General features: G+C 48.6%; 11 protein-coding genes across 22 annotated transcripts in view; 5 read left to right on the top strand and 6 right to left on the bottom strand.

The window, feature by feature from the left end:
• The window catches only part of vmn2r1 (vomeronasal 2, receptor 1), a 7,345-nt gene extending 3,820 nt beyond the window's left edge, over positions 1–3,525 (bottom strand). The window contains exons 1-5 of the mRNA XM_076049823.1: positions 3,200–3,525; positions 1,205–1,739; positions 606–797; positions 400–525; positions 147–319 (exon numbers count right to left, since the gene is read on the bottom strand). Of these exons, the coding sequence (XP_075905938.1) occupies positions 147–319; positions 400–525; positions 606–797; positions 1,205–1,739; positions 3,200–3,420 (1,247 nt within the window). The 5' untranslated portion in view covers positions 3,421–3,525. The remainder of the gene's footprint in view (positions 1–146; positions 320–399; positions 526–605; positions 798–1,204; positions 1,740–3,199) is intronic.
• Positions 3,526–5,043: 1,518 nt separating this feature from the next.
• Positions 5,044–17,600, bottom strand: gmps (guanine monophosphate synthase). Of its 2 annotated transcripts, none has more exons than XM_076049709.1 (16): positions 17,423–17,600; positions 14,956–15,128; positions 14,754–14,868; positions 14,412–14,509; positions 13,826–13,929; positions 13,238–13,431; positions 11,521–11,686; positions 10,790–10,941; positions 10,513–10,686; positions 10,008–10,113; positions 9,797–9,912; positions 9,574–9,699; positions 8,485–8,600; positions 8,249–8,379; positions 7,018–7,190; positions 5,044–6,742 (listed from the first exon to the last, which is right to left on the bottom strand). In XM_076049709.1, exons 1-16 carry the CDS (start codon positions 17,447–17,449, stop codon positions 6,641–6,643), a joined length of 2,073 nt encoding a protein of 690 aa, XP_075905824.1. In that variant the 5' UTR covers positions 17,450–17,600; the 3' UTR covers positions 5,044–6,640. The 2 variants fall into 2 exon arrangements, with proteins under 2 accessions (XP_075905824.1, XP_075905823.1); XM_076049708.1 differs by lacking the exon at positions 17,423–17,600 and adding an exon at positions 17,257–17,399.
• A 2,074-nt stretch (positions 17,601–19,674) lies between these two features.
• slc33a1 (solute carrier family 33 member 1) lies at positions 19,675–24,612 on the top strand. 2 transcript variants are annotated; one of them, XM_076049714.1, is made up of 9 exons: positions 19,675–19,786; positions 21,270–21,718; positions 22,060–22,213; positions 22,294–22,489; positions 22,727–22,926; positions 23,017–23,201; positions 23,292–23,409; positions 23,524–23,739; positions 23,828–24,612. In XM_076049714.1, exons 2-9 carry the CDS (start codon positions 21,312–21,314, stop codon positions 23,996–23,998), a joined length of 1,647 nt encoding a protein of 548 aa, XP_075905829.1. In that variant the 5' UTR covers positions 19,675–19,786; positions 21,270–21,311; the 3' UTR covers positions 23,999–24,612. The 2 variants fall into 2 exon arrangements, with proteins under 2 accessions (XP_075905829.1, XP_075905828.1); XM_076049713.1 differs by having other exon boundaries at positions 19,732–19,954.
• Positions 24,613–27,128: 2,516 nt separating this feature from the next.
• Positions 27,129–33,847, bottom strand: rps6kb1b (ribosomal protein S6 kinase b, polypeptide 1b). The gene is made up of 15 exons (XM_076049715.1): positions 33,658–33,847; positions 32,447–32,490; positions 32,249–32,369; positions 32,092–32,160; positions 31,481–31,628; positions 31,281–31,338; positions 30,753–30,853; positions 30,536–30,626; positions 30,269–30,359; positions 29,533–29,640; positions 29,370–29,432; positions 28,771–28,848; positions 28,457–28,564; positions 28,244–28,356; positions 27,129–27,964 (listed from the first exon to the last, which is right to left on the bottom strand). The coding sequence occupies exons 1-15, from the start codon at positions 33,724–33,726 to the stop codon at positions 27,709–27,711; spliced, it is 1,518 nt and encodes a 505-aa protein (XP_075905830.1). The 5' UTR covers positions 33,727–33,847; the 3' UTR covers positions 27,129–27,708.
• A 1,172-nt stretch (positions 33,848–35,019) lies between these two features.
• On the top strand, positions 35,020–39,758 carry tubd1 (tubulin, delta 1). Of its 2 annotated transcripts, XM_076049717.1 has the most exons (8): positions 35,020–35,357; positions 35,443–35,590; positions 36,129–36,345; positions 37,205–37,436; positions 37,534–37,698; positions 38,104–38,232; positions 38,761–38,944; positions 39,334–39,758. In XM_076049717.1, exons 1-8 carry the CDS (start codon positions 35,213–35,215, stop codon positions 39,437–39,439), a joined length of 1,326 nt encoding a protein of 441 aa, XP_075905832.1. In that variant the 5' UTR covers positions 35,020–35,212; the 3' UTR covers positions 39,440–39,758. The 2 variants fall into 2 exon arrangements, with proteins under 2 accessions (XP_075905832.1, XP_075905831.1); XM_076049716.1 differs by having other exon boundaries at positions 35,020–35,590.
• A 651-nt stretch (positions 39,759–40,409) lies between these two features.
• vmp1 (vacuole membrane protein 1) lies at positions 40,410–62,382 on the bottom strand. 8 transcript variants are annotated; one of them, XM_076049722.1, is made up of 12 exons: positions 62,237–62,382; positions 61,262–61,369; positions 60,859–60,991; positions 60,381–60,471; positions 59,467–59,577; positions 52,874–53,041; positions 52,410–52,541; positions 47,074–47,154; positions 46,478–46,594; positions 44,590–44,651; positions 42,245–42,344; positions 40,410–41,534 (listed from the first exon to the last, which is right to left on the bottom strand). In XM_076049722.1, the coding sequence occupies exons 2-12, from the start codon at positions 61,344–61,346 to the stop codon at positions 41,391–41,393; spliced, it is 1,224 nt and encodes a 407-aa protein (XP_075905837.1). In that variant the 5' UTR covers positions 61,347–61,369; positions 62,237–62,382; the 3' UTR covers positions 40,410–41,390. The 8 variants fall into 8 exon arrangements, with proteins under 8 accessions (XP_075905837.1, XP_075905841.1, XP_075905836.1 ...); XM_076049726.1 differs by having other exon boundaries at positions 61,274–61,369; XM_076049721.1 differs by lacking the exon at positions 62,237–62,382 and adding an exon at positions 61,988–62,110.
• Positions 62,383–62,694: 312 nt separating this feature from the next.
• On the bottom strand, positions 62,695–71,283 carry npat (nuclear protein, ataxia-telangiectasia locus). Its single transcript, XM_076049712.1, has 17 exons — positions 71,045–71,283; positions 70,428–70,546; positions 70,240–70,300; positions 70,030–70,102; positions 69,879–69,919; positions 69,363–69,608; positions 69,186–69,261; positions 68,716–68,839; positions 68,507–68,598; positions 68,306–68,387; positions 68,042–68,138; positions 67,774–67,938; positions 66,149–67,366; positions 65,440–65,540; positions 65,021–65,114; positions 63,638–64,893; positions 62,695–63,343 (listed from the first exon to the last, which is right to left on the bottom strand). Exons 1-17 carry the CDS (start codon positions 71,079–71,081, stop codon positions 63,263–63,265), a joined length of 3,963 nt encoding a protein of 1,320 aa, XP_075905827.1. The 5' UTR covers positions 71,082–71,283; the 3' UTR covers positions 62,695–63,262.
• A 419-nt stretch (positions 71,284–71,702) lies between these two features.
• atm (ATM serine/threonine kinase) lies at positions 71,703–95,812 on the top strand. Of its 2 annotated transcripts, none has more exons than XM_076049686.1 (63): positions 71,703–71,854; positions 72,263–72,338; positions 72,430–72,548; positions 72,690–72,826; positions 73,116–73,280; positions 73,370–73,535; positions 73,639–73,877; positions 74,016–74,185; positions 74,263–74,441; positions 74,640–75,014; positions 75,099–75,302; positions 75,416–75,517; positions 75,757–75,985; positions 76,073–76,204; positions 76,301–76,426; positions 76,860–76,949; positions 77,060–77,255; positions 77,346–77,539; positions 78,045–78,124; positions 78,209–78,364; positions 78,455–78,530; positions 78,685–78,824; positions 79,159–79,276; positions 79,375–79,545; positions 79,648–79,823; positions 80,164–80,407; positions 80,708–80,823; positions 80,951–81,077; positions 81,174–81,373; positions 81,459–81,633; positions 81,839–81,997; positions 82,096–82,228; positions 82,666–82,761; positions 82,870–83,041; positions 83,523–83,664; positions 83,745–83,921; positions 84,307–84,484; positions 84,670–84,775; positions 84,856–85,014; positions 85,524–85,632; positions 86,132–86,220; positions 86,318–86,420; positions 86,515–86,663; positions 86,753–86,857; positions 87,111–87,230; positions 87,319–87,553; positions 87,957–88,115; positions 88,428–88,547; positions 88,656–88,876; positions 89,227–89,434; positions 89,800–89,934; positions 90,023–90,163; positions 90,388–90,526; positions 90,625–90,707; positions 91,180–91,320; positions 92,686–92,802; positions 93,054–93,203; positions 93,332–93,497; positions 94,025–94,111; positions 94,202–94,316; positions 94,406–94,469; positions 94,794–94,945; positions 95,327–95,812. In XM_076049686.1, the coding sequence occupies exons 2-63, from the start codon at positions 72,267–72,269 to the stop codon at positions 95,505–95,507; spliced, it is 9,285 nt and encodes a 3,094-aa protein (XP_075905801.1). In that variant the 5' UTR covers positions 71,703–71,854; positions 72,263–72,266; the 3' UTR covers positions 95,508–95,812. The 2 variants fall into 2 exon arrangements, with proteins under 2 accessions (XP_075905801.1, XP_075905800.1); XM_076049685.1 differs by having other exon boundaries at positions 72,256–72,338.
• A 1,380-nt stretch (positions 95,813–97,192) lies between these two features.
• LOC142903933 (transmembrane protease serine 2-like) lies at positions 97,193–102,479 on the top strand. The gene is made up of 12 exons (XM_076049834.1): positions 97,193–97,328; positions 97,962–98,054; positions 98,234–98,347; positions 98,525–98,648; positions 98,821–98,931; positions 99,016–99,059; positions 99,144–99,306; positions 99,531–99,703; positions 99,809–99,907; positions 100,027–100,160; positions 101,820–101,972; positions 102,081–102,479. The coding sequence occupies exons 1-12, from the start codon at positions 97,232–97,234 to the stop codon at positions 102,096–102,098; spliced, it is 1,323 nt and encodes a 440-aa protein (XP_075905949.1). The 5' UTR covers positions 97,193–97,231; the 3' UTR covers positions 102,099–102,479.
• On the bottom strand, positions 102,335–111,269 carry bace2 (beta-secretase 2). The gene is made up of 9 exons (XM_076049833.1): positions 110,697–111,269; positions 106,880–106,968; positions 105,837–106,053; positions 105,612–105,743; positions 105,297–105,431; positions 104,932–105,033; positions 104,581–104,730; positions 104,318–104,486; positions 102,335–103,708 (listed from the first exon to the last, which is right to left on the bottom strand). Exons 1-9 carry the CDS (start codon positions 110,982–110,984, stop codon positions 103,464–103,466), a joined length of 1,527 nt encoding a protein of 508 aa, XP_075905948.1. The 5' UTR covers positions 110,985–111,269; the 3' UTR covers positions 102,335–103,463.
• Positions 111,270–125,401: 14,132 nt separating this feature from the next.
• dscamb (Down syndrome cell adhesion molecule b) overlaps positions 125,402–137,782 on the top strand; it is an 89,660-nt gene continuing 77,279 nt past the window's right edge. Inside the window, exon 1 of the mRNA XM_076049727.1 lies at positions 125,402–126,296. Coding sequence (XP_075905842.1) covers positions 126,254–126,296 — 43 coding nt within the window. The 5' untranslated portion in view covers positions 125,402–126,253. The remainder of the gene's footprint in view (positions 126,297–137,782) is intronic.

The raw sequence follows: 137,782 nt of genomic DNA, 5'->3' as shown, positions 1-137,782 counted from the left end.
CGGCTTTTTTTTTTTACGTCAAAAAGGTGGTTGCAAACAGCCATCATGGGCTAATGTCACTTCCAAGTGCCAAGTGCATGAAACAACACACAAACACAAACATCACTATCACCCAGTTGCAGTTGTTGAGTCTGCCGAGAACCGACCTGTAGGTGATCCGCAGCTGGGAGACGTCAGAGTAGGTGTTGTCCACCTTGGCCAGGGACTCGTGGCCTGTGCACAGGCCGTCTGGGATCCCGTTAGCCGTGGCGTTGGCATCCTTAGCCCGCTGTTTGCTCCACTTCTGGGCTTTGCCGTAGTCCAGCGTGCAGTTGAAAAGCTGCAAGGCACAAAACATGGAAGTAGAGCTGAAGCTGTGCGACTGGTCCGTTGAGCTGCAATCAACGGGATAACACACACCGTTTCCCAGAATTCCTCAGTGAGCAAGTCGCTGTATGGGTCCACATCCAGCAGGTAGCGCTGCAGGCCCGGGATGGACGCCCTCTTCACCGCAAAGCCGAGAGTCCCGGCCAGCAGGGAGCTCACCTGCATCCACCGACAGGCGGTCAGAAGGTCAAACAGCTGTTGGGGATTGGTGCGACGCTCTGATTGGCTGGCAGACTGACCCCCGGCTGCAGCATGAGGGCGGAGGTCACCCAGGCCTCGGTGGCAATCCAGGTGTGGTTGGTCACGTTGTGCCGCAGCAACTCGGTGACCAGAGGACTCAGGTCCACGTCTGAGGAGAAGACCACGATGATCTTGGCTGTGGTCTCCACCACCATCTGGACGATGCGCTGGATGTCCTCTGGGGAGCTGACCTGAAAGATCCGCAGCAGAAGGACCAAGTCTGAGGGTTCTGGAATCACACGTATCCATCTTGTCAAACTCCAACAGGAAGTGTTTTCAATCAATTTTTGGACACTATAGCCAAAATCAAAACAGGAGAACAAGCTAATGCTAAAGTCATTAGCATGGATGCTCTAGTAGCGGCAAAACCGGATTGAAAACCAGAGACAAGGATCAATACTGAAACCTTTTGAGTTAAAATATGTTTTTGTTTCACTCCTGGCTGGCTCTGCTAACAAAAATCTGACGGTCTTAGTCAGTCATCCATGCTTGGCCTCCTGTGTGAAAAAGAGGCTTCGTATGGGCTCTGGCATACCCGAGATCCATGGAGAACATCTAGGATGGGTTACTGTGCCGTATGAACAATCAGCCAGCTCACCTTGGGCAGGGTCTCAGAGAAGGCGATGCAAACGCCGGCCTCCTCCACCTGCTCCTTGAAGTCCTTGATGCCGTACTTGCCGTAGTCGTCGTCAGCCGCGATAGTTCCAACCCAGGTCCAGCCGAAGTGCAGCACCAGACGAGCGATGGCGGCCGACTGGTGCTTGTCGTTGGGGATGGTCCTCAGGAAGGTGGGGAACTGGAACTTGCTCTCCAGGGCCGAACAGGTGGAAGAGTAGCTCACCTGAGGGAAGTGGTAAAGTCCCAGTATCCTGGCGGTGGCGATGGACAGGTCGGAGCCGCCGGCGCCCACAAGGGCGGCCAGCGGGGGGCCGTCCCCGCAGCGGTAATTGGGCACGGCCTCGTCCTGGCCTGTCAGGTAGGTCAGGGTGCCCTCCACTGCCTTGGAGATGGTGAAGCAGGAGTCGTAGATGACGTAGCCCAGATCTGTCTCAGGCAGCAGGTCGTCCCGCCGGTTGATCTCGTCGATGGCGAACAGCATCGTCTGTGTCCAGCGGAAGGTGCGAAAGTTGAAGCTGTTTTTTGTCGTGAAAGGAAGGAAAGGAAAAGGAAAGGAACGTGCAAAGATTAAGATATCTATCCATCCATCCATCCATCCATCCATCTTCTGCCGCCTTATCCGGAGTCAGTTCATGGGGGCAACAGTCTCAGTAGAGACTCCCAGACTTCCCTGGCCCCAGTCACCTCCTCCAGCTCATCCGGCAGGACACCAATGCGTTCCCAGGCCAGCTGAGAGACGTAGTCCCTCCAGCGAGTCCTGGGTCTTCTTCAAGTGGGACATGCCCGGAACACCTCTCCAAGGAGGCGTCCAGGAAGCATCTGAAACAGATGCCCGAGCCACCTCAGCTGGGCCCTCTCGATGCAGAGGAGCAGCGGCTCTACTCCAAGCTCCTCCCGGGTGACCCAGCTCCTCGCCCTGTCCCTAAGAGTACGCCCAGCCACCCTACGGAGGAAGCTCATTTCGGCCGCTTGTGTCCGCAGTCACGTTCTTTCGATCATTACCTAAAGCTCAGGACCACAGGTGAGGATAGAAACGTAGATCGACCGGTAATTCGAGAGCTTCACCTTTCAGCTTAGCTCTTTCTTCACCATGACAGATCGGTACAGCAACCGCATCACTGCAGATGCCACACACCGATCCATCTGTGGATCTCGCGTTCCATCTCATGAACAAGACCCCGAGTTGAAATTCTCCACCTGAGGCAGGGTCTCTCCACTGACCTGGAGAGGGCAAGCCACCTTTTCCCGGTCGGGAAGATTGAGATAGTGATACAAATGACTTAAAAAGAAAACAAATCTTCTTCAAGGCCGAAGCCAAAGGCAACTTTCCCACTTGTGGGGGGCAGGGACTTGATCTGGTCTCTCTGATGTTATTACCTAAATTAGCCACAAGGGGGGACAGCTGACAGCCTACAGTTATTGTTTCTCTCCACCGTCTCAGCCTGTTTCCAGAACTGGATGTTAAACCAAAGCTAATTGGCCCCCAGAGGTCCCACACAACTGTCTCCATTTCTTTTATTTAAAAAAAAGATATGAAAAAAGATATAATATAATTTCAGAGTTTGCAGAAATAGCTTTAAATATTTAAATATCAAAAACTCACAAAAATTGATGCTTTGCTACAGGAAGTTAAAATGTCTATTTATTTATTTATTTTCTGTTTGAACCTGGGCTCTGGCGGTGTTGCTATTTAATGAATAATTAAGAAAAAAAATCTCAAAACAGCTCAAACAGGAAACAGCTCATTTAACCCTGTGTTTACATCCTCTGGCTCAACTCACTTTTCTTGGACCCTTTCACATGTTTGGAAAAGTGAAGAAAACAAGGCAGTCTCACACACACACTCACACCTGAACTGTGAGTTTGAGCACACACTTGGAGGAGCGAGCAGAAGCAGAAGAAGCGAACGGTGGACTCTTCTAATTTCCGGAGCGTCAGCGCACAGGATTTGGACCTTCCCAACCATTCCACTCACCCCTGGCAGTCGGAGGAGACGGGCAGCCGGGAGGTGTTGCCGTCGCTGGAGACGATGCTCTTGTGGACGGGGAACATTCCGCCGATCACCACCTTCTTCTTCTCCACGTCCTTGTAGCCGCTCAGGTTGAACTTGGCCTTCAGCTTGCAGGTGGCCGCCGAGGCACAGCAGCAGGCGTGAGAGAGGAGACACAAGCCCAGCAGGAAGCGTCGGGATCCCATCCTGTCGTCCGGGAGGAGTCGTGGTCTGCTGGTGAACTCTGCAGCAGGCAGGCAGGCAGGCAGGCAGGCAGGTAGACAGGCAGTGAGTGCGGATTGGCTGCTTCTCCAGGGAGCCGCCGCCAGGCTGCAGGTGGCGGGAAACATTTTCTGGGAGGTCCTGATCGGATCGGGAAAGTTCTCCTGGGATGCTGAGAAAATCAGCCATGGAGAGTAAAGTAAACTGAGCTCTAAAGTTTGAACCACTGTTTGTTTTTATTCAAAAATGTATTAAAGTTTTTTACGTCAATGCTTACAAGACTAAATCTATTTAGTCACATCTAAACCAGCTATAGACTCAGAGTTTTCCGCTCGGCTTCTTTTCTGAAGAACTTCAAATAGTGACCTGTCAACGACACCTTTTGCTTTCGCATTTGTATCGTCACTTTCCTCAATAGTAGGCATGTTTTTATATATATATATATATATATTATTTTATAAAGCTCTCAGAACGGCCGCTGTATGTGGATTATGATGTACAATCACAGAAGCAACTTTCAACTTCAAGCTTTGCCATTTCACACTTTGATTGTTTTCAGGCGAACCGGAGAAAAAAAAAGTCTCTCCCTTTGTCCTGTGAAAAAAAATTATATTTACATGCAGTACATACGTAATAAGAGAAAGTGTGCACAGAGTGCCACAGGCCACAACTTAATTGGAAGCTGCATGTGGCAACTTGTCAAACTGGAAAACACAACCTTCACCGCACGTAGTCGTCCCAGGAGGAGCTGCTGCCGTGTGGAAGTCAGCAGGGAGAGTAACACACCTGATCCCTGTCTGCCCTGCACACACAAACACACACACACACACACACATACACACACACACACGCGTGCAGACAGAACAAAAACACTGCTACAAGCCAACAGACTTGTGACCGGCGCAGAGAACCTGATTATGAAAATCAAATAAACATAAAACGATTCACTAAAATGAAGGAATTAGAGCCGAGGATCTTTTGGGGATTATTGCAGAAAAACCTCTTCAGAAACACTGGTAATAATTTCCCATGTCAAGACTTTTCCGCTGTTTCGCCGTCGTGCTTCCCAACCTCACAGCGACATTTTGAGTGTAAACTCACATGATCCGAACTAAAAATCGGATTTATTTTCAGCCAGCCGGCTGCGATGTGACCAGACCAATCAGGGTGATTAGAGAAGAGAGGAGCAAAGCTACAGCCACTGTTTGTTAACCAAATCCACTGGAGTCCAAATGTACCCAATGACAGAGAGTTCATCCAATCGCCTCTAAGTTTCTTTGAAGGCCCCGCCCCTTTATACACATTTTTTTATTGGTATTCTCAAAAGTAAAATAAATGTATTTAAGGGTTTGGGAAACAAGTCACTGATTGCTGTTGGCTCTTTAGTTAATTAATGCCTTATTAACCATAAAAGTAACCATAAGACAATATATATATATATATATAATATAAAGATATACTATAATTATATTATTGTATTCAAAAATCAATTCAAAATAAATTTAAATGAAGATTCAGGAAAAAATGTAAAAAAAAAAAAAATAAATAAATCATTTGCTGCATTTACTGCTGGAGATTCCACATGTGAGTGACGAAAGTCGGGAGGCTTCAACACGGAGATCTTTATTAAAGCTCAGTTTTCCATTGTACAAATGTTATCATAGATGAAACTGCATGCAGTGGCTTGGTTCGAGGCACATTACTAAGGAGGATGAGCATTGAACAGACGAGGAACGGAAATAGAAAAAAAAAAACACAAACAAACAACAAATCCATCAGACTGAATCAGATAACTTGCATAACTTAGGTTGTTTTCTTCCCCACTGGACAGTTGAGCCGAACGGTGAGTCTGCTGCTGCCAGGACGCCGGCCGTTTCCACGGAGACGGACGTGACGGAAATAAAACAAAAAGAAAGAAAGAAAGCAGAAAGACTGACGGCAGTTTGTATGTTTCTGTAGTTTAACAACTGATGAGGCACAGAGATCAAAAGTGGAGGCTGCAGGAGTTCCGTGTTGGTATGCGTGTGTGTGTGTGTGTGTGTGTCAGGCAAAGCGATCGCAACCTGAGCGCCGCCGTCAATGCAATTACGATGATGGCAGACGTGCTGGAGTGGATTTAGAGCAGCGACAGCTTAACTGAGACGTGCGTCGGATGAAAACAGAGCGATGGAGCTTTTCCCCCCCCCAAATGTTACGACCCCAAAAGTTTAAAAAAAAAAGAAAGAATGAATGAATGAATGAATGAATGAATGAAAGAAAAGACAACCCCAGCGAGACACAATGGGCAACAGAAGAGGAGGAGCAGCCCAGGTGTGCAGGCGTGACGGCGGCCAGCTACACCACCGGGGTCGTAAACTCTAACGTTACGTTACGGCTTCGTTATTACTCAACGTTCCGCTCGCTGCGTTTTCCATTCTCTCAGTGAAGAAGAAGCGCGCGCGGGCGGCTCTGCAGCAGCGTGAGGAGGAACGGTGGAGACGCCCGGGAGGTCGACACGTGCACACAAACAGGAAGAGGCGCCGCTGCAGCGCCAACTACTTTTGGCAAAACGAGAAAATCATGATCCAAAAAAAAATAAAATAAATTGGCAATAAGAGTCGTTTCTGCACGTTGTTTTGTTTCGCAGGCCGACGGTGAGGATGAAGAGGGAACAATAATTGACCTGCAACAGTTAAGACCGAGAAAATAATAACAATAATAATAACCTTAAAAATAGAAGGCAAACAGCAAAGTATGCGACTCTCCTCATGATTCTTTCATTCCTTCCCTCGACTCGTCGAGATCAGCGCGGCACCGAGCAAGGAGCCCCCTAGTGGCCGCCGGCCGTTTTGTCTTTTCAACTCAATGCAGAGGAGAAAAACGAAGAAAAAAAAACACTGTTGTACACGGATTGAAAAAACACAAAATTAAGACAATATATTATCAGTGACCTACAATAATCAAACCCTAGTGCCAGGGGGGCGGGGGAGGGGGATATTAAAAGCAGAGGAGAGGCTGGGAGAGCAGAGAGGGGGCGCCGCTGAGTGCGCCTGTCACAGTACACTGCCTTCCGTGGGAATGTTGTAGAGAGGAGGAGGAGGGAGAGGAGAGGAGAGAGGGAGGGAGGGAAAGGTGGAGAGGAGGAGGAGGAGGAGGAGGAGTTGGCCAGGCCTGTCTGAGATTTGCTGAGCGTGTCCGTGCATCGTCCTCCGACCTCGACGCCCGTCACTCCCACTCTGTGGTGCCGGGCGGCTTGGACGTCAGGTCGTACATCACCCGGGAGATTCCCGGAATCTTCTTCACCTCGTTCACCATCTTCAGCACCACCTGGAGGGCGGAGGACACACACAGCCGTTAGCAGTAGCAGCAGCAGCAGCAGCAGCAGCAGCAGCAGCAGCAGCAGCAGCAGCAGCAGCCCGAGGAGAAACCACGTCCCCGATGAGGCTGATTCACACCAACAGCGTCTGCACCCCTGCACCAACCCCTCCGCACCATCGCACGCCAAACGTGAACCTGCACACTGAACTTTAGTGGCCACGGACGCTTTTGATGTGAATTGCGGGTTAGTGGTGGCAGTGGCGGCGGCGGCGAGCAGGACGCACCTCCTCCGGGATGTGGTGTCCCGGCGTGGCGGGGATCCCCGTCATGAAGTCGCTGGTGATGAAGGTGCGGACGACCACGGAGCGCCGGCAGGACGGCTGCTTCTGCAGCGGGTCCCGGTCAAAGTGCAGGGGGGTCAGGATGACGGGCATCTGGCTGATCTTACCGCAGTAGCCTGGAATCCAAGGAGATCAAGTCAGCGGGGAAAAACACTGCAGTTCCACACATTGGTCACTATGTGGCACCCTACAGCCGTGCATGCGGACCCGGAAACTGCACTTTCACGTTCACTTTTGCTTTTCGCAACAGTGCCATCTCAAGACAAAGTGTGACTTGGTTGACGAAAAGTCTTATTTGAGTGGGACGCTGATGTAGTTGCATTTTTAAAGGCATCCAACAGGTGGCACTGTTGCGGGGGAAAAAACTGCAAAAAAACAAAACAACCCTGCAACAAACAAGGGGTCCAGAAATGTGGGACTAGAGCAGTAGGTCTGCAAACATGTACTATTGTTTAGGCTGCAATCTGCAGCTTCACCACTAGGTGTCACCTCCGCCTACATTGAGCTTCCAAGCGTTTCAACAGTTCAGTTCATTCATGCCTGATTCTTAACTTGATTAATTATAGACTTAAAGGTCCAGTGAGTACAATTTGGCCTGATTTATGATTTTTACATTGGTTAAAACTGAACATATTGCCCGTAAATAGTTCTCATATATACTTAAGAATATACATAGACCAAGGCTCTTGCTCCCATTGAGCTGCCTTCTTGAACCACATATTTCTAAGGAAGCATGGCGTGGACAATGCAGCCGCCTGGCAACGAGTTTTGTATTTAGGGTGAATTCTGGCGTCCTCAAACAAACCACTGAAGAAGGAGGTGGACGTAGTACCCAGGTTTGCGTGAGCAGGCTACTGTAGTTCACTGGCAAACTTGGGAGTGGGAGTGCGAGCAAATGAGCGCTGCAGTCTAAACTCTGACCACTAGATGGCAGAATTTAGCACACTGTACCTTTAAAAAAGAGACAATATAACAGTAAAGTCCATGAGGGGGAAAAATAAGAGACTCTCTTTGCATTGACCTCCGAGGCTCTCGGGAGGAGTTCACACTGCGCCGACACCACTGAACTTGAAGGGAAACAGAGGAATTTGCCGCCTGGCTGGAAATATGCAAACGATGACACCCCTCTGGTTACGCAACCTTGTAACACACGCACACAGACACACACACTCACCAGACTCTCTGAGGATAGAGTGGGCCACAAAGTCGGCCTGTCTGAGCGTGCTCAGAACGCCTGTGGTCAGGAAAGTCGGGGTGATGTCGGTCGGAGGCTCCTTCACCGGAGAACCAAACACATACACGACTCTGGAGGAGGGAGGAGGGAGAGGAGTAGAGGAGTAGTGAGTGTGCGACAGAGAGGAGGGCCAGCGCGTGTTGTGCGTGCATCACTGAGGCGATTGTGCGTCGTACCTGTTGATGTTGTGGCACATGCGGGGGATGAGCCTGGCCAGGAACATGAGAGACTCCCAGTGTGGAGACTCTTTACTCGTCACACCGCACACGTAGCTGTAGGACCGGCAGTCGCCCTGACACACACACACAGGAAGTAGGTTTGTTATCATCGTGGTAATAATAATAATAATAATATACCATTGTTCCAACACAGCGAGAAGAGAGGGAGCTTGTGTGTTTCCCTGATGTCTGGAAAGTCAAAGTTTTTCCAGTCTTTTAACCCCAAACTGGTCTCAGACTGCTACACTGAGGGTGTAGAGGGTGTTTGTTCCACTAGGGGGAGCCAGTCTCACTCTGATCCCTCCTCCCCGCCTCCTCCTGGGTGTTTGCCTCTCGTCTGGCCACTGCCCTGAGGTTTGGGATAAATTTAAAAACTCCCAAACTGTCCAAACAGGAAGTGGCTGGAGACACCCAGACACACGAGTGGAGTCAGCGCTCCAGCACGGAGGCGTCCTGGTGTTTGTCCTCGTCACAAGAGAGAGAGAGGCCAGTCAGGGAGGAAACCTGGAGGAGGAGGACAGACAGACAGCCAGACACCTCCTCCTCCTCCTCCTCCTCCTCTTCACCTCCTCTTGAATGTGAGGCACAGTGAGGGGGCGTGGCCTGTGGTCTACCACTAAAAACCACTGGTGGCGAAGCCGCTGCGAGACAAACAGCTGAAAGTGGAGCTGCTGGTGCCTCTGGACGTCCGTCCGCCCTCCCCTCCAGCTGTTTAGACTGCGTGTTGACACGTCTTACTGGCCGCCGGGCTTTTCATCACTCCACCAGGCAGCCCACTGGGACCCAGTGGGACTCACTGGGAACAACTGGGATTCGATGGGAACCGCTGGGACTTGCTAGGACCCACTGGGATTCGCTGGGACTCGCTGTGACTCACTAGGACTCATCAATTCAAATCACTTCTCATCCGTAACCTACAGAACAACCTACTGCGACAGTGTCCAAACCCGACTGGGTTGCGTAAGCAGGCGATGGTGAGGCTTTGCTGCAATACCAAACACGACCACCAGGTGGGTGACGGTGCAGCCCGGTGCCAGTGAGGGTTACCTGGACGCCGACTGTCTTGATGGGCAGCAGGAAGGCATTGAGTGAATGAAGGCTGGTGATCTGCATGAGCTTCTCCTCCTCCTCGTCCGATATGCACGACTTGACTCTCTGCAGCAGGGCGTGGGGCTGCAGGGTGGGGAGACGGGTCATGAAATGACAACATAACAGCTGGGTTTAAAGCCCCCCTCCCCCCAGTCAGGAAGTTTAGCGTCCAGGCTCCCACCTTTTTGACGCTGGCTGAGAAGTCTGTGACGATTTTCAGCATGTTGTTGGTTTCGGCAAAGTCCTTACAGATGAAAGCCTCCTCGGCACAGATCACCCGGATGGACAGGCCGGGACCTGGAGGAAGAGGAGGGATTGAAGACGGAGCTTCGGGCCGGATGGGAGGATTTAGGATCCCGTCGTGAGGTGTTCAGACTCGTTAGGCCACTTGCCTGGGAAAGGGTGTCGGCAGACGATCTCCTCCGGCAGGCCCAGCTCCCTCCCCAGCGCTCGCACCTCATCTTTGTGGAAATCTTTCAGCGGCTCGATTACTTTTCCCTGCACAAAGAACAGGAACTCAAGTTAAGCGTGAAAAGATGGATCATCTCAGCGGTTGCAACCAGAATTGAAGGCATTCATCATCAGCTGCATTTCCATCACCCCTAGAATTGCGCAAAAACCTAAATATGGCAATAAAAAACTGGAGATGGAAACTCCTAAACTTGGAAAGACCTCTCAAATATGGCTAAAAGGTTTCGATGCTCTCACGAGGTGGTTTTTGAAATCGCAATTGTACTTTGTTGAAATTTTTAGAAATATTGCTTTTATTTTAGTCATGGAAATGCAGCTAGTGATGCTCAGAGAGTTTAACCATGGAGTCTTCTGCTCCAGATTATGATATCAGTGTTTAAAGAGTGAGACGAGTTTTCTTCAGAACCACTGGGCTCGACCGCTGACCTCGTCCCGGAGTTTGCGGATGAGCTCGGTGTCGTTGTGGTGCGTCTTGATGACCTCGGCCTTGCCGCTGGCCAGGTGGGAGGCGCTCTCGATGAGGTCGGGCCGCAGGGTGCCCTGGGCCAGGAACACCTCCTCGGGCTTCAGGTTCATCTCCCCGATCACCTCGTTGGCCACCTGGGAGGAAAAAAAAAAAACATACTTGATTCAAGACGGAGTTCAAGAAAAAAAAAAAAAGGGGGGGGGGGGGCAAAAAACGACAGAATGATTCCGGACTGACTTTGACAAAAGTGTCGCCGATGATCTTCCTCTTCTCCTCCGGGTTGGTGGTCATGTTGAGCGTCTTGCTGATGCGCTTGCGTGGCGTCCGGTCCTCATCGGAGATGGGGAGGGTCGTCGTGCCGTTGTAGAACGTGTGAGCTGCGTTCACCACTGCGAAGGCAGGAGGAAGAGAAGAAGAGTTTGAGGCAAAGAATCACAATCACAATCAGAATCGGAATCAGAATCAGAATCAGCTTTATTGGCCAGGTGTGTACTATTCTACTTCTTAGGTTAAAACAAAAAAACTAAAACAAAAACTACAGAATAAGTAAAAAGTAAGGGTCATCAATGTGCACATAAGGATCTATATACAAGTCTACAGAGTATATATAAATAAAATATATATATAGATTTGCAAGTATTCGTTAAATGTGCACATATGCCTAAAAAATACCAAAATATAAAAACTCTATGGCAGTAGCTCCACTAGTCGACCTCAAAGACGTTTCTACGGAAGAGGGGTATATAGTCGAAATTTCAAGAATAAAGTAAAAAATAAATATCCCATTTCCCGTCAGAGTAAAAGTTTCCTGTTTACTTCAACTTTATTCACAAAATTTCAACTTAAACCTCAAAATGGAAACTCTCCTTATTGTAAATTTTTTTTCTGGCCCTAACTCTCCCTTTTTTTGTACGTTTCAGAGGTGATGAAGTGTGTGGATGTGTGTGTGGGCATGGCGGCGGCGGCACCTTTGAGTTTGATGCCCAGCTTGGTCAGCGCCTCCTCCACGCTCTGACTCTCCCGCTTCCTCATGAAGCCGTTGTCGATGTGCACGGCGATCACCTGCTCCTGGTTCAGCGCTTTGTTGAGGAGCGCCGTGCACACCGTGGAGTCCACGCCACCACTCAGCAGCACCTGGAGGGGGGGAGGGGAGAAGCAAGGACGCAGTGTTGTGGTCAAGACGGCACCAACCGAGACCAAGACCTTATCAAGACTAGAGAGTGTCGAGATTGAGACCGAGACTTTATATATCAAGGAAAAATAACAAAACAGAAAAAAAATGACCGGGATCTTTTTTTAAATTCATGTTTGCTTCTAAATCGAACAGCAAAATCTCTTTTCGGCGAGGTGTCTTTTAATTTTTTTGCTGCTTTGCCAAATATTTTGAACCATTTTCAAAAAAACAACTTTGCTTCATAACTTTAAAAAATAAATGAACTTGGAGTAAGGGGGCAGGGGGTCCCTCTGGGTGTCACAAAGTGCAAAACAGCAGCAGCTGGATTCTTTTCTGGTGTCATTACAGTGTTGGCTGAGTCTCCACTGGTCTGGATCAAAAATCCCGAGCCCAACCAGTCCGAGACCGAGACCAGACCCAGTAAAAAAGCTTCCGAGTCCGAGACCCTTAAAAAGTGGTCTGGAGACCAAGACCAACCTCCAGTACTACAACAACGTATTAAAAACACTGGATACCAGGTTCTTTTCCAGTGGCCAGTCGAGGTACTGCAGCCAAAGGCCAAGATTTTTGTTCCCATTACACCGGAATACAAAAAAAAAATCCTCGAAAGCAGCTGACACGACGACCTTTGACCTGAAACGCGGTTCATAACCAATCTTTCTATGGTAGATTTTTCAGTCATGGTGTTTCACTCTTTCAAAAAACAAACTATAAATCGGCAGAAAATCATTTTAGATTCCCAGCGTGACGTCGCAGTGTCATACGTTGCTGCTGTGTCTCAGCTCCTTCTGATTGGCTGATGCTCCCTGATGCACCATGGGGAGTTACAGGGTCACGGTGTTGAAGTGCTACATGCCCTATGGGGCCACATAATGTGGGAGCTACTACGTCTCACCAAGACGACGGTGGGAAAAAGAAAGAGGTCGTCGCTGAAGTTCTAACCCGGTTAAAGAAAAGAACCGGCCACAACTGCAGCCGTTGACATTTTATCAACACCTGCTGGCGGAAAAACAAAGAAAAGCTGCCGAGGACAAAGAAGAGTCTCTCTCTCTCTCTCTCTCTCTCTCTCTCTCTCTCTCTCTCTCTCTCTCTCTCTCTCTCTCTCTCTCTCTCTCTCTCTCTCCTCTCTCTCTCTCTCTCTCTCTCTCTCTCTCTCTCTCTCTCTCTCTCTCTCTCTCTCTCTCTCTCTCTCTCTCTCTCTCTCTCTCTCTCTCTCTCTCTCTCTCTCTCTCTCTCTGTGTTTGTGTTTCTGCACGACTTTGCCCTTTATCTCCGTGTGGCTCTCCGGAGGCCGAACCCAGTTTGAAGCCGCCCGAGACTCCGCTCCCTCATTTCAGATAAAAAAAAAAAAAAAATTCATTTTGAGAGTTTAATTGGATCGACTTGCCGACACTTTCACGCTCGGAAGGCTCTGGTTGCATTAACCTCTCAGACGCCTCGTCTTCTGAAAATGTGCCGTTTCCGCCCTCCCCCATTAAAGTACATTCCAATGATTAAAAACCTGCTCTCACCAGCACTTTGGACTTGCCGACTTTTTCCCGGATCTCGCTGATGCAGGTCTGCTGGCGGTTCTGCACGGTGAAGTTGCTGGTGCACCCGGCGATCTCGAACAGGAAGGTCCGCAGCATCTCCATGCCTCGCTCCGTCAGGTCCACCTCTGGGTGGAACTGGGTCCCGTACAGCTTCTTCTGCTCATTAGCGATCCCTGGTGGCCGAGGAGGAAACAAAATAAAACATCAACAGAAGCGTCTTGCGCCTTCATCGGCTTTCTGCAGTTTTTCAGTCTCAGATGATGAGGTGACACTGCGCCCCCCGCTGGCCTGACAGTGAGGTCTATGAAACCATGGCTACATTTAAACACACTACATCTTCAGCTCCTCTTTCTGATGCTAAGATGTCAAAGTGGGACTTCGTGTCACCCACGGGGATCTCATCCTGGGTGAGGACGGGACTTTTCCACGCCTACTCTTCCCTGGACTACACTGAATCACTAAGAACCACTTCCTATGGAAACCTAACGATGACATCATCCATCAGTCTGTGTGTGTGTGTGTGTGTGTGTGTGTGTGTGTGTGTGTGTGTGTGTGTGTGTTGCTCACCAGCGATGATGTTCCCCGACTGGGCCACCACTTTGAAGCCGTCGGCCACTTTGTCCACGCTGTCTCCGTGCGTCAGCAGCACCAGCTCCTCCTTCTGAAGGCCTCTGAAAGGAAACATGTCAGTGGTCATTAGAAGAGGCTGAGCGGAATGACACTCTTGTTTTTGGGAGGCCGCCGCTGTGGATCGAGCCCCAAGGAAACATCCGACACGTTCTGGAATGTCAATGATGTTTGCCTGCTGAACGAGGCGGACAAGGAAAGAACTTCTAAAGTCATCGCTGGTCCATCACCAAGGCCCATTACCAAGGCCATGTGTGTTTTTTTTTCCATTTGTTCTGAATGTCAATGTGTCTTGACATTGAGAATTGCACCAATGTGTTTGTGGGCCCTGTCAAAAGAGGAATTTCTGTCACCTTTCGGGACAAACAATGAATCATATCTGATCTCATAAATACAGTGAACTCAGGTTCAGGAAACTGTGTGTAGTTCACCGGCAACACAGCAACCTTTCAGGACATCTGACGCCGACGCCGTCAGCGATAAGAGTGACACAACGGCCGTGCATCAGGACGACGGCGCAACCCACCTGAAGAGGGAGCACGTGTTGTCCAGGCCCACGTTGAAGACGCCGTCTTCCCTCACGCTCTTCTTGTGCACGCTGCCGCCAAACACTTTGTTCATCATCTGCAACAATATCAGAGGAGGAAGGCAGCGGCGTTAAGAGGGCAGACAGCAGGGGGCGACGATGGTTCCAGACTGAGGGGAAAGTCAATGAGGCTCTCAACTGATCTGTCAACATGCAGAAGATCTGAGCACACACACACACACACACACACACACACACACACACACACACACACACACACACACACACACACACACACACACACACACACACACACACACACACACACACACACACACACACCTGCATCCCATAACAGATCCCAAGCACAGGCTTCCCCATGGTGAAGATGGCTGGGTCGAACCAGGGCGCATCTTCTGCGTAGACAGAGGCCGGACCTCCAGAGATGATGATCGCCCTGAGGGAAGAGAGAGAAAGAGGTGAAAAACACTCCCTCCACTCTTTGTTGCCATCAGGAAAGTACAAGTCAGGCGCGCCGGCTCACCTGTAGCCCTGCTCTCTGATGGCGAAGGCCGGCGTCTCCAGGGGGAGGATCTCCGAGCGCACGCACAGCTCACGCACGCGCCGGTCGATCACCTTGCCGTACTGGGCGCCGGCGTCCAGGATGGCCACCGCCCCCTCGCATGACCCGTTCTGCTCTGCGCTGCTGATCTCCAGCTGCGGACGCCAAAAAAAATATTTTTTTTTAAATCAGATCAAGCTGTCGGGGTGTTTCGCTAACTGAGGCAACAGTGACACAGCCAATATTTGCCTGGTTAACTGCAAATAAAGGAGGGTTGTTGTTCCTCTTCCAGCACAGCCCCCTCAACATCCTCCACAACACCAGGAACCTTTTTAGTAGCTTGCTGCATTCCGACTGCAGCAACCTACAGTCTAAATGAGTCTCAGGGCGGGGGATGGGGAGGACAGCACAGTTCCAATTAGTGCCCAATAGTTTGATAACTGTAGGTTGTGGGATCACACCGGCTGATGTCAGTCAGGTTGTCAGGGTGCACTGAACTCGCACCAGGACGCTGGTTCGGCACAGAGGAATACTGCACCGGACCCGACCGGTGCCGGAGCGCCGTCAGCTCCTCTACATTACACACATTACTGCAACACACACACGCACACAATTCTTTGTGTGCGTCACAGTTGCAGCGCAGATATCCGGAATGTGACTTTTAGCAACCTCGAGTCGACAGCTGCCCAGCTGAATCAGAATCAGAGCGAGAATCAGTATCAATAATATCAAAAACATCATCTAGATACCGCTCTGAATGCAATGACTCGCTTATCTTGGCATTTCATTAACATCGGAAAAAAAAACAATTAAAAAACGCATCAAGACAAACAACTGTGTCAAAATGTGACGACTGAGCATCACTGCTTAAAGTCTCATTTTTTCCACGACAGTCTTCAGAGGTCTGGTCTCGTGTGGCCCAAGATGACATCTTCCCGTGCAAAATGTGACTCGATGAGCGTTAACGTAATTAGGGTCATGTGAGCTCCAAACACTCGTCAATTCCACTGAGACAGAACGTGATGGATCCACTCAGCAGCATCACATGAAAGCAGTTAGTCAAAGGTTACCAAGAAAGTTGGGTAGCCTCATTCAATGTATATACACTAGCAGTCAAAAGTTTGGACCTTCTCATGCATATCTTTTTTTATATCATCTTTACAACTTTCTACACTGTAAGACATCAAATATATGAGCAAGATACATGTACTTACGCAGCAAAGAAAAACACGTTCAATAACTCTAAACATGCTTTTTATGAAAGGTGGCTATTTTTATTGTGTCCTTCATAATTCCCTGTGTGTCCATACGTACTTGTGATGCCATCAGTGAGAAACTGCAACGTCAATAGTCATGAGAATGAAAGAAAAGATCATAGGCTGTGTGTTTTTTTTTTTTTTTTACTGGCACCCAAACTTCAGCCCCTCGAAAATATGGAGCTTTATTTAAAGCAGTAAGGCCGAAAAACAGCCGGACCACTGGGGCCATATTTCAGAAACGGGGGCGACAACAAAACTCGTAACTCAAGACGAGAAACACGAGCCCACGTGGTTTGTAAAAACACTTCCGGCTTCACGTGAAAAACATTAGCTAAACATGCTAAAGGGGAAAAAAAAATCACCTTGGTTTTTAAACGCAACGCCACAGTCTCACCGTCAACCACGCAATAGACAGATTGTAGGGTTAAAGAGGACGTTTTCCGCAAATGTACGACACCCGATAAAAGTTAGCGCTGAGCAGAGCCCTGAGTTAGCGCCGGTGCTAGCCTGACAGGGGCTACACGTTAGTAACGCTGTCACTTAGCACCGTGATATCACCCACTTATCACAAATGTCATTTTTGGAAAGATAAACCGGAGACACCACCCCGCAAAGGACACTGGCTTTGCTGTGATCATCACAGAGAATTCAACCCGGCCGGCTAAAACTGGCTAGCAGGTTGCATACGTTATCATGGTAGCTTCGGTGGTGCCGTAAACTGGAGCTTGCCATCATCTTTAGCGACTTAGCCAATTAGCATCAGCTCTGTGGCTAAGTTAGCGGAGCTAGGCTAGAACCCCATGCGGTGCTTGGATGCAGGGGGAGCCCGCTGTGGTGGTCATGCCTAGGTGGGGGGGTCTCGTTCAAGAACGGGCTTATTCGAAATGTTTTACACGCTAAACATTTCTGCGGATGTGCGACTTGGCTAGTTAGCCGCTCTGAGTAGCATGTTCGTTGCAACAGGCACACACACACACACTCATACACAGGCGCGTTCACGCACACACACAAACACACGCCGGACCTCCTCGGGCTCAAGTGCCACACAACCGGCCATGCTCTCCGAACTTTCCCCCCCTCTCTCTTCCATTGAGGTGCACACAAGGCAGGCCGTGGTTGTTCTCGGCAGGCGAGCCGACGACTGGAGTGCGAACGCCGAGTGCTGCGGGCTAAAAGCAGGCGCCACTGACCTTGCTGTCTCCGTTGCACAGAGCCATAGAGGAGCGCCGTGTGCTGGAATGAGCTCTCCGCTTCGCCTCGGTGTCCCAGAGAGAGAGGCAGGCGGACGGACTCACACAGCTCCCGCACGCCGACACTGACCCCCACCACAAGCGAGACGAGCAGCTTATGCAGGTTCAAAGATGGGCTGGCTTGGCTTGGCTTGGCTTGGCTGACGGACTGACTCTCTGCTGTGGTTCCTCCGGCTCCTGGGGAAAGTTCGGTCCAGTGTGGACGCAACGGATTAAATGTGTCTGTGTCGGATGGGTGGAGCGCCGCAAAGTTGTGGAGCCTAAAAATGAAAGTGGAGGTGGGAAAAGTGGTCGGAGTCGGGTCAGGGGGGTGGGCTTCCACTGCGGGAGTAACGCAACAGAAGTGCTGTAAAATACTCATTTATAAGAAAAAAAAAAAAAAAAAAACACGGGGTCCCTCAAAAAGATTCATTTGAGACTGTTTTTGCACATTAACGGTACAAAATGCTGCATTAGTGGTGCGTGTTTTCTAGTTTCTAGTTGAATCATTATTTTTTTGTCAAGCACACCATTTGATGGTTTTAACATGACGATCAAACATGTCGTTTTACGAGTATTTTTGTAACAACACCCTTATTATTGCATAATAGACGAGCCCCGGTACAGACAGGCATGTGTGAGGAATTCTCTGTACTTTTAACACGGACACGCTAGCACACACATGCTTCAGCTCTGAATTTCTCGACATTCAGAACATAGAAATTAAACGTCCACTTTTGCGTTTTTGCAGTTTCTTGATTTATGAAACAACTCAATAGTTATCAGAAATAGGGGAGGGGGGGGGGAACATACTTTGCTACCATGCAATAATATGACTCCGTTTTGACAGTAAATAAAGTCTTATTATTAAAATAAATACTTTTTTCCGTTAATTTATAGAAATTAAACTAAATCGATTTGTCCAAATGGTTCGTTTGGACGACGCCTGCGCCATCCTGTGGACAATGTCTGTAATGTCCTGGTTTACAGTTATTGCTTTATCACATTTTCTGCTTTCCAGTGAGTTAAAGTCAAAACCATTTCGAGTAATTATTTAAAATTGTTTCAAAAGTTGTATTCTGACAAGACTGACTAGAGAAATGTATTTTGTCCTGTTTACAACCCTTACTTTTTATTTGCAAAATAATTAGTTAGCAAAACTACTATATAAAAAAAACAACAACCTGCAAACAAACAAACAAAAAAAGTAAGCTAACAAATATGTTATTATATATACACTTGAATGGGGTTTTTGCAGAACATTGTGTTCTGATACGAATCAATTATTGTGGGTAGGTTAGCCTCACATGGTCACAGTTTTCTCGGCCTTCCTGCAATTACATGCCGGTCCAACACCACCACCGTGGCTGCATGCTGGCCACATGCCATCTGTGTGGACTGTCAGTAAGTGGCTTCACATGCGCGCAGTCTGGCCGCGAGGCTCAGTGTGCCGTTCCCCATTACCTCCTAATCAGAAGCAGGAACCCGCCAGAAGTGGCCCAGTGGGGGGTTGGAGGTCTCCAGGCAGGTCACTCACTGGCTTTCATCGGCACAGTCACTCATTTCTAACAAACCTGGATTGATTTGTATGAAGGGGGCCATCCTCACCAGCCAGTTATTAATATATACACTCGTAATGAAAACATAGTGTGGATCTGGTGAGGTGGAGCCTCAGTGAGACATCTGCCAAGGGGGGAAAAGAAACCAAGCCAGAAAGAGAAAAGAACGGCCCAGTGTTGCACCATGTTAAACTTTCCCATATCGACAAGATGCTCTCAATAATCTTTTTATTGTTGTGGAGGAAAACAATCACTCCACTGTTTCACTGTGTGTTTCTGTCTGATCTTCTTAAGGTCCTTTAAAAAAAAAAAAACTTGTAAAATGAATTTATTTGTATTTACACTTTCAAATGTACAACCAGAGATGCAATAGTTGTCATAGTAGTAGAAGTCAAATTCTTCTTCTTCTTCTTCTTCTTCTTCTTGTTATTATTATTATTATTATTATTATTATTATTATTATTATTATTATTATTATTATTATTATTATTATTATTTTATTGTTTTTGTTATTTTTTTGTATTATTATTATTATTAGTAGTAGTAGTTATAGTAGTAATCATAACAATAGTATTATATTCGTCTAGTGAATATTAAAAAAAATCTTTATTCTTTTTTAAATAAACCAAATGTTGTTTGGCGCTGAAGCGGAACCTTTGAGAGACGATTTGACACGTCAGCGGTACGAGTCGAACCCGTTTCCGTGCTGCACTTCCCGGTTCCTCCGTGTTGACGCTCACTGATGCCGCAACGCTAAAGTCAAACGGTAGTAAACTTGTGTTATCTTGCTCGTGTTGTGCTGCCACCGCATCGCCTTGAATCAAACACACTCTCCGGCGGATTCCCTGTGATTCGGCTCCATAATTTCACCCACTTGCAATCAGCATAGCTTGATTTTCTTTCCTTTTTTTTGGCATGTTGTTGCCGTCGCCAGGTATGCATGAATCCACCTTCCTGTTTGTGACCTATTCCTTCTCGCGTTTCACCTTTCAAATTGTAAATAGATCGAATGTGTCTAAACGTGTTTAATGCTTCATTCATCTGTAAAGTTATTAAAATGTAAAGATTTGATTCCAGACACCGGAGCCGAGCTGTGAGTGCGGAACACGCGTTACCTTTCCTCTCCCTCTGTCTTTGTTGACTTAGCCATCATCACCTTTACCTTTTCACGCAGCGATGATTCATCGGCTTAATCTCACTTTGCGTGATTGCATGACTGGTCAGGACTGATGTTTAAAGCGAGCGGTGTTGACGTGACGTGAGTTTTTGTCCGCTGAGATTTGCATGGCAAATAATGGGGGGGGGGGGCTTTTCTTGTTTTAGATAGTTATAAGAATAACTGACTTGTACAAACAAATAAGGGAGTTTAAAAATAAACAAAAACAACTATTTAGAGCAGATAACGAATTTCCAGATTGTATGTGAAAAACATGACAATATAAAGTGAAAGTACTTTTGAGGTCCGGCGCACTTGTTTGTGCAGTCAGATTCACTGTGAACAGTGAGTTGCTCCAGTAGATCATCAACGCATCGAGACGCTTGAATCATCCGCGGTATCGAGGGGTTGCCTGATTATTATGTTACTCTTTCTGACAGTCCATTTACCAGACTAGGCCTGAGCCCTTTGTATCAATTTGTCTTTTCCTTCTTTCTTACTTAAACATGTACAGAATAATACAAATGCCCTTCCCTGGGTACACAGACAGAAGCATGCAATCTGTTTCTGCTAATCCTGCGGCGTTGACACAGCATCATTTGCAAAGTATTGCCACTTAAAAAACAGCTTTTCTTGAAAAGACGGGTTTGGAACCCGGTGGGAAGTTGTCGAGGAGTGAATTTTTCAAAGATATATTTGGCTTGTGAGCGGCTGTTCCTGAGCTCAGCGGTCAGAGTTGGGGTTTTGCTGCACAGTGACACTGCAGCGGCCAGGAGGCTCAGAATGCTCTGTCCTTTTGCACGCACAGCGCCATAATAGAGTGACAGCAAAGTGTTTGCAGACTTGTTTTTTTTTAGGCTTTTCTTCAGAACATCCATTCATTCTTTTGTACTTGATATTTCACTATTTACATTGTAGATTGTCACTCAAGGCATCAAAACTACAAAGAAATGTAGATTGTAGTCAAGATAAAGAAGAAGCAGGTGTGTCCAAACCTTTGACTGGCAGTGTTCGTCCATCTGTGCTCTGTTGTATTCTATTCCAATCCTGCCTGAGTGGAGTTCAGAAGACTGGAAGCGTTTCTTTGCTGCAGGTTTGCGGAGGCCGCAGCAGAATTGATGCCCGGTGTTCCAACATGGAGCGTTCCGACACGACGCCGCACAGGAACGGGAGGCAGAGGAGGCTGGCGGGCTCCAGCCTGCACGGTGACAACAGCGGGGACACTCACAGAGGGGAGATGAGCTCCTCTGAGGCAGAGGACGACGGGGAGAGCCTGATCAGACGGCCCGTCTCGGAGGGCCGCGCCCACAGGGCCCGGCTGGGGGTCCGTGGCGAGCTGGGCAACGTGCTGCTGCTGCTCTTCCTCTACGTGCTGCAGGGAATCCCGCTGGGTCTGGCCGGCAGCATCCCGCTCATCCTGCAGAGCAAGAGCGTCAGTTACAGGGACCAGGCCTTCTTCAGCTTCGTCTTCTGGCCGTTCAGCCTGAAGCTGCTGTGGGCGCCCCTAGTGGACGCTCTGTACTGCAGCAGGTTCGGCCGAAGGTAAGCGGATCAGACCCCCAAGTGTCCGGTAGAAAGCGTTTTCAGGCGCAGAAATATTTCACAGTTTCCTCCGTTGTGTCGAAAACCTTATAAAGCAGCAAAATGATCCGTCTCCTCCGTCCAAACAGAACGCGCCATTTTCACTTGCTGTGAACTGGTCACGTGACCCCGTACGCCATGTCCACCGACGTGGAAATGCCAAAAAAAGAATCCTTGGCCTGCTGGAATGTGATAGTTCAATATGTCACTTTTCCCAAAAACGCTTTCCATGGGCTGCTTACAAGATGGATGTGTTAATCCACTCCCACAATTTTTTTTTCTTTTTTCCCCGGGCTGTGCAGGAAGTCATGGCTGGTGCCCACTCAGTACCTGCTGGGCCTCTTCATGCTCTACCTGTCCATGTCGGTCAACTCGCTGCTGCAGAGCGAGGGAGGACCCCAGGTGGTCATGCTGACCGCCGTCTTCTTCATGCTGGCCTTCCTGGCGGCCACTCAGGTAAGGCAGCCACACTGGAGAAAACACGCTGCAGCGAGTGTCAGCCAGCAACACGAGACCAACCGCGGTTCCCCCTGCAGGACATAGCGGTGGACGGCTGGGCCCTCACCATGCTGTCCAGAGAGAACGTGGGCTACGCCTCCACCTGCAACTCTGTGGGCCAGACGGCCGGCTACTTCATGGGCAACGTGCTCTTCTTGGCTCTGGAGTCGGCGGATTTCTGCAACAAGTACCTGCGAGTGGAGCCCAAGGACACGGGCATCGTCACGCTGTCAGGTAGCCGCCCCCCCCCCACTGCACTGACACGTCTGTGGCCCAGGGCAATGTACACATGTACCTTAGCATCAACAGTGTAAATGAATAATGAGTTCAATGTAAAGCACTGTGAGTGTATATGTATTTGTACATATACAGAGCCATATAAAGGGATTATGAAGGCAATAAATGAGGACTGCACCAACCCGCAGTGTAAAAATCCAGCCGACGTTCTAACGAGTTCTAATCCGGCTGCAGACTTCCTGTTCTTCTGGGGGGTGGTGTTCCTGGTCTCCACCACGCTGGTGGCCATCATCAAGAGGGAGAACGAGCCGAGTGGCCGGAGGGGGCGGGGCCACGAAGAGACGCAGGGCGTGATGGAGACCTACAAGCTGCTCTTCTCCATCATCAAGATGCCCACAGTCTTCACCTTCTGCGGCCTGCTGCTCACAGCCAAGGTACAAGGTGTCACAACGACGATGAGGATGAGGATGAGGATGAGGATGAGGAACTTTTGATGACGCCTTCCCCTCCTCTTCCTGTCCCAGATGGGCTTCTCGGCGGCCGACTCCGTGACGGGGCTGAAGCTGGTGGAGGCCGGTGTCCCCAAGGAGCAGCTGGCCCTGCTGGCCGTCCCCATGGTGCCTCTGCAGATCCTGCTGCCAGTGGTCATCAGCAAGTACACGGCGGGCCCCCGGCCCCTGGACGTCTTCTACAAGGCCTTCCCTTTCAGGTGCTTACTCACTCTCTCTCTCTCTCTCTCTCTCTCTCTCCCCAAGTACCAAGTATAGTAACTGATGATGTTGGTGTTGTGCGGCTGCAGGTTGATCATCGGGCTGGGCTACGCCCTGCTGGTGTGGTGGACCCCCAGCGTCAGACACGACGGGGGCTTTCCTCTCTACTACTACGCCATCGTGCTGCTGAGCTACGCCGTGCACCAGGTCCCGCTGAGACACGCCCACCTCCTCAGCCTCACTTCCTGTCTCTGTCTCTGTCTTTGTCTCCCGAGCCGCGCCAACTTTTCTTAACGCGTCTCCCCCGCCGGCGGCTTGCAGGTGGCGCTGTACAGCATGTACGTGGCGTGCATGGCCTTCCACGCCAAGGTGAGCGACCCCCTCATTGGCGGCACCTACATGACCCTCCTGAACACGGTGACCAACCTGGGGGGCAACTGGCCGTCCACGGTGGCCCTGTGGCTGGTCGACCCGCTGACCTCCAAGGAGTGCCGCGGCGCCGCCGCCCAGAGCTGCGGCTCGCCTGAGGAGGTGGGGGTGAGTGAGGGGGGGGGCGAGGGGTCGCCGACGAAAATAATCGTCAGTTCGCAGCCCTGACCACAAGATAACGTCTCCCCGTCTCCAGCTGTGCGCCAGCGAGGGCGGAGCCTGCGTGACGACGCTGGACGGCTACTACGTGGAGTCGGTGGTCTGCGTGCTGATTGGCCTGACCTGGTGGGTGTGGCTGGGGAAGAAGATGAGGCGGCTGCAGGAGGAGAGCCCCGCGGCGTGGAGGTGCCCGGCCAACCGCGGGTGACGGTGACGGACGCCCAACGTGGGACAACTCGACAACTGAAGCAACAACAACAGCAATTATAGTTCACATCACAACGACATAGCGCTTTTCTCTGGAACACTCGGAGACGCTGCTGCTGCTGCACAGGAGATGATGAAACACAAGCAGGAGGTGAGAGGTCGTGGGAAGGCTGCCTGGAGGAGTGGCGGGGCGACAGTTTGGAGTCCAGGTACGGCAGGTTGTCACTTGGACTCTGCTTGCTAATCTCCTCACACATTCTGCTGCATCCTGATTGGATGCTGCTGCTGCTGCCGCTGTTACATCCTGATAAAATGAAAAAACTTCATCTCCCTGAAGGAACAAATTGAATCAGATTTGTGTTTTGTTTTGTTTGTTTTTTACCTCCACCAAAGAGGAAGTGCTTTTATGCTCGTCTTCATCCCCCCCAAAAAAATCTCAAAAAGTGCTGTGTTGGAGGAAAGACGAGGAGGGGCCAAAGTGAAGCTGAGAGCCAGAATGGTTTGGTTTTCTCTCTTCAGCGTTGCGATACAGGGCATTTTTCCATCGTCTGTGTCAGGGATCACTGTGTGTTCGTTATAGTGAATGTCAATAAAACTCAGTTAACGGCTCTATAATTGCTCCCCTGGCTTCCCATGACGGGTTTGTCGCCACAGCCATGCATCCAATAGTGGCTATTAGTCGTTACAACCAATGGGAGCGCCTATAACCCTACCTCTGATTGGTTGTTGGTCCGTGCAGCCGGCGTCTGGGTGGAGCTGCTCAGTGTGTTGCGTGTTCCCAGTGGAAGCTGCGTGCAGTTCTTGTTCTTGTCCACACGGTAACTGCCGGCTCTGCACTGAAAAGATGCTCAAAGGGAAAAAAAAAGTGGAGAATAAACTTAGGATAGACTGCACTTGGTCGCCCCCTGCTGGAGTTACTGGTGCCTCGTTCTGCTTCTCCCAGTCTGTAGAGTCTGTGGCTGTTAGCACCAGGTCGGGGAAGGTGACTGCAACACATCGTGTGGTTTGATTCAAATCATGTTTGACTGGAGTTAACGTTTGTATGTTTAATTTTAATATAATTTGTCACTTTTTGATCGTTTGTTTATACTTTTGCTGCGTTATGCCTCAAGGAATTCCTTTCTGAACCTGCATGTGCATCAAAAAATTCGTTACTCACAGTGAAGTATTTTAAACCTTTCCTCTTCGTTGGTGATTATGGCTCATTGAAATAGTACAATCTAGTGCCTCAAAGTTAGGTCATTCAAAAAATAATTCATAGTAGAGAAATTTGAACATTTTTGCCTTAAAAAAAACCAAACAGGAAACTTCAGCAGTACTCAAATCCAACCAGCCTGTGGCGCTGTGCTGTCCGCCCTCAGTTCAGAAGCTGCAGCTTAACAGTGCTGCAGATTCTCTCCTGTTGCCTCAGGCTGTTCTGTTTGTTGTTTTAGTTTAGTTTTTTTTTTTTTTTTACTTTCCTGCTGCACATCTGGGATGTGTTGCATTGACAGCAAGAACCTTGAGAGACGCCAAGGTCATCCGTCGTGATAGACGGTTACAGACGGAGGGAATGTCAAGTCCAAGATGTTGATAATTCCCAGAGTCACATTCATAAAGACACATGATCATCGGTTGCGAAGAAGAGCCTCAAGTCAAACGTCAGACGGACAGTTTATCCATCCATCCATCCATCTTCAGCACCTGCTTCCTCCTGCACAAGGCGCCACTTCATTGCAGAAACCACTCACGCACACCACTGGTCAATTCAGAGTTCCCAGTTTCACCTCACATGCATGCTTACTCCACACAGAAAGGTCCCAGACCCCGGGAATCGAACCGGCAACCTTCTTCGTGTGAAGCTGCAGTGCGAACCACTGCGCCATCGTGTTGTCCCATTGACCATTTATGGACCTAGAAAATATTTTTGAAAGCTGGACTGAAAGGGCACCTACTGTCGATGAAATACAAACATATATATATATATATATGTGTGTGTGTTTATATATACATACATACATATACATGTCTGACAAATACTCTACAACTACGCCACTCGTGATGTCACTTCCTCCTGTGTTTCCTGTCACAAGGCAAAAATATTCTGTAACATTCATCAAATGGTGTCATTTTTTTTGTCTTTTTTTTTTTTTTTTTACTTGATTTGTGACACAACCAAAATAAAACCAACTGTGGCGTGAATCGAGATCACAAACGACTCCAGGACTCGGCTTTTCTTTCCACTTTTGTTTTTATTAGGATTCTCCTTGTTTTTTCCAGAGGATTTCTAAAAGTCCTCCGGTAAACAAGTGAACACTGATGCAAGAGGCTGGAAATATATATTTATATTCTTAATGTCGAGCGTCGGGGCTCCAACACTGCAGACTGCGGACTCCCGGATCAGCCACGTCCAGTCTCCTCTGTGAATCCCTGCAGGGGGCGCTCTGGCGGCGGTGGTGGTCGGTTGATCGCTGCTTAATTAATCTAGTCGACTATCTAGGTGATTCGTCTCATCATCTGGAAGCAAAACAATCAAAGTGCGGCGGCTCCGCCGTCCCAACCATCCGTCCACCACGCAAAAAAACAAAAGAAGTGAAAACGTCGACGCCGCCGCTGAAGCCGCAGCTTCTTTTGTTGCCGTTGCCGCCCGGGTTCGTTCGGGCTCTCGCTCGCCGTCGGCACAGTTAATGCATTCAATTTCAAACGACACGGTTAAGACATGAAGCTGGACTCGCTCGCAGCTGGACCGCCTGCTTTGTCCGTTCGCAGCCAGAGGAGCCCGTCGTTTTTATTGCATCCGCACAGCAAAGAACCGTCAACAGTGGCATCCGCCTGCCACTAGGGGGAATCGGTGGTGGGGGGAGGGGGGGAGAAATGTTTGGCGGCGTACGTTTACGTCGCTCGTTTGTTTGTTTAAAAAAAGAAAAAAAGAAAAAAGGAAAAGAAATGAAAAGATAAAGTCCTAACCGTGTGACCACTGACAGCCTTGAAGTAACACTGCTGCCGAGTTCTGCTTTTTCTTTTTTTGCTCTGCGTCAACATTCCTGACTGGCAAATGCAAATTAAAAAATGTTTTTTTGTTCTCACACACACACACACACACACACACACACACACACACACACACACACACACACACACACACACACACACACACACACACACACACACACACACACACACAAGGTGACTCCTCCTTCTGCTGTTGCTCCTCCTGGTCCAAACAACTCCAGATTGATCGTTTTTTTTCAAAAATCACTTCAGCACTCGTCACGTCAGTGAGGACCAGGAGACCTTCCGGACGGAGGAGATGTGGGAGAATCTCCCCGCTGGAAGCGGTTTCCTCCTCGCCGCCATTCGTTCCGGTCGCCTTCCTCGGCCCGCTTTCCTTCTCTGTTTCACGGAGGGACACCCGGTCCCACGGGTCCAGTTTATTTTTTGTTTTTTTTTCGTAGAAGATTGTGGTCATGAAGACCTGAGGTTGGTGAGACTCTGCACGGAAACCGCTAACGCTACCCGTCCTGCCACAGGACGCAGTGTGTGTAGTGTGCGGATGTGCAATTCTCAATTCAAAATGTCTCATGCGTCCGTTATTTTTTTTTTTCCTTTAAAAAAAAAAAAAAAAAAAAAAAGTCAACGAAAGAGAAAGTGAAGAAGAAAAAGAAAGGAAAAAAAGAAAGAAAAAGGAGTTGAGAAATAAACTACCCCCCTCCCCCACAGGTGAGCTGGGGGTCATAGGTTCATACGTAGATGTTCGGGCCTCTTGGCCATCACGGGGTAGGCCTGCTGCTTCATCTGGGCCAGGTTGGCGCCAGCCGGCTGGCGGATGGGCAGCGGCGCCGAGGCCTCGGAGCTGCTGGTGACGTCCATCTGCTCCGGCGTGGACAGCTCCATGGCCTGGTCCTGAGGAGACTGGAGGAGGCCCGGGGCCATGCCGGGCACCAGGGGGCTCCGGGCCCAGCAGTCCCCCCCGGAGAACTTGACCGGACTGGAGGGGAGAGAGAGAAGTGGGTCAGTCAGCGCCGCAGACATTTGAACGTTGTGAACTGGATTTCAGGTCAAAGGTCGTCCTGTCAGCCGTTTTACAGACGTTTCTTTTTGTCCTGCGGTCTAAATGGGGAAAAGAGCTTTCAGGGCCAGTTGGGGTTTTGGCTGCAGTACTGCGAGTGGCCACTTGGAAAGAACGGCCGCGCCGCCATATTTCTCGTCTGGTATCCAGCTCTTATATTACATCCACGATCAGCACCAGGCTGGGGTGGGACGGTACCTGAGAGGAGTCCTGGGGCTTCCCATGATCCTCCTTGGCGAGCGGATCTTGGGCTCGAAGGAGAACTTCTCCTTCATGTTCTCCAGGACTGACGGCGCCACGTAGGTGAAACCCTGCAAAGACAACCGGCAGCAGCAGGGTATTAACACCGAGAGCGTGGTGGTGGAGACACGGTGATGGTGGTGGTGGTGGTGGTTGGGCAGGGTCGGGTACCAGGAAGGCTTGATTGGCGCTCTCGCTGAGGGTGGAGTCGTCGGGGCTGTCCACCGGCGTCTGGCTGGTGAACTTGGAGTCAAACTGACTCACGTCTTCGGCTGATTGCTGCAAAGTGGAAGGAGGAGGGCCCGTCAACAAAAGCGCCCACTCGGCACGATGCGACCTCGTACCACTTCAGCACGTCAGGCAGAGCCAGAAACCCAACCGGCCAATCGCTGCGAGCTCATCGCTGGCAACGTTCCAGCGGTTCTCGTCGCCCCAGCATACAGTTTGCTTTAATTCAGACATTTCGTCGACGGTGCGGCGCTCACCAGGAAGGGTTTGAAGGGAGGCTCCACTTTGCGGGCCAGCAGGTCGTCCCAGTTGATGTGTCGGAAGAAAGGATGAGCCTGCGGGAAAGCGAGCAGAGACTGAAACCAGTGCCACGGGTCAAATAAGACAGAATGCTGCCCTCTGGTGGCCAACACAGCACTTTAGATTTCTTTTGTTAACGCATTTGTTGCGTTAACAAATTCTCACTTGAACTGAACTGGTCACGTGACGTCTGCTGACTCGTAAATGCTTTTGCGATATATCTGATACGGATACGTCTGAAAAACCGCCTCATGAGAGCGTCAAAACCTTTTAGCCATATTTGAGAGGTTTATTCAAATGTAGGTGTTTCCATCACCAGTTATTCCAGGGGTGATGGGAACGCAGCTCGTGACAGATCTAGACAAGTTCTGCACTGGTTGCTCACATAATTTTTCAAACCCCTTGGGAAAATATTCCAACAGAGACAGATGGAAAATAACTGAGTCATTGTGTGAAACCCTGCACAGGATATGTGGTAGATCCCAAGGAGCGCCCTCTGGTGGCTGTAGAGCTGAGTAACACAAGCGTGCGTGCAGGTTTCAGAACGTGTTCTCACCTGCACCTCTGACGAGTCTCCCGCTCCGGCCCCCAGTCGCGACGCCGCGTTTCTCTTCAGCAGCTGCAAAGCGGCAGGCGCACACATAGCAGCAAAGGTGAATAAGAATATCTGGAGACGGCTCGGCAAGCAGCAGCAGCAGCAGCAGCAGAGGTTTTCGTACCCTCTTCAGCAGGTCTCGGGCCTCCTGCGTGAGGTAGGGCGGCAGACTCAGTTTACACTTCAGGATCTTGTCGATGGTCTTTTTCCGGTTCTCTCCGGTGAACGGCGGCTGCAGAGGGAGCAGTGACACAAGACGCACGTGGTTCAGGTTTCACAGGACAACATTAAGAGCCGATCCACCCCAATGTCCAGCGGGTTTAAGTCCTTCTGGACAGAACCTCATTAAATATTGAGAGGGTTCTTTTTTTTAACAGCAGTCTACCGAGGCACTTTTCCACGTTATTTTTCTGAATTTTTTTATTTATGAATTTATGTCAGACAAACTGATGAAAAGCTATCGGGTATCTTGATAAATGCTGGTGTTTGACTCCCGTTGGTCGTTTTTCTTGACATTGGGCAGTGTGCGCCCTCTGGTGGATATAATGGTGTATTGTTTTTGAAATAACAATTAATTCAGGGAAAAAATATATAATATTAATAATAATATTGAATATATTCGATATCCGGGCCAATTTCTAAGATCAGAATTAGAATTTAATTTCTGAGGAATGTTACCTGATTTCTTGTACTTTGTTCTGATTTGTAAAAAAATAAAAATAAAATAAAAAACTGAACGGCAAAAACTGCATAATGTTTGAAAGCAAACACTATATTTTAAGGCCATCTCTAAAGAAAAAATGTTTAAAAATTAAAAAAAAAGAACCGCTCCCCCCAAAGGGCTAAATGTTTGAACTGACCGCTCCGGTGAGCATGTCGTACATCAGGGCTCCCAGACTCCACCAGTCCACGGCTCGGTTGTGTCCGCTCCTCATCAGGATCTCCGGAGCCCTGACACACACACACACACACACACACACACACACACACACACACACACACACACACACACACACACACACACACACACACACACACACACACACACACACACACACACACACTAAATACACAGCAACCCAGGAGACCCCGCCCACCAGCGAGCCAACAGAGGGAGTGGGACTCACATGTACTCGATGGTGCCGCAGAAGGTGTGAGTGACTGTGCCGTCGTGGATCGACTCCTTGCAAAGACCGAAGTCTGTCAGCTTGACATGTCCTGGTGGGAAACAACACGGGGAGGGGGGAATGGGGGGGTGCAGTTACATTAACACAGCTTTGAACAGTACGATAACAGATGCGTGACTTCCCACACATGCGCACGCGCACACACAGGCACACGCACCTTGGTTGTTGAGCATGATGTTCTCAGGCTTCAGGTCTCTGTAGATGATGCCCTTCTGGTGCAGGTGGCCCAGAGCCATGGAGATCTCAGCCAGGTAGAAACTACACAGCAAACACAACCGCGCCGGCGACCAATAAGCTCAATGTTTACCTAGCGACCAGAAGTGAGTATTTCTCACAGTGGCTGCGTTTCCATCACCCCTAGAACTGCGCAAAACCTACATATGGCAATAAAGAACTGGTGATGGAAACAGCTGAACTTGGAAAAACCTCTCAAATGTGGCTAAAAGGTTTCGACGCTCTCAAGGTGGTTTTTCTTTTCACATTTACACGTCAGCGGACGTGACGTGCGGGGTCACGTGACCAGTTGACCTCCGAGGCTGCCACACGTTAGTCCCCTTCCCAAGGGAACCATCCAATAGAGCCTCAGCTTTGGCAGGAGGCTGTAAACACAGGGCTAAATGCGGCAGGATGTGGATATCTAGAGGGGCTCTCAGGTAGTCAGCGACGGAGGAGGCGTGAGACTCACCAGGCCGTGTCCTCCATGAAGATGCCCTCCCTCTCCAGCTGCATGAAAAGTTCTCCACCTGCAAGCAGAAGCACAACACAAAGTGTTGATAACACACACACACACACGCATGGCGTTCCGAACGAGGTGTGTGTGTGTGTGTGTGTGTGTGTGTGTGTGTGTGTGTGTGTGTGTGTGTGTGTGTGTGTGCGTGCACTGACCACTCAGGTACTCCAGGATGAGATAGAGCTTCCCCCCCGTCTGGAAGGCGTAGATCAGGTCCACGATGAAGGGATGCTTCACTTCCTCCAGGATGCTCCTCTCAGCCTTCGTGTGCGCCGTGTCCTTGGCGTTGCGGACAATCATGGCCTGGCGGGGTCACACGGCGCCCCCAACAGGCAGGTCAGCGTCATGACAAGCAAGCGGCAAGCGTTGACGCAGGGCAAAAAAAGAAGAAGCTGGCAGCGCTAAGCGGCGTGAAGACGTTGCAGGATCTACCGTCGGGCAGGAAGGAGCCGAGGCTGAGAAGATCTACCACCTAGTGGCAAAATCAATCCCTTACCTGCCTCTGCCTCATGGGGGCGCTAGGTTTTAGACACAAGCAGCTTTGTTTTTATTTGTCAGAACAAACCTCTTGCACATGCTGTTTCTCTTTTACTCATCTCTTAGACCGGTTCTACTCACACGCTGTTATTTAACATGTTTTCATAACTAATGCTGGTGTGGTGCATTTAATATTTAATCTCGCTGCATTCATGACGGCAAATTAGACTTTGTTGTAAAAAATAAACCCCAAGGAAAATTCCTTCCGAGTTTACGGAAAACAACGCACCTTCTTTAATACTTTCATGGCAAATATTTTTCCCGCCGCAGCTCCGACGACTTTCCGAACCTGGAAGACCTGCCAGGAGGAGAAAGGAGAAACGTCCAACCAGCTCGGGAACAAGTTGAAATAACCTGATGCGCCACTCGTTGGGCGATACCGATACCTTTCCGTAGCCGCCTTTCCCCAAAACCCGCAGCAGCTCGAAGCACTCGGGCCGGATGTTCTCGGTGCCCTGGTTGACGCTGTCCTCCGAGATCTCGATCTTCTCGCAGTCGTCCATGTTGCTGCGAAGGAAGAGCAAACGCGTGAGGTCTTAGTTGATACAAATCAGAACTGCAGGCGACTCTTGGTGCATACTTACAACTCAAAGCCACTGCACTGGTCCATGATGTCGTTGAGCTGAGCCTGGGGTGAAAAGTAGAGAACAAGACGAGTCAGTGTTGGTTTGGGTTCCGACAAATCATCTCTCCTCTTTTAAACTCAAGTCCCGGGACTGCGTAAATATATCCACCAACATTCAAATACATTTGTAACATTTTTTTTATGTGTAATAACAACCAATATAACGCAATAAATATTTTCTATTATAGACATTTATATGAAGAGTAGATTTTTGATTTCTCGCAAACGTATGCAACCCACAACTTTATTGCTCCACTACTAGATCTTATTCTAAGCAATAAATCAAAGGGGTTGAAAAGCTATTGAAGAACAAAACAAAACCAGATCCTATTGTTTTCACTTCAGTGTGTACACAAGGAAGTTGCACTTTAAACCCAATCCGCCTGTTAAAGTTCCCTCAGCAGCAGCTGAGATTTGCCAAACCGGAGGTGCAGTGATGAAATCGGTGCCCGCAAAAGGTTGTGTGTGTCTGAAAGCAACGCGATGCAGCAACGCGTGTTTATCTTGGGGCAGCACTTTGTACCCGAGTAGCCCTGCAGCGCCACTTTAAGTAGAACCGTAACATAAGCTGTTCGGACAGCACCGTAGCAGCAGCAGCTCTGTGAAATCCCCATTGTTAAAAAAAAAAAAAAAAAAAAAAAAAAGTGTGAGTCTGTAATGTATGTGTGTAATGCATGTGTGTGGGGGGGAGAGAGAGGCGACCCGACGTTCGAGCGTCGCCAAAATAAACTGTTGCGCGCCGAGCCACATTTATCACTGCGGCAGCTTTGGCCAAGTAAGGCTGTGCTCGGCCGGCGGGACGGCGCCGCTTTCCGGCGGTGACAGCTGCACCAACGAGCGTATATCCGCCCGGGCTACCCGTGAGACGTTCCCTGTAACAAATGGCAACCAAGGGAGAGATTTGCCACGACCGCCGTCGGTGTTAACGGAGGTAGCATTAGCAAAGCGTTAGCACCGCGCCACCCATGTCGGCGGAGGCCCGCGAGGAGGAGGAGTAGCAGCAGCAGCAGCAGCAGAAGCAGAAGCAAGAGGAGGCCTGCGGCGGCGGCTGGCAGCCGACCAGGCTAACAGCTAAGCTAACGGCTAAGCTAACGGCTAACCGCCGCTGCGGGCATGAAGAGTTTGTGCCGCCGCTTCAACGTCCCTCCTTTCCCCCGCAGCGTCGCCTACCTCCTCGTTCTCATCGTCGGAAACATTCTCCTCCGGCTGGTCCAGGTCGATGTCGAACACTCCTGCCATGGCGGCGCCTCGCTCGGTCGGTTCGCTTCAGTCACAGACTGCAAGAGTAGCAGGCGTCCCCCCACCTCATGGACAAACACACCAGGCCGCCATAACCGGCTACTACACTGAGCATGCGCACTGCGGCACTCGGCGAAAGGGGCGGTAACCTGAGCTTATTTCGGGATGAAAACATGGACGGCGCCCACACTGGGACACTCCGGGTTGTGTTTTCATTCACAATAGCGGTTTTATTATTTATATTTTTTATGTGGGCAAACTGTGAGACGCAGTAGTAGGGACTTTCTTTAAGGTTCTTATCTCTTGAATGAGGGCCAGCGACAGTAACTATGTCTACACTGACTGTAAACGATTCTACTTTAACACCCGCTTGTTTTCTTATCAAATAAACAGAAGTTGTATCTGATAAACGTCTAAATCAGGATAGTACAGTGGTGATCGTATCTTTAATAATTTAAGAGGAAAAAAAATCAAACCAAAATAACAAATAAAATTGAATTACATTTTTAAAACCCCCAACTCATCACTGGAGTAATTTAATTCCCCATGAAATCAAATAGTATTACTTCTGTTTGAGCTGTTTTCAGTTTAGGCAAGTTACTTAAGTCAAAGCTACGGGTGAATCAAGTAAAAATAAGTCACAGATAAAACGTGTCTTTGATAAATAGTATCAAGATCCTTTGTATAAATAGTAGTGTTCTATAAGACTGTTTCAACAGGAGACACTTTCAGTGTAAAGAGTGTAACGAAGAAAAAAAACATTTAAAATGTTGCAGGCGCATTAGTAAACACAAATAATGTCGTATCATATTATTGTGCTTGCTTTTTATTTATTTTTTGTGGTCCATCCCATTGTTAAACGTCAATCATTTTGAAAAATATCATTAAAGCATATTTGTTTTTTTGTTTTTTTTGTTTTTATTGAAGCAGGAACCGATTTGTACAATGAAAACAACGATCTGAAACATGCAAACATATTCATGGCTCAGGAGGAAGGGATTGAATAAAAATAATTCTGATTTTTAATTCTGATTTTTGAACACTCTAAATACACTATAAAGTTTTGGGGTTTTATTTTTTTTCGCTTGCTTCCAGACAAAAATAAAAAATGTTTAACGGCGTTTCGTGTCGATTTGCTGACAACTCTATAAAAAAAAACAACAACTACATATTCTATACATGTTAATCTTATGGCGATTATGAAATTGTACTTTTATTTGTTCGAGATCAGCCCTAATTAAAAAAAGAAAAAGAAAAGAAAGACAATCCATGTAGCTTTATTCTGAAACGCTTAACCGGAAACGCCCCTCTAATAAGTTATGGTGGCACGTTGGTGACGGTTTGAAAGTGACCACGTATGTAGTGAGTCGTAGGGACGCGGCTCTCGGGATGGACTCTTCCAGGTAGATTCACTCCAGCTGATCCGTGTCCGTCCGGGGAGCCGCTGCGCTCATCCGTCCGTGGGCTTCCAACTTCCGGTTGGATCATGTCGGTGGTGACGGTGCAGCTCGGCCAGTGTGGCAACCAGGTGGGCCAGGAGCTGTTTGACGTCATCTGCAGCGATGGCTCGGAGGGGAAGGTGTACGGCTCGGCCTGCTCCGAGCGCTTCTTCCGCCGGACGGCACACGGAGGCAAGTGTTACCTGTAAACAAACAAACTGGCTACTTCCGTTTCGTTTGCGTGCACCTCACGTGTTGGCTACTGTTGTTGTCACAGACCTGGTTGCCAGGGCGGTGCTCGTGGACATGGAGCCCAAAGTGATCAGGGAAAGCATGACCCGTGCCGCAAAATCCGGCAGGTGGCGCTATGGAGAAGCGTCACACTTCAGCCAGAAGCAGGGCTCCGGAAACAACTGGGCCAACGGGTGGGAGTGCGCGCGCGCGCGCGCGCGCACACACACACACACACACACACACACACACACACGATAATTCTATTGTCAAATATCAGGGTCGTGGCCCAAAAAAGGGTTGCCCGTCAGTTTTCATTGGATTGAATAATCATTTTCCTAAAATCATGCATCTTTTATTTTTTTTAAAAAATTTAAGAAAGTAAAATACATATCACCTGTCAAAAGTTTGGACACATTTTTTTTTTTTTTTTTTTACAACTTTCTACACTCTATACATCAAAAATATGAGCAAGATATATGTAATTATGCAGCAAAGAAAAACATGTTCAATAACTCTAAATATGCTTCACAATCTCAATGCTAGATTCAGCAAAGACATGTTTTATGTTACTTTACAGTAAATTAACTAAAGACCCCAAATTTATTTTGTTTTCGGTTTGTAAAGTCAGACGTCACCGTCACGAGTTTCTTTTGTATTTGTATTTTTGTCTATGCGTGACGTGTTTCCTTCAGTTTAAGCACCGCGTCACATCGCCGCCCTCCTTCACAGGTACTGCGTCCACGGGCCGCGTCACCGAGACGTGGTGGAGGAGCTGGTGAGGCGGGAGGCGGAGCGCTGCGACAGGCTGGCCGGCTTCATGGCCATGATGAGCGTGGCGGGCGGGACGGGCTCCGGGGTCGGGACCTACGTCACACAGTGTCTCCGCGACGCCCAGCCCAAGTCCTTCATCCTCAACCACCTGGTGTGGCCGTACGGCACGGGGGAGGTACCGACCCAGCACTCCACAGCTCTCTCATGTCTCCCTCCGACCAAATCACCAGGAACCTTTAGCAGCTAGACCACGAGTGGGCAAACTTTGTGACTCGTGGGCCACAATTGGCTGTAAAATTTGACCAACGGGCCGCAGCAGCGGCAGCAGATGGTTTGGTGACCCCACCTCAAAGGAGGAAAAAACATATCATGGGATATGTAGAACACATGTGCTTTCATGTCAATTGAAAATGAGCAAAAGCAGTTCCACCAAAATATCTGCATTTCAGGCCCCACAGTATTTTTCTCTTGTGTTGGCCCGAAACTTTGTCCAAGTTCTGAATTTTGGTCCCCCTGTGTATTTGAGTTTGACTCCCCCTGCTCCAGATGGTCCTCTAGTGTCCCTGCAGCCCTGTAATGCCTGTGTGACTCCACTGTTGCCAGTAATATGATGCAAATCAGTGTCGTGACGTCATACAAAACTTGTTGTACCAGTTCTTTGTTTGGTTTGGCGTTGGAATTATTTTCATATCATAAGTGGGGTGTGAGGGTGAAAGCTTCAGTGTCAGTATCTCTCCTCTCATACATTGACACGGATCCAGAACTCCAGGAAACGGCATATTTAGCTCTGTGTTTACAGCCTCCTGCTAAAACTGATTGATGCTTTGATGGATGGGGATGAAGCCACGGGAGTCTCAAAGGGGCGGGACCAAGTCCTGACTGGGCATGTGGCCCTTTACCCAGGAAGGAGTCTGCTTCCGGTGCCCTTTGTGACATCACAGAGGGCTGATTCCCCCAAACTGTGTGTTTCAGAGGACATTTTTTGGAAGCACAGGATGGAGTGAGAAGGTTGTAATTCTCCTCCTGGCCTCCAGGTGATCGTCCAGAACTACAACTCGGTGCTGACGCTGGCTCACCTCTACCGCCTGTCGGACGCCATCCTGGTGCACGAGAACGACACGGTGCACCGCATCTGCAGCCAGCTGCTCAGCATCAAGAACATCTCCTTCTCCGACGTCAACAGGGTCATGGCCCAGCAGCTGGGCGGTGTCCTGCAGCCGGCGCTCACAGCCGACTCCCACGGACTCTACAGTCGGAACCCACTGGGTGAGCCGGAAGACGGTTCCTACCGGTTCTGAACATCCCGCAGAGACCCTCGTTCTTCTCATCGTCCCTCCCCACCCGCCTTCTCTCTGTGCCACAGGTGAGCTGGTGAGCGCCCTCACCTGCCATCCAGAGTACAAGCTGCTCAGTGTTTGCTCCATCCCCCACATGCCCAGCTCCTCCATCGCCTATAGCACCTTCAGCTGGCCCGGTCTGCTCAAGCACCTGCGGCAGATGCTCATCTCCAACAGCAAGATGGAAGAGGGCAAGTTGAGCCGACGTCTGTGTGAAAGACACTCGAGTTGTGTTGTGAAAACGTGGTTCAAGATCTTTTATCGTCATTATGCAAGCATAAGGACATTTTTGAGGAGGCTCTCGGCTTCGGTCACAAACAGGAAAAATTTTTTTTTTTTAGTTTTTTTAGAAATATACCTCACACAAATAAGTTTAAAAATTATGATATAGAATATAAAATATACAGAACACCTATATTCACAAAAGTAAATGAAATAATTCACAGTGTGAAATTGTAGTGTGGACAAAGTGCCTCCGAGTGCAAGGTCTGTCTGTCTGTCTGTCTTTCCAAGAAGGTATGAAGTCATCTGAGTGTCTATCGTGAAACAACTTTTTTTCAGCTCCCTCCCTTCCACCCACTTTGTTTCCACGACAGGTATAGACTGGCAGGTGAGTCCACCTGCAGCCACCGAGCGCAGCAGGAGTCTGGTGGGAAGTAGCTTCAACAGGTCTCTGGCCAACCTGCTGGTGCTGAGAGGGAAGGACGTGTTCAGCGCCGACACAGGTCAGGCAGCAGCAGCAGCAGCAGCTCATATTGTCATGTTAGATCAGTGTTTCTCAACTGGTGGGTCGCGACCCAAAAGTGGGTTGCGGAGCTGTTTTTATTGGTTGTGTACATACGTATGTATATGTGTATATGTATATGTATATGCATATGTATGTATATAAGATGTTGGACATTTATTTTGCAGGACACACAATAACATTCAATCATTTTAATGATTTATTTACTACCCATGATAGAAAATGCGCTAGCCTTTTTATTTTTGTGGAATAAATTTGAGTGCTGTGGAATGAATTTGGGTCGCGAATTCACGATAAGGAAAAAAAATGTGGGTCTTGAGACTCCACCAGTTGAGAACCAGTGTTTTAGATCCTGGAATGTTCTGTCGTGGATGCCTGATTCAACCTGAAGAAGCCTCAGAACTTGAGAGAGCCCTCTGTTCTTTGGCAAAAAGGAGGAAAAGAGCCATAAGGTTAAGATTTTTCCTCAAGATATTTTGCCGGCCACTCACTCGGTCTCCCTCCTCAGGAGGCTTCGAGGACTCTGCTCTCTACACCTCCTGGCTGCCGCCGCAGGAAGCCTTCAGTGTGTGGAAATCTCCGGCGCCTTTCAGCAAGTACGAGAAGTCGGCCACCCTGGTCAGCAACAGCCAGGCGCTGCTGCAGCCTCTGGACAGCATGGTGGGCAAGGCCTGGAACATGTTTGCATCCAAGTGAGTCCAAACCCAGCCGCTCCATTCATTTTAATGGAGTTGCTCAGAGAGAAAGATTTATTAGGAACCGCGTTTCAAGTCGCAGTCGTCCTGTCACACGTTATACAGGATTTATTTTTGTATTGCAGTCAATGGGGAAAAATCCTTATTTGGCTGAATTGGATTTTTCTGCTGCAGTACCTCGAGTGGCCACTGGAAAACAAATCTGTGCGCCGCCAAATTTCCAGTCCGGTATCTAGTTCTTATAAAAAATCCATGATCCAAACAGTGATTCAGTGAGTGATTGTGGGAATAAAAATATCTTCAACTAATGGATAAATAGTTGCATCACGGGGCAGATGATGACTCTCAGGTGTGAGTGACTTTTGTTTTTTTTGTGTGTGTGTCAGGGCCTACGTCCATCAGTACGCCAAGTTTGGCATCATGGAGGAGGACTTCCTGGACAGCTTCACGTCTCTGGAGCAGATCATCTCCAGCTACAGTCAGCTGGGATGAGACTGCGGGGGGAACATGGCGTCCTCCTCATCCTCAGGGTGAACACATTCCTGGACTTTGGCCAGAACTTTGGGCTGCAGGGGCCGTTTTTACCAGATGAGACAATTGACTTTGGTGTGATGAATGGGTTTGTCCTCGACGGTTTGTCTAGTTTTGAAAAAAAACGGCAACTTGGAAAAACCAACCGACGGTTTCCAACAAGTTGGGAAAACCCCACCAGTTTCCAACGTGAACTAATGTTAAACCACATTGTGAACATTTTCCATCCGATTGACTTCAGTGCAGCAGCAGTTTCGCACAATGAAAAATCAACAAGTGACAGATGGTTTAGCCCTGTGTTTACAACCTCCTGCTAGGAATGGTACTTTGTTGGATCACCTACGCTTGTGAGATGATTTAAAAAAAAAAAAAGGTGGGCTTTTTTACAGAGCGTTTTTTTGTTTTTTCCATTTTTAGAGCCAACTTTTTGGATTTCACAGGGAGTTTCCAAAACAGGCTCAAGAATTTAAACATGTTGTTGTTGCTTGGGCCGACTGGACTTGGACTGGGATGTTTTATTGCAGAAAAAAATGAAATGAAAAGGACACCAAGTGATTATAATTATGAGTGACTTTATTCATGTTCATGCCACAGTACTTGCTGCAGGAGGTGCGTCGCCGATTACTGCTGAGTCTCTGGATCCACGAGGAGCCGCTGGCCCACAGCTTCAGCCAGCCTACAGACTGCTGTTGCCGTGGTAACTAAACAGCCAACACCAGTCTGATAAGCTAGCTGATGGGGTGGGAGAGGTGGTGGTGGTGGTGGGTCCAAAATCAGAATAAAAGCCGAGTCTTCTTCACTTCTGCTGTGCTGAGGTGTGCACTTACCTTCAGAGAGCATCACCGCCCTTAAAAAATTCAACAACCTTTTCGACAGTTAACTAAAAAAAAAAAAAAAAAAAGAGCAGAAAGCCAGACTTGGAAACCGGTGCCATGGTTGACATGTTTTATACATGATCTGAACCAAACTAAATGTACAAGCGTAGAAATGGTCGACTGAGCCGAGAACAAATGTCACTATGTTACAGCGATGCCGTCGTCGTGTCGTTTTCCTGCGTTTTTTTTTTTTTTTTTACCTCAAGTTCAAGTCCACTCACGTCCACACAGACCTTCGGAATAGAAATGCGCGTGTACGTATGACTGTCCAAAAAAACCCCAAAGATATCAAGATATTTACACCATGTGCAAACCACCAACACCACACAAATTTTAAGTCGATATTGCTTCTTCTTTTTTTTTTCCATCTTTCTTTCCTCCTCCTCATTTATTCAAACAAGACGATTCCAGAAACAGTAAAAAGACGCCGTTTGGTCTCGACCGGCACGACTGGACGTGAACATGAGAGAAAATTAAAACCCTGAAGAAGAAACAAAGTGACAAACCCTAGTAGTAGCAGTTTTAACTTGTCCCCCCCTCCCCTTGCTGCATTCATAAAACCACCATTCGCACGTTAATGTTACGCAATTAAATTAAAGTGTGAGAGAGAGAGAGAAAAAAAAGGTCAAGTCCATGACTCAAGAACTCAAGTTCTGTCAGAGGAAGTCGGACCTTCCCGTCTTGCATAAGGCATCTCAGTCACCAGCAGAACCTCTGAGGTTAAATCAACGGGCTGTTAAGTCAAAGTAACGAGTTAAGATCGGCCACGCGGAACCAAAACAAGAGGTGAGGAGGGACAGACAGTGATACAGCGCGCGCGCACACACACACACACACACACACTCACAGACACACAGACACACAGACACACAGACCTACAACCAGTGCCAGGCTTTCCGAGCCTCTGAGAATGGACCGAGGGAGGGGGAGGGGTGAGGTTTGTTTCTAGTGACCAGCAGCAGCAGCAGGAAACAGTCACTTGGAAGTTTTTGTGGCGCTTCATCCATCCGTCCGTCCGTCCGTCCGTCCATCCCGCCTCACTTGGTCTTGTCCTCCGAGTGCCTCTGCTGCTGCAGCCGCTTGGCGTAGCTCTGCGCCATGGAGTTGACGATGGAGACGACAAAGTAGCAAACCATGACCAGCACCAGCTTCTCAAAGAGCCACGACAGCCAGTTGTCATCCTGGAGACGCACAGAGAGACACCTCATAGAATCAAACAGCTCTTCTTTTTTTTGGAAGAAAAAAATAAAAAAAATAGACAAACTTGGTGGTTGGAAAGAAATAATTGTGCTGATGCGACTCATTCTCTAATAATAAGTCCAAAACCAAATATTTTTTTTTAAAAAAAGAAGAAGAAAATCTGCTTCAGTGTTCGCCAATACAAAAATATCAAGGTTGAAGTTTATTTGGAAAAATTCCTCAGTTACACACACACAAAATTTTATTTAAAAAAAAAATGAAGGCCAAAACTCCATTAAAGGAATGTGTAGGAATGTTTACACTTAAATATGGCAAGTGGCTCAAAATAAAAAGCACTTTTTCTTCTTTTTTTTATTTTAAATCGTGGCTTAAAATAACCAGTTAATACAATAAACTAGAACTTTTACTTTAAGAGGAACTTTTAGAAGGTTTCCACAATAATGTGATAAATATTTTTATCTCTGAAGGGGAATAAAAGAGCAAATAAAATTTCAATCAACTTTTCCCCCATTGTTCAAAATCAGGGCGTTTCTCCAGCGACAGAAACATCTCTGGCCTCTAAAGAAAAGTGATTAAAAAGGAAAAAATGTTCTAGTGTGTCAGCTGACAAAAGGTGGCTTGTAACACTCAGGAAGTGAATCACCAAGCAGAGCCATTGTGAAAGACAATGAGTAACTCAAGAAGCTCCTACCGCTGGTGCGCTGCCGCCGGCGTGGTGCAGCTTGTTCCTCTGGGCCTCCAGGTACTGGCTGAAGGGCTTCTGGAGCGAAGGGCCCACTTTGGGCACGGCGCTGACGTCACGGCGCCCCCCGGTGGGCCCCCGGAAGCACCGGCCAGACAAAGGAGAGAGACGGAGAGAGAGAGAGAGAGAGAGACAAAGAGGAGGGACACAGATCAACTCACCCTTCCAGCAGCAGCAGAAGCAGAAGCAGTTTGACAAAGAGTATTTTTCAGTTCCTCCTGTTGTGAAAGAGGAGCTGGAGCTGCTACAGCAGCTCTCCCTCGACCGCAGGGGGCCACCGCCACCCTGCCATCCACTGGCTGCCTCCTCCGGGAGGCCCCCGGAGCTCCGGAGCTCCTGGTGGAGCTGCGAGCCGGTGGAGGCAGCGAGAGACGAGTGTAGCAGCTCCTCCTCCACACCTCCCTTTTATACAGCCGCCTGTGTCAGCCCCCTTCTTCAACCAGGAAGTGACTCGACATGATGTCATCACCTTTTTACCACCACCTCCAGCAGCTACAGCAGCAGCACCTCCTCCCTCTCCTCCTCCCTCTCGTGTCCTTATTAGGGCAGCGAGGAGCAGCTCACCGTGGGGTGGGGAGGGGGTGGTGGGACATCAGAACCCGGCAACCGGTTTCATTAATTCATGTCTCGCTAACACACTTCAGCACATCGCCCATGACACACACACTGTGTGAGGTGGCAGCAGCAGCAGCAGCAGCAGCTCACTGAACACTGAATAGTCAGATGAGGGCGGCGGCTAATTGCTGATTTCAAAATGACTTTTTTCCTCTTGTCTCTTTTTTTTGGGTGACTCACGCCGCCGTGTTCCTCTCGGGTTTTACATGCGAGCACATGCTGCCAATGGGGGAGGGGGGGGGGGTAGAGGAGGGAAACGTCCCGTGCAGCTGCTGCTGCTGCTGCTGCTGCTGCTGAGCTGCGACTCATCGCAGCGAGTCACCAAACAAAGAGCGGCGCCGGGGAACAAGGACGATTCAGGTCCCGACCCGGGTCCAAATCTCACTTCCTGGATGGCGTCACACACACACACACACACAGGTGCGCGCCCACACACACACACACACACACACACACACACACACACACACACACACACACACACACACACACACACACACACACACACTTGTGCAATGATTAATGGAGGGCAGATTAGCGCAGCGACAACAAGGTCTCACGGCGTGGAATCGGCCCAAAAACACCTTCAGAGAGATTTCCTTAGCTCTCTGTTCACAGCCTGCCGCTTAAAATCTTGACAAAGAGGGCGGGGCAAATATCACACCTGGGCTGGGTGAGAGAGAGCGCTATGACTTGGCCTTTGTGACATCACAGCAGATGACTTGCGGTGCTTTTTTTTTCAGTGTTCAGGGTGAAACTGGTTTGAATTTCACACGCCAGCTTTTTCAGACGTCCGATACGTTCATTGTGAATCAAGTCACTCTCGAAACCAAAGTGCTGCTGATTTAAGTTCCGACTCATTAAGTGATGCCAGATTTTGCCAAACAGTGAAGGAAGAGTTTTTTTTTTTTTTATGTTTTTCACCAAGTGCAGATTGTGTTTTCCAGCCTGACTGGGGCCCCGGTTCCCTCAATCAAAGCCCGGCTGGGTGAGTCATGGCAACATGTCGGGGATGAGACCTCACACGTCTGACCACCGATGCTCAGAAGATGTGTGTGTGTGTGTGTGTGTGTGTGTGTGTGTGTGTGTGTGGGAGTCCCGTGCGCACACACATACATGCATGCATGCATGCACACAGGATCGCCCTCGTAGTGAAAAGCATTTCTTCAGACCCGATCATCAATCAGCGGTGGGGGAAAAAAGAATGCATGTGAAAATGTTTAGACGTGTGCTCACAACCAGAGACACTGGAGATGGTAGCTGCGTTTCCATCACGCCTAGCACATGAGAAACTGGTGATGGAAACGGCTCCACTTGGAAACAACGCTCAAACACGGCTTGATGCTCTCATGAGGTGGTTTTTCAGATGTATCCATACAGAGGTACATCGTAAAAGTGTCATGTTGGAAACACTTTTTCCGCATTTACGCACCAGCAGACGTGACTAACGTGGTAACGTGACCAGTTCACTTCAAGTGAAAGTGGCGCGTTAGGTTTGGACGGAGGGGACGGAATATTTTTTTTTTTTATACAAGAAATCAAAGAGAAGTATATAACAAACGTAAACATAATTCTCGTGTCAAGCATGTGTCACCTGCAAATTGTAATTGTAATTGCACACACACACACACACACACACACACACACACACACACACACACACACACACACACACTTACCCAATGAGTGACACCATTTGCTCCACTATGTGCTTGCTGAAGGTGACGATAACAAAAACTTCCTGCAGAGAGAGAAAAACAAAGAGGAAGTCAAAACTTTTTGATTGCACACATTCCTGAAATCATACAACACTCTGTTACAAAATGTTCTCTATGCTGCGTTCTTGCTTCTTTTTTTTTTCTAGCAACGAACTCCACTGAGACAAAATGGAGGCTGCAGCTGGCAGCAGGACTGCAGTGAGGCCCGACGACTAACGCGGCAAAGTTCTCCCGTGGACATGAACCTTATCCACACACACACACACACACACACACACACACACACACACACACACACACACACACACACACACACACACACACACACGCTGGACAAAACTCAGACAGGATGTGACACGTGACCCCCCCGGACACCCCCCGAGTGTCTGCACGGTTTCCTCCTGCGTTGTGGACCCCCCCCCTCCCTCATGTCCACTCTATATGCCTGCTGCCTCAGCGGGGGTCCCTTGGTGACCTCAGCGGCCGATCACCCACCGGCCCGGTCGGTACAGCCGGGCGACTCACGTGCAAAGCGACCTCCCGCAGCAGCAGAACAGCAGCAGCACCGGCTGACTGACGTTAGTCACCGGTGTGGCAGACTAAACAACGCTCTCTGCAATTAACAACGAGATGCTTGGAAGAAAAATAAGAACGGTTGAAAGGCTTTTTAGTTTCTTCCTTCCCTTTTTTGTCGGTGCGAGGAGCATTTATGATGTCTGGATGTTTATCGGAGCCCGGAAAGGCCCGGGCGAGGAATCCCCGCCACGGCGAGGACTTTCTCACGGTCGCACGCTCCTGATCTGAGCTGGGAGGGTTTTGATGTGCCGCCTCCCACACACACACACACACACACACACACACACACACACACACACACACACACACACACACACACACACACACACACACACACACACACACACACACACACACACACACAGGTTCTCCTTTAATGTGAATCACTCGGCAGAATGAGCGGCCTTTGGGATTCTTTACAGCATTCGTCGCCATGATGCAACACACACACACACACGCATGTACGCGCTCCTCAGCCTGCGAGTTTGGGGTTTTTTTTTGCTTTAAAAGGAAAAAATATAATGAAATATAAAGGAAAAATGTGCTGTAGCTGGGAGTTGACGGTGGACTGGTGTCGGATTAAAACACACACACGTATTGGTGTAACCAAGGTGAAGAAAATATGAACGCCTGGTCAAGCATTACTAGCAGCTGCCCAAAAAAAGCTATCAAAAAAAGCTAATTTTGAAAAAATTAGAAATTAGAACCCACATTTTTACCCCTTTGTCCTTTAATTGGACAAAGCGGCCATGGCGCTGCTCACTTTTATTTTTAAAGTCTTGCCGTGCATCTCATTCTATTCTGTCTTGGACTTTAGAAGAGCCGCCATCCGCAGAATAAACTTTTCGCCTTTTCTTTCTCTTTACAGTGTAAAATGCAACTGTTACAAAGACAAGGGGAAGGGGAGATGTCCCCACACAGGACCGATGGACTCACGTAGTGGAGGAAATCTACACCATGGAAAAGATAACGCAGCGCCTCAAACTGTGTGAAGCGCAGCTCCACCAGAGACGGCCGGTGTAGATGACTCAAAATACAGGAGTTGACTCAGTTAAAAAAGGGCTACGGTTGGATCACTACAGAAGAGACCCCAGCGTGCTTGAATGCTTGCTTGTGTCTGTTACAGTGTTGCTATTACATTAGTAAAATTATCTAGAAAAAACTCAAGTAAAAAAAAAAAAACACACACACACACACACACACACACACACACACACACACACACACACACACACACACACACACACACACACACACACACACAGGGTGGTACCTGTATGTGCATCTTGATGATGGCTTTTCCGATGAGCGTCGCTCCAAAGAAAGTCCAGAACGGCACCAGGAAGTGGCCGCAGGTGATCCCAGCCAGGTCGAACAGAGGGTTGGGGATCTGAAACACACACACACACACACACACACACACACACACACACACACACACACACACACACACACACACACACACACACACACACACACACACACACACACACACAAAAGTCAGCCATCCATTAATAATTCTCAAATAAAACTGTGTTTAAAAAGCAGAAGTATGTAAAAAAAAAAAATTGATAAATGAAGACAAAATTTATTTTAAAAATAATGATAAAAGCCAACATGGAGGTGATGGAGGTTGAGTCAGTTGGAATTCATCAGGTGTTTGCTTCGACACTTAAGACAGTATAATATGAAAGTGACGTCTAATATTCCAGCCGACTGGAAAACAAATGCCTGAACCAACTATGGCTGTGAGAAAAAAGATCGAAGACGATAAAAACTGTTTTCTGATGTTTTGATGAGTGCAGACTGTGATTCACTGCTGTTGGCTGACACATGAGGTGACGAGTCGCTGGTGACCAGCAGACTTACAGAGGCACAGGCCAGGATCCCGAAGAATCCCACCTTCTGCACGATGTGCTGCACGGCCAGCTTCGCCCTCGTGACAAAATCCTAGACAAAAAAAAAACAAAAACAACAAAACAACAGTTTCAAACACACATCACAGACAGCTGTCAGGTATGAATAAACTGGGAATTTTTTCTGCCAAAATTAAAAAGGGCTAAATGTGTTCTTTGATGAGGCTCGGGTGGCCCCAACTGCAATTACCACCTCGCGGCTGTGTGTTTAGTGAGCCGCCGTGGCCGAGCAGTGACGCTGCAGTTTACAATGGAGAGCCCAGATTATTGCAGGGGCAACTTTAGAGGAATTAAATAACAGGATTAAGTGTATTTTTGGCACAACATAAACCATCAGGGTGCTGATGTGCTGAAACTTGCAGCCTTGACTTTTTTTTCCCCTCCCATAAAAGTATTTATATATTTTTTAATTATTTAGTAAATTCTGTGTTCATACATTTATTTTCTAAAATGCTTGAATTACATTTGTGTTCAGAAAGAGGAAGTGTGTAAGTTTCACCTCCACCAACTCCTTTTCTCAGTCTGACACTCGTAATTTTTGTTTTCTTATTTTTCTTTTTAAAGCAGTTAATATAATATTTAATATTGTTTATTTTAAATATTTCACAGACATTATTTTCCTGCATTATATTTTCTTTCTGCCTTTTGTTGTACTTTTTAGATAGGACGCTTGTTTTTTTTGCCGCCGAAGGATTTCAGAATTGTGCTGAGAGGAAAAAAAAAAAAAAAATCATTGCTGCACTGCTGATGATTCACTCCCTTTTTCTAAAACGTTTTTTTTTTTTTTTTTTATCATTACATTGAGCCCTATCTGAAATATGCTGCTGGATCAAATGTAAAATGCAATCATTTTCAGTCCATTTCTCTGATAAGTTTGAAATCTCACCAGGGAAAAGCAGCAACACCTCGAGAGAGATGTCAGAATAAAACTCAAGTTTTATAGTCATCCATGTTATCTCCATTATGTGTGAAAAATATATATATTTACACACACACACATAAATAATATATATATATATACACTCATACGTATATATCGATATCTATAGACATACACTACCAGTCAAAAGTTTGGACACACTATCTAATGCAATGTTTTTTCTTTGTCTTTACAACTTTCTACACTGCAGATACTGAATGCAGCAAAAATATGATCAAGACATATGTAATTATGCAGCAAAAAAGCATGTTAAGTAACTCAAAATATGCTTTTTATGAAAGGTGGCTATTTTGAAGAATTTAAATATAAAATGTGTTTGAGTTATTTGACACTTTTATAGTTTCCTACATAATTTCAAGTGTGTTTATACGTAGTTTTGATGCCTCCAGTGAGAAACTGCAATGTCAATAGTCATGAGAATGAAAGAAAAGACATTAAATTCATAGGGTGTGTCCAAACTTTTGACTGGTAGTGTACACACACACATATATATATATATATATATATATATATACACATACATATGTGCTTTGACATTTAGTTGCAAAGTAAGTCGGGTCGCTGACTGAGGTTTTGCCTTAAATTCCATTTTTAAATCTACATCTAAAGATGGAAAAAAGGCATAAATTCCTTACTCACTTTTTCATAAAGTAGTTTATATTTTTGGTATCTTAAACAGCATGTGTGATTAAGCATTAAATGTAATAATTTTCTGTCCCTGTGCTCTTCAGAAATGGTTTGAAATCACACCCAACAGCCTCTGAATGTGATTTCACACTTTAAAAAAAATTAAATAAATAATAATCAAGACATGTTTCATCTTGTTTGACATTTTTTTTGACATTTTTAAATTTTGGCATTTCTTTATTTCTGTGAGACATTAGTTGCTGCACTAACCACTCCAGTTTATCGTTCAATCTGCTGCTTTCAAAGACAAGTCCAGGCATTTGTCTCCTGAAGATTTTTAAATTTCCCTTCAAGAAGCAACAGATCCTAAATGTTGGGACTTGACTCACCTCTTTAGTCATAATTTCTACATTTAGCACAGTATCAAACATGGTGTCTGATCAAAAGTGAAGCACAATAAAAAATTATTTGGCCTTTTGTTCGTCAGCCGTAGCAGTAAACCCGGCCCGTCAAGCAGCCTCTGAACACGATTTTACATAGAAAAAAATACATTTCATCTCAAAACTTTTATCTTGTTCATAACTATGGATACAATGTCATCACAATCCGAACATTTCTAAAGCAATTGATTTTGTTTTAGAATCATTAATCAACTCTTCTGTGGTATTTTGTCCCAGGTGGGCCCAGGCCACCGAGACTTCAATTCAACATTCAGAGAAAGAGAATCTAAATTTTTAACCTTTGACTCACTTTTACAAAAGAAAATTAAAACATATCGCACAATCTGAAATGTGGTGCCTTATTAGATGTGAAATACAATAATGACTCGCCCTCAGGTCCCTCAGTTTGTCTCAAAAGAGCCTGTGAACGTTTCCGACTTCAGAGGCAAGTGTAAAAACTTCCATCTTCTTTGACAAACATTCTGATAATAAGTCGGTTTCCTAACCAATACATTTTATTTCAGAACAAAAAAGTTCCTTTGCTCTCCTCTCTACTCACTTATTTAAAGGTTTCATGACATTTTTACGGCAGACCAGTCGGTCCAGTAGATTTAAATGTAATTCTTGGAAGCGACGCATCTGAAAACATTCATGCTTTGGTGATACTTAGTGATTCTTTACAGATAATTCACACTTTTAGAAGAGTGTTAAACGAGTCGTATGATCAAATCGATAAAACAAATCATTAATGTCAGTTCTTTTGTTCCTTGGTCATGGCTTGACTACAAGCAGCCAAAGGCCTCTATACATCATTTTGCATTTAAAAAGAAAATTAAACTCTTAATCTTTGGTGACAGCAGACAGATATGTTGCAATAATTTGAAAAAGTTGCATTCTTAAATTATGGATGTAAAAATAATCTCAGAAAATCACTTTAACAACCAGTTTCAACATCTGAGTATCAAATTCCTCTATGAGCCGTTCTCTGGGTATTCGGGGGTTTGGACTGTCGTGTTGGCATCTGTCGCCTCGTGGACACACAGAAATAATGTCTTTAAAACACAAATGAGCAGTTATTCACTCCCTAAAATAACCCCGGTCTTGGTGCGTTACAAGAAACCATCGGGTGAAAGTCCCCCCCGGTTCCTGACCAGTCACTGCCGTCCCATTTGGTCCGATGACTCGAACCGGCAGCCGTGTGGAACACAAGACACACAAGGTTTTTTTTGGTTTTAGTTTTTTTTTTTGATGGATGCTCCGTCCGTCCAGTGGCAGCGGCGGCGAAGCGTCTGTGGTCAGTGAGGAGCCGTCACGGCCGAAGTGCCACGCAGATAAAGTTTCACAAAGTTGCCAGGAGAACCACGTCTACTTTTGGGAAGAAGACGAAAGGCAACCTTTGTGACTTTTCCAAGATTAATGAAAATTAATTTTCATTCGTCAATGACGTTTGGAATTTATAGAATGTATATATATATATATATATTTGAGACAGAAATATAAAATTTTGCACTTTAGAGACCTAAGAAAAAACCTAAATAATTATTATAATAACTATCTGCCAAGTTATTTTTGCTGACCCCAGCACACTTTTCAATGCAGTCGGCATTTATATTCAATTTTAAATTTCATCTTAGTCAGTGTTTCCCTCTAAACTGCAGTTGGTCTTCACACTTCCTTCATGAAGGGTCATGACTAAGTAAAAAAACAAGTTGTGAAAAAAATATGTAAAATAGTGGCAAATATTATCTTTATCATTGTCACAGCAGTCTGAGCGGACTAAATTCATCTGCAGACACTATGTTCCAAAACTGGAGAAAATTAAGAACAAATTGAGGAGATGTAGTGACAAGTTATTCTCACAAATGGCAACCTCTTATTTTTTGTATGAATGTGTGCCTGTTGTTGTAATTTAATGTACAAGTAACCAATATTATGTGTTGGTCATGAGGAGTGGGGTTGGGGGGGTAATTTGTTCATTTCATGATACTTTATTTCTTTTTCGTTACATTCTACTCAGAGTGCTTTTTTATTTGAAGTTTTTATATGTGTGTATGTTCATGCTGTGTATATGTTGTGTAGGTGTATTGTATCTATGTGGGCATACAGTATATACTTTAAAAATAATTGTGACTTGTAATTCTGCCACTGGAATTATTTTATATTCTTTATCAACAACAAAAAAAGTTGGAAAAAAAAAAGTTGTCGTCACTGCGCAGAGAATATAGCGTCATATTCTTTTTTTTTTTTTAAAAAAGAGCATCTTAAAATAAATGCCCTCATAAGAGCCTTTGACCAACGTCTGAGATCACACACATACACACACACGCACACACACACAGGCAGCGGGTGAATCCTGATCACATTTCCAGAATGAGGATCACGTGATCACGTGACGCTGCCTCGAGCTCCTCGGCCGGCCGACGGAGACGACGCTCTCAATGACTTTGCTTTGTGTCGACTGCTGACTCAGCATCTGATCACAGGGGCCCCTGGTGCCGATCATGTGACCTTTGTTCCTGACAGCGCTGTCTGTCAAGTTGGAGGACGGCGGGCGGGCGGAAGGGAGGGAGGGAGGTTGGCGGGGAGAGACAAAGAGAAGTAGCGAGGGAGCAGAGGGAGGGATGAAGGGAGGGAGGGAGAGAGGGAGTGGAGCCCGGGGATGATTAAAGGGGGGAGCCGAGCTCCGGGTGACTCACCCACGACAGAGCGTTTACTGGAAGTGTGAGTGAGGGAGTGGCTTCGCTGAAGTCAGGTGACGCACTCTGACCAATCAACACACGCACTGTGATCTTCCTGCTTTATTAAGATTAGGGCCGGATTAGATACGGCTTTAGACTCCAGTGTGAAAAAATTAAGGTCCCTTATGAAGGATTTAAAAAATAAAATCATTAGCCTAAAAGATGCCGCAGCAGATGAAATAAATAATTGCTTCACACAAAAGTGTGTGTGTGTGTGTGTGTATGTGTGTTAGGACTTTTATGGGCTTGTGTATCTGTGGATCGCTTCAGTCTCCTCAATGGACATTAAAATACTTTGTCACCAATCTAAAGGAAAAAATTCCAACGAGCGCAAAGTTGATGGAAACACAAATCTGAGGTGATTTTCGTAATCTAGAACTTTTTGTGGTCTATTTCACTTTCTTTCATTTCCCTAAACCATTCACAAAGCCCTGTGCCCAAATGTGGGCTATTAAGGAGTGTGCCCTGAGAGTGGACATAAGACAGTGTGTGTGTGTGTGTGTGTGTGTGTGTGTGAGAGAGTGTGTGTGTGTGAGACTCTGACCTGAGTGCCCTCGGCCTGCTCCAGCATCTCCTCAAACTCCTCGTAGTCCTCGTCGTCCGGGTCGGCTCCGGACTGGCGGGCCGCTCGGGCCATGAAGTAGGGGGGCAGCTCGCCGATGGCCGTGCCTGCTCCCTGGAACAACAACCACCACCACCACATCCATGGCGTCACCTGGCGCACTCGTCATGACGCTGCAAACTTTCACTCTCAACTTTTACTTTTGCCTTCCAACAACTGGCAACCTCGGCTGATTCATAGGAATCGACGCGCGGCAGTGCTAGAAGTTGGAATCAGGAGAAGATGTTTTTGACTCTTCATCATTAACCCTGTTGGCCGCCGGTGAGAAGCCATGTCGCAATGCAGGGGGGGGGCGGTGCGGTGGGGAAATCGCACATCCGGCCACTGCCCAACATTCCTGTCATTTCTCAGCGGTCGACTGCCGCGTTATTAGGCGTGCGACTCACCCACATGCAGGCCTCCAGGCGGACCTTTGACATGATGGACAGGAGGTCCACGCCCCCTTCCGCCAGCCCGCCCTGCGGACACACTATCTGGTCCGGGTACGGCGGCTCGGGGAAGTCCGTGGAGCCGCATTCGTACGCCGCCAGCGTCACCGACGCTATGTGGGGGCCCTGAGGAGGGAGAAGAGACGGCGGCGTTATGGGGTTGAAAGGAAAAACAAAAAAAACAAAACTGGATCACAGTGTCAAAGAGAGGTGAAAGGTTTCGATGAACGGTGTCAAACCGGGTTGCATGCGCGTGTGTGTGGGGGGGGGAGCAATTTCACGTGACGCCGTCAGGGGTGGAAAAGCCACAACGGGTTGTGAAATACGCTGCCGTTATGAGTATTAGCGGGTGTCGTAACAGGAGAATGGTTTATTAGCCAATGCGACCTAAATCCATTGACAGCACCGACATAAATCATTCCTGTGGCAAGTCAAAACAGTTTGTGGAACACCGTTTTTTCTTTTCTTTTTAAAATTGCTGATTCAAAATGATTGTGCAAACTAGAGCTAGTGGCATTGTGGCAATTACTCAGCCTCTGAAGCTCATTGACAAAATGCATCTTTGCGCAGCGGCTGAGCTCAGGTCAGCAGCAGCAGAAGTCAGTCAGTCAGTCAGAGGTACCTGCTCTCAACATATCGATATTTTCATCGATACATCGTTCGCCAATCAGAGAAAAACTTTGTATCGATGATTTTGAGAAAATATCCATTTTATACACAGGGTTTCCCAACGATTTTGACATCATGTCACAGGCCAATAATTTTGGCAATTCTTGTTTAAATAATAACCTCAAATGTTCACAGAATGTAAAGAAACAGATCAAGATTTCATATTTAATGTTTTATTTTTGTTCTGTTTTCAGGTCTGCCGTTCATTCCCAGAGAGAAGTAATGTTGCGTGTTGGGATATGCTCGCACATGGAAGTTGTGACAAGGCACACCCAGTTGATGTGTGGTGCTGTGTCACAAGCAGTGCACATATTGAACACTTATGAATTTGTTTAAATAATAAACTTATGATTTTTAAACTTTTAAATTTTTTGTAATAAATATACAGTGTTATCAGCCAGGTGTCTTGTGATTTTTAACTTTAAATTTTTTCGAAAAAACAGGTGTATTGATATCGGTATCACAATATCAACCCCAAAAATATTGATTATCATGTTGAATATGAAATATGCTATCGTCCATGACTGTCAAAATGTACTTCGGCAAAATTTTCAATGCCGTCGCCAGCAGTGAGAACACTTTACTTTGCTCCAGTTTACAGAAAACGTATGCGATGACAATTAGCCTTTGCAATGTGACTGGGGGTGTCGGCACCCTTGATGACAACACCTGCAGACAGGTGCTAACCCCGCCCTCTAAGACCACGTAAAAACAGGGCAGAAAACGATTTAACTCTTTCAACGTGGATCTTTTACCACAAAAATATTGGGATGATTTTAAGAGGTCTATTGATGCTTGGCAGCCTCTGTACTGAAATCATCGTCAGCAAAATTGCCGTGTTGGACTGAAGATTTATTTGCCCATCAAATCGTCAGCCAAGCATTAATACATCTGCAGCTGCCGAGGCCTGTCATGACTATTCCCAACTATTCCTGTTGTATTTTCTGCCGCAAGTTTCCACACAACTCAGACTTTTGACACACACACACTTCATTTATCAGAGTGAAGGTGCCACCTGGCCTCGGCACACCTGGAACCGCAACACAGCTGCTACATTGTGCCTCCTGAAGGCGAAGCGGGGAAACACTGACAAGCAGAGTGACAGCGCTCAATTAGTGTGTGTGTGTGTTGAGCCACAGAAGCCCGCTGAAATGCAGTGTGAGCATCTCTACACTGTACCAAGTGAGTGAGTGTGTGTGTGTGTGTGTGTGTGTGTGTGTCGACAGAGGCTCTTTGCTTTAAGAACATCTCAATAAACTTTCTTCAGTAAAGTGTCCGTCAGTCAACCTTCTCTCTCTCTCTCTCACACACACACACACATCACTGTGACACACACACACACACACACACACACACACACACACACACACACACACACACACACACACACACACACACACCAATGGCAGCGCGGCCTCTGAAAACAGCAGAGAAAACTATATCATATTCGCAACACACACACACACGCACACCGATATCCCACTATTATTATGGATCGACACAACAGTATGTTCTGTGTTCTGGTTGGGTTTCGTGAATGTTGTCTCGGTCGAAACAAGACAGTTCACCGGGTTCGAGGCACATTCTTGGGGCGCTTCCACAGCGGGCTCGCGAAGCCGGCCGGGGGGCTTCTCTGTCGTTGCAGCAATTTTGCGACAGTTTTGCGGCCCGCCTGTTGACGGCAACGCTCGGCCAAAGCAAAAAAAAAAAAAAAAAAAGTAAGATCTTCGGCTCGGTTCGGCTCGGCTCGGTTCGACAAGCTCTCTCCGGTACCAGCTTCCTCGAGGCGAGGAACACCGAGTGCGCAAGCGTGTCGGAGTGACGCAACAGAAAAACAAGCGTACCACCACCGCGTCTCAACACGAGAAATTCGCTGTTAAAACACCAAACGAGTCGCGTCAAAACGCGGTGTCTGTGGCAGGGAAACATTGACAACCTACCAGCTCGGATGAATTAATTTTATTATTATTCTTTTTTTTTTTTTTTTTTTTTTCTCAAACGCGTCACGTCTCGACTCAAACGTAGAACTTGATCGGACCGCGTAAAAAAAAAAGAAAGAAAGAAAGAAAGAAAGCCATGTCTTCTTCACAATTAATCATGTCACCGAGTCTCAATCAAAACCACAACACGGTCTACGTCGTCGCGTTACAACTTTTCGTGTAGATGAGGAGAAATTAACCACTTAAGAGACGTGTGATACTGGCCTGTTGCAGTTTCTATGGCGTCACAGCGAAAGACGCTTCCGTAAAGATGTAACATTTGGAAAAGAGGTACATCGAGGGGTAGAGTGCACACACACCAGCAGCCAGAGGAAATGACGGGTGCACAAACTGGCCACGGAAATTCGGAATGTTGGCTTTTTGAGAAATTATACATATATTATTATTTTATTTTTTTTAGTCTAGAGAACATATACGCGCCCGTGAGCGTTGCGGGTGCATCGGACCGAACAGATCAACATCTCCAAAAAATAAACTACACAGCAAAATTCCGTAAAACACAGGGGGAAATATTACTATTAACTAACGACACTATACACTACTCTAAATCGAAGAGGCATCGCCGCTTCAATGTAGCGTATCAGACGGAACGCCGGCAGTTCCGTCCGTACTTTGATTATAAGCTGAAAAAGGCAAATCAATTATTGTACTACTGATTTGTTAATTACCTTATTTCTTTATTTATTTTCCGTGTATGTTTAGAGATTTAAAAAAAAAAAAAAAAAAAAAAAGTGGAGTAATGAGTAATGATTTTATTGTGAGTTATTTTAACCCCGCGCCGATTGACGGACATCGCCTTCAAAATCGGACCGTTTGACTGAAACAATGTTAAAAATAAAAAAAAATAAACAAATACCGACCAACAAAAATGTTACATCTTTACCCTGATATCAGTACTTAAAGAGGAAAGAGGTAGAGCTCCTCGAAAGAGAAACAATTCCTCGTCGCCAATTATAAATATCATGATTAATTATAATTTCAAAATACAACTACTATGGATAACCAGATTAAAAAAAGACAATAAAACAAAATAAAAATATAACACAACACTATAAACCTTTATTATTCATTCTTTTAGATAATGCTTGTTTAATTATTTTTTCTGTTTGGTTATCAGATTACTTATAATCTGTTATCAGATTTAATTATTTTTATCAAAACTTCTTTTTAATATTTTAAAATTATTTAATTGAAGCAGTGTGGTTCCCTTGTACTTAGGAATTTATCCACATTGAATTACATTTCAAAGGAGAATTGTTGGGGGTAGGGGATTGTGGACAGCGGAAAATTCTTGCACTTTCATCTGGTATGTTTTGCTATAAATCATCTGTATCAACAAACAACTGTGGTGAAATCGAGCTAAAACTATGCGACTTTTGTATTTTTCCATATTCTAAGCTCAATGTTTTGACTACAGTTGAGCTCCCACACACCTGGCAATGACCTGTGAGAACATCCTGATGAATCAGAAGATCAGACTGACACCAGAATGTCTGTTCAGCGCCATGTTATCACTCTCACTGGGGGCCCCATCTATTAATGCCCCAGGCTTTAAGCAAGTTCAGAGTAAACCTGCGAGTGGAACGCGACACCCCCCCCCCACACACACACACAAAACACACACACAAGGAAGTTTCCAGTCTGAAGGTGACATCAACACTGCCCAGACAAACGGTCAAAGTGAACGGAGATTCAGTGGGAGGACCAGCAGGAAATTGTTTCCCGAGTAGGATGACGTCACTCGGTGGTCACGGTAAAGGCAGCTATGGGTTTGGATCTGCCGTGGGAGTCGCATTAAACGGGACGCTGGCAGTTTGACAGGCCGTGTCACTGTTAATCAACTCTTCTGTGAAGGTTCTCAACAGGAAGGTATGTAGCCCCCCCCCCAACCACCTCCCAGCCTGGATTAAGAGCTATCTAAGGGCTGGTTTGATGGAGAAAAATGCCTTTATGGCAAATAATGTGAGGCTTTAAAAGGGTTTAAGTGTAACCAAAATTCAAAGAGGAAAAAAAAACTGAATTTGGCAGGAGGATGGTGTCGTATGGAAAAGAAATACAAAAGGTGCCTTTATCTTTGTCAAAGGATGTATGTCTGGAGGAAGTGAGGGATGAAGAAGTGGGAGAAACCTGCTTTGTTTGAATGTCTCAAAAAAGATTCCACAAAGACAGAACATTCACTACACCAGCATTTTTTAAAAGTGACCCGAGTGTCTGTGCTGCAGCGTCTTTGCATAGAGTTTGTGATAAAGCACCCAGTTCTGGGAATTGTTCTTTTGTGATGTCACAAAGGGGAACTGATACTAGTGACCACACCCAAGTGTTGGCTCTGCCCTCTGGTGCCACCTTGTTTTTGCCCTTTTCTAAACGTGTACGGTCAAACAATCATCGGTTTTAGCTGCGAACAGAGGGCTAATGATGTTATTTTCTGGCCGTCTAGAGGTTTTACTTCATAAATAAATGCAAAGATACTGAGGAAGAGACCTGAATAAAAAATGATATATGTAAAAAAAATATGAAAATGGGTATAACTGCAATCTTTAAACAAAAACATACTATTTATGATATGAAAGAAGGGATCTAAAATGATTTTTTGATGATTTTTAACATGGGATTTGTGCTTACATGCAGTGAAACCCAATTTCTTCCAGAGACACTAAACAAAACAACAAATTAGCAAAGAATTGAGGAAGTTGGCATTTAGGGAAGAGTGTTTTCAATTGCATTGTGCAAACACAACGGTTCTGAGGCGAATGCGAATCCTTTTAATATCTGAGGAGTCTGAGTCAGAGAAGAAGACACTTATGAGACGCAAATGTTTTATCAAAACACGTTTTCTAAATAAACGGGAAAGAGCCGTTTCTCAGCAGACGCCAGGCTCCGCTCCATATGGACGAGATGAAAGTGCTTGCTCATGGACAGTACACTCCCTCACGCAGATGGGAAAGAGGATGAAGTCATGCCTCCTCAGCAGTATAACGCACAAAGACACGGCATATGACACAGTGTGTAAAAAATGAAGGCAAGGCTAATATATAAGGCGGTTTAAACTGTTGAAAGACGCACGCTCAAGCTAGGTTATCACGCATTCATGGTGGGAGTGGGGTGAGAAAACAGGAAGGCCACTGATGCGACTTCACATTATTTCCTTAAAATGGAAACCGCTGCATTAGCAAGGCAGCCCTTCTGTAGAACTGTGGCAGTTCTGCAGAAGCCACATCACCGGCGTAAAGTGGAATACAGAGCAGAGTTTCCTTTCCCCCCCCCGTTTCATTCATGATGTTTGATCCTTATTGTGACCAAAAGCAACACAAATGACACACATGCGTGCGGTGACGCAGTCGCGCACTCATTGTGCGACTGCCAGTTGGGGGAAGAATGGCACTGATCAGAGTGGTTGGTGCACTGATGCGACAGTGATGAGTGAGAGTGACACCACAGGGAGGGACAAACATGGCCACTGAGGTCAGCACAGGTGGATCCCCGAGAAAAAAAAACACATTTTCAGTATGTGTAATTTCTACAACTACTTTCATTTTAACTGCACTTACAGTTCCACTGTGGAAAGAAATGCTTAAACAGAACAAGACATTTACTTATTTTGGCAACCCAGCTTGGTGAGAAAATTTAAACTGGTACTTTGCAGATAACAAAGCAACATTGTCCATTCTGACGTTTCTGGACACTCATCCAGGAAACACCTGCAGCCTTTCAAAAAAAAAAAACAACTAAAAAAATATCACAGCCTGAACCCATGACCTTGAAATGAGTGCGATGTCTGAAAACAAGCTATAAAAAATGTTACTGTTTACTTTTTCTGCGATTCCTCCAGACTATTTGAGGTTAGGGTTGATGTGTTTGCACCACACCAACATGCTGTCTTACCAGATAGAGCAGGAAGGTGTGCAGGCCCGTTCCGAGGCCAACGGAGGACAGAATGCCAAGGCCTACCCAGTAGGCACACCACAGAAACTTCTTCTCCAGGTACTCAACATACTGAAGTAAAGATATGAGACATAGAGTGATTAGAAGGCTGGGGAACAGCTGGTTAAATTTTTTTCTTCAGCAGTGCTGGCATCTATATTTTAATTTTACACGTTTGAAAATTGCTTCTTGATTGCACATGTGGAATTCTAATGTATTTTAACGAGAGAACTCCAACAGACCACTCTAGTGATGTCTAAATTGGCACGACGAGAGTGTGCTCCAAAATTATTGGAGCCCACCTTGAGGACCTCGGCTCCCTCTGGAACATAGGGGTGGTCCAGAAAGCAGAAAGAATTTTATCCAACCCAAATCACATCCTGGGTGGTGATTTTAAGATCATGGCCTCAGGGTGGCAGTATTATGAGCTGCTGAGGAAAACAAACTGCTATGTAAATTCTTTTATCCCGTCTGCCATAAAACTGCTAAGTGAACTGTGATGATTGATTTTTATTTGCACCCAGCCCTGCTGTGCTTTCACTGAGGTGACCCTGCCTGACTGTGGATGTCAACTGTTGTATATCTCTTGTTTTATCCTGCATCGGCGTGTTGCCTTGTCCTGTCGTGTTTCTGCTATGGACAAGTGATTGTAAAGTGAAATGTCCCTTCAGGGGTTAATAAAGTATTCTCCACTCAACTGAACAATACTTCATCATAAGGCGTTACCTCAAATTCTACTAAAGTGAGGTTGCCACCAGGAGAACCATTTCAGCAGATAGTAACTTATCATTATTAACCTTTAAACAGGCTGGTCACGGGGCAAAAGTGTTGATTATTAACAACACTGAAAACCAAACTAATCACTGCAGTCTTACTTGTTGGTGTGTTCCCTCTGTGTAGTAGGCAGCAGAGACCAGAGAACATAAGAGCAAAACCAGGACCACTGCTCCTCTTCGCTGCCAAAGCCTGAACAGGGAGATGAGACAATGTTAATTTGGATAACTTAGTTTACGTTACATTACACTTAACTAAACTTAAACTAAAGCCACTCCACACAGGAAGTACTGAGTGATGTTTCAACATTTCTATGGGGTAAAAATCAGGTTAAAAGTACATGTAACAGTATAACCAGAAACTCCGCAAACAGGTTCTCAGTAACACAAACATTGCGTCACAAAAGACCTATGTTTATCTGCAAGGGAACGTGTCAGTCCCTGGATTCTACGGGCAAAATGCAGAGTTTTTAAACAAGAAAACAACAACAAACAGGACAAAGTTCTTTGGGTCACAAGGAAGCAAAAAAAAATTCTCATTGACAGGAGGCCTGCAAGAATAACCTGTTTCACTTCTTACTTGTAGGCCAACTCCTTTAGCTTGATGAGGGTTTCCAGGAGGAAGTATTGCAGAGTGGTGAGCGGCCTCCTCCATAGCAGTAAGGACAGACGTTCTTCCTTGTCCTTCTGCCGCCTCTCCTTCAACAAGGAGTCTGTAGGATAAACCAAGCTGTCATCACTCTCAGTGGGATCAATGAGTACAACAGTGTCCTGTTCACGCGGTAAAGCTAAAAACATCATCCATGAGGCAGCAAACAGTCCTTGACACATGTACAAGTTTAAAGCCCTGTCACAGTTAAGAGCTGCTATCAGCCCGCCGGTGCCAGTGTCATAATCTACAAATTACACAACCTGACCACACAGACTACTTGGCGGTGCTATGAAGTCGCCGGAGCTCCATAAAAAAATTAAAAAAAACCGACCTGCAGACTTGCCATTCTGTTTGTCTCGAGCTCCAGCGCGTTTCTGAGGCTGTTCACAGCGGGATCCATTGGCTGCCATGTCCATCAAGGCTATGCAGGTCCGGCAGTCTAAAGAAAATAAATAAAAATGACAGACAGGTCAGAGCTGGACTTTGTCGTTCGGCTGTGTCCCCGACCGTCTCGCTAATGATGTCGAAACCTTATACACCGACCAGGATGTGTTAAGAAGACTGAAGCAGAAGCTCGAAGCAGAGATAGGATCCTTATCAACGTATGCTAGGAGATAGTGTGTTTCCGTGCGTGAAGCTGGTCAACACGCCACCGAGGCTTTATTTATTCAAATGACTTGAAAGTCACAGGGGAGAGGGGTCGTGTGAATTGTTGAGACGAAGAAGGGCACAACATCTTGAGAAAACACTGTGGCAATAACATCTTTAGGGACCGAAATAACCATCAATTTGTAATGAGATATGTTGCCATATCCGTACACATCATTCTACTACACATGCTAACCCGGTTAGCCACCACACCAAAGGCTAGGCTAGCGGCATCGGCGGTCGGCGGAATTGAACCGCTGTGACTAAACGCAACAACAACGGACGGGCTCGGGTGTATAAATGGTGCACAACTGTGTCACTGTCGTCGCCCTCTGAAAATGAAAGAGGAACGGACGAAATAAAAGGTGAGAACAGAAGCAGGGTTTTTGAAATTAAAAGGCAAACGTACCCCGTTCCTGTCCTCTTCACCCGGAAAGAATTAGACAAGGTTTCAAAGTAAAACACCGAGATGCGACTTTTTGGTGTGAATAATCTTTTTTTAAACAAATTTGCTTTGTGATCTGGAGCATTAAATGGTTGATCGTGTCAATGCGAAAGCGACACAACGGGTGAAAAATATCCCACGTTACCACAGCTTTGTTCAAATTATATACTTGACCTGTAGAAGAAACGTTTACTATGAAAGCAAGGAAATTACGTATTTCCGTCGGTTGAGTTGTTTTGTCCAATCAGTGCTTGCCAGATTTTCCAACCTTTTAAATTATATTTTAGAAGGGCAAACGTTTGTGACTTATTTGTGAATATTAACAAACAAGATGGTCGAGGGAACAAAATGTGTGACTAATGGTTCAACACGAAGCAAGGGAGAGAATCGGCGTCTTGATAGGACACCAAAACCTCACTCTACATCCTTTATTCTTATTCTAGATTGTTTTAAAAAAAGAAATTGTGATGAAGTTGAATGTGATTCTAGAATGTGTCACTGCCTTTGAATTTGTATGTTTCGTTACATTTATCTATTAATTTACGGTGTATTTACACTCATGTTTGTTTGATTATATTAATATACTAGCTTCGAAGAGGACGGCAATATATTTTCTTTTAAATAGACACAGTAAAAATAAATGACAAAGTGGGTACACAGAAACAGAAAAGATTGAATAAAGCTTTTTTTTGTTTGTTTTATTATATCACTATGCAATACTTGAAAATGCACATTTTTCTAAATCAATACATAAAATATAAATTTTCCATTTATATTATTATTTTTAGACCTGCCATATTGTAATGGCAATGTTGTCAGTCAGCGTTACTGAATTGCCTTGTTGATTTCATTCAAAGTGTCTGTGAGTCAGTGTTAAGTGGACAGTCAAATATTGACCAAGGAAACATCATCCGTTAGAACTAGAATTAAAACATTACGTTTGTTGAACTGTGGTGCAAAACACAAAAGAAGGTTAACGCTAAGCCAGAAAGCACACAAAAGAGAAAAACAACCAAGTGTCACAGTTTCCCCATCTGTTGCTGCATCTTACAGGATTGACGCAGATTACTCTCACTGGAAAGGAGACAAATCAAATTAAGGTCCTTCATTGGATGAAAGAGGCATCTCAGGTCTCATGGCAAGGTTATGGACGCAGAACCAGAGGCACAGGTATCGCACATGGCTTGTTCTATTACTGGAGGGACCATAACAGCTCCTTTGCTGCTCCAGCGTCCCAGTTCACTCGTCGTAGTGGAGCGAGGACAGGAACTTATCCACATCAAGGTCGTGGGGAAAGCAATCCATGAGCTTCTTCCTCTCCTGGAGGTCAAAAACAACAGGACAAAAGAATTAACCCAACAGAATGTACGCATCCATAAAAATCACATGCTGCTGAAGAACCTTAAGCTGCAGCTTAACAGGGGGCAACTAAAAATCCAAAGGAAATTAAAAATCAGTATTAGTTATTTTTGAACCACACAGATCCTGCATGTTTGCAGAGCCTCCAAAACCTGCTGAATTTCTCTCACATATCTGTTTTGTGAAGGACAACTTGAAGCTCATGGAAAAGGGAGGAACTCTGAAGGATAAAAGTCAGAGAGTGATTGTGCTCACCCTCTCTTTTTTGGCAGGCGACACCACTGAGGGCGAGGACAGTTTGCGCTTCTTGGAGACTTTTACGCCGGCGGGCGACTTATTTTTGTCCGCCCCCTCCTGCCGCAGGCTGTCCTTGAGCGGCGTGCCCGACCTGGCGATGGCGGCCCGTGAGAGAATCATGAGCGTCTGGGCGGCCATGTTGATGCTGTTCTCACTGCCGGCCTCGCTGGCCGGGCTGCAAAGCGGGACGTCGGGGGTGTTTGGGGGCAACAGGTGCTTGGGGGTCCCTTCACCGCCACCGTCCTTGGCTCTCCTGTGGCGGGAGGGCGTCCTCAGACAGTCTGTGGTGGCAGTGGCGGCGGCGGCGGCGGCGGCGGCCTCCTCCTGGCTGCGAACGGCCGGACTCAGCTCTGAGTTTGCTGCGGGAGCCCTGCGGGGCGACGGCGAGGGCGAGTTGAGCGCCTGGATGTCGTGCAGCATCTCGGCGGCCTGCTTGGCCAGCGAGCTGGTCTTGGAGGGGGGTTTGGAGGCTTTGGCCTGGGGGGTGGACGCCGCCTGGGCGCCGCTCTGAGGGCTGAAGTCCCGGGAGGCGGAGGATGGCGTGGATGGCTGCGACTCCCGTGCGCTGCCCTCGATCTCGTTCTCCTTATTGGCCGTTACGTTCGGCCCCTCCTGTGAGGCGGGGCCCCTCTTCTCTGCGCGGCCCTCTCGCGGTTTTACCGGAAGCTCTTTCCTCTCGTCTTCTTTCTCCTTTTTACTTCCTGACTTCGCCGCGCCATCCGAGTCCTTGGTGTGGCCGTCTTTATCCGACGAGGGAATTTCCTCTGAAGCATCCTCCACCCTGCTCGGTTCGCCCTCTCGGTCGTGCTCACTGTGGCCTTGCGGGTTCGAGTCCTTTTTCACAGCGTCATGCTGCTGTGTTGGCGGTGCGGCTCTGCTCACCTCCTTGACCAGGGCGAAGTTCGTCTGCGGACTTGCCGGGCACCTGACCGTCTGGACGCGCCTCTTGGGCCTGTTCCCACCCAGGATGTTGGGCCTCGTTCGAACCTCCGCCGACTTGTTATCTCTCTGCGACTGCTTTGCCGGCTGCGAGGATGTCGAGTTTTTGACAGCGGGATGTAACGACGAGGCGATGGCGACTGTTGCCACAGCAGTTTGCGGTTGAATGTCCACGGGGGCGTCGAAACATAAAATCCTTTTATGTTTGGCAGCTGCTGGTGTGTCCTGCTGCGCCACATTTTGGACCAGTTTACTAACCAACTGTGGCTCTGTGCCTGGAAATGAGAAGAAATGCGGTCATGGCTGTTATTAAAACCTGAAACCAAATTACGCTGAGGACATTCTTTAGTCAATTAGGAGGCCGGCTGTAAATCAAAGCTTCAGCACTCAGCCTCGACTCACCAGCAGCTGTGGACCACTGGATGGCCACTGTGGGGGATTTGGACTTTACAGACTCTGCTGGTGGTACCGCTACAGCGTTTGGTACGGTAACAAGCTGTAATAAATCAAACAGTGAAGGTTTGTTAAACCACAGAATTCAAGTATAAAACAATAAAGGGGGTCAAAATACGAATTGCAAACAGCTGAAGCCTACTGATAATGGACATTTGCCTTGCAAATATTTTGCCTGGATTTGTTTAAATATGATACATACACAATATACTGTACTAAAAAGAACATGTTAATAAAACGAAACCAGGAAATTAACTTTTGTAACCCCGAACAGCTGATTGGTAGCTAAAGACAACGTGAACTACATCTCAAACCTTAAAAACAGTCAGGAAAACAGGACACCTCTTTTTTTAATGAAACACAGTTACCTGATTGGACACCATCTGGACCCTCCCCAGAGCATTCTGGCCCATGACTGACACAGGAAGCATCACGGACTTGGCGGGCGACGGTAGGATGAGTGCTGACCCTGTGCATAACAAGAAATAAAGGTCAAAACAGGTCACCAGATAGCAGCCCATTCATTTGAATGAAGTTGTTCACACAGGGGATACGCCCAAAACGTTTTTGAAATTAATGGTCCCATAGAGAACACGCAGTAGTGTCACTTCCCATCATGCCTCTGTAACTCACATGACCTATTTGACCAATCAGAACGATTCTGGAGAAGGTCACTTACAGATACGTCAGGACGCAGCCAATCAGAACGAGCTGTGACACAGCAGCACGTGCAGCATCGTGGCATCACGCTGGGAATAAACTCTTCCCTGGTGATTTTCTGGCCTTTGTCATTTTTTTAAACGACTAAAAGACCAAAACTGAAAGATCTACTTTTGTATTGTGGCAAAAGTTGTGGGACGAGATTTGACGAGAATTACGGCTTATGCGCTTCACACCATTCAATGGAAACACCTTCAAATCGCAATTGCACTGTTGAAATTTTAGAAACATCGCTTGTATTTTGTGAAAAACTGCCATGGAAACGCAGCTTGTGTCTGTTTAAGATGTAAAGTGATAGATTTCTGAACAACACAGCACAGAGAAACCTGCCTGGACTCATTTGCTGATGTTTCTTACCTGGGGAGAAGCCTTGAGGGCAAGTCTGCGCCACCCCGTACTGGCCGATGGGCAGAGGCTGTGCACCGGGGACGCCGGCAGACAGCAGCACCTGACCGTCTGTATTCTGAGGCTCCGTCACCAGGAAGTAGCTGGCAGCACCTGTCGGTAGAGTGGGCGCACTGGCGTCCAGGGGCAGCTGGATGATGTAGTTCTGCTGGACCGGCGGGGCCTCCGTCAGCGGGGCGACCTTCCCGCCCAGAGGGCTGGCCAGGACCTCATAGTTCTGCAGGCCGCTCACCGCCTGCGCCGTCTCGTCCAGGCTGCTCCTGGGCGTCCCGGGTGCCGGAGCGGCGGGAGTCCGGGCCGGCGAGGTGAGATAGATGGTGGGGATCTTGTCTCCGCAGATGCTAGAAACGGCCCGGGCCAGGGCGGGGTCGCTGGGAGGCTCCTCCTCCTGATTGTCGGTGATGATGATCTTCAGTGAAACGATGCTCGGGTCGGCCTTGTCTGAGGCGGCGCCAGAGCTCTGAGCGCCAGGAGAGGGCGGTGGTGGCGGCGCGTGAGCAGCTGTGGTTGTAGTTGCAGAGGTAGAAGCGGCCTTGGGTGAGTATGAGGTGAGTGTGAGAGCAGCAGCAGCAGCAGCAGCAGCAGCAGAGGTGGGGGAAACTGATTCAGTCGGCGGTGGGAGTCGAGGGCTTTCACCTCCACTGGGAGAAAACTGAGGTAGAGCGGTCGCACTGGGAGTGTTGTCTGGCACAACTGGTGCCGGAGGCAAAAATACTGGATGAGTGCTGCTGTTCTGTTGCTGCTGCTGCTGCTGCCCGTCGCCGCTGGTAGCCGGCTGTGAACTAGAGCTCGCCGGCGCCTCCGCTGGGGATGGTTGGGTACTGCTCTCTGCTCCTGCAGCCTGCGGGGCGACCAGGATGTTCGTCGGAGCGGCAGAGCTGCACAGCGGCTCGTCAACATCCATGGGTGACGTGGAAACGCCGCTGCTGTTGAGACCTCTGCCTCTCTCTTTTCTGCCGCTGTCCTCAGCAGACGAGGCCCCCTGGTGGCCGCAGCGGCTCACCAACAACGTGGCTGAACTTTTTTCGATCCGGGACGTGCGTCCTTTGGGGCCGAGGACTGTTTTCTTAAAGAGCGTGGTGGACTTGCGGATCTTGCGTTCCTGCGCCGTTTTCCCTTTCACAGTGGTCGGAGTGACCTCCGAAGCGTTTGCATCTTTGGGTGTAAAGTCTAAAAACAACAACAACAACAACAACAACAACAACAACAACATAAAGCTCAGCAACAGCAACACACAGAAACAACCTCCAACCCCAACATCACACGCTTTTGTGACAGCGATGTTGCAAATGATGATGCTACATCTTAACTTACTCATGAAAGACAGTATGTGTTCTCTCAGGTCGCTTTGAACGGTTATACGACGTTGTAATAAAGTCTTTATATCAACTCAAACCCACTCCAGCAACAATGCAGGCTGTCAACTTCACCTCATAGCTCTATTTTTGCCTCCACATTTCATGCAAATAAGATGAATGTCATTCTGATCGTATGCTCCGCCCTCAATGTCAAAAGCTGACTGTCTGCATTGTCTCTACTGGGTCTTTCTACTGTTGTGATGAGAAAAAACTCAGTACCCAGGCCTTCACTTGGAAGCTCCCTGACCGCAGACACAAGTCCAGAAGCAGGAAGAGCAGCAGCAGCAGCAGCAGCAGCAGCAGCAGCAGCAGCAGCTCCACCCACTTCCTGAATGCTGCCATTATCTCCATCAGCTGGGTCCCCATCAGTGAGTCTAGTTTTATCTGCACAAACATGAGGGAAGGTTTAGCATTGAGCAGCTTTCTCTCTTAAAAAAACAAACATGATTTAATCATTCTGCAAAATCAAAGAAAAATCATTGGTTACTGTTATCGAAGAGGTCGTAGAGGGCCTGAAAGGCCGGGTCCGATTCTGTCTGCTCCAAAATGTCATGAATGGCATCGTCACTCATGTGGAGTTCGCCCTGCGACAAAGAGTCAGGGAACAGGATGACAACACAGAAGGGGAAAAAATACACTGCTCTGCAACACTGGGCTAATAACTGGACTGTTTCGGGGAAAAAAATACACTGCTCTGCAACACTGGGCTACTAACTGGACTGTCATTCTGACAAGCAAGCTTCTCCAGCACCTGTAGTCCCAAGATCTCGTCGATGGACTGGTCTGCCTCCTCTGTACTTAAAGGGCCCTTCGAAGTCGGGAGCATTGGATCGCTGACATTTCAAAAAACGCCATCATAGTAAGAAGTTACTTTACAACACAGACTGAAAGTGAATTGAAGAGCAATCATGGCAAAACATCCCGACAATGCACAGCGGCGAGGACCTCTCACCTGGCCAGGATTTTGTTGATGTTCTCGGCGAGTTTCTCCTGCAGCGACCGGTCGCCCAGAATCTTGTCACGTGCGTTTTGGATCACCAGTTGCTGTGAAGGGAAAGGCGTGTTAGACTATGGAGAAACAGAATTGCCAAAAATGCTGAGCACAGAGATGAGGCAACACTAATAAAAAAAAATAAAAAAAAGTTGAAATATAGAACCTACAGGAAAGTTCTCATCGACCACCTCCTCTAGCTGAGGTTCAGCACTGGAGCTCCCAGCGGCAGAGGGAAACCTGGCGGCGCCACTGGAGCCAGCCACAGGACCGCCTCTCTTCCTGGGTGTGTCCCTGAAGACAACAGAGATGAAAATGAAAAAAAACTAAAAAAATCCAACACTAAAATATTTTCTGGGGAAAATTGGTTGAAAAGTATGACATGGCTTGAAGGGATTTCTTCTCCACTCAACCAGATCTTTAAGCAGTTCTGCAGTTCTATAAAAGCTTTCCATTCCTCTACTTCATAATGTATAACTTTCACATGTTGTCAGCGTGACTTCCTTGTATGTTCATGCAGCAACAAATAAACAAATGAATGGAAATGGCACATGCGATAATCCCAATAGATATAACACCACATATAAATTGTAAGGTTTTCTTAAGATTGTGTAAGTAAGACACAAAACCCATTGTGTACCATTTCCGTCGACCAGGAGACAGCGGGCCGGGACCAAGCCTGTGTTCTGAGATGACCATCTGCACTGGAAAATCCCCTGTAGGGATGATACGTTGAACAAATGGCTTCACACATAGATGTTGACAGCGGACAAGACGTAAAAACTCCAGAGTGCAGGGTATGTTTAGTCACACTGACTGGGAGGATTGAGTCGGACATCAGAGATCTGCTGCTGTGTGCCGCCACCTGCTGCTGCTGCTGCTGTACGGCCTTGCAGCGGCGCGTCGCTCACAGGCGTGGAGTGGCAGAGAACACTGCTGGTTGTGTTTGCGGGGCTGACGATGGCACTCGTCTCGGTGATGGAGGTGCAGAGGATGGCTCCGGGCGATGCCATGGTCAGGCTCCGCTGTCTGGCTATGTTTGCCATGCCGGTGCGTGATCGTGCTGCAAAGGAGAGGACAACGTGTGTGAAGTCTCAAAACAGCTGAACACACACAGAATTTAGATGTTGCAACTTATGTTTTGAGAGTTAGTGCCCACAACTGGAGGTAACTTGTGTAATAACCATGTTTCAGACAGAGTGAGATATTCTAAATGCCCCACCATAAACGCACACATCTTCTATGTGCGACCACAACAACGTAATAAGCAGACTAGGATTCTTCTGCGGCTACATGCTAATGAAAATCACCAAGAAAATGGAAAAAGACTTACTCCTCTGACTCGATGCAATGGCATTGGTGTTCTGCAACGACCTGGTTGTAAGAAAGAGACGGAACACTTTTAATGACTGCCAATCAGTTTGTGGCCTATTCGTTCAACATTCATCAGTCATATCGACAGTTTAAAGCCGGGAGTGCCTTACTTTATCTGATTGAGGGTGAAATCCAGCTTCTTCCACAGGGACGTCATAACAGCAGGGATCTCAGGACGTGAGTCTGTGGAACCAAAAGGCAGGCGTGACGAGATATGATCCAAATACGTAATTAGCAGCAACAGTAGTAGTAGTAGTAGTAGCAGTACTAGTAGTAGTAGCAGCAGTACCAGTAGTAGTAACAGCAAGCGATGGCCTCACCTTTTGCTTTGGTAGCGACATACTCATTTAAAATCGTCGTGAGACCTTTCCCAAAGACCGACTGTGTGGCGGAGACAAAACATGCAGTTTACACCCAATGTGCATGACTTATAAAGCAACTACTTGTGTGTGTGTGTGTGTGTGTGTGTGTGTGTGTGTGTGTGGGCAGGAGGGGATTTTTGACTTACAAACATGCAAGCAGGGATAGTCCCATCGCCGATGGTGTGGTCAGCATACTCCTTCAGATTGGGGCTCTCGTGGATGAAAGCTTGGCTGGTGGCACACAGTCCCTCCTCTTGGAGGTAACCTTGGAGGGAGGGAAGTAGGAACAATCAGTCAATCAACTTTTATTTAACTTTTATTTTTCTAACTCACATCCAAAAGGCATCTCAAAGCGCTTTGTACAATCAGAGGTGCGACAGTGGCCAGGAGAAACTCCCTTGTGGGAAGAAACCTAGAGCAGATCTAGACTCCAGAGGGTCAAAGGTAATCTGCTTATGACCAGTAGGGATAAATAGGAAATACAAAAAGTGCAGAGAGAGAAAGAGAGAGCGAGAGAAATAGAAACTAGCCAAAGTGGCAGACAGGCTAGAGTAAGTTGCAGGGTGAACAACAAAGACCTCACAATATAGATGTAATCATATATTATCAATCGACATGAGTCAGGTAGCAGTGATTTGTGGCGGAGCGGGCGAGCTATAGCGTGAAAGTGGCGGCCACGGAGGTGAATCCCGCCACCTGTTTACACAGAGCATCAGTGGTTAGCTCGTCGCTACGGCTACCAGCTTTGTTCGGTCGTCTTTACCCAGCACGAGCCGCGCGACGTCGGACGGTAACAACATGGCTGCTCGTCAGTGGCCTCGGAGTGCTCGCGTCATCCCCGACATGAAACTGCGCGACGTCAGGTCGTATCAAAGGAGTTCACGACGGAATCGTTTCGGAGGCTGACGTCCTCCTCGAAGAGCTGCCAAGTCAAGTCAAAAGGCGCGGAACTCAAGCTCCCATAACTCGGAAGTTCTTGGGGGTTAAAAACCTGCCGCGGTGCATGCCGGTACGTGTAGTTCAAACGGAGAACTCAACATGCGCTTCTGATTTTTTTTTTTTGTTTGTTTGTTTTCCTTTATTTCAGACCCAAGGGATCCATGTCACAGTAAAATCGGAAAAACGGCACAGTAAAACATACACAAAACCATAACAAAAAAATAAAAAAAATCCACCACGTTCAATGCCTAACATACATTTTCGCCAGTGACTCCACAGCTTGGGAAAAAATGATATCACATGATATCAAAGTAAGCCAACGAAGCTGAATCGCCGTAGTTTTTAGCTGCTGTTTCGAAGAATGTGACGTGGTTTAAAACAGGCAGAACACAACATTTTGTTGGTCATCACGTTGTTCTAAAAGCAGCTTTCGATTCTGGCCACAACCAGGAAGTGATGCAGGCGTTTCGCTGCTGTTGCTGCTGATACAGGGGGGCGGAGATTTCCTGCATTGACCCGCGCATTGACTCGTGCGTTCCTCTGCGAAAGATGGTCAAGTTTGTTATTAGCATAGAATAGGCACCTCGGTAGCCTCATCTGCCACGGCGGACCCGCATCCTGCGTTCACGTAAAGGTCAGCGACCACCTTCACTGCTTGTTAGCGTTCCAACGTTTGTTTTTGGCGTCAAGTTTAACTCCAGCGTGTACTAGTGGAGCTCACTCTCAAGGCCAGAGTCGGGTGGTGTATCTGTGTGTAAACAGTAGCCACGTTTGTTGTGTTTGCATATCGTGGACAGGTATTACAATCAGGTTTTAACGCGTAGTACTGTACTGCTTTATGATTATATTTATTATATATTTAATTATTATTTTAATTATATTTTTATTACTTTATTATTATTTTTTTTTAAACTCAGGTTTATGTACACTATATGGACTGTATGAGTATGTATGGGTACGTGTATGCTGCTGCTGCCAACACTGTGAATTGAGAGATTAATAAAGGAAAAATCTATATCTATCTATCTATGACAGCGTGAAGCACCATGAGTCTGGTTCTTCACGACCTCCTGGCCTGCTGCAGGGGGCTGGAGAGTGACAAGGCCACAGAGAGGAAGGTAAACATCAACTACTGAGTTCAGCCACCAGATTGTAAATTCTAAAATGTATTAATTTTTATTTTCCCAATCTATGCCTCTGCGCGTCCAGAAAGAAACCGAGCGCTTTAGGCGGCTCCTGCAGAATGCAGAAGTGGTGCAGGAGTTGGATCGAGCCTCTGGATCCAAAGCCAGAGGCTCCAAGCAGCTCACATGGGATGCTGTTTTTAGGTACTTTTGCACCTCCACACAGACGGCATTGTTGCCGTGTCCGCCAGGCTCTTTGTTCTGGTTTTACTTTGATTATTGCGACACCTTAGTGTCTGCCAGTAACTGCCCACTTTGACTCGCTGTTTCTCCCCTTTACTTTAGATTCCTGCAGCGCTACGTCCAAAAGGAGACGGAGAGCGCGCAGTCGAGCAGAGCCAACATCACCTCCACCACGCGGCAGAAGAAGATGGCTGAGATGTGCAGCCTGGTCAAGTACTTTATCCGCTGTGCAAACAAACGTGAGTTCTGAATGGGATTCATTGAGTCTTCATTAAATCTATACGTATAGTATTTTTCTTCTATAACAGACAAGAAAATTTACAGATGTTTTCTTCATACCACCGTACCTTTATATGTGTTCCGAAACATGTAAAGGTACAAAGATAACATCTGACATATTTGTGTTTCTTTTATAGAAGAACAATCTTATCGTCTTTTAGTCTTAGAGTTTTCCTGCTGCCCACTTGTCTTGCCTCGTCGTTGTAGTATGTCTTTTTTTTCACCTGGTCTCTGCTGTTCTCCCACCAGGAGGTCCCCGTCTGAAGTGCGGCGACTTGCTCAAACACGTGACGGAGGTGCTGCAGAACTCCTACAGCTGCTCGGCCTACGGGGACGACTACAGCAGCCTGCTGGTGAAGAACATCCTGTCTGTGCGCAAGTACTGGTGTGACATCACACCGCAGCAGTGGCACGGTCAGTGGGGCCCTCGCCCGCCCACTTCAACCACATTCCAGTGTTACTACTACTTTGTGCGTTTTTTGTTCACGTGTCGTGTGCCACAGATCTCCTGGAGGTGTACTGCCGCCTGTTCAGCTCCTCCTCCAAGTCTATCAACCGCGTCCTGGTGAGCAGAGTCGTGCGCACGCTGGTGCAGGGCTGCTGCATGCAGGCTGAGGGACACCACAGCACTCTGTTTGGCTTCTTCTCCAAAGCGCTGCTCAATGCCAGGTAGAGGGCATCAGCAAAAACAGGGTGTAGCGCCATGTAAAAAAAACAAAAACAAAAAAAAGTCAGACTGGACGTACTCTTTTTTTTTTTTTTCCAATCTCAGACAGGAGAAACATCTGAGCATTCTGGAGCACCTGGTCTCCGCTCTCAACATTTTCCTGAGGTCCGTGGCCATGAACTGCCGCATGAGGCTGTGCCACCTGGGGGAGGAGCTCATGCCCTCCATGCTGCAGGTGTGGGCCGAAATGAGGCCCAGCACTGCTCTCAAAGAGGAGATTGTGGACTTCTTCAATCTGCAGATTCGCGCTCACCACCCCAAAGGAGCGAAGACGGCGGACGAGGGTACAGCCGTCTGCCTTCGCTTGGGCTTTCTGAAATGCCAGGCTTGCTTCAAAAAATTACACACTGGACCTTTAACTTTCTATTAAACAATTTCAAACCATAAAGATAGTGAAAAATTAGTTTGTCCTCTTGTTTCAGGTGCTTATGCCGAGGACTGGAACAGGTGGCGTGGCCTCCTGTACACCTTGTACGATGCTCTAATCAGGGAGATCAGCGACTTCGGCAGCCGAGGGAAGTACGTCACAGGAAGCCGACACATCGCCGTCAAAGACGACCTCATCGAGCTCACGGCCGACATCTGCCAGCAGGTGAAACAGTGCGTCCCACAGCAAAGAGCGCCATTGGGGTTTTAGCGCTCACCTTTTGCCCCTTCTACTCTCTGAAGCTGTTCAGCGACGACGGCGACTCCTTCGCCCTGGAGGCCACCCAGGCCTCCGTCAAGGCTGTCCAGGTGGGAAGCCCCTCCCACGGCACGCCCAGCAAGCGGCGGCGCATCCAGCTGGGATGGGAGGTCCTCCGGGACCACCTGCAGCCTCAGCACAGCGACTTTGACATCATCCCATGGTAAGAAAATCACAACACACAACCACATCATCAACAACCTGGAGATTCTGTTGTTGGAAGAACTTGGATTCTTTATCACACCCAAAATTAGCAGCAATTATGAGCCTCGCTGATACTCGCCGTCGTGTTAACCTGACTTGCCTCCGGATGCTCTATTGTTCAGAAAATGATCCTGAGACAGTTGTGTTTATCTCTCAGGCTGCAGATCTCTGCCGTGCTCACCTCCAAGTACCCGTCCATACTGCCTGGCCGCGAGCTGCTCCCCCTGCTGTCCGTCCTGCACCAGCTCCTGGTCGAGCAGCGGCGAGGGGAGCGAGGGCCGTACGTGCTGCGCTGCCTGAGAGAGGTGGCGCGCTGCCAGGCACGCCACCCAGAGAGGGCGCTGCACCACAGGACGGAGCTGGGCCGGCTGTGGGCCCGGGTGTGGGCCCTGGCCCTGCGCAGGGTCAGCTCGCCCCAGACCGAAGCCCTCAGCCTGGACCTGCTGGGCTGCATGGTCCACGGCGGGCTCGTCAACAGCCTGGACCGGGAGCTCTGGAAGCTTTTCTCCGGATCAGCTTGTAAACCGTCGCAGTGAGTTTCAGCGAGCCTTTGTGGTGCTGAAAGCTCAAATCTGGGCTGATGCGGTCGGGTCTGACGGTTTGATTCCTCCCTCAGGGCGGCTGCTCTGTGCCTTGCTGGCGCCCTGCTGAAATGCCCGCTCCCTAAAAGTCTGCCGTCCAGCTCAGCCTGGGAGTCTGCTGGGCTTCCAGAGGGCCTGGCCTCCTCCAACCTGAAGGAGACGCTCATCTCCTGGCTGCTGATGAGCGATCAGAGCGACGAGATGGAGGACAACAGCAGCCCACACCCTGTCCTCTGCAGGTGGGCTCCTCTCCTCACACCATCATTCATTTTAAACTCATCATTGGTAAAACAAAATAAAAAGAACATATATATTTTCTGTAAAAAATATCTGGTTTATTTGTTTTGTGCAGAGACTTTCCTGACAGTCTGATTGCAAACATCCTGGTGTCACTGACCTTGAAGGACACCAGAGCCGGCCTCAGGGTTCTGCTGGGTGCTGAAGGTGCAGCCGGGTGAGGAGAATGTTCTCAATCAGTGTCAATCATCATATTGTTATTGTGAAAAATAATCAAGAGCAAAGCAATGTGTGATACAAACTTGAATTTTTAGAATTGGCTGGCCTGAAAATTCCAACTGTAAGGGATGTTTGTTGTTTTTGGTAATCGTAGGTGCCATTAACTCTGAAAGTCAGACTTGGAAATTGTACCTGAATGCACCACAAGCATCAAGTTAAATGTTTTCTCCCCTCAAGTCTCCTCAGCGAAGAAACAACCTCATCCAAATATGGCATGGAGGAGATGGAGCGGCTCTACCTGCAGATCTGCTGCGATGCTCCGCCCTCAGCCTCGCCGGGGAACCGCCAGCCAGTGGACACGCCCCCCGCCGCCGGCCAGTTTGCTGCTGTCCCACCTCTCAGGAACAAAGTGGAGCAGCTCCTGCTCGGCGTGGCCGACCACCTGCTCAACTGCTACTCACCCGACGTGAGCGAGGCTGCTCGCAGTGCTTGTCTGTGGTGGCAAAAAACATTTTTGCACGAGCCTAATTCCAGTTCATTCCCCTCTCTTCAGTCCCAGTCCTGTCCTCCCGAGTGTGTGGTCCGCTGCTGCAGCCTGCTCACAGGAGTCCTGGCCGCATACGTCTCCACCGGCTGTCTGACGGAGGAGGAAGCCTCCCACTCGCAGCTCTTCGCTAAAGCCAGGGTATCGTTTGAAAATGCGTCAACTTCTCTTCATTCTTCCTCCGAACATGTGGAAAGTTCTGAAGGCGGTGACAGTGTTTTCTGTCTCGGTGTCCAGGCTCTGGCGCAGGAGCTGAGTGGCTTTGTCAGCAGCGTGAAAGTGAGGATGACGGAGGAGGGCACCATGACTGCGCTGGCGTCTGTCATGAGGCTCTGCACTCAGTCAGCCAGCAGGAGGCGCCAGGTGAGGCAATGCCTAATGCAGGGATCACCGACCTCTTTGACTCCGAGAACTAATTCATGTGCATGATGCATAAGATGGGCAGCCAGTTTGCTACACTCTTGCTGTGAAGGAATTGATCACGTTCATCAGTTCTCACATGGATAAAATTAAATTTTAGACGCAGCTCAACCAAGTTGCGCTATTTTTAGACCAGGCCTTCGGGAGACTCATGTGGTCTTTGGGGGCGACGTGGCGCCCAGCATTTAAATTGGAACAAGCTGATTGGACGATTGTAACAGTCTCCTGTTGTGTATGGAGGGCAGACTCTTGACTTAGCGAGCTATGTGCTGGGCCTCACTTCTGCATCACTGCCATGAATGTTTTCTCCTGGAGCTCGTCAAGCTGGATGAACCAGGTTTTTAGCTGTGCATCTCCATCACCTCCACTCTCACAGGATGGAGTCCCACCCATCTTCTCCACTTTACCCCTGATGATCCTGCCGTCCAGCCTCCTTGCTGAACTGGCTGACATCTGCAAGCTGTTGGTCAGTGATGCGGTGATTGTCGCCCCCCTCCGGGAAGACGGACGCTCAGTAGCGTGAAAATGAAATCACTGATGTCCTTTGTCTACCTTTGTCTGATCCCCACCCCCCAGTTTAACTGCGACGCCAAGAGGGCGGTGCTCAGCGGCGCCGACGAAGACGACCACATGGACGACGAGCGGGACGTTAACAGAACTCAGCAGGGGGATGGATTTGACCTGTTTGAGGAGGAGGGGAACGGGTCGCACAGCGGCACCAACGGGTCCCACCGGCAAAACGGCGACAGCGGAGACACCCACTGTGGGCTGGGTCAGAACCTGCTGCTGGATGAGCTTTTTATTGGACACATTCTCCAAAGATGGCCCAGCTAAATGTCCATGACTGTCTTCTCTCCCTCAGGGGCTAAAGGTCTTCTGGTGGACGACCAGCTGGCCCAGCAGGACCTGGCCCTCCTGGCAGTCCTGGACTTCCTGTGTGAGTGTGGCTCCGCCCACCCCGCCCGCAACCTGCTTTTTAAACCGCAGGAGGTGCGGCACCGCCTGCTGCTGCTGCTGAAACAGAAGGACTTTGGCAAGGCTGTGCACCTCAGAGCGGTGGGTGGCCGTCGCTGTACACTGGTTCCAATTTATATTTAAGTGTATTTACTTTTAAGGTTCAGTGTGTAATATTTGGAGATTTAAGGAAGAAACAGTGACATCAAGTGGTAACATTTTACATTGCAGCTTCTTTCACTTCTTTCTTCTTTCATCCTCCCGAGTTTGCCAGTGAACTACGGTGGCCAATATAACCTTTTACCAATATAAAAATCATGAATAATCCAAAAACACATTGAACCTCTTAAATTAAACAGTATTTTTACAACTCCCCTTCATCTACCAAACCAGACACTCTACTCATTCCTATTTGTTCCAAATGATTGCAACCATCTATATGTGCGTATTGCTTTAATACAACCCTGCCCACATATCTTGCGGAAACTCTGGTTGGGAATCCTACAAATAATAAATCAACTTCAAATACAAAGAGCGAAGGTGGTCAGAAGGTGGCGCTGCAGCTGATGCCCATCTCTCTCTGTCTGTCTGTCTGTCTGTCCTGCAGTACCTGCTGCTGCTGCGGAAGCTTCCGGCCGAGGACTCGCTGCCTCCGGAGGAGTTTGACTCGCTGCTCTGCCCTCTGGCGTAAGGAAACCCTGCCCGGACCTTCTGGTGTCGCACCTCACGTCTTCTCTCGTGTAGTTGTTGACGTCCTGCTGTCTCGTCCAGGGACGTGTGCGGCCAGTACCGTCAGGACCAGGAGATCTGCGCCGCCGTGCTGCTGGCGCTGCTGCCGTCCATCCGCGGCCTGGGGACGACTGGGCACTCGACTGAGGACATGAGGCACGTGCACGGCTCGCTGCTGCAGGTGGTGTCGGCGTTCTAGTAAGTGGCTCGCTGTTCCTGCGTTCAGACCTGAGACTTGAGTGTGTGTGTGTGTGTGTGTGTGAACTTCTGGCCGTGCTGTGTTTCCAGTTTCCTGAGCCAAAGTGGGAAGTACACGGCTGCGGTGCGATCGGCGCTGGTGCGATGCCTGGTGTCCCTGCTGGAGGTCAGACCCTGACTCACTTTCTGACTGCATGACTCACTGACTGACTTACTGACAGACTGACGGACAGACAGATGGACTGACTGACTGACTGACTGACTCCCTCCCCCCACTCTGCTGTGACCTTCTCGTCCTCTCTCTCTCTGCTCCTGCCCAGGCCGACCCGTCTTGCTCCTGGGCCATGTTAAAAGTCCAGAACTCTGACGGTGAGGAGCTCCCGGCGTCGTCCGTCCTCACCGGCTTCCTCGCAGACGCTCAGCACCAAGTCCGCATGCTGGTGGCCGTGTCGACGGAGAGGTAAAGCTCTCTCTCCCTGCTGCTGGTTATGTTATGTTCATTGTATTTGATATGGACGTCATGAATACATTAACACAGTTGCAGTGGAAAGATCAGATACTTTGCTTTTGTGTTTTTAGCATACGTGGTTATTTTTGACACAGATTTAAACAACACTATGAGAGTGGATAGATACAGTTTGTGAAAGTCGCAGCAATATTAATAATATTAATAACAATAAATGAAAACAAAAAGTGTTTTTTTTTTTTTTTTACCAGTGCTGAAAACATGATTGTGCAAACATTTATAAACCAGTTGTGCGTCCTCACAGTCGGCTCTGTCTTCGTCTTTGCAGGCTGTTTGTGGAGGTCAAACCCGAGACCCCCGATAAGAGGCAGTTGCTGCCGCTGAAACACCAGCAGGCAGCGTTTAACAGTGTTTACCTGAAGGCCCAGGAGGGGATGAAGCTGCCGGTGAGACCTTCAGCTGCAGGAAGTGGTTGAGTCCTGGTGTTTTCTTGCTGCGCTGTCGTGTTAATGTCTCTGCGGCCGGCGGGTGGGTCTCTTTTCAGCGGAGCGTCTCCCAGGACGACCAGGCGGACGAGTCGTTCAACCGGCGCGCCGCCCTGCTCAAGTGTTTGTCCGTCATCATGTGCTGCAGCCCCGTGTGCGAGAAGCAGGCTCTGTTCGCCCTCTTCCAGTCCTACAAGGAGAACAACGTGGACGAGAAGCTGATATTGAAGGTAACTGGGTCAGGGACGGGTGGGGGGCGTCCTCAGTCACACTGGACACTTTGAACTGAAAAAAAACAGATGACTCCTGACTGCCGTGTCCTGGTCTCACAGACGCTGTGCAGCGTGTCCCGAGCTCTGGGCTACCGCAGCGTCAAGTCCCTGGTGGCGTCTCACCTGTACTACCTGGTGGACGAGTGGCTGAAGCAGAGGGAGCTGGACGACCGCTACACTCTGGGCTCCTTCCCCTTCTCCCTCCTGGACCAGCAGACAGTCAAGGACTTCTACAAGTGAGAAGAGAGAGGATGCTTTGGCGCTGAGCTCGCACTTTTGTTCTTGTTGTTTCTGTTGAAACTACAGTAACTTGCTAGTTTGTTGAATTGGTTGTATTTATTAGTTGCTGTTTTCTCAGTCTCATCGTTCACAGTCGTGACCTTCATATGGTTGTTGTTATTGTTGTAGTCAAGACCACACCGACCAGACATGTTCTATTAATTCATGTCTTGTCAAGTTAATGTTTGTAAATTGATTCCTTGTTGGTTTATATGTCTGGACCCCCTTGAAAGTGAGATGATGCATCTCAAGGGGCGAAAGGATTCCAAACGCCTGACCGATGTCTTCCCCCTGAAGCTCCTCCTACCAGGTCCTGGTCCCCCACCTGGTCTGCCGGGACGATTTCGAGCAGGTCAAGTCCATCGGCCGCTGCGTGGAGAAGGACTGGACAGAGTTGCTGGCCGACTGCTTCCCCAAGATCATGGTCAACATCCTGCCCTACTTCGCCCTGTCCGGCCAGGACGCCCGGGTGGCGCAGCAGCGGGAGACGGCCCACCGGGTGTACGGCCTGCTGAAGGAACCCAGCTGTCTGGGCAAACAGGTGAGCCGCGCTGCCGACTCAGCTGCTGCGGGGATGTCATGCGCGTCACACGTCTGTCTGGGTCTGTTTTCTGTGGCTCCTTCTGCTTTGGTAACAGCTAAAAGGAACTTTATTCACGAAATTTCAATTTCAAACTCAAAATGAAAACTTGTAACAATGTAAAAATCTCCTTCCTGTAATATTTTTTTTCTCTTCTTGTGGCCCTAATTCTCTTTATATGGAAACGCAGCTTCTGTGATGTATGATTTGTTTTTTTCCCGCCGGTTTGAAGCAGCAACGTGTTTGTGCGCTCGTCCGCAGGAAATCGACAACCTGATACACAACAACCTGGCAGACATCGTGGTGGAGCTGCTGATGACTCTGTACGAAGGCAGCGGGGCCGACGGTGATGGAGGAGACCTGAGACTCTTCACAGGGTGATGCTCTTGTTAAACTTAAGAAAAAAAAAAAACAATCTTGTATTAAATGATCGTCTTTGGTTTTGACGAAAGCAATGAAGATCTTCTTTGGGTGATGATGTAATAACTGCTCGACGCCTCTCAGAGAACTGGATCCTGCACCCAACCCGCCGTACTTCACCTCTCACGTCATCAAAGCCACTCTGGACTACCTGAGCAAGTGCCACAGCGCCACCCACAGGTCGCTGGTCGCCATCCTCTCCAGGACTCCGGTGTGTGATATGTGTGACACAGACTGACGCCCGTTGTCCTCGTCTGAATACACGACATGACTTCGGCCCTCCTCCTCTCTGCTGCTGCTGCTGCAGATCTCCATCCAGAGGATCCTTCTGGCTGTGTGCCAGCGGGCGGCCGACACGTCCAACAGCTACGAGCGCCACCGCATCCTCCTCATGTACCACCTGTTTGTCAACCTGCTGCTCCGGGAGGTGAAGGACGGCCTGGGAGGAGCCTGGGCCTTCGTCCTGAGGGACGTCATCTACACACTCATTCACCATCTCAACGGCAGGTTGGTGCACACACACACACACACACACACACACACACACACACACACACACTGTGCACCCTAACCCTGACCATGTGACCCTCAGACCTCCTCAGTGTGACGAGGTGTCCTGCCGCAGTCTCTCCCTCTGCTGTGACCTCTTGGCCTCCGTGTGCCGAGCCGCTCTGCAGTACTGCGATGATGCTCTAGACTGCCACCTTCAGGTCATTGTCGGGACCCTAACGGCGCAGGTGACCTCCCATCCCACCATCTCTGAGCAGGTGAGGACAGCAACCTTTGGGCTGTAATTGAAATTATGTCCTTTTTAGTGCTTTTTCCCTCAGTTAATTATGACAAGTAGATTTCATACAACATGTGTATGAACAACTAATTCCATTTGCAATTTGGGTCTTCATATCAAAACTGTTCTCTGAACAGGATTTCCATTGTTTTTCCACTCTTCTGTCTCTCCGTGTATGTGTGTAGGTGCTGAATCTGTTGCAGTTTCTCATTGTGGAAAACCAGCAGAAGCTCAGCGAAGCCATCCGGAGGCTGGAGTCCTTCCCCAACCTCCCCGAATTCCGAGAGCTGCGATCTGTGCAGCACAAGCTCAAATACAGCGGCGGGTCGTTCACGCTCAGACAGGTAACAGAAACTCCAGGTCTGTGAGATTCATTTTCTTTCTTTCCAGCTCCGGTCCTAAATCCCATCACCTTGGATTTGTCCCCTCCTCCTTTCTGCAGGAGATTTCCCACTTCCTGTCAGTGGACTCGTGCGACTCCTTGCCGCTGACCAGGCTGGAGGGGGTGAAGGAGCTGAGCAGGCAGCTGCACGACAACAAGGCGCAGATCAGAGAGCTGCTCAAAGAGAGCCACGGTAATGTGACGCTAAACCAGCTGCAGTGGTCCCCATTGATGTTCTGATTTCTGAGAACGTCACCTCGCCTGATATGCGTTAAAACTCTCCACAGCAGTTCAGGAAAACTGCACATTTAGCCCTCTGTTTACAGCCTCCTGCTAAAGCAGAGGCTTTGTCGCACCTTCAACGTCTTTGGAAGGGAGCGCAAACAAGGTGAGGGCTGGGGGTTTGGTCACTCACCTTGGTTCGGGTGGTATACCCACCCTTTGTGACATCACAGAGGGCTGACATTAAGACCTGCCCTTCAGCTCAGTGGTTCTCAACCGGTTCTCAACTGACCCAAATTTATTCCACAGAACTTCAATTTATTCCACAAAAATCAAAACGCTAGCCCACTTTCTATCATGTCTGGTAAATAAATGATTACTGAACTAAATTCTGTCTCTGCGTGCCAGTGGAGAACAGCGACAGCGTGCTGGGGAAGCTGGTTCTGAGCCTGCTGCAGCTCTGCAAGCAAGCAGCCAACCACCCCGGAGGAGCCGACATCCTCGGTAGGGAACAGAGAGAGAGGCGCCCGGCTCGGCGCCGGCTTCCTGGAGGTGTCCCCGTTTTGTTTGTTTTTATTTTTATGAACGTACATCAACGTTCCTCCCCTGCAGAGGCAGCGGGCAGCTGTTTGGGAGAACTGGGTCCTGTGGACTTCTCCAGCATCGCCCTGCTCCGCGGCCGAGACCCCCTCTACGCCAAGGCCGCGTCTCTCTTCGCCTCCAGCGAGTCGCAGAGCGTCTACATCGTCCTCAACTGCATGAACGAGGCGCTGACTCAGCAGAGGTACCGTCTGTCAGGGCTCTCTGCCTCCTTCAGGGGAGGATAGAATAGAATAGAATAGAATAGAATACATACATGTTTTTGGACTCAGAGGAAACTGGAGAATCGGGAGAGAACCCATGCAGGCACAGGGAGAACATGCAAACTCCAGACAGAAAGGCCCCAGGCCGGGAATTGAACCCACAACCTTCTTGTTGTGAGGTGGCAGCACTAAGCACTGCGCCACCATGTCGCCCTGATGAATAAATAAATAAATAAATAAATAAATACATTAACTAACTATCCAGTAATTACAAGAAAGAGTCAAGTAAATCTAAATACATCAAACAAGCAAGGTGTACAAAAGGCAGTCAGTTGTGCTGAGGCAGGAATAAGCAAGCTTTTATAAACCGTTAGTGCAATATTTGCCATTGAGTCCAGAAAAAGTCCAGAATGTTGGGAGGAGTTCTAGATGGCTGCTGGTTGATGTGTTTTCTCCTGCCAGTATCAAGGTCAGGCAGGCTGCCGCCCAGTGCATCAAGAACATCCTGGCTGCTCCGTCCGGAGTCCAGTTCTGGGAGGAGCACAAGGACTCCAGGGACCCCATGCTGGCCTACCTGCACCCCTTCAGGCAGGCCAAGAAGCAGGTGTGCCAGGGTTTATTTCCGAGGGGGTTCAACGGCTCCCGTTCGCTCGCCTGTTGACATCATGTCCTTCCTCCTCTCAGGTCCAGGCCGTGAGTGCCGACGAGAGCTCGGAGGCACGTGGGAAGCTGGATAGTCCGGGCTTCTGGATTCCTGTGGTGGACGGCCACAAGCCCTGGCTGAAGGGCCTGTGCGCCGCCCTGCTGGACAGTGGAGGAGTCAAGAGTGAGGCTCTGCTTCTGTCACGGCCGCTGTGTCTGGTGAGCTGCGTCAAACACGCTCATCCTTCCATGTTGACGCTTTCAAGCTCCTTTTTTTTTGGCACTTACATTAGAATGTTGATACTGCTTAAAGGTCCAGTGTGTAATATTTGGCTTGATTTATGGTTTTGCTATTGGTTAAAACTTAATATAGTGCCTATGAATACATTAATAAAAGTGTGTAATCGCTGCAGAATAGAAGTTATTTGGTTTTCCTACCTTCCTTCCTGAGAACAGTTCATATATGTATGTATATACAGTGTATAATATATGAATAATGATCTTGATTTAGAAAGTACTCTGTGAAAGTAGTCAGTATGTCACCGTGTTTATTCACGGGAAGTCGCTCTAAGTTGAGCCGTCTGGCCCTGCGGGCTGCCTGCAGGCGTGGGTGGAGTGCTGCCAGAGGCTGCTGCCGCTCATCGTCCACTCCATCCTCCTGGACGACTCTGACGGGTCCTGGAGGAACCTGCTCTCCTCTCACATCCAGGACTTCTTTGGCTTCTGCTCCAGGAGCGCCCAGGCCTCCAGTCGCTCGGCCACGCCGCTCAACTCTCACTCTGGTTAGTTTGACCTTTTGAAGGAAAGGAGTTGAATCAGTACTTTTACTTTTAACAGTGTATTTTTTTTCCACAAGTGTCTGTACTTCTACTTAAGCACAGAATGTGAATATTCTTGCCGCCGCCGCTGTCCTGCCTCAATCACTTGCGCAGATTTTTTTCATCTTGATTTTTTGTCTCTCGGTCAGAGTCGGACTGTGCCAGCCAGGGCTTGTACGACAAGGCGTCCCTGCGCACCCTGCTGGCCGTGGTGGACTACCTGCGACACCAGCGGAGGCCGCTGGCGGCTGACAGGTCAGCACTGATTCCGAATCGAACACGGCTGAGTGTTTAGCTCCGCCCGTTTGTCTGACACGCCACCCTCCCACCGCCAGCAGCTCCTCCGGCACCGTGTGCGACTCCAACTTCTGGCTGGAACTCAACTACTTGGAGGTGGCGCAAGCCGCTCAGTCCTGCTCGGCACACTTCACCGCCCTGCTGTACACGGAGATCTACGTCGACAAAATCAAAGCCACCGTGGAGGAAAGTCGCAGGTGTGCAGAGTCCATTTTCACGCCTCATTCTTTTTTTTTGTACGCTTTATTTATAGTTTTTTGTTCAAGGAACTACAACATCCGCACATTATCAAAGCCCCCTGCCTGGAACTCAATCAATTGCAATCAATTGACTATTCACCAAAGAATGGCATTACAAATAAAGCATTGCTGTTGTGCAACATCATTCTATAAAGGTTTTAGTAAACTTTGCAAAAGGACCCAAATCTTTTAAATCTCAGTTTTTCAAGTGCTGTCATGAAAAAAAACCCCACCAATTTAACCTTCTGGATGAGAAATTGAGGTTGATCAGACTCCCATTGTAAAATAATAAGTCTTGAGTCCAAAATAGGCATTTGCCTGAAAAATAGTAATACCACTCCACTCCTGAGGGGGCAGTCCAACAGCAGCAACAGAGGATTCGCCTCACTCTGATTATCAATTACGAAAAGTTTTATCCCTTGTGCGCTTTCATCGGGCTCGGCTGAATCAAACCTCCACATCTGTAGATCCAAGTCCCGAGCCGTGCGTAAGCTCAATCTGGAGGACAACAGTCAGACCTTCAGCATCTCCAGCCTGACGCAGAAGAGCATGGAGGACTCCAACATCAGCCTGCAGGTGGGTGTGCATTGCTTCTTCTCCACACTTATATTCATACATATAAAGTCAAAGTCTGGGAAACCTGCATTTTTATCACATGTACACTACCAGTCAAAAATCTGGACGCACCTGTTTCTTCATTATCTCGACTACTTTCTCCACTGTCGATACACACTGAAGACATCAAATATATGAGCAAGATATATGTGGATTAATGTGGCAAAATATATATTTTTTAAATACCTAGATATGTTATGTTATGTATATTTTATATGAAGGGCGGCTATTCTATCTAAAATATAAAACTGGTTTGAGTTATTTCACTTTTTTTGCGTTGAATGCAGAATTCATTCATACTTTTGATGCCTTGAGCGACAATCTACAATGTGAATAGCCATGAAAATCCATGGAATCAGAAGTGTCCAAACTTTTGATTGGTAGTGTACATATCAAAACCATGCAACATCTCAGTAACGCGTCTGTCTTTGAAGGGCCTCTGTGTATTTTTCTGTTGCAGGAGCTGCTGATCGAAGTGTATCGCAGCATCGGGGAGCCTGACAGCATGTACGGCTGCGGGGGCGAGACCATGAGCAGCCCGCTGACCAGGTCGGTGCCTCCTGCAGGAGCTTTCAGGTGCTCCCGCCTCCTCGCCGCCGCTCACAGTTTCAGCCACTCTCTTCGTTTTTGTCCTCCTGGTTTCCAGGATCCGGACCTATGAGCACGAGGCTCTGTGGGGGAAGGCGCTGACCTCCTACGACCTCCACTGCAGTCTGCCTGAAGTCACCCGCCAGGTTGGGATTGTGGAGGTGAGACAAACCCCCGATAGGCTCGTGGTAGGGGAGGGGAGGCGGAGCCAAGCGTGTCTTCGCCGCTGACGGCGCCTCTTCCTTTTGTCTGCAGGGTCTGCAGAACTTTGGGCTGACCAGCATCCTGGCCACCTACATGAGGGGTCTGGAGAGCGAGGGGGTGGAGTGGGGCGCCGAGCTGAGGGAGCTGCGCTTCCAGGCCGCCTGGAGAAACACGCAGTGGGACTGTGAGCTGGCAGAAAGGTGTGGACCTGGCAGCAGGGGGGCACTGTGCCTTGAAAGTCCAGTCGTCCCTCGGTCTCCTGAACTTCCTCTCTGCTGCCTTCACACAGGGGCGAGAACTCCAGACCGGGCTTCCACGAGTCCATGTTCTGCTCCCTGCAAGCGCTGAGGGACAAAGAGTTCTCAGTGTTTGAGGAGACGATGAGACCGGCCAGGTGGTGATCTTTGAACACCTGCTCTTCTTCCTCTTCTAGTTATTATATTATATTGTTTATTATATTATACTGTACTATTCTCTGCACTATTCTTCTTCTTCTTTTTTATTGTTATTATTATTTTGCATTCCATTGTTTGCAACTATCCATCCATCCATTTTCCGTACACTCTTCTTCCAAGCTGCCAGAGACAGGCAACCAGTTGCACTCACATACACTGTGTATGGCTGTTTTGCTCTGTGTTTTCCTGCAGGGGTGCGGAGGTGGAGGAGCTGTGCAGGGGCAGCCTGGAGGCCGTCTCCTCCCTGTACCCGACGCTCAGGAACCTGCAGAGCCTCAGCGAGCTGGAGAGCATCAGACCGCTATTTTCTAGGTAGCAGTCGCAGTCAAACCAGACCTCACAAACAATAAGAGACATCAGAAATGCAGTACAGTCATGCGTGCTTCCCCCCTCCCCCCAGACCCTTCTCAGACGTGGCCCTGGGGGCCGTGTGCAGGCAGTGGCGGCAGCACTCGCAGCTGCTGGCCGACAGCGACTTTGCGGTGGTGGAGCCCATCATGGCCGCACGCTCAGTGGCGCAGCAGACCCTGGCGTTGCGGGCGGAAGCCGTGGACGGCAGCCTGTACATGGGCTCGGTCGTCACCGACCACCTCATGGAGCTCTGCCGCCTGGCCCTCAAGGCCGGAAACACGCAGGTACACTGCACCACCAGCGAGCAGGAAGGAAAGAGCCGGCGCTCTTGTTTGTTTTGACATTTGACTGAATTCTTCATTCGAGCATAAAGAACAGTTCACCCAGACTGGGCATTTGTGCCATAAAAGTGGCAGTGCCGGCGATTATTCCTGTGTGACGTCCACCTATGAGCACTCCTGCTATTTTCAAATTGTGATTCTCTGTGCTGTGATCAACCGATACCAACCAACAATGCGAACAGCGACACTCGAGGGCTCCGTTTGGTCCGTGCTTCCTCTAACTGGGACGGTCCCGTCGAACGTGGCGTCGATCCTGGGTGCCAGATTCCAAATTCACAGGTTGAAAAAGAAGGCAGATTCAGATTGAGGCTAAAAGTCGTGACGATGCTGTGGCTCCTCCCACCAGCTGGCGGAGCGTGCCGTCCTCCAGATGAAGCAGCAGGGCGGAGGGCCGGAGCTGGTGTCGCGGTGGCAGCTGGAAGAGGCTCAGGTGTTCTGGGCCAAAGGGGAGCAGGGCCTGGCCCTGGGTCGCCTCAGGCAGATGATCAACAGCCTGGAGGACAAGGTGACGGACGCCACACGCTGCTCTTCACCACTCTGAGGTGGCAAAAGTGTTCACATTCTGTACTCAAGTTAAAGTACAGATACTCTGGTAAAAGTAAAAGTACTGATTCAACTTCTTTACTCAAGTAAAATTAAGAAAGTGCAGAGGTGTTATAAAATAATCTCCCTCTGAAATATGATCCAGTGTTAGATTGAACTACACAATGGCAGATGTCAAATAGCTCCACTTGAAGCAACAACAGCTATAATGACAATAAGTGAAATCTAAGTAAAGTAAGTAAGTAAATCTGTGTGACACTGCCTGCTCTTCCAGGTGGACATGGACCCAGCGGTGGTGCCGGTCTACACAGAGTGCCTCCGGCTATGTGGCACCTGGCTGGCTGAGACCTGCCTGGAGAACCCTGGACTGATCCTGGAGAAATACCTGGAGAGGGTAGGACGAGTCGTCTTCCAACTCCATCTGCTGCATCACCGTCAGACTGCAGTTCCTGAGTCTTGGACTCTGTGTTTTTTTCTTCTTCTTCTTCTGGCCTTCACTCAGGCGGTGGATGTGATCGTGGAAGACTCGATTAGCGGCCAGGACGCCAGGCTGCAGAGCCAGCGGACCGAGGCCTTCCTGTCTCTGGCCCGCTTCTCCGATGCTCAGTACCAGAGCATCGACAACTACATGAGGTCCTCGGTGTTTGAGAACAAGCAGGCGCTGCTGGAGAAGGCCAAGGAGGAGGTGGGCCTGATGGACGAGCACAGAGTCCAGCCCAACAGGTGCGTGTCTCATGGCATTTATCTTCTTGTTTGAATTGAATTGAATTGAACTAAACTGAATTGAATTGAAAAAGTGAGTAAAGAAGTTGTATGGGTAAATCGGATTGGATTGGATTGGATTGAATTGAATTGAATTGAATTGAATTGAATTGAATTGAATTGAATTGAGAAAGCAGGTACAGAGGATGGATGGGTGAATTGGATTGAATTGAATTGAATTGAGAAAGCAGGCAGAGAGGATGGATGGGTGAATCGGATTGAATTGAATTGAATTCCATTATTGTTATTATACAATGAACCTTTTGTGGCTCGTCCTCATGGATTGGACGCTGACGTGCTCTGACCTTCAGGTACACGGCCAAGGTGAAAGGGGAGCTGAAGCTGGACGAGAAGGCCCTGTCCAGCCTGCGGGCCGACCGGCAGCGCTTCCTGTGCAAGGCGGTGGAGAACTACATCCAGTGTCTGGAGGAGGGCGAGGAACACGACACCTGGGTGTTCCGCCTGGCCTCGCTGTGGCTGGGCAACGCCGAGGTCAAGGCCGTCAACGACATCGTGAAGGTAGACGACGACTTCCTGTTTCTGCTGAGATGAAGTCTGAAAAGTTTTGCACGTCCGTCTTGAGGAGTTCAAAGTATGAATGTTGATGATGACCATGCCTTTTTTTAAAAAGTCAAAGAATATCTATTGTATACACCACCAGTCAAAAGTTTGGACACAGCCAATGAATTGAATGTCTTTTCTTTCATTCTCATGACTATTGACATTGCAGTTTCTCACTGAAGGCAAGTTTCATTAAAAGCATATTTAGAGTTATTTAATGTGAAAATTGTATGAGAAGGTGTGTCCAAACTTTTCACTGGTAGTGTATATATATATTTTTTTGGATCCTGAAGTCGTGTCGTTCGAACCGTCCTTCCTTTCAGAAGGGAGTGAACAATATCCCGTCCTACAAGTTCCTGCCTCTCATGTACCAGCTGGCCGCTCGCATGGGGACGAAGAAGACGGCGGCGGTGGCGGCGACCTCAGAGGACTCGGGCTTCCAGGACGTCCTCAGCGACGTGAGGCCCCTCCCCTCTTCCTCCCTAACACGCCGTCCCTTTCAGCCCCAACACCGCCACAAACTTGTTCCACTCTTTGTGCTCACAGCTGATCTGCCGAGCGTGTCTGCAGCATCCGCATCACACGCTCTTCATCATCTTCGCCCTGGTGAACGCCGACAAGGACAAGAGCTACTGCAAGTCGCGTCCAGCGAGGGGCGCCGCGCAGCAGCCTTCCCAGTTCGACCTGGTGAGAACCTGCAGACGTGACCCTGCCGGAGTTCCTGTTGCCGGGCAGAAAAACGAGAGAAGACTGATCGAAGTCTGGGATTGCGATTGAACTAGAATTCCATTATTTTTCCATTTATTTTGCCCGTGGATGTTTGATTTTATTTGGTTTTTGGCCGGTGGACTCCTGAGCCCAACTCTATCTTTAAATTCTCTCAACTCTTACATCCTTCCTCCTTCCTGCAGGAGCGCTGCCACATGGCCCACAAGATCATCAGCGACGTGAGGAAGGAAAGGGGCCAGATGATCGGCGGGATGCAGCGGCTGTGCGACGCCTACATCACGCTGGCCTACATGGACGCCACCCGCCACAAAACCGAGAAGAGTGCGTCGTCGTTTGTGCGGCCCGCGTCCTCTCGATGGTTCCTCACCTGCGAGTCACTCTCATCTGCCCTCTGTTTCCCCTCCCCGCCCCCTTTGCAGAGGCGATTCCCATCCCCGCTGACCAGCCCATCATGAAGATCAAAGACCTGGAGGAGGTCACCATCCCGACCGTGGAGATCAAGGCAAACACCAAAAACACCACAGACACAAGCTGCATTTCCATGATGATATTTCTAATATTTTTCGATTAACTATAAAATTGCGATTGCGGGTGTTTCCATTGAATGGTGTGAAGTGCATAAGCCGTAATTTTTGTAAAAATGTCTTCCCCCGAGATTTACGAGATATTTACGAGAATTTCATTTGCTTTTGTTCTTTTGTTTCTCACACATCTCCTCCTCCGTCCAAATGTAATGCCCCACTTTTGCAATATACCACTATATCGATACGTCTGGAAAATCCACCTCATGAGAGCGTCAAAACCTTTTAGCCACATTTGTGAGGTTTTTCCAAGTTTTTTATTGCCATATTTTGGTTTTGTGCAGTTCTAGGGGTCATGGAAACGCAGCTACAAACATTTTCAACAATAATTCCCCTCCTCAGGCCAAGGAGAGCTTGTTCATGACCTCTCACCTTCTGCCATGCCTGTCACAGGTGGACCCCTCGGGCCGCTACGACGACCTGGTCACGGTCAGGTCCTTCGTGCCCCAGTACCACCTGGCCGGAGGCGTCAACCTGCCCAAGATCATCGACTGCGTGGGATCAGACGGCAGCAGGCGCAAGCAGCTGGTCAAGGTGGGCGCCGGTGTTGTAGTACTGGAGGTTGGTCTTGGTCTCCAGACCACCTTTTAAGGGTCTCAGTCTCGTCTCGGACTCTGAGGCATTTTTACTGGGTCTGGTCTCGGTCTCGGACTGGACGGACTTGGGATTTTTGATCAAGACCTGTCGAAACTCAGCCAGCACTGTAATGACACGATAATAACAGAACAGAATTCCGCTGCTGCAGTTTCACACTCTGTTTGTGTCACCCAGAGTGACACAGGCCCTTATTCCTAGTTCATTAATTTTTTTAATTTATGAAGTAAAGTTGTTTTTTTGAAAATAGTTCAAAATTGTTGGCAAAGCAGCAAAATGAATATGAATTTTAAAAAAAAAGAGATACTGGTCATTTTTTCTGTTTTGTTGTTATTTTTCTTTGATCTATAAAGTCTTGGTCTGGTCTCAGGCTCGATACTCTCTAGTCTTGATAATGTCTTGGTCTCGATTGGTGCAGTCGTGACTACAACACTGTCTGTCACTTTGTTCTGCCCCCTCAGTTCTTTTCCACTCCACTTGGACTTTCACTAATAGTTAATCCTGTTTTTGTTTTCCCTTCAAGGGGGAAAGTTTAGACTGCTTTTCTTGTTCTTCACAGGACGGCGCGACTTTGTGTTTGCATCAGACACTCGTCAAGACAATAAAGGGTTAATCATTGGCTCACTCTGAGGTCCGTGCCGAGATGAAAAGGCCTCTGTTTGTTCAATTCAAATCAAACAGTCGGATCAATGGTTGCACTTCACTCAGGCTGCTCTCAGTTTTGGTGCGAGAGCCAGAAGGCTTTAGACAGAAACTTCAAACTTTAAACAACACTGTCAGGCATTTTTCCTGCATGAAAGACTTTAGTTAGTGGTCGTGACTTAAAACAGCTTTTACAGAAGCGGCACGCCAGGATGGAGGACGGTGAGGATCTGGCTGAACGGGAAGATGCCGAGGCCTGGAGGAGAGAGAGCAGATTTATGGGTGTAGAGTTGGTAAAGTTAGTGGTGTGGGAGAAGAGGATGCAGAGGTTGAGAGGCTCGGCCGGAGGCGGCTGATTGGCCGTGGCCTCCGCTGAGTGGAACAGCCCTGCAGAACTCCTCAGAAGAATCCCGGTGTCTCCTCCATCCTCCACTTCTGCTGCTTGCTCCAGTTTTTTCCCTCAAAATGTCCACCAGAACACACAAGCTTATGGCTCAGCCAAGGTGACTCTTTGTGATGTCACAGAGGGCTCTGATTCCTCTCCCCGCCGGGCGTTGGCCCCACCCTCCGATACCATTTTGTTCTTGTCAAACATGTAGGAGGTCCAACATCGGCCTGATCTTACCTGCTGCTTTCTGACCTTTGCCCTCTGGCTGCCCACAGGGTCAGGACGACCTGCGGCAGGACGCCGTCATGCAGCAGGTCTTCGGCATGTGCTCCACGCTGCTGCAGCGCAACTCGGACACTCGCAAGAGGAAGCTCAACATCCGCAGATACAAGGTGAGCAGCAAAAAAAACCCAAACACTCAGAGTCGCCCCTCAAAACTTTTGACTGATGCCGTATATAACAACATACATAGAGACAAGGGTTAGGCCTCCCAGTTAGCTGCCATCTTGCGCCACCATATTTTAAGGAAGCCCTCCTGAACGCTCTGTCAGACGGGCTTCCTTAGGAATTTTACACACTGCATCCTGACTCCTTTAGCCATCTGTCTGTCATCCTCCTCCTTCCTTCCTGCTGTGGCCTCCAGGTGGTGCCGTTCTCCCAGCGCAGCGGCGTGCTGGAGTGGTGCTCGGGGACGGTTCCCATCGGGGAGTTCCTGGCCGACGCCAACAAGGGAGCCCACAAACGCTTCCGACCGCAGGACTGGAGCAGCCTGGCCTGCCGCAGGAGGATGATAGTACGACCACGACACACACACATAAACACACACACAACCACACACACACACACACACACACACACACACACACACACACACACACACACACACATGCACTGATGGGGAATGCTCTCTTGCTCTCACAGGAAGCGCAGCCCCTGGGCTTCGACGCCAAGCTGGAGGCCTACAGCGAGGTGTGCAGGAACTTTCGGCCCGTCTTCCGCTACTTCTGCATGGAGCGCTTCCTGGACCCGGCCGTGTGGATGGAGAAGCGGCTGGCGTACACCCGCAGCGTGGCCACTTCCTCCATAGGTGTGTCGGCCCGCTCGCCTCGGCCGTCGCTGCGCTGCAAACACTTTGGTGTCTTGAAACAGGATCATCCACATGATGGATGAACCTGTTTCTGTCACGAACGCAACCTAGATGTTCTTCCTGCAGGGACGATTACAGCCATTGCCATTGCCGTTAGAAATGCACAGACAGACTTTGATCAATACCGAATGGGATGCATTGTGTCTTCATTCAATATATACAGTTGTATATATAACCGTACGAAGACAACATCTAAGATATTTGTGTATCTGTTAAAGAAGTTTGGTCAGTACTGTCGGTATGACTTTTTAATCAAACTAAGAAATTGGCTTCACCCGAGTCTCTGACCTGAAATCTCAGGAACATTTAAAAAGGAACATTTCTGGTGATGCAACACCTTTGCTTCTCCTGAGAGTTCCAACTTCTTGTCTTTTAGTTCTGATCTTTGTGTGTTGAGGTTGAATTTCTGAAGGCAACGTCTTGACTGCACGTTGAAGTTTTTGTGTTCGTGTGCTTGGTGGCCACAGTGGGATACATCGTGGGCCTGGGCGACAGACACATCCAGAACATCCTGATTGATGAGCAGTCGGCCGAGCTGGTGCACATCGACTTGGGTACGGCGCTCAGACGGAGGAACTTCTCTCTGCCTCAGTAGAGCTCCCCAAAGTCAAAACCCTCCTCTGTGTTCTCCTCTGTGTGAGTAGGCGTGGCCTTCGAGCAGGGCAAGATCCTGCCCACCCCGGAGACCGTCCCCTTCAGGCTGTCCAGGGACATCGTGGACGGGATGGGCACCACCGGCGTGGAGGGAGTCTTCAGGAGGTGACGGTGCACAGCATTCTAAAGCTGCAGTCTCAGCAGCTTCTGCTCATCAAATCTTCTCATCGGTCCGTTTCCGTTCCTGTGAGCAGATGCTGCGAGAAGACCATGGAGGTGATGAGGAGTTCCCAGGAGGCTCTGCTCACCATCGTAGAGGTGAGATGACGAACGGCTCACACCAGAGAGATTTGTTCATATTCGATCCTTCGGACGGAAAGTCGTATTTTTTTCACACGTCCGTCTACGAAATCGCAAGAAGGAAACATTTTCTAATTTCCAAAGTTAAATCGTGGAAGGTCATTAGACACATTTGCAACATGTGTCTCTGTCTGTGGTGTGGGCGGAGTGAAACAATGAGGAGTGGAGAACACACAGTGTTTACCAGCTGGCAGCAGCTTCCTGCTTCCCATCACTACTGGTCTGGTTGATGCCTGCTCCTTGCCTGGTAACCGTGTGTCTCGGTGCCCCTTCCCACCCCAGGTTCTGCTCTACGACCCGCTGTTTGACTGGACCATGAACCCGCTGAAGGCCTTCCACCTGCAGCACGACGAGCAGCAGGAGCTCAACGCCACCCTCAGCTCCACCATGGGGGGCGGCGGCGCCGACGACATGGTCAGCAACCGCAAAGCGGGGTACGTGGATGCTGCTGGGGTTCTTTTCCTTTTATCCCAGGAAAAATGAAGTCTTCGCCGAGCAACGGAAGTCTGTTTTGTCGGCATTTATCTGCGAGTCTCAGAGATCTCACTGAACATTCTGGAGAAAGAGGAGTGCAGATATGAGAACAGTGCATCAGGTGTGTGAGGTGTGTGTAGATAAACGTAGAAACAACAGACATGCACAGGTGAGATGCAACTTTGAAGCCGAGAGGTGAGAAAAAGTGCAACCATAATGATCATTACAATGAGACCTGTACATGATTATTCTGAACATGAATAAATACCATTACACCTGTCAGCATCATCACCTTCTCCTCTTCCTCCTCTTCCTCCTTCCTCCTTCCTGTCCGTGTGCAGCGACAGCCAGAGCTTCAACAAGGTGGCGGAGCGGGTGCTGCTGCGGCTGCAGGAGAAGCTGAAGGGTGTGGAGGAGGGCGCCGTGCTCAGGGTGGGGGGGCAGGTCAACCTGCTCATCCAGCAGGCCATGGACCCCAACAACCTCAGCAGGCTCTTCCACGGCTGGCAGGCCTGGGTGTAGGAGGCCACGCGGTGCAGTTCCCCGACATTCAGAGATGCACTTTAAATTCTCCCAAGTTCATTGCGGGTTCTGAGCAGCACCGGGAGTCACGCTGCTTCACTAAATGTTCTTTAGTCCTCGTTAACAAAGGAAAGATTGTGATGATGAACGTTCAACACTTAGAAGTAGACGTGGGAATGTGTGATAACAGGCTTTTCAAGCTGATGAATGATGGAATGTTTACTGTAAAGTTTGTCAGACGGTCACATGTCGCTGAATTTATGATGTCGCCACATTGACGTGAAAATAAACTGATTATAAACTGTTATTTGAATCCCTTTTTGTCTTAAGATGCTTACTTAAGATAAACAGCTCAATATTAACTTATTTAGTTAATATTGAGCTAACCGTGTACACTACCAGTCAAAAGTTTGGAAGCACCTTCTCAGCAATTTTTTTCTACACTGCAGATAGATACTGAAGACATCAAATATACCAGTAAGATATATGTCATTATGCATCCAAGAAAAACACATCAACAAAAAATAACTCTAAAAATATTTTTTGAAAGGAGGCTATTTGAAAGAATTTCAATATAAAACGTGTTTGAGTTATTTCACACTTTTATTGTTTGCTCCATAATTCCATGTGTGTTCATGTGTAGTTCTGATGCCTTCAGTGAGAAACCGCAATGCCAATAGTCGTGATGGAAAATACATCAAATTCATAGTGTGTGTCCAAACTTTTGACTGTTAGGGTACATAGATTTTTATTGCACTCTGGTCACGCGTGATACAATAGTACATGTTATTCCTGCGTGTGGTTTGTGCCCACTTACATCAGAGTTGAACTTTAACAGTTTTAATTGACGGCAGGTTTGTTTAGCGGGCTCGGCTCTCTCGCCGTCGGCCGACAATCATTGACTGATTGCTTATTGACGTCTAATGTGTCGATGGCTGAAGTGGCTCCTCACTCACACTTGAGCGTGATGGAGGGAGGGATGGAGGCAGGAGGGAGGTGTGGGTCAGCAGGTTTTCCTCCGGGCTGCCTGGAGGATGTGAGCAGAGCGTTGGAGGAGATGTTGGCAGGAGGAAGCTCACGGATGAAACACTTGTAACAGTCGTCCGTCACTGCTTCATCTGGAAATGGCCTCAGGTCCAGTAAGTCGACGCTTCTGCTCCTCCTTTTTGTTTTTTGTGTGTGTGTGTGTGTTTTTTTTTTTTTTTTTTAAAGCTTATACATTGTGAATATCCATCAATTGAATTCTTTTTTTTTTTTGTGAATCTGAGTTAAGGTGGAGTTCAGATTCAGTGTTTGGCTTCTTGGCTTTCATGAAGTATTTATTGCTGGAAAGATGCTAGTTATAGTGTTTTCATCAAACTGGTTCAATCTGAAACACAATATCGCAGAGATGGAGATGGACTGAGTATTGATGTTTTGATATATTGGAACAGATGGACTGAGTTTGGCTCCCTGCATAGATTTCATCATCCCAACATCACAGTTATTTATCTGACCACACAGTGTTAAAACAAATTTCAATTTATTTCAACAAAATCTTCACTTCTTGGATGTTTCAGTTGAAAAATAGTAGAAAAAACGTAAAATGTGCAAACTGTTTGTTAGCATTGCACAAATTCGCTCTAAAACAAAAATAATAATAAAAAAAACAACAACAGACATTTGTTTTGCTCTGCCAGTACACGGACTTGTCTGCTCGTTTTGAGCCTGGAGAGGAGAAGAAGATGATGTCAAGTGGCTTGGATGTGAAGCCTCAGTACGTTCACCACATGAGCCCGGAGCCGCCACCAGAGGTCAGCTACGTCATCCCCAACCAGAAAGGTACAGCTCCTTGATTTTTAAAAGTTCAATCAGCAGCTCAAACAAACTTTATTTAAAATAAATTTTATTCAGGCAGAAATTTTATTTTAACTCAGTCTCAAACTGTTAAATTGTGATGTCACAATCGACTCTGATGATCACACCGCCCTCTTTTTGTCTCACTCCATACATGTGAATAGAGGTCCGACATGTCCTGTTGGACCTCTATTGAACATGTTACTGTTCATTAGAGGTCCGACAGAAAAATAAACACATCATTAAAGGCCCTGCACAAAAATAAATCTTTGTGCGCAGGCTCACCACCAGGAGGCAGCAACGACAACGATTACGTTGATTTTGAACGTTTAATTTAGTTTAGCAGTGTTCCCCCGAGCCACTGGAGTGCAGTCTAGTGAGATTCGTAGCAGATTCTTTCACTTCACTGATTTGCTGAACGACTCAACTGCTGCAAGGAAAGTGAACAGTGTTGTTGTCGCAGCAAGACGGTCGCAGGTTCGAGATGCTCCAGCCAACAGGCTCATTAGCATCCAGCAAAACTTACTGTGTGTGTGTGTGTGTGTGTGTGTGTGTGTGTGTGTGTGTGTGTGTGTGTGTGTGTGTGTGTGTGTGTGTGTGCGCGCGCTCCTGATCCAGACCAGAGACGGAGGTGGCTGAAGTTCACTGAAGCTACTATCTACTCTGTTCTGCTGCTGCTGCTGGTGGCCGGGGTCCTTCTGGGCTACTACTGTGAGTTCAAACACACACACACACACACACACACACACACACACACACACATTCACTCATGATCCCTGGTCTCATCAGCATGCTGGATGCCAAACACAATCAGACAGATGATTGGCCGGTGACTGAAGGCACCTCTGCTGACTGACAGCCTCTGCTCTTTGCCCCGCCCCTCCCCTCAGACTCCTCCCCCTGCGCCCATGGCCTGCGCTGCAGCGATGGCAGCTGTGTGTGGAAGGACCAGTGGTGTGACGGCGTGCCAAACTGCCGCAGCGGCCAGGACGAAGCCAACTGTGGTGAGGAGGCGGGACTGGGAGGAAACCAGTTCACAGGGGGGCGGGGTCAGCCCAGGGGGGTGGGCGCGGTCAGCTTGCTTTCATTTTTTACACAAGCATTGATACTAAAGAACATAACGTGAATACTTTTGTGACCTCTTTGTGTGTGTGTGTGTGTGTGTGTGTGTGTGTCCTCAGTGAGGCTGCAGGGAGCTGACTTCCTGCTGCAGGTCTACTGGGGGCACCGCTGGACCAACGTCTGCTCCAGCGACTGGACCGAGCAGAGCGGGAGGGCCAGCTGCCAGCTGATGGGCTTCAGCAGGTGAGACTTGAGAATTTCTTTTTTTTATTTTAGAAAGAGCGGGGGTCCGGGGGGGGGAGGTTCCTTGAAAGAGAAAATCGGATTGGATGGACCCTCCGTCGGGTTGCGTTCAAAGCCGACCAGTCGTCTGAAGCTTTAACGGGATTTGCGTCTCGGTTGTGCATTTGGACAGTGGAACCTATTCCCAGTCTGGCCAGCAGGCGGCGCCCTCTGATCAGAGCATCCTGGTGATTTCGTCCAACTTTAACCCGGAGGTCTCCTTCCTGAAGCAGCTCCAGCTCAGGTTTGTTAGCTTCACGTTCAGAATCAGTCCTGTGGTGATGATTGCTGTTAGTAATTATTGCAATGATTATTTTCCCTCCTCCAGGAGCTCCTGTCCCGGCAATAACGCTGTGACGTTGCGCTGCACAGGTACACAGGTCTTATTCAATATTTGTTTTAGTACTCTCTGATCCCAGTAATCTGGACCAATCACACGTCCACTTTCCTCCTCAGACTGTGGGCGGAGCCCCAACTCCAGCGGGCCTGGGGGGAGTCAGCTGGCCTCTGAGGGGGCGTGGCCCTGGCAGGTGAGCCTGCGGTTTGCAGGCACGCACCGCTGCGGAGGTGCCATCATCTCCCCCTACTGGACACTGACTGCGGCGCACTGCGTGGCCAGGTGAGGGCGCTCTCACAATGACTCTGATTGGAACTTTTTTTTCGAAATTGATTGAAACTAAAAATCTCAGGTTCTCGACCCTCTACTGCAGTGTTTCTCAACTGGTGGGTTGCAACCCCTTTCTGGATCAAAGAGCTGTTTCGATTGGGTTGTGGCTACATATATATGTTTATAGATATATTTATAAATGTATATATACTTCTATATTCTACGCGGTCTGGCAGCTTGTCCAACCCTGCGGACTGGGCGGTGTACGCTGGGATAGTGAGACCACTGGGGACCCTCTTTAACCCCGCCTACCCAGTGAGCCGCATCATCATCCACGAAGGCTTCAACGGGCAAACTCGCAGGAATGACATCGCTCTCGTCAAACTCTCCCGGCCTTTGGACCTCACGGGTGCGCGCACACACACACACACACACAAACATACACACACTTGTGTGTAAACGTTTTTTTTTTAATATTTTTAAAATTGTTTGTTGTTGTTTGCATGTTCTCTAGATGGTCACATCGGCGCCATATGCCTGACAAACGCCGGTCTGAACGTCACGACGCACCAGCAGGGCTGGATGACAACCTTCAGTCCACCGAGTGGCGCAGGTGAGACGCCTCAGGTGGTGTAATGACCAGCCTGCAATACCAGATTTCACCATTCAATGGCGTTGAAATTGGACTGAGAGTCAGAAGATTTCCCTCTTTTTTTCCTCTCCCTTGAACAGCGTCTGGCGCCCCCTACTTGTCGGAGACTCGGGTTTCCCTGGTCGACGCTGCAGAGTGCAACAAGTCGACGGCATACAGCGGCGCAGTATTAGCCGACATGTTCTGTGCCAGAGCTGCGACCAGCGTGTGTCACGTAAGACCGAGACACACACACACCACTCACACAGCCCTCCTCTTGTATTAGCTTGGCTCAATATTTTAGAGCAGCTTCACTGTCATGACTCACGGCAACAAAAGTGTTCTTTTATTGCAGTGCCAGCTCACATTCTAATGTGGTTCATTTAGCCTCTGAGACTAAATGGCATTAGTGCTAATGACTCCAAATAATATTGAATATTATTTATACAATGATCATAATCCTTAAATTCCAGCTCAGACAAGGTCAAAGGTCAGTGGCTCTGTCAATTCAGCCCTACTGTGATACAGTGAGCTTTGATGCCCTCTAAAGCTTTCAAGGTGCCCTAAACCAAAGGTTGTTGTTTTTTTTGCTGCTTTACAAAATGCATTTTGTAGAAAGTGTTTTTTTGCTGTTGTTGTTGTTTTGTTTTTTTTTCTTTCTTTCTTTTTTTTTTTTAGAAATTTAGAATTTTAGGTCATGTGACCCAGTGCTTCTTAGCTTATACTCACTTGTATCATGGCATAAGACAAAAATACTGTGTGGTTTCAGGTTTTAGTGTTTATATTACAAAAGTCCGATTCAATGAACACAACATTACTTTTCATTTTTCTTCAGCCGCTGTCGTGTCATGTGACTGCGTAACTGAATGAGGTCATTGTGTGCCCGACACATCAGACACACGGCCATTTGTTACGGGGCTCTATTACATCCTCTATGTGTTTAAACTTGCACTGTTTTGCCTATCATCATGTGATGTGGGTCATGTGAGCCTCCCGCATTGTCGATTTTCCTTTCACAGATTTCATAGTGATCAGAGCGCAAGCGCCCGCAGTGGGCACCACGCGGTCGCAGTGTGACTCGTCCGTCTTCTCGGGGCCAATCTGTCAATCTATCTCTCTGATACTACACAATGTGTTGCCAAAGGGGGGAAAAAAAAAAAAAAAAAAAAAAAAATTTTAGCCGCAGACTGACAAACTGGAGGAGATGTGGGTTTTTTTCTCTTCTCTTTTGCGCGCAAACAAACTGATCCATACACGTCTCTGAAAGCGTCAAGGGTTTTTCCGCACTCTTGCGCAACTTCGCTCGGAGGTGAGGCCCGACAAGCGGAGCCCTGTGCTCGCCGCCCCGCTGCAGCTTTAAATAAACCGGCTCTGCTCTGCGGCTTTAAGACAATGGGGGAAAAGTCCCGGCCGTGTGCGGCGAGCTGGAGCAGCTGACTGTGACATCACATTTCCTTTTTCAAACTATTTGACGTTCCAAATACAACCTCAACAGAGACTTTTGAGAGACTTTGGAGCTTTAAGTGTCCCTGGTGGTGGGCCGTCAGGGCCAGTTGGACCTCCTATGCTGGCCGAACCATACTGAGAAAAGTACATTTTCTCGTCAGTATGATAATCAAGTTATTCTCCGTAGTCCGTTCTTTCGACATCACATAATATCCACGTGGTTTCGTTGCCTCCAATGTTGTATATTACGCTAGGGTTTTTTATCCAATCATATTTCAGCTGGTTTGTTTTGCCAGGTTCTATGAAATCCGCCTGAGACCAGCAGAACCGATGAATGGACCTCAGTTAGTTTCGATAGCCGGTCAGATCTCGGGTCTGCTAGGCCAAGACGACTGAAGGTGAAGAAGACTGATGACCTCGACTAAACGTCTCCCTGTCCCGCCCCCAGACGGACAGCGGCGGCCCCCTGGTCACCCTGCAGGATGGCGTGTGGTGGCTGCTGGGGGACAGCGTGATGGGGGGGCACTGCACCGTGCAGGACAACCTGGGGGTGTACGGCAACGTCAGCTACTTCCGGGACTGGATACAGCAACAGATGATGGTGAGTTAGATGATGATAATGATGATGATGATGAAGATGAAGAACGAAGAGTTACTGAGACAATCTGCTGATAACCACGACAACTTTTCACGTCTGGTCTGTTTGCAGAAGCATCGAGATGCCTGACCGCAACAAACAAGCCGATTGAGGTGAAATCTGATATAAAAAGCTGCAATTATTCTCTTAAAAGCTCCCAAAAAAGAAAAAAATCTAATCATTTTGTATATTTATGTATAGAGTGTCGGTAATTAATAAAGTACTTTATCACTGGACTGGTGCCCGTCAAAATCTTTGCGGTACGAAAACATGTAGTACCACGCTTTACCACAGGATGTCACCCAACAATCGCATACAGACTCCACTTAACCTTTGGCCACAAGAAAATATTTATTCATTTATTCATTCATTCATTTAAAAGCATTTACATTTCATTCGATTTGGTCACACGTGGAGTTTTTTTCACTTCAGACACAAACCTTGATTTGGATCATTTATAAAAAAAAACAACACGTTGGCAGACAAACTGGACTCATGACATCAAAGCTGTCACGTGTGTGTACAGTGTTCTCTGCAGAAAAAAACGACTTCCCCACCCCCATACAAAATGTGCTGTTTACATCGGTACCCTTCAGTGTGAGACAGACTTAAATAACACTGTTTTCATTCACACCTCTGAAAAGAAACATGGGACGCAATCAGAAGAACTACAAAAAAAAAAAGCTTCATCAACAAGGACAAACTGCGTGGACGGATTCAAAGTTCATCATCATCCTCTTTGTTTTTCTTCCACTCTTTTGATCATCGGGAACGATTGATGTGCAATTCAGCAAAGTCTCAAACTGTTGAGACCGTTTGGTGATTACGATCAGTAGTCAACAGACGTTTATCTCCTCAACCGCCGCTAACATTCCTTCGCTGATTTTGACGTAAAAAGGAAAGATCTCCGGGTTGCTCCTCTGCTGGAGCTGCAGTGATCGATCAATGGATCGATCGATCAATGGATCGACCAGCTGACTGCAGAAGAACATCACGCCGTTCATCTGCTGCTCCTCTTTGCTCTCGTTCTTTGGACCAATATAGAAAGCAAAAACAGGAAGACGTTGCCTGTAGAAGTCGAGTTCTCCCAAGTGCGATGCTAAAAAAACAAAAATCCCCACAGCTCCAGCTGGTGGTTGGTGGCGGTACTACATTTCCCAGAATAGCCCAGCGTGAGAGGTCAAGTCACTGTAGATGAGGAGGGTCCAGCGGTGCCGCGGACGGAAGCCGAGTGAAGCTGCAGTCCAGCGATCTTCACCTCGGCCTCCGATTGGACGAAGCCCGTCAGTCCGGTTCGGCCTCTAGGGGGCGCCCTGCCGCCACCGTCACCTGGCTCGCACACTCGGAGACGGTTTTGGTCGCCCGGTGCGGGTCGAGCCTCAGCCCTCGGTCTGACGGCATGGCCGGGCTCCGCCCCCCTTCCACCGCGGCCCCGCTGGCCCCGCCTCTTCTCAGTCACTTGATGCGGTGGCGCACCAGCGACGACTCGTCCGTGATCTCGCCGCCGCGGTCGCGCCACCGGCAGGGCAGCACCAGCAGCAGCAGCAGCACCACCAGCACCAGGGCGCACACGGCCATCAGGGCGTAGGAGATGACCCACAGCACCGGCTCCTTCAGGGTGCCGCCCGAGCAGTTGGCCGCCACGTCCGCCGCCGAGAAGGGGCCCTCGATCTCAGAGAGCGCCGTGCCTCCGCTGGCCACTGCGGGAGGGAGAGGGAGACAGAGAGAGGGGGTGGGGTCACCTGAGGCAGCTTCTTCTGGTTGGCCGTCATCACCTTGGTTGCCATTGAATGGTGTGAAGTGCATAAACCATAATTATCCAAATCTCGTCCCGCTAGACCCCAATTTCAGGAGGACGTAGGTTCAAAACATTTTGCAGTCATGTGACCAGCGACGAGTTAATGCGAAAAAAAAAAGTGTTTCCATGACCATTTTTTTATTGCGATGTTTAGGTTTTGCGTAATTCTAGGGGTCATGAAATCGCAGCCGGCCTGGTGTGAAAAGTCTGCTGTGATGCTGCTGCGAAGACGGAGAATTCAGGCCGACATCGGACCGCCGTGTCACAAGTCTGCATCTTTAACCTCCAACCCACATCGGCTGCGCTCCACACGGGACAACAGCCGGCTTTGTGCCGGTCGGCAGGGGGTGACCGGAGGAATCCCGAGTGTTTACATTCCTCTGGAAAAGCAGCAGCAGCAGCAGCAGCGGAGAACATCATCAGATCCAACAATAGAACTGATTCTACGACTGCAGGGTTCTGCTGAGAACGATTGGCCGACTGATCATCAGTCAGTGCGACTACGACTCACCTGCGCAGCTGCTGAGGGCGAAGCCCAGTCTGCGCTGGGCGCGGTCAAACACCACGTAGAAGCCTTCCATGACGGTGGCGCCGATCACCAGACCGTTGACCGACGACGACACACCGAAGCGGAAGCAGTCCAGGGTTCCGTCCACACCGGTGATCTGCTGGATGTAGAGCTGGGAGAGAGAGGTGGAAGGATGAGAGGTTGAGCGAGGGAGGAGGGGTGGAAGGACGGAGGAAGGGAAGGATGGAGAGATGGAGGGGTGGTACCTGGGGCAGGATGGTGATCCTGAAGGACTGGCTGGTGTTGGTGGCCCTCAGGTAGAGCGACAGCTTGGGGAAGAACTGCCAGGGCGTCTGTCCCTTCATCCAGCAGGCCAGCTTGGTTCCGTCCCAGAAGCCCGAAGAAAACTCCTGGATCTGAACACGACAACAACGACAACACACACAAAAAAAGAAAATCAAGAAGAGACTCATGAATCAGGAGCTCTTTTGCCTGTTGTTGACTCTCACACTCTTTCACCTTCATCTCAAAGCCAATGTGTCCTTGTGTGTGTTTGTTGTTTCTGTGTGTGTGTGTGAGTGTGCGTGCCTGGCTACCTCCGACCCTCCCCCACCTACCAGGGAGCTGCGTGTGATGGCCTCCACCAGGGCGTTGAAGACGTTGACGGGCAGCCGCAGCAGCGTGGTGCCGCTGTCCACGATGGCCTTGTCCATGTTGTACTGAAAGAGGAGGAGACGCAGTGAGGGACGACCTCCTGACCTCTTCTGGAATCATCTCACCAAGGACGTGACCTTGATGAGATGATGGTGATGATGGCGATGATCAGTTAAAGGACCTAAACTAGTTCCATCACACCTCTGTGGACCTCCAGAAAACAGGCTGGATGGAGAGGTACCAGTGCCCCTTGGAGACGCTGACTGACAACAGCCCATAATATGAGACCTCTAAGACTGTTCTGGTCTGTGGCGGAACCCAACTGTACCTCCCGACAGTCCAGGTCCAGGTTCTGGTTGCCGACCTCCAGCTTGAGGACCTCCACCTGGTAGTACCACTCCTCCACGATGGGGGTGTACCACACCGAGCCGCGGTACAGAGTCGGTTCAACCCCTCCCATAATCTGAGGACGGAGTGGAGGACGAGGACGAGGAGGAGGGAGAGACAGAGAAGGAAGAGGAGAAGGAGGAGAAGGTGGAGGAGAGATAGACGGAAAGGAGGAGGAGCCAATCAGCCATTCAGGAATTAAACGTGCCAGTGGTGGCGTGCATGCAGACAGTGGCAGTAGGTCGCTCCCACGCACCAGACTGCCCCCTGCTGTCTCGGCGGTGCTGCCGGCTGAGAGGCCGGCGCCGCACATCTGGAGGGAGAAGATGTCGGGGATCCCCAGCTGCTGCACCAGAGAGTTGAAGAAGGGCTCCACAGACGAGTCCGGCTGGCGGGTCACACAGAGACACAGCGTCAGCTTTGCCATCTTTGTTTGCTTGCTTACGTGTCATTACGACCAAATAGCTGGGCGAGCGCTCACCCGCGCCAGCATGGGGTAGGCCAGGCCAAGGATGCCCTGCCAGTTGATGTCGGGCAGGAAGAAGCCGTCCGACGTCAGGATCAGCGCCACGTTGACCACGAAGGTCCCGTTGGGGCCGTCGGGGATGGAGACGCCGTCCACGCCCAGCTCGCCCTCCCAGTTGCCCTGGGTGTAGCGGACGGCCACGTTCTGACCCGACGACTGGTAGGTGCTGGAGCTGTAGTGGGGGAGGGGTGAGAATAAAAAAAACACCTGAAAAACCTACGGCCACTAGGAGGCGCTGTGAGAGAGAAAGAAAGAGAGATCTGCAGCCCAGAGCAAAGATTTATCAGCGTTTCTCTAGCTGCGTCTCCGTGACCCCTAGCTAGCATTGCACAAAACCTAAACATCACAATAAAAAACTGGTGATGGAAAAAGGACGGCTAAACTTGGAAAAACCTATGGCTAAAAGGTTTTGATGCTCTCATGAGGTGGTTTTTCAGACGAATCGATATTGAGGTATATCGCAAACACTTTTTACGCACTTACACGTCAGCAGACGTGACGTACGGGATCATGTGACCAGTTCACCTCGAGTGAAAATGCCGCGTTATGTTTGGACAGGGGAGGAAATTGAATACTTTTTTACAAGTCATCAAAGAGAAAAATAGAACAACCATTCCTGACAGCAAACAAACGTAAACAAACAAAAGCAAAAACACAATTCTCGTAAATCTCACTGGATGAGATTTTGCGAGAATTACGACTTATGCACGTCACACCAGTCAGTGGAAACACCTGCAAGTCGCAACTGTATTTTGTTGAAATTTTAGAAATATCGCTTTTATTTTGCGAAAAACTGCCATGGAAACGCAGCTAACGTCAAACTGATGTTTAAATAAAGCAGATACTATGAACATAAAACACACAAGAAAAATGCACAGCTCATATGAAGTAATGTGTTGGTCTTATGGATTCAGTGGCCTGAGGCTGCTTGAAGATGTGAGGCGAGGTGAGCAAACAGAGGCGTGACGCGGTCGGATCTGGGTCGGCAGCTGACTTACAGCGTCGTGTCGAAGTAGTGCGTGATGAAGGGGTGTGAGGCGGCGGCCACGGCGAAGTTACTGCTGCCCGTGTCCACCAGGATGTTCAGCTGAAACACACAAGAGAGCAGAAAGTGTTGAGGAACCCCGTCCACCTGAACAGTGTCTGTGAAAAACCTCAACAATTCACTGGGATTTTTTATCATTTTAACAGAAGAAGAAGAAGAAGAAGACTTTATTGATTCCACATTGTGGCTTCAGTCCACTGCATTTTTCGTTTACAGTGTTTTTATTTTTGCTGTGAGTGTAAATAATGTGCACCTTTGTTTTGGAGGGTTCTTTTTCATTTTTGTCAGTCAATTGCACAAGATGGCATTACTTCACACAGTAAACAAAAGCGACAAGTACACATGCAGTGCAGCTCAGCTTTGTTTTGTTTTTTTGGTAATTGTGAATTCAGGCCAGTCGAGGAGATTCTTGCTTCAGCGCCAACACTTCCTCGAACAAACGAGACCAACGGGAAGCAGATTCTTAGAAAAAACAGTCAGCTGGGAATTCCCGCCAACAAACCTGAGGAATGTTATTTCCTTGAGCTTCAGGTCCATTTCAAATCAATTTAGGGGGGAAAAAGTAAATAAACAGTGTTAAAACGGAGTTCCTGTTAGCGGTCAGCCTGCAACCAAGTCTCGATAAGCTCACTTTTTCCCTCAGTTTGAGATTGTGGTGTAAGAAACGAAACAAAAACCAAAGAACAAAACATCACAGCCTAATTGGCAGTGGCTGCACGGCGGCGGTGGCGGTGGCGTGCAGCTGCTACCTGTTTGTACCAATTAGCAGAGGCTCTCCAACCTGACGGAGCCACACGCTCACAGATGCCCCTGATTAGTGGCCAATTTGAGCGACGCCTCAATTAGCAGCACGACCGCCAAACACGAGACACGCTGGGGCGAGTGGCTGGGGAGGGGGGTTTGGGGGGGGATTCTGTCACGACGACTTCTGAGCTTCTGCTCTGATGACTCAACTGAGTGTGTCCTTGTAAACACAGCAGGGGCAGCAGCACAAGAGTCACTCGGAAACAAGATTTGTTTGTCCAAATGAAGTGAACTGAGTCTAAAAAACCTCGAGGGAGAGAGAGAGAGGGAGAGAGAGAGAGAGAGAGATGGACTGCCATCAGTCACTAACTGCGTTTCCATTACAGTTTGTCGCAAAATAAAAGCGATATTTCTAAAATTTTGACAAAGTACAACTGCGATTTGCAGGTGTTTCCACTGAACGCTGTGAAGCTCAGAAGCCGTGATTCTGGTAAAACGCAGCTGGTGAAACAAACTACACTGACTGCAACCTGCTCCGCATCCACGACTCCGTTCCATGTCAGAAAGTAACAAACACGTGACTGAGCAGCCACGGATGCGACTGATTGGATCCAAAGACTTAAATATGCTGTAGAATTTCAAATGTAAAAAATCACGTTGTACAAGCTGCTGCTTGATTCTTCACACACCATGTACACAGTGTATCACTGGAGAATGTATTTTGAATCTAATCATGACCTCAAGAGTCAATATTGAACTGTGAGGCGCCCCAAAGACTCACATCCCTACTGAACAGGTTCTTCCGTTCTGTCTCTGCATGGCGACGCAACAAAAGGATCGATTCTCGTAGGTTCAGTTTCCTCCTCCGGGTTTTAATCTCCAACAGGTTATCAGGCCGGTTTGACAACTCTGCGCTCGTCCAAGTCCGTGTGGGAACCTGCGCCTTGCCGAGCGCCGCCAACGTTATCCTGCGGCGAGGTTGACGCAGGGCATCGACGCGGCAGGAAGCTCCGATAAGCCTCGCTGAGCCACCCGGAGCCCGACTGTGACAGACAGCGAGTCTTAAACGCTCTGATCTGTTTAACGCGAGAGGCCCAAGAACGACAAGCCGGGCAACTAATGGGTTTACTCATCTGTAAACACCATCTACTTTAACAAAACAATGCCAAGGCGTCGCCTTTAGCCTACAGCAGCCAGCAGGGGTGGAGTCCCCAACCCGTGCTGGGGCCATTTAGTCCCATTGATCACCAGCTGCACTTCCATTCGCAAAACCGAACTGTAGCAATAAAAAAAACTGGAGATGGAAACGGATAAACTTGGAAGAACCTCTCAAATATGGCTAACAGGTTCTGACGCTCTCACGAGGTGGTTTTTCCAGACGTATCCATGTAGAGGTTCAATGGAAACACCTTGAATTGCAATTGTACTTTGTCAAAATTTTTAGAAATAACGCTTTTATTTTGCGAAAAACTGTAATGGAAACGCAGCTACTGACACTTTAATGCCTCGCATTACTAATATTGACAAGACATTTGGACGGGTGTGTTGCTGTGCAAACAGAAAGTAAAGTGGCAGACAATTGTGGCGGATAAGAATGTTGTGTGTGTGTGTGTGTGTGTGTGTGTGTGTCTGTATGTGTGTGTTTGAGTTTGACTATGTGCGCGCGAGCAGCTTTGTGCTCCCAGGGAGCCTCATAATCCTCGTCAGCTGCTGCTAAGAATCCCAGGTTTTTGAAAGCACCATCATGTGAGTGCATGTGAACGAGGGTTCAGGCCTCACACCCCCCCCCCCCCCCCCCTCCATTCCATCCTCCACCCCAACGGCTGGAGGAAGTGGAGTCTGCTGTGGGAAACCCACAGGAAGAACCGGGCAGCGTTCAACAACGTGGGCAGCTGCCAATCAGCCTGACAGCAAATTATGACTCAGCTATTGTGCTGTTGTTGTTGCCCTGCTGCTATTGCGTGGATGTGTATCCAAACACATTTATACACACATCTATTTATTTTTTTTTTTAAAAAACATCCAGAAGGACAAGATCTATTAACATCAGGATTCCAGTACTGTCAGCCAGCTACCATGCGCTGCTTCTGACACACTGCTATACAAACCTTCCCAGAACAGCTTACAAAATCCAAAATAACCATTTGCATTCACTTACCGGTGTCTTGAGTTGTTTGAAAAGTTGATATCACTTGGCCAAGGCAAGTTATTTCAAAAGACTTCCTGTTAGAAACAGTTTTTGACCGTTTGTGTTGAGAGCTAAACTCAGAATGTATGCATTCTGCAAATCGGGGGAGACGATCATTTGTTCCCCTTTGAAGGGGCAGATTAATTTTCTCCATTCACGTGAATCAGCGACCTGTCAGTGCTGAGCATCACAGCCCTTGTAATAATAACAATACATTTGGTTCGTAAGCGCCTTTCTGAGCCTTGACAGGAACACGATGTAATACAGAAAGATAAATAAATAAATAAATAAATAAATGAAATAAAAACTAAGGTAAAATGAAACAACATAATTTAAACAGATGGGTTTTGAAGAGAATCTAGGTCACTGATGTGTATCATCATCATCATCATCATCATCATCATAATCTTACATTCGCTGGAATGAAGTTATTGCCTCGTTCCAGTGGGTGGGAACCACGTGACTGAAAACTTTCCCGAAAACACATCCGCATAAATCCATGTGCGATCATCACTGGTGCGTGTTGTGCACTTGCATCAGACGCACTGATGCAGACACCCTGGTGTTGACCATGTTCACTACCATGTTCACTACCATATTCACTACTTGGTGGGCATCACGGTCACAGACATCGAATCAGTTGCTGGTAGTAACACATGACCCGTGTCTCACTCACACACACACACACACACACACACACACACACACACACACACACACACACACACACACACACACACACACACACACACACACACACACACACACTTTTGACACATTACCCTTGAAAGAGTTTGGTCGTAATGACGCGTAAGCAAGCAAACAAAGATGTCCTTACTCTTTGCCCAGGTGTGCCAATTAATATCTCTATGTAGTAGCCCCTGCCGGAGTCGCCCTGCAGGTTGTTCGCCATGTCCAGAAAGTTGACGGTGCCGGTGGGGTCGGACGCCAGCGACAGACCGCTGGCGTCCAGCGTCAGCGCGACGCGCCGGAGAGCGCTGGCGTCCACGTCCGCCGAGAAGTTGTAGCTCCCGGGGAAGATCTTCAGCGGCACCGCGAAGAGACAACTGCACGCCCCGAAGCACAGGCAGAGAGCTACCGCCAGCAGTGAGAGTGAGGCAGCCATGGTGCGGTGTGACGGGTTCCCTTTGGAGGAGCTCCTCCGGCTTCTGCGGTGAGGAAAAGTTTATTCTTCTTTGCCAACTTTACTTTTCAATCTTCAGCCATCAGTGGCTCGTCTCCGCTGCGCGACCCGCCACCCCGGTGCCGTTTTGTTGAGCTCTTGGGTCAAAGCTTCAAGGAGGAACCGGCACGGTGTCGTCGACCACACTGGAGGGAAATGAAGGAATCCGGTCGACATCTGTCGCGACCTCAACAACTTGCTGTGTTGTGTTGTGTCTAACAACTCTCCCTCGAGCAACCGCAAGCTAGCTAGCGTCATATGGGATGGCACTTCCGGTTTGATACTAACGCAACAAAAAACAGCTATAATTGTCAGCTGGCTTTTTAATTCATAGCCGAAGCCTACAGAGTCCCCGTCAAAATTAGATTAAAATGTATTTTTTTTTCAGCCTACAGTTATAGTTTAGGGGTAACTTTTAACCAGGCATTACCACGAGTGTACGCTTATTTTATTTTGAACATCTTATTTTGAAAACAGACCGTAACCGGTGGTGCTCATTCTGTCTGCTTCACATAGAACTGTGTTCGATACGCATGACATAAGGGCATCTATTGTTTGAAGTCACTTTTCTTTTGATTCCGAAATTTCAACGTGCATTTTAATAGAACATTTTGTTAGTGTGGTTGGTCGCTCCACTGTGATGTGCAATGCTCACGGAACTCATCGTAACGTCATGAAGCCTACAAAGTCCCCATCAGAGTTACATTAGTAATATAAGATATAAAATATGACGTTTTACAGCCTGTAAGTGTAGCTTTGGGCTAAGTTAAAACCAAGCATTACCACTAGTGTATTTTTATTTAATTTTTTAAGTCTTATGTTTATTACATTGCAAGTAAATTTTAAGTCAGTTTTCTTTTGTAAATCTGAAATGTCGTTAATTTCTTTATTGAATATTTTGTGACATTTAAGGTCTGAAAGGTTAACATTAGTTAGTTAGTTAGTTAGTTAAGCTAGCTCCACTGTGGCTATGCCCTGAGTTGCGCAATGCTTGCAGAACTCGTAACGCCAGCTCGTGCTCCTGGGCGCGTGCTTACACGACCCATGTGACCAACTTGACACAGCTCCAGTCGACCCGAAGATGCGGCAGAATCAACACTTCATTGTGTGTCTCTTCCTTTAAATGCGTGACTAAAAACAGTTCCCACATTGTCTTCAATCCCCCCCCTCCACCCTTTTACTGTAATCAGATTTCCTACAGGCCATTTAGACTGTTTGGCTTTGAGATTGAGATGTTCGGAACAGTGGCTGTGAAGTTCTGACTCAAAGGTTTTTTTTTTTTTTTTGGTTAAAGAGACACCATGTGTGTTTTATGGAATATTTTGTTTTACTTTTCTAGCTGCTACATTGTTTTCGTGTGTTCTTTTATTACAAATGAGGAAACTTTTAAACAAGGGCCTTTTGAAATCAATCATTTTTTTTTGTTTAAATAACCAACCGTGCTGGGCTAGTTAATAAATGAACACGCCACAGCCATCTCCTCTCAGCACACAAAGAAAGTAACTGGATTCGGAACTTATAAAGATTTACTAAAACCAAGAAAAAAAAGAAAAAGAAAGTAACACCACAGGCCCATGAGTGTCCCATTCGCTGCGGCGATGGTGGGGAGGAGGAAGCGGCAAGAGATCCCCGTGGTAACATGAGATCAATGTCACAGCCGTTTCTCCACGCTGCCTGCTGCGCACACAGGCCGCCACTGTGCCGTCCGAGGGCCCTCACGAGTCTGCGTTTGCACCGCCGAGCCCCCCCATCACCCTCACCTCCCCCCCTACCTCGACGCCTCCCATCAAAGCTAATCTCTGTGGGTGGAAACAATAACCTGAATAAATGTCAGGAACAGACTTGTGACCACACACACACACACACACACACACACACACACGGATAAATATATTTCCGGTGTGGGTCCTGTCACGCCGTGGGTCTTGTGACCCATTTCCAAACAATTGGCCTCTCTTCTCCCCTGTGACTGGGAGACACTCTCTGGGCCGGAGAGCTGAAGACATGAGGAGGCACAAGAATGTGTCGTGTACTTGTCTGCTGCAAGTCCAGCGGGTTGATCATGTGTGTGAAGGCTGCTTGGGTTCAGAGGCTCCCTCCCCAAAATAAAGAAAAAGAAAAACCCTCCAAGGCTCAGATAGACATTGGAAAAATGTGATTGGACCAAGCCTTTGTTGGTCTCATTCAGGCCAGCCAATTAGAGTTTGCGCAGCCACTTTAGCTGGTTAGCAACAGATTGAAGCGTCCTGTTGACACAGAAGGTTGTGGTGAAATTAGCCCAACTGAGCTGCGGAGTGTAACTCGACTCTGTCCAAAGCTGCTGGTGGCACTTCCTGAAATCTGCCGTGGCCACTGGTGGTGACCAGCAACTGAAAAATCTGGCCTGAATTTATCACTGAATTTCAATGACCCTATGGCGCTGTTGCACAAGTCGGAAACTGTGACTTTCTACATGTGCACTGCTGGTGGGATCATACTGGAAGCAGCGGTGGGAGTCAGCCGGGCCATCACGAGTAGTGCACCGCTACATCCGGGACCTGAGGGAGGGAAACGGTCCAAAGTAGAAACTCAGTAGAAACAGGTGTGTCTAAACTTTTGACTGGTAGTCTATCTATCTATCTATCTATCTATCTATCTATCTATCTATCTATCTATCCAGTTTCTTCTTTTCATATTTTAATCTTCTTTGTAATTATGTTAATATCTTTATTGAAATTAAAACCAAACAAACATAAAAACTTATGGTTGGACCGTTAAATGTTAAATAAGAGGTCACAGTTTCCTCTGCATAAACTGTGTCACATATTAGCAGATTTTAGTCACGTTACTCCGGTGTGGAGGATGTTTTTCCCTCCTCCTGTACTTCCACCATTGACCGCAAGGAGGCACTCCACACCACCACACGGCCCCTAATCCAAACCGAGGGACGCTGGGGCGCCTACAGTGTGAGCAAATTAGGCAGATTAGGAGAGCCAGCAGCGGTCCGACATCGGCCAGAGCAAAGCCTCTTTACCGGGACGCCGGTGTTTAATCCTCGCAGCTCTGATCGGAGCAGCGGGGGAGGGCGCGCGCCCGCACCCCCTCCTCACCCCACATCTCAGACACACGTCTCCTCCTCGTCGCATCACGTGCAAGATGTCGGGGTTTCGGTGTGTTGGTTGTTCATTGCTGCGGTCGGATTAAAATTGGGTCTGTATTCTCCTGGATTAGGAAGGAGGAACATGATGTAAACGAGCGCAGGAACAGATTAATATTTGACGGTCACAGATGTGTTTTTCTTTTTTTTTCTCCTTCCAAATTCTCTTCATGACGGTACATGTAGTGGACAAAGACATCTTTTGATAATATACTTAGATTTTTCATGTTATGACTGAATAATCTTTAAAACAACATCGACTGTTATTTCATAAAATTAAATAAGAAAACGCTGAATGGCATTTCTGTTTTTGTAAAATGCATTTCATAACTTCTTATCGTATTGGATGAATACATTCAATAAACAATCATTTAAATCACAAAATGCAAAATTTGTGTAACACAAATCCTCTCATTCTGATTGAGTGAAAAGCTTGATTTGAAAACTCAAAATCAAAGGGAAAAGCCAGTCAGGGGAAAACATACTTTATTGGTTTGCTGTAGGATAAACTGTTGCCAAAAAATGTAAAATGTGTGATTAAAAGAAAACCGTGCACTGTTGCCTACTCAGTTTAGACTTTATGGTTAAATCAAGACACCATGGTCAACTTCTATGATCAAGTTATCGATGCTTTTGGCGCGTCGACTTAATTTCTAAGTAAAGGTGAGACCATCATTCTGTTTTTTTTAATTAAATGTGTTTTTTTGTGTGCTGCAGTTTGTATGTGTGAAGAAGGCTGATCTGGGATTTTAAACATCACCCGTTAACTGCTGCCAATCAAGTGGTGACTAAGCCACTCTGTCGGGCTCATACCAGCCATGAACCCCACCGCCTGTCACTGCCCCGACCTCCTCCTCCTCCCTCCCCTCGTAGCCGACATCGTCCGTCGTCGGAACCCAGTCAGCCGCCGCCGCCACCGCCGCCGTCGGTGAGCCAGTGACGATCATCGCCGGCTCGCCGAGGCCGCCGGCGTTCCGCTGTGATATTGGTGTAATTAGAGCGCAGGCACGACAGAGCTGGCTGAGCAGCAAATGGGGATAACGCCAGGGCCGTGTCACTGTGATTAGACCATCATGTTTCCCCGGCAAATCTCATTTTGATCTCCAGTCTGGCGTACGGCTTTATTAGCCCAGCGGCCGAGGTCAATTAGCTCGGAAATGGCCGCTCTCAAATATTTAAATTGAGGCCGCGGATTGAATTAGAGATTTGAAGAGGATCTCCTGTTTATTCCTTTGTGCTTGTGTGTGTGTGTGTGTGTGTGTTTCCCCTCCTCACTGTGTCTCTCTTGCAGTTGGCCTGCTCTTGGAGACAACTTGCCTCGTCGCCTGCCAGAGCTGTCATCCTCCTAACAAGGTTTACATATTCACGGCTCCCTCCCGCGGCAGAGCAAATGAGCAGAGACGAGAGACGAGGCGTTGGGGGGTGGCGGCGGTGGTGGGGGCGGCGGCGGTGGCAGCTTCAGTGGCGGCTGCAGTGGCGGCGGCGGGCAGGTGCAGCAGGTAGACGAGCCTCCACAGCTCGTTTTGATTTAGGCTGTGTTTTTCTTGCTCGTGTTATCAGTGATTCAGCACAGTGTGGCAGCTATGCACGCACACACACACACATATGCACACACACACACACACACACACACACACACACACACACACACACACACACACACACGCTGCCTATGACTAAGCCCGGCTCGTGCTGCGGCCCGTTTGACGGTTTGGCCCTCGGTGCTGTGACGCCCGCGAGTGTATCTGCTGCTCGCTCATTCACAGGAAAGGCATTAGTGACACGTGGATGAGTCACAGCGTCTGAGCGGGGGAAGCCCTTCGCCGCCCACTGCCCCCCACCCTCCCCCCCTCACCCCTCCCCCCTTCCCCGCGCGCTCCTCGCCTGCGGGCGCCGTTCCTCGCCCTCGCCAGCCTTCCACATATGTTGGTTGCCTTGTGTGGGTCCAAACGCCACCTGATGCGGCCGAGCGAGCAGACGGCCGGCGGCCAGACGGAGGCCAACGCTGCACGACTGCACACCTGGGAAAGAGGGGATGGTGGTGGTGGGGGGTGTGGGGGGCGGAGCTAATGTTGCCTGTTGCCAGAAGATTCCATCTTTTCCTTTATTTGACTGTCCAGCAGGTGAGACTGTCTGCTGCTCATGTTGCTCATCAGCCTAATTAGAGTGAAGTCAGCCGTCTCGATCTTTATTATTATCATTATTATGATTATGATTTTTATGATGATGATTATGGCGGTGATTATTCTCTTCTTTGCCAGGGAAAATCGTCACACGTGCCAGTGTGTAGGCGGAGGGGACAGATGGAGCAGGTGCACCATGTGTTCCCTGAGGAGGTGCCAGGTGAGGGGTGGGGGTTATGGGGGTGAGGGGTGGGGGAGGGGTGACACCTGGAGTTTGTTTCCCCATCACAGGTGGGCATCCCCGCCGTCACGAGCCAATTAGAAGGCAGCCGAAGCGATTAGAGATCAGATGGAGCTCGTCTCGTGGCGCACCGCGCACACACACGGACACACACACACACACACACACACACACACAAAATCAACAGACTGATGAGCGTGTTTTTCAAAACCATCGTACAGAAACTATTTTAAAGGATCCATTTTTAGGAACTCCTTCAGATTCTCCTTTCATCTCCGGCGCCAGCGGAGCGTCCTCACATGGTAATTATCCCCAAACCTCCTGAGATGTTCCAGCCAGCAGCATCTCTTTGCCTGTCGCTTTGTTTTGTCTGTTTTTCTCCTGCCGACTCACAACAAGGATCTCCGCAGTCTTCCTTTTGATTCATTTCGTTTCCTACATTTCTTTTTTCCCCCCTTACTTTTCCTTCAACCAATGTTTCCGAGGTTTGGCTTCTCCTCTGGACTTCTGCTGCTTCTCTCCTGCGTCGTCTTCCACATTGTGGCTCACCTCACCTTCCTTCTCACTCCTCCTCCTCTTCCTCCTCCTTCCCATCATGCCTCGGCAGGCGCGGGTCGTCAGCTTGCACGTTCCGCTCCAAAGTAATATTCCCGCGAAGGCCGCAGCGGTGGCGGTGGCGGCGGCGGCGGCGACTCACCTCTCAGTCTCCTTTGCGCTTGGCTGTTCCCTCCTTGTCGTGCGGCGATCCATCAGTTTCATGGCGTGCGATCTGCATCGCGGCCACCCACCCGCGCTGTGCACACACCTCCCCGACTCTTCGCCCTGCCATTAAAGGAGAGGGGAGCTGCCCTGGAGGACAATCACGGTGGGGGGCGCTAGAGCGCAGCCTGGCTGCGTGGTGATATTCAGGGGAAGCCAGGGTTGAAGTGCAGCTGCAGGAAAAGACTGAACAAAGGCGGGGGGGGAGGTGGGAAGGCAGGGGTGGGGGGGGGCGTCTTCATACATTTTTATGACCACATAGATAAGGTCAGTGGTGTGCCATCGTTACTAGGCAACGCTGCGACCCTGACACGGGATTGAGTTGTGAAGCGGAGAAGTCAGATTTTCCTGTTGCGGCGGCGGCGGCGGTGATGGCGGCTGCAGCCCCCGTTTGTTTTTTTTTTTGCTCTGCAGCCGGTCGGCTAACAAGCTGCCAATGCTGGACGGCGGCTGGGCTGTCATAATTAGAAGGCCATTGATTGGCCTGTAACGTTGTTACGGAGGCGTCGGCCGGCGCCTGTTTTTTCTTCTTCTTCGTTGGTGCGAGGCGGTGATGGTGTCGGCGATGAGGAGTGATGGCGCTCGGGGTTTGATTATATATTTTTAATGATCCGCCTGACGCATGGGGTGGGGTTGGGTGGGGGCGCTATACTGCCAGACTGTGGGCGTATTGATTTCTCCAGTTTTCAGGCGGAGGACGGAGGAGGTGGAGGAGACGGAGCAGCAGCAGATGCAGCCCGAGTACAAATCACCAGCCAGAGCCGAGCGCCGTGTTTGTCTCCCCGCCTTCACTCCTCCGCTAACAGCCTCCAGTTCCATCACCCTCTCAGTCCTCCAGCCTCACTTCCGCCTTTCTCCACTCCTTTCATTACCCCCCTCCCCAGCCCGCACACACACACACACACACACACACACACACACACACACACAGAGAACACCCTCTCCTTCCCTCTCCGTCCCCTTCGGCGTCCTAGTTTAGCACGTCAAGGTTGGCTACAGTTGGCCGCCGAGGGGGCGGACCAATGGGAGACGGGCTGGTGGCGGCGTCGCAGGCAGGGAGCGTCTGTGGCGCAGGACCGACAGAGGGAGACGGGAAGAGGTGGCTGCGGTGGAGGGGAAGCAGAGGCTGCTGGAGGCGCTGCTGCAACACTCGCTGCTATATGTTGGTCTGTTTGGGGAGAAAAAACTCAGCAGGGAGGTTGATGTTGCGGCTGCTTCAGTAAAAAAATGAATAAATCGAATCTGTCGAAAAGATGGCAGAGATGGATGTGAATACATCGATGGATTAAACTTATGTGACTGTAAAGGTCCTCACACACCGGGCAATAGGCGAAGCAACGCGCATAAACGACGCAAAATTTTTTCCTGTCCACACCGAGCGAGAGGCGAGTATACGTAAAGTTCGGGCCAAAGGAGAAACAATGGAGTCGACTACATCCTCATGATGTCCTGGTGATGGTTGAATTAAAAAAGAAAAAGAGAAAGAATAAGAGGTGTTTGGGTGCACGCATTATTGTTCAGGAGCTCAGAATTGACCCAGTGCCGGTGCTTTAGAATGTCCGTTTGCAGAGGGAGAGAACAAATGACCAAGAGCCCATTGATCCGAAAAGTTTTGATTTGACATCATCGACACGCCAACATCATTTTGATTGGTCAGAGGTCCAGCCGACCCAAGAGCGAAGAAATAACCACTTGTTCGCACCGTGGAAATCTCCTGCCAGTGTAGAATGTTGCATTGACTTCAAGAGGTTTTAAAAAAAAAAAAAAAGTGAATTTTTAACCTCGCAAATTCACTCCTGGTGCGTCAGGCCCTTAACGCTTCAAAACACAAGAAGGTTCCGACAGAAGGACAGAGGAGGCGGGGCCCGGTGTCGGGTCATGTGGTCATGTGTCAGTGGATGGGTTCAGGGAGGCTGCTGATGCCTGGCCAGCGTCCAAATAAGGCAATCGAACCTTCGACCCCCCACCCCCGCCCCTTTCAGTCCCTCCGCTGACCTCCTGCGTCCCACCCACATCAGCTGCCTCTATCTGAGGAGCGCGCACGTGTCCCGCAGGTGTCCCTCTGATCCCTGTGGGACCTGTGGAGGCTGAACTTCTGCCTGGGAAACCTGAGACTCTGCAGCAGCGGCGGTGGCGGCGGCGGCGCTCGTCTCTTATCGATGTCATTGTCCTGGCGAACAAGAGGAGGCGGCAGAGAATGTTTCTATTCTGAGTTAATGGCTGGGATGGTGTAAAGGCAACCTGATCCTACTCCGAGCTACGGCCAGGGTGGAGGAGTGATGGGGGACGGATGGATGCTCTGCCACTGCTGATTGGTCCAGCGGGTGTTTTGTGGTCACAGACGCTGGACTTCACAGGAGTTGTCAAAACAAGGGGCCCCGGCCGCAGGGATTACCCAGCCAGGGTCTGTGTGTGTGTGTGTGTGTGTGTGTGTGTGTGTGTGTGTGTGTGTGTGTGTGTGTGTGTGTGTGTGTGTGTGTGTGTGTGTGTGTGTGTGTGAGGATGGTGGACTGAAGAATGGCTGCAGTCTTTTAACAGGGAGCAGAAACTCACCTTGTCGCATCAGAAAATACAGCGTTGAACCGGGAGAGACACGAGGTCGGACTTTGGTTCAGACTCCCTGAGACTCCTCAGGTGGTCGCCAGGCTGCAGCAGTCCAGGAGTGGAAACAGACAAATGGCATCGTGGGAGATTGAGTTCATGACGGCCGGTGTGGACAGACAAACGCCCACCTTTCAAAACTCTCCGGCGGGCTAATCGCTAACCGACGTGAGACAATGACGCTACTTTACAAATCGCCCAAAATTTGGGAAAAAAAGATGCTGAAAGACATCAAACAGCAGAGCGCCGGCGTGTGACCTTTAACACTCATTGCACTCATCACACCCATCACACCCATCCAGGCCCGTCATCCTCGCTGCAGCTCTCAAACGGTGATCCACGGCCGCTTTAATACTTTCCATCCTGTTTATGGCGTGCGTGAGAGGTCACGACCTCCGGCCGAACCACGCTCACGAATCCTCGCATACAGAATGTGTCCCACTTCTTCCCGCCGACTCAGACACATGCTAAACCGACCGACCGACGCGCTTGCTTGCACGCACGGACGCACAGCAAGACGCTGGAGGGGGCGGGGCTTCGTTGTCACATTCACTCAGCGCTGTTTGGGGGCATCATGCCGGGGGGCTAAAATCAACCCCAGCACCCCAGTCGACTGGAACCCAGCGAGAATCCACTCGGCTCAGAGTCAAAGCAGGACAAACTGGGTGTATCATCCCAGCGAGGACCATGATGCTCTCTGTTTGTTGTTGTGATGCAAAAGGAGCCTGGTGAGAACGCAAGCTACCGCCTGCAGTTGAGCACAAACAGAGGCATGAGGAAAAAAACAAAAACAGCTCACATACCACAGATTTACATGTATATATATATAAATATTTATATATATGTATACACACACACACACACATATATGTATATATATATATGTATACAAATTAGAATATCAAGTAAAAGTTGTTTTATTTTGGCAATGTAACATAAAAGATGAAACCAACAAATTTTATTGAGCCATTCCACGCAAATTGACATCTCAAGCAGTTCCTTGTTGTAACTTTGCTGATTAAGATTTTCAGTTTATTAAAACCACAAACCCACAAACCCCAATTTTCTGAGTTTTTGAATTTGTTTTTTGTTTTTAAGCTGCAAGAGCTGATCAGCAAAATCCAAAGAAATTAAAACTTGAAATATATTGATTTGCATATTATTTGTTTATATAGTATGTCAAATTCACCTTTTAAGTTGAATTGCAGAAATACAACTACCTCTTCAGGATATTCTAATTTTCTGGGTAGTACCTGTATCTACACACACACACACACACACACACACATGCATGCATACATACACACATATATACGCTACCAGTCAAAAGTTTGTTTCTTCTTTATTTCTCAGATGGCCTTATTAAGTACTTGGTATCAGTATAGGTGAGTACTTAAAGGCCAGCACTCCTACTCATACACAGTGTAAATAAATGGTGTCGGTGCATCCCCACCCTTGTTAATGCAACAGGTTTATTTCCTTTGCAGGTGTTTTCTGCAGGGCCTTTACAAGACGGACGTGGGAAATAAACTCTGTGGATCTTTGAAACACCGAGTTGTGTCGGGTTACATTGATCAGGTCGGGGGCGGGGGGGCAACTCGTGGGGAGAATCCCCCCCACATCCCCGACACACCAGGTGGAAGGTTTGCTCGGCATCCAGAAACTTTTGCAAATCCAAACATAATCTTCTCGGGGGGCTCCAGTAAATTCCTCGGCCGGCTGGTCGGCCGCTCGCTGGGTTCGGAGGTCAAGGCTCTTCTCTGTTGAGACGAAGAAGAGAAAAAAAAAATGACGGTATAGTCTTTCACCTCACAGTTGAAGTTGCACAGCTGTCTGCCAGAACAAACACCAGCACCTGTTTCACGACGACTGACGTCTCTTTGTGCGACTGATGCTCACACACACACACACACACACACACACACACACACACACACACACACACACACATACAGGTTTGTGTCGTCAGCCCAGTCAGCTAAATGTGCCCCCCCCCCCCCCCCCGCTAGAAAAGCAACAGAGCTTTGTTGTGCAATAATGATTTAGAACTTATTGTGTCTCCGGGGATTAGTTTACCTTAATGCATGTGTTATTAAAAATCCTTCCCCATGAAGTCGGATATTTTAGGAGAAGGAGGCAATTATTTTTTAATTACAGCTGTGTGTAGTTAAATTAGGCTGCCGCTGGGAGGCAGGTATTGGACTCTATATGGGGTTTGAATGTGAGTCATACATGCGGCGTGATTATTTTGACTTTGGCACGGAGACAAACGGGCTAACGTGCCCTCGCTGCCGGGTCGCCCGGCCGGTGTTGGCGCCACAGCTTGTGTGTTTGCTGTCAAACACACAACGCCACGTCGTGCAGCAACGGCGACGTATGGTGTGTGTCTGTGTGCGTGTGTGTGTGTGTGTGTGTGTGTGTGTGTACTGTACACACACAATACATCACACCTCTCCCAGCCCCCGCTAATGCTACCTTGGCCCGAGTGCAACCAAGAAAGCATTTCACATCCTACGCAAGAAATATTTTTTGATTTGCATTTCTTCACTCCTCCTCCTCCTCCTCCTCCGTCTCCCGTTTCTGCTCTTTCCACCCCCCTTTTTTTTTTTAATTATTATTATTACAGTAATTATCATTGTTTTCTAATTCCAGGACCTTATATAAAAAGGCCTGTTTGCTGAGCTAGATTACAGCAGGCGCCTCGCTTCCCCCAGAAATGTCAGATTGAACCCTGCGATTCTGCGATCTGCCCCCTTCCTCTCTGGCTTTTTGTTTGTCTTTGCCGACTGTTAATGTCACCTTCAGCAACTGGGGGCGGGGGACGATTAAACATGACTGCAGGCCGAGCTGCATGGCGGCGGACGGACTCTTCCTCTCGGCGTGAGCCGGCGCTCCGCTGCTTAAACTTGCAAATGCGCGGCCCCGAGCGGTACGACTGCTCAAAGACAACGAGCGCAGAGCTTCGTTTAGTGTTTGGTTCCGACGCGCAGGAAGCACCCGCGTCTGATTAATGTGCAGCTGAGCTGGAGTGGCGTCGCACCCCCCCCCCCCCCCCCCCGCTTAAACCACCAGATCTCGCCGCTCCGCCGCTGCTAATGAACTTAACGCAGCTCGATTCGTGCCAAGAATCTGAGACACGGGCAGCAGCAGCAGCAGCAGCAGCAGCAGCTACTGCTAATCCACTCCAAGTGACAGGCAGGAAGTCTGACCCACTGCCCTCATTCACCCGTGTTTTACCCCTCAGCGCTGCAACTCTGAGTTTAAGGACGGGAGGTGAGGAGATAAAGTTAAGTATGAGTGATCCTCCTCTTAGGCATCGGGCTTTGGACGGCGCTTGAGAAGAAACAACTTGTGCATCTGGCCAGTGAGTCGGTCGGCGAGGCTTTAAAGGTTAATTAATGAAAGTCGGCCAGTCAGGGACAAACAGGAAGTGAGACTGGAGCGTGTTATGCAGAAGTTCCTGATCAGCACTCAGTGCCCTTTACCGCAGTTGCTTTTCCTTTTTTTTTTTTTTTTTTACAGAAATGCAGCATTTCATGATGGAGAAACCGCCCCTTGCGATGTCATGAAGGGCACTGTAATTACAGAGTGTGACTGATCGTGACCTATAGGTGTTGGCTCTGGTACCACCTTGCTTTTGTTGCCTTCCTAAACACCCAGAAGCTTCAACACCACCAGTTTTAGCAGGAAGCTCCATCCCTATGCTTTAAGAGGATGCAGTAAACAGAGGGCTAATTAGGCTGCAGTCTATGGACTGAGAGATCTTCTTGTTGATAATTATTAATATATATATATATTAATAATTATTCCTGTCTTTTTTCCCCAAAAAATGATTAAAGAAAGGGGTATAATAGCAAACCTTTGACGGAGCCATACGCAAAATTCATCTTTTTTAAAAAAAATTTTAGGGAAAAAAAAGAAAATACAGCTCTTTTTCTTCTGGCAGCGATATTGTGGTTGTCCCTTTAAATATGTTTTCTCCTTGTTTGCTCAGTGGAGGTTCAGCTGCTACGACGCTGGAAGGACCTGCAGGGAGCCAGTTTGTTTTGGTACAAACACGCAGCATTAACCAAGTGGTGAAGTTATATCGTATAGGGCCACTTCAGAAAATCACCTGAACACATCAATGACTATTAACTTTGACTATTAAGACAATTTTAACTCATTTCCTTCCACATACACAGTCACCAGTCCTGCCCCCCCCCGCCCCGCCTGCCAGTGCTGTACACAAGCACAGAAAATGAGTTTCCCGGGGTGAAATAAAACCGGATTTCACTCCGGCTGTCATGTGGAATTGCCAATGAGATGCAGAAAGCGGCCCTGCTGGTGATACGGCGCTCGGTGTCTCTGTCTCTCTGCGGACAGGCCCGCAGGCTGCCACTGCCTGCTGCAGCTACACCCTTGACTTCCAGGCAGGCATTAAAATGGAGTTGTTGCTGCTGCTGCCGGCTGGATTATAGGGGTGAGGGAGCCAGTACGGTCCGTGTGTGTGTGTGTATGTGTGTGTGTGTGTGTGTGTGTGTGTGTGTGTGAGAGAGAGAGAGAGAGAGAGAGAGAGAGAGAGAGAGAGAGAGAGAGAGAGACTGCCTGCCTTTGGGGTGAGGGATGCTTTGCTTTAACTGTGTCCTCTTCTGCAGCCACTCACTAACCAAAGTCCCCTTACCTTCCGTGCTCCTGCGTTTAAAGGGCCCAGTGTTTAAGATTTAGCAGCATCTAATGGTCGGAAGTCATACTGCAGACCATGTCGGTGTTAAGCCGTGTTTCCACTTGAAATCCTTCCTACACCCGAGGAAATCTCAAGTTGAAATCACCAAACTCAGTGGACCGTACAGTCAAAACACAGGCATAGCAGCTGTCTATTAGTAGTGGAGTGGCGCTTTGTGCTAGAATGCAAACAAGTTAAATTAAAGTTAAATCGGTGAGCAAAATATTTCATTTTCCTTGACTTTTATAAACTGATTTGCTGATGAATAATTGTGCAGCTGAGAAACTGAATTTCCTTCAGGGAAGAACATCTATCTATCTATCTATTCCATTCCATTCCATTCCATTCCATGACCTCTTTTTTAAAAAAAATATATTTTCCTGGATTCAATCCCTTGAAATTTCACGCACTGCGCCTTTAAAAAGGTAAAACCCCATCACAGACACAATAAATCTGAAGTCCTTGTGGAAGTGCCAAGGAAGAAGAAGAAGAAGAAGAAGAAGAAGAAGAAGAAAACACCCTCACAGGGCTCCAATCAGAGGCGGATCTGTTCGCGAGCGCACCTGCAGCAGCAGCAGCCCCGCGTGGAAGCGTATAATCGAGTCCGGCCGTGCGTCAGGTGCGGCTCATTTCCTTAATGCCCGCGCGCTGGTGGTGTTGGGGCCAGGCGTGTCTACGTACGCACTCACACGCGCGCACACGCCGAGGCAAAGAACCCGCCCCGCAGACACCTTGCACCCCCCCACACACCCCCAGTCTCGGAAGGACCGGCAGCCGCCTCTGCTCCTTTAAGGCAGTGAGGAATTAAGGCGCCGGAGAGGCAGGGAGAGGGTTACTGTGTGCGGAGACGCGCTGTGCTGCGATTAGAGAGCGGCAGCGCGGCGAAGATGCGCTTACTCGCCTCTCGCTGGACGCACAGGGGCGACGGAGATGATCTGACTTTGGAAGAGCCACAGGAGCCACTGAGAGCCGCCCGCACGCCGCGCACCCACGCCTGCGCCTCTGCACCTCTACTTCATTTAATTTTCACCCTTAATTTCTGTTAATCACCTCCGGAATTTTCTTTCCCCCCCCCTCTTTCTCTCCCTCCTCCTCCTCTGGAGATCGGACCTTCTGAGACAATTCGTTTATTTCCCCAAAGGAGATTTAGCTTCTTTTTTTTTTTCTTTTTTGTGTGCGCTTCCCCCCCTTTTTCCCCTTCTTCTTCTGCTGCTCTGACTCAGCAGCAGCAGCAGCAGCGGCAGCAGCAGCAGCAGCAGCGACACATCACACCTGGGCTTCACCCCCTTCAGCATCCCTTTTGAATAAGGAGCAGAGCAGCGAGCAAGACGCGGAGCGGAGCACACAGACCACCTCCACCTCCACCTCCACTCCCCCTCTCAGCACCAAGACAATCACCCAGGCTGGTCTATGTTCCCGGCGTAGGGAGCACAGGGCTCGGGGGGCCGATAGAAAGCCGGACTGTGTCACCCCCATCCCGGAAAAGTGGCGAGGAGATATTAAAAGTACAAGGGGACTTGGAGCGGCGCCGCTTTAAGACAGTGGCAAATGTGTAACCTCAGCCCGAGCGCACAGCAGAGAGAGCCAGGGAGGCAGAGAGAGGAGGCAGAGAGAGCTTAGCTGAGGGCGGATTGAACGGAGCAGGGCATGTGGATATTGGCTTTTATCTTTTTCCAGAGCATCTTGAATGGTAAGTTGTTGTTTTTTTTTTAAAAAAAATTCTATATATATGCATATATATATTTTTAAATTTGAATATTAAAAATTTTGTGAAAAAAAAAATCAGTGTAATGAGCAGGAGAGGAGGATGCACAGTAGAGGATGTGGAGGTCACCTGTGACCCAGATGTATTTTTCTGGCTGGTCCAGAATGCTGGTGGAGGCTGGTGGAGGCTGGAGCTCACACAGCCAAACAGCCTCTGGCCTGCTGCTTTACACCCCGAGACGGAAATAAAAGGCAGAAAATAAATTTGGTGTCACTTTGGGCCTCGTCGGCTGGTCGTAACGCACGGCCGCGACACGTTAAGTTTCCCTTTGAAAAGGTGAAATGAATTTGCGTCTGATTGTCACGAAATCAGCGGCGGTGCTTCGCTGTGCTTTGGATTTGCAGCCGCTGATATTTACTCTGTCACCAGCATGTTTCCACCGTGGCCCTTAGTAATAAGTGACGTACTTGATATTATGGACGTTTGGTTTTAACTCCGCCCCCTTTCCTCCTCCGCTCTGGGCATATTTTTCAAGTTCAAAGTGGCCTAAATGAGAATTATAGGCCGATATAATACAGTTTGTTCCGACGGTGGAGGATCACAGATTTATATTTTCAATTTTCTGCACGTCATCGGTTCGGCATTTTTACGCTCAGTTTTGCTTCTTTCTTTACCTCTTAAAGGTGGATTTTTTTTTTTTTCAATTTTGTAAATTTTTTATTATATTTACTGACCTGCACTAAACAGATTGTCATATTTTAAACCAAAAATGTTCTTTTTTTTTTTTTTTGAAGCAAATTAAATTATGCACCCAAATCCACACAAACAGCTGAATTCTCTTTTCCACCACGACGATTCAAACGTCCAGGTTTGGTTGTGTCAGCCCTACATTTTTTCTTTTTATAAATATATATATATATATATATATATATATATATATATATATATATATATATATATATATATATATATATATATATATATGTTTTTTAATGTTGCTGTTGCGTTTGCAGCAGCGTTTGCACGCGAGCATGCGGCACATTCGCACGTCCATACAGTTTATCCCTAATCAATAGCGGAAAATTGATGCCATTTATGACATTCACTTATTGGCCAGAGTCTCTTCAGAAAAAGGAGGGATTATGGCTGACAGGGTGTGCGTGAAATGGTGATAATAATAATAATAATGATTAAAAAAAAAAAAAAACAGGAGGGGGGGCATGTGGAGGAGGGCGGAGGAGGAGGAGGACAAAAAAAGGGTGGGGGGGTGGCGTGCAGAGGAGAAAATGGAAACATGTATGTGAGAAAACACAGGAGGAGATGGCGGGCGGTGGTGGTGGTGGACGTGGCGTGGCGAGGCGGGAAGGGAAGGGAAGGGAAGGGAAGGGAAGGGAATCGCGCTCGCGCTCGGCTGCTTTCCCATCAGAGGGTCAAGAGAGGCGGAATCGGCCGAGGCAAAAACATTGGAGGCGAGAAAAAAAGGGGGCTTGAAAATGTTCATTTTGCAGGTTTTTGAATACCTCCAAGCGCGAGCAGCCGGCTGCCTGTCTTAGCTTGCAACCGCAACCGACCCCCCCCCCAAAAAAAACCTCCCCCCACTTCACCCCCCACCGCTGCTGCCCCCCCCAAACCCCCCAAAAAGAGGATTTTCCCCTCTGGCTGCGCTGATAAAATGAGGCTCCGGGATTGGATTTCGCCTGCGTGTCGTTGCTTTTTTTGTGCGTTTTGTGCAGCGGCGAGCCTGCAGTCGGCACCGTGCGGTCGTCGACTCTGGCGCAGTGTAAAATAGAAATGGGGGGGGGGGGAAGAAAAAAAAACCAGACGACAACACAACGACAACAACAGCAACAACAACAGCGAGGAGGGTATCTGGTGCAGCGCAGCTTGCAGCCCCAACTCATAAAGGAACAATAAGGAATCCTCATTAATCACCATCATCAGAGCCTGACATCAGATCAGCTGTGTGTGTGTGTGTGTGTGTGTGTGTGTGTGTGTGTGTGTGTGTGTGTGTGTGTGTGTGTGTGTGTGTGTGTGTGTGTGTTTATTGCAAGGGCTGCTGGGATTATTGAGGAGGCCTGTGGTGGACGGCTGATAGGGATTAGACGGCAGCCGGGGCAGAAACACTCCTCCTCCTCCTCCTCTTCTCTTCTTTCTTCTTCTATTTTTTTGGCCTCTTCTTCCTCCTCCTCCTCCTCCTCCGCCTCCTCCAGGCTGCGTCCTGGCCGCCGCCGCCGCCGTGCGCCACCAGAGCGAGGCGTTGTCAGAATGAATGGATGACCTTGTAGACGGAAGCGAGCGCGGCGATTGGATTCCAGACGGCTGGGGCTGCCTCTGAGTGAGGCCTATCACACGCTCGCCTGTCGGCCTGTCTCTATGGTAACCCTCCTTAATGGGTGTCAGGGGCTGCGTCCGAAAACGCTCGTCCAGCCACCGCTCGCCACCGCCGCCGCGGGGCTGCAGGAAACAGCAGGATTGGCGTGCCGTCAGGGAGCTCGTCCTCCCTCCCCGGCGACGCAGGAATCCATTATACAGTATATATACTGTATATATATATATATATATATTTATATATATATATATATATATATATATATATATATATATATATATATATATATATATATATATATATATATATATATATATATATATATATATATATATACATATATATATATATATATATATATATATATATAATTAAATAACACATAAACCAATTGTATTTTTTTTCTATTTATACATTCACGTTATTGATTTTTTATTTCTTTTTCGTGTGACAAAATGGCTGACTCAGGAAACGGGCGGAGTGAAAATTGTGGTCGTCCTCGGATGAGAAAGTGTTTCCACCCGGAAGCTAATTGAGTGGGAGAGATAATCACATGCTGTCACGCCGTCGCCGCTCTGATAATGATTGGCTGGGCCAAGTCCGACAGCTAAACTGGTTGGACGGAAAAAAACAAAAAACAAAAAAACAACCCAAAATGCTAAAAAAAATGACACGGACGCACCCACACGTCTCTGCAAAACGTCACATGCGAGCGAGCGTCATGGTGGATGCCAGTTCTTCTGTCGTATCATCAAAACATCTGAAAGGTCAACTCTCTCACAACTCAATTGTAACGACATCCAGTATATATTTATATTTCACCTGGTTGATTCCACCCAACCAGCTGCGACGCCTCCTTATACTTGATTTGATTCTATATTTGGAATTTCGCATGACGAAACACTTAATGACCTAAAGCCCCTCCCCCACCCCCCTCCACAACTATGAGAAAAGTCCATCATCCATCAAATCAGCCCTTTGTGACATCACTCGGGGCAGTTGCGGCTCAACCCTGCAACCTGGATGGATGTTTCGTGTTTTCTCGCCTCTTGTTAATTTTCCTAAACGTGCTGCAGCTGTTGCAGCAGAAATCGGCTCAATATCTCGCCACAACGCTGGAGTCGTCGTCTGCTCCTCCAAACTGGGCGGGCCGGATCACTGCCGAGACTTTGGGTCAGAGATTATATCCAAACCCATACTGGTCAGGTTCCATCAAGCCAGTTCGTAGAAAATTGCAATATAAAACTGATGCAACTTCCGCTAATTCCGAGCTAAATGAAGTTTTTTTCTTTCTTTTTTTTTTTTTAAGAGCAAACTTTCTATAGTTTTGTCTAAAATTAGTTTGGCATTTTTAAGGAAAGTCATTTTCATAAACCCGGTGCTCATCCAGTCCCAATTTGGTACATCAGTTAGTTTTATTCCGTACAAAAGAATCTCGGACACGCATGTTAACAAGTGAACAGAGTTGGTGCACGGCACTCAACAAACGATTTGAAGCCGGTCAGACGTCTTCAGCTCGGTTTCCCCACCGCTCAGCCGCCGCCGCCGCCGCCGCCGTCTTAACGCTGATGTAAACGGACTAAATTAAGTTTGAACAAACCTCCCGTTTCATTTCCCCAGTGGTTCCAGTTGAAAGGTTGGGGTGGGGGGGTGTGAGGCGCTAATGTTAGCTAATGTGCCCCCCCGATGTGTTATCATAACTGATATCCTCCTCTTTCATACATCCTGGCTGCATAATGAGGGCCACTCCACTGTAGCCCCCCCCTCCCCCCTCCCCACCTCCTCCTCCAGCCTGTCTCGCTCTCTAATTAGGCTTCTGTGTGTGTGTGTGTGTGTGTGTGCGTGCGTGCGTGCGTGCGCGTGTTGCCTGCTTGCCTGCGTGCGTTTGAGCCAATGTAAAATCTAATTACCAATCACACACTGTGTCTGTCTGGAATCCACTGAATCAGAGGTGTAATTGCGCCAGCCGGCGTGTAAATGTCTCCTGCATTAAAATGTTAACGATATCATTTAGCATCTGGCGCCCAGATGTGGGCGTGTGATCGAGCGTGCCGAGCGCCGCTCGTAGTAGCACATCTGCCGGGGGTTCCCCAACCCCCCCCCCCCCCCTCCTCCGATCTCAGACGGGATCCCCAGTAGCAGAAGAGGGATGATTTTTATTTTTATTGTTTTATTTTATTTTTTTCTAATTCTCTCGGCCGCCGCCTGCTGTCCAGGAAGCGACTCGTTGCAGTACTTTGCCGCAGGAACGGCGGCGACTCAGAGCTCTGATTTCATTCGCCGATAGCGGAGAGAGGGAGGGGGGTGGGGGGGTTAGAGGTCCCTGGCGCTGCAGCGGGGCAATATAACTTAATACATTTCAATAAATAGGCCTAAATGTTCTCTCTTTGAGCTAATATCCAAGCATGCTGATCTGTTTTTTTAAGTATGACAGACAAATCCGCCATGCAAAGCTCGCTTAATCTCTTTAAGGTTTTATATTTTTAGATGTGCGCGAGCGGGAACAGGTGCGTTCCTGTGTGTGTGTGTGTGTGTGTGTGTGTGTGTGTGTGTGTGTGTGTGTGTGTGTGTGTGTGTGTGTGTGTGTGTGTGTGTGTGTTTTCTTCCTCTCTTTCCGTCGTTCTGCCTTTTAATCGGGGCAATCGCGGAGACGTCCGTTAGCTCGGCTGCCGTGTGTTGGTTTCGCTCCACACAGACAGTAGTCACTGCTGCGGCGTCGACATTGCGCGACATGCATGATTTCTGTTGCCTTGTTTTGTATTTATTTCTACTTGGTGGCAGACAAACGTGTTGCGTAGCAGCTGGCGTCCGGGACAAACCGTCTCGTCTCTCGTGATCCGCTGACGTTTCCTGTCACGTCGCTGTTTGTGACATCTGACGACCTCATAGTCACGAAAAACTGTGACTTGTAGTCATTCACATCTTTATTTATTTACTTTTTTTTCTCTCGCAATTTGTCTGCTTGTTTGCCTCGGCAAACTCCCAGTGGTGTGTTTACGTATCGTGCGCGGTGCCATCTTATCGGAACGGGCGCCGCCTTTGCCAAAAAACTTTTGTTTTGCGCCATTTTGCGCTTGCCACACACACCGTAAACAACCACAAGTTTTTGTTAGATTTGATTTATTTATTTATGCATTTATTTTTCCAGCCAGGCATGAAAACATGAGAGTTGCCTTCCGGCTGGTGTCGATGTGGAGTTGTCTCCTTGCAGCTGTGGGTGTTTTTCACCACCAACGCTGCTGCTGCTGCTGCTGCTGCTGCTGCTGCTGCTGCTGCTGCTGCTGCTGCTGCTGCTGCTGCTGCTGCTGGACAAACTTCCAGCTCCTGCAGGCTGTGTGTGCCGTTGTCTCCGCCCGTCTGTGTTTATCCATCGGCGTGTTTGTGCAGCGAGCGCCAGTCCTTGTCCTGAGCTCCCCTCCACACCTTTTTCTTCCCCCCGCTCTCGGATCTCGGAGACGGTCGGTGGAGGTGCGATGAGTTTACAAGCAAGACAAACGGTGGGACTGCAGCCTCATAAATAGTTCCTCCTAATCCAGTCGCCCTCCTGCTCGCCGGGGCCCCGACCCTGGCCCTCAGGGCCCCGAGGCTCAATTGATCCTCAGCAACATCTCCACCACCCTCTCCTGTTTTTCTCCTCACGGTTCCTGCTCTCAAAGATTTCTGAGCCTCAGACGTCATTTTTCAGCCACGCCGCCTCCTCCACCTCCACCGCCTCCTCCACCTCCGCTGTCTCCACTACTTCCACCTCCTCTACCACCTCCACCACCTCCACCACCACCACCTCCACTACAATGACCATCATCATGACCACCTCCACCTCTACCTCTACCTCCACCTTCACTTCCTCCTCCACCACCACCACCGCCTCCTTCTCCACCACCACCACCTCCATCACCACCACCACCTTCACTTCCTCCTCCACCACCACCACCACTACCTCCACCTCCTCCATCACCTCCTCCTCCACCACCACCACTACCTCCACCTCCTCCTACACCTCCTCCATCCCCACCACCACCTTCACTTCCTCCTCCACCACCACCACTACCTCCACCACCTCCATCTCCACCTCCTCCTCCACCACCAAGCGGCCCAGATCTCAAACTGGGCTGCTGGGTTAGCAGCAGTACGTTGGACAGACATTGTGACAGAAAGACGAATGAGTCCGGCTCGGTTTCCCGACGCCGCTCTTTTATTTTTAAACCCGGCGCAGACGCCCAGATTTAAGGCCGAGTTAGCCGCCGTTATTTTTAGCCGGCTATGTTTTATATTTTGTCATTTTAAAGGTGTAGTGATGTGTTTTTTTCACCGGCTTTAGGTGTGTGTGTGTGTGTGTGTGTGTGTGTGTGTGTGTGTTCACTGCATTTGATTGGGCGAGCCGGGTGGGTGTGTCCTGGTGTGGGGCTGCAGCCGTCTGATTTATGTCCTTCTAGCTGCTCATCGATTTCCCTCCTCCCTCCCCTTTCCTCACCCACCCCTACACCCACCACTCACCCCTCCTCACCCGCTCCTCCTCCTCCTCCTCCTCCTCCTCCCTCTCTCGGCCTGGACGTGAGACTGAGGGCCGTGTCAATAATCTTAGCGCTTTGTGGTATTCCTAGAATTCCCAGACCTCCTGGGCTGGGAGCGCGGTGCAGTGCTGCAGCAGCCACCTTGTCCAAGATCAAACACGAAGGGGAGGGGCCTGTCGATGGCGGTGGCGGCGACGGCAGCAACAGCGGCGCTACATTTGTGGCGGTTTGCTGCTAAAGGGAACAGAAAGAGAGGATTTTTTTTTATTGGGGGTTGGAGCTGGAGGAGTTGGGGGTAGGGGGGGGTGCCCCCGGGAGCGAGTCTCTGTTTGCGTGTTGCCCCCCCCCCCCCCCCCCTGCCCCCAGACTGTTGCCAGGATGAGCAGCATGATGTGCCGGCCTCTATCTGGACCATCGGTCCCCACAAGTGATTATGCTAATTAGTGTTTGATCAGATGATTAAATTAAAAGCCCTGATTCAACCACGGCGCTAAACGCTCGCAATACATCTGCGGCCGCTCCGCTCCGCTCGGCCTGCCTGGTTTCACACACCAGCATCGGCATCACCGGAGGGAGAGAATGACCGGGGGGTGGTGGGGGGGAGCACCTCCTCTTTTTTTTATCCAGGCTCTGGCACATATAGAGGAGGGAGGGATGTAATAAAGCAGAGGCGAGGAGGGGTGGAGGTGGAAGGAGGGGAGGGGAGGGGGGGCGCTGAGGAAAGGAGAAAATAAAGATGTGTATAAGTGTGTGTGTGTGTGTGTGTGTGTGTTTGTTTAGTGTGTGTGTGTGTGTGTGTGTGTGTGCTGCTGGGGTGCTGGCTGAAAGGAGCCGTGCTGTGGCTCCCCTAAGTGTTGAATAAACACACTCGCTTTAGTGGAAATGGCTGCAATAAATGTTTAATATGGTAAATCCATAAAAAATGGTCAAATGAGTCTGGAGTATTAAAATGAGCTTGAGGCGCGGGAGGTGGAGGAGGAGGAGGAGGAAGGGGGGGGGGGGCAGGCGCTGGAGGAGATGATGATGATGATGATGGTGATGATGGTGATGATGATGGGAGGCCGAAGCCAACAGGACTCTGTCGCACAAACGGTCGCTAAAGGTTTCCACAGGTCGAAGGCTGACATGCTTGAAAAACGCACATTAAAAGACTTCATGGAAACTCAAATGATGGAATTGGTGGACGTTGCTCCTGCAGTTTGGAGCAGGTTAGCGCCGTGTTAGCGACCTCCACTTCAACTCATCCAGCCGGGTGAAGTGTCAGCGGCAGGGCTTCCTGTCGGGTGGGTGGCGGCGGCGGCGGCGGCGGTGGCGTCCGTCAGCCGCTCTCTGACGGCCCTTAAGCGTAATGTTTGGCGACATAATCGGGTTGGTTGTCCGCCGAGCGCCGCGTCCTCCGGTCTGAGCGAAGTGAGACCTCTGCCAAGAAGCATCTGCACGGCCAGAACGCCGCCGCCTGATCCAATTAGGGCGGAGCTCGCATACGTGGACCATTAGGCCAGATTTGATTACGTCCATTCGCGTCTCTATCAGATACGTCCGAGTGGCGTAACCGTAAATTAAAGAGCCGGGTCGTACAGAGGAGAGGTTTGCTGAGCGGCAGGATTCCACGTCCACCAGCAAAAATTCAATATTTAAGAAAAACAAAAAAACAAACAAAAAAAAAAACACCATCCAGTTGATGAATGATTGGAGGTGCTAGCCAGAAAATGCTCCTGTGAATTTCAGCTAAGAGTGCAAGTATCAATAATAAAATAATTTATCTTGAGATGAAAGTCAAACGTGTGTAAATAATATATATACACTACCAGTAAAAGGTTTGGACACACCTGTTTCTTCTTAGTCTTTACTACTTTCTACACTGTAGATCAGGGCTGGGCAATTGTTTATTGCAAGGGGCCACATGACAGAGCTGAGTGGTGTCGGTGGGCCACGGAAGTTTTGTCGCGGGGGCATGAAATTGCGCTGGGGGGGGGGAAGCACGCTATCGCGCTACGCTAATGTGCCGGCAAAGTCTTGTGGACGGGGGGGGGGGGCAGGTTGGAAATCGCGCCAACGTCCCGGCACCGTTGACCGTCGGCCGGACAGAGACACGCAGCGGGCCGGATGTGGCCCGCGGGCCGTACTTTGCCCAGGTCTGCTGTAGATACATACTTTTCACTTTCAATTTCATTTAATATGACATGGAAACTCGGTTTTGTTCAGCTCTCAGTTGCTTTGTCCTTCTTCTTCTGTGGTCTTTCTTCCCACGCCCATTAGCTCCTTCAAACCTGCTCAGGCTGGAGCTTTTCAAGACGGATGCTTGAGACGTCAGAGTGCTTGGCTGCATTACTCGCTCACGAGACCCTCTCTCACACTCTTATCACCATCATCATCATCACCGCCGCCACCGTCGCCGGCTGCGGCAGCCTCATTGAGACGTCACGCTGTCCGGGGCCGAGGTGATGATGAGGCAGGGAACCGTTCAGCCTCGTTTAGGGGAAATGAAAACAGAGTGTGAGTGGGAGGCGGCCCCTCGCTCAATCCCCGCCCCCTCCCTGCACATCAGAAGCCCGGATCTGTCGGCGGGGATCAGCAGCCGGCCCTCTCGCGCTGTCACGGCGGCGCTTAATATTCATGAGAGCAAATTGGAAGACAGTCATTTAAGTGGGGCGCCCGCTGTACCGCCGGCGGGCAGATCAGATCAGTGGGAGCGAGCGCAGCCTCCTCGCGGCGCCAAGCCGGAACGCTCTCGCAGCTGCCGTGTGCCGCTTATGCCGGGATTAGGGCTAAACGTGCTCAGTAGGGTTGTCAACACTTTTAATTAGCCGGAATTAAAAAGGCACACGTGCTTTAAATTTGAGGTCAAAGAATGTTTTCAGCCTGGTGAAGAGAGAGAGAGAGAGAGAGAGAGAGAGAGAGAGAGAGAGAGAGAGAGAGAGAGAGAGAGAGAGAGAGAGAGAGAGAGAGAGAGAGAGAGAGAGAGAGAGAGAGAGAGAGAGAGAGAGAGAGAGAGAGAGAGATTCTGTTGGCTGCAGGAACTTATCAAATATTTCTGGTTTGTACAAAATAAATTACAGCAATTAAGATTGATTTGACGTTGCGTCCTGGTTAAATTACATCGTTAAACAGCTAAATGTGTTTACATCAAATCAGGTGTAGGTGTTAGGAAGGAAGGTAGGGAGGAAGGAAGGAAGGAAGGAAAGAAGGGAGGTAGGGATGAAGGAAAGAAGGAAGGACAGAAGGAAGGGAGGCACAAAGGAAGGAAGGAAGGAAGGAAGGAAGGCAGGGATTATTCCTGCAAGGCAGCTAAAAGTCTGAAGCCTTTAAGATTTTCTGTGATCCACGTTATTTTCTGGCAGTCACAAGATGTCAGGACCAATCAAATTCCTCCGAGGAGAAAGTGGGCGGGAGCTATGGCCTGACTTGTGTTGTTGTTGTTGTTGTTTTTTGTGCCATTTTTGTAAGGAGACAGTTCAACAAAGTGTGCTAGGGAGATAGGAATGGTCGTGTCAGAAATGTCCCAGTGGCCACATGTGGTATTGCAGCGTGTAGAAATTAGCCGTGCTCATGCGATTGAACATATTATTACATTTTGAAATTTTGAAATTAGTTATCTCTAAGTATTTAATGTGTTTAAAAGTGTCACGCTGTTTATGCATTTGCTAATCTTAGCTTAGCGACAGCCCGTCTATTAAACACAGAACAGTCAGAGCCTCCTTTGCTTCGCCACGTCGCTCATCTTCCCTCCACCGACATAAAAATCACTGCGCCCGTCGTCGTTTTTCCTGCTCCCCGAACAGTCAAACGAAGCAGCGTTCCTTCCTCTCGGGTTCTGAGGAGACGTGTGTGTGTGTGTGTGTGTGTGTGTGTGTGTGTGTGTGTGTGTGTGTGTGTGTGTGTGGTGTGGGGGGGCAACGAGTCAATTATAGATGTACATTATGCATTATTGAACACTTTCATTTATTTCACCTTTTCCGCTTGAGCTCATGAAAAATTATGCCAATTAAGCCGCTTCCTCTCGGGCGATGCAGTAAGTGGTTGCGCCCCGAGGCCGTTTGTTGGGCTGTGACACGGAGCTCCGCGTGGGGGCCCCGTGGAGGAGCCGCCGCCTGCGGCCCCGTTCCCCACACCCTCCTCCTCCAAACCCCGCCCCCCCCCCCCCCACCACCACCCAACTTAGAATTAAAACCTCCCTCCTGCTCCGGCCGCGAATTGAGTCGCAGCGGAACTATTTAAATATGTGAACGAGGCGACATCAAAACAGCCGTGGAGTAAATCCTAATCCCATTTCTGCAGCGCTTGCAGAGGATAGCAGCTTAAAAAAAAAAAAAAAAACAGCAGCCGTGTACCTCTTTGATCTGCCGAGCCGGTTGCCTTCACCTCGCGCTCAACATATTAATTAAAGCCCCAAATTGTAGGAGAAACTTTGATGTGCCACCACCCCCCCCCCCCCCCCCCGAACCCCCCTCCGCCCCTCTCCCCGACCCCCAACCTGCAAAATTTGAATTCTAATTATTCCAGTTTGTCTCCCGCACGGTTACATCAGCTGATCTTCATCTCAGAGAGCCGGCGCCGTGCTCCATATTTCACCGCCAAGGAGAGCGGCTGCTGCTGCTGCTGCTGCTGCTGCTGCTGCTGCTGCTGCTGCT

Source organism: Nelusetta ayraudi, unplaced genomic scaffold (genome assembly GCF_046127955.1).
Source record: "Nelusetta ayraudi isolate G7.1 ecotype Tasmania unplaced genomic scaffold, CSIRO-AGI_Nayr_v1 ptg000120l, whole genome shotgun sequence".
Taxonomy (NCBI): domain Eukaryota; kingdom Metazoa; phylum Chordata; class Actinopteri; order Tetraodontiformes; family Monacanthidae; genus Nelusetta; species Nelusetta ayraudi.
This window is presented reverse-complemented; position numbering and strand designations above follow the sequence as displayed.

Bases quoted from the DNA above. Each gene is read 5' to 3' on its own strand.
- gmps (XM_076049708.1), bottom strand. From the start codon at position 17,322: ATGGAAGAGAGAGGGGGGGAAAGTTCGGAGAGCATGGCCGGTTGTGTG. The intron at 15,129-17,256 runs GTCCGGCGTGTG...TGGCGTCCGCAG, and splicing joins TGGCACTTGAGCCCGAGGAG to CTGGAGATCAGCAGCGCAGA. The intron at 8,380-8,484 runs GTACGACGCACA...TCCCTCCTCCAG, and splicing joins ATGTGCCACAACATCAACAG to AGTCGTGTATGTGTTTGGTT.
- slc33a1 (XM_076049714.1), top strand. From the start codon at position 21,312: ATGGAGCGTTCCGACACGACGCCGCACAGGAACGGGAGGCAGAGGAGG. The intron at 22,927-23,016 runs GTACAAGGTGTC...TTCCTGTCCCAG, and splicing joins GCCTGCTGCTCACAGCCAAG to ATGGGCTTCTCGGCGGCCGA. The intron at 23,740-23,827 runs GTGAGTGAGGGG...CCCCGTCTCCAG, and splicing joins GCTCGCCTGAGGAGGTGGGG to CTGTGCGCCAGCGAGGGCGG.
- rps6kb1b (XM_076049715.1), bottom strand. From the start codon at position 33,726: ATGGCAGGAGTGTTCGACATCGACCTGGACCAGCCGGAGGAGAATGTT. The intron at 32,161-32,248 runs GTATCGGTATCG...TCCTCCTGGCAG, and splicing joins GGAAAGGCGGCTACGGAAAG to GTCTTCCAGGTTCGGAAAGT. The intron at 30,627-30,752 runs GTGCGTGTGCCT...GTTTCCCACCAG, and splicing joins CATCATGCTCAACAACCAAG to GACATGTCAAGCTGACAGAC.
- tubd1 (XM_076049716.1), top strand. From the start codon at position 35,289: ATGGCTCGGAGGGGAAGGTGTACGGCTCGGCCTGCTCCGAGCGCTTCT. The intron at 37,437-37,533 runs GTGAGCCGGAAG...TCTGTGCCACAG, and splicing joins CTACAGTCGGAACCCACTGG to GTGAGCTGGTGAGCGCCCTC. The intron at 38,945-39,333 runs GTGAGTCCAAAC...TGTGTGTGTCAG, and splicing joins TGGAACATGTTTGCATCCAA to GGCCTACGTCCATCAGTACG.
- vmp1 (XM_076049722.1), bottom strand. From the start codon at position 61,346: ATGGACATGGCAGCCAATGGATCCCGCTGTGAACAGCCTCAGAAACGC. The intron at 44,652-46,477 runs GTACCACCCTGT...CTCTCTCTGCAG, and splicing joins TCATCAAGATGCACATACAG to GAAGTTTTTGTTATCGTCAC. The intron at 42,345-44,589 runs GTAAGTGTGTGT...CCGTGACGTCAG, and splicing joins CAAATGGTGTCACTCATTGG to CGCCGTGCCCAAAGTGGGCC.
- npat (XM_076049712.1), bottom strand. From the start codon at position 71,081: ATGTTGTTACCGTCCGACGTCGCGCGGCTCGTGCTGG. The intron at 68,840-69,185 runs GTACACAATGGG...TGTTGTCTTCAG, and splicing joins TCTCCTGGTCGACGGAAATG to GGACACACCCAGGAAGAGAG. The intron at 67,939-68,041 runs GTAACCAATGAT...ATGTTTGTGCAG, and splicing joins CTACGACCTCTTCGATAACA to ATAAAACTAGACTCACTGAT.
- atm (XM_076049686.1), top strand. From the start codon at position 72,267: ATGAGTCTGGTTCTTCACGACCTCCTGGCCTGCTGCAGGGGGCTGGAG. The intron at 74,442-74,639 runs GTAAGAAAATCA...TTTATCTCTCAG, and splicing joins GACTTTGACATCATCCCATG to GCTGCAGATCTCTGCCGTGC. The intron at 76,950-77,059 runs GTCAGTGATGCG...CCCACCCCCCAG, and splicing joins CTGACATCTGCAAGCTGTTG to TTTAACTGCGACGCCAAGAG.
- LOC142903933 (XM_076049834.1), top strand. From the start codon at position 97,232: ATGATGTCAAGTGGCTTGGATGTGAAGCCTCAGTACGTTCACCACATG. The intron at 99,060-99,143 runs GTACACAGGTCT...TTTCCTCCTCAG, and splicing joins TGTGACGTTGCGCTGCACAG to ACTGTGGGCGGAGCCCCAAC. The intron at 99,704-99,808 runs GTGCGCGCACAC...CATGTTCTCTAG, and splicing joins CCGGCCTTTGGACCTCACGG to ATGGTCACATCGGCGCCATA.
- bace2 (XM_076049833.1), bottom strand. From the start codon at position 110,984: ATGGCTGCCTCACTCTCACTGCTGGCGGTAGCTCTCTGCCTGTGCTTC. The intron at 106,054-106,879 runs GTAAGTCAGCTG...CCCCCACTACAG, and splicing joins CACTACTTCGACACGACGCT to CTCCAGCACCTACCAGTCGT. The intron at 103,709-104,317 runs GTGAGTCGTAGT...TCCCTCCCGCAG, and splicing joins CGCCCTCAGCAGCTGCGCAG to TGGCCAGCGGAGGCACGGCG.